The 120,689-nt window shown below is 35.4% G+C and overlaps 6 protein-coding genes across 9 annotated transcripts; 2 read left to right on the forward strand and 4 right to left on the reverse strand.

Moving 5' to 3' along the window:
* The first annotated feature begins 28,397 nt into the window (after positions 1 to 28,397).
* LOC123529059 (sulfate transporter-like) lies at positions 28,398 to 65,797 on the forward strand. Its single transcript, XM_045309254.2, has 20 exons — positions 28,398 to 28,433; positions 32,553 to 32,756; positions 32,960 to 33,268; positions 34,773 to 34,883; positions 36,230 to 36,498; positions 38,537 to 38,701; positions 43,337 to 43,498; positions 44,118 to 44,200; positions 46,214 to 46,364; positions 47,094 to 47,207; positions 47,834 to 47,911; positions 49,669 to 49,764; positions 50,202 to 50,308; positions 50,753 to 50,822; positions 53,560 to 53,724; positions 54,901 to 55,107; positions 56,825 to 56,879; positions 58,319 to 58,419; positions 59,852 to 59,934; positions 60,648 to 65,797. The coding sequence occupies exons 2-19, from the start codon at positions 32,738 to 32,740 to the stop codon at positions 59,912 to 59,914; spliced, it is 2,325 nt and encodes a 774-aa protein (XP_045165189.2). The 5' UTR covers positions 28,398 to 28,433; positions 32,553 to 32,737; the 3' UTR covers positions 59,915 to 59,934; positions 60,648 to 65,797.
* On the reverse strand, positions 65,798 to 76,013 carry LOC123529450 (complement C1q-like protein 4). Of its 2 annotated transcripts, XR_008366887.1 has the most exons (6): positions 74,759 to 76,013; positions 74,335 to 74,438; positions 73,683 to 73,815; positions 68,106 to 70,122; positions 67,694 to 67,797; positions 67,068 to 67,200 (listed from the first exon to the last, which is right to left on the reverse strand). XR_008366887.1 is itself a non-coding variant. In XM_045309777.2 (4 exons), the coding sequence occupies exons 1-4, from the start codon at positions 68,296 to 68,298 to the stop codon at positions 65,851 to 65,853; spliced, it is 615 nt and encodes a 204-aa protein (XP_045165712.2). In that variant the 5' UTR covers positions 68,299 to 70,122; the 3' UTR covers positions 65,798 to 65,850. The 2 variants fall into 2 exon arrangements, 1 of the variants encoding a protein (XP_045165712.2); XM_045309777.2 differs by lacking the exons at positions 73,683 to 73,815; positions 74,335 to 74,438; positions 74,759 to 76,013 and adding an exon at positions 65,798 to 66,035.
* A 1,005-nt stretch (positions 76,014 to 77,018) lies between these two features.
* LOC123529142 (complement C1q-like protein 4) lies at positions 77,019 to 83,104 on the reverse strand. The gene is made up of 4 exons (XM_045309360.2): positions 82,827 to 83,104; positions 81,908 to 82,011; positions 80,529 to 80,661; positions 77,019 to 77,244 (listed from the first exon to the last, which is right to left on the reverse strand). Exons 1-4 carry the CDS (start codon positions 83,020 to 83,022, stop codon positions 77,060 to 77,062), a joined length of 618 nt encoding a protein of 205 aa, XP_045165295.2. The 5' UTR covers positions 83,023 to 83,104; the 3' UTR covers positions 77,019 to 77,059.
* Positions 83,105 to 87,094: 3,990 nt separating this feature from the next.
* On the reverse strand, positions 87,095 to 88,636 carry LOC123531137 (uncharacterized). Its single transcript, XM_053521003.1, has 2 exons — positions 88,475 to 88,636; positions 87,095 to 87,283 (listed from the first exon to the last, which is right to left on the reverse strand). Exons 1-2 carry the CDS (start codon positions 88,634 to 88,636, stop codon positions 87,095 to 87,097), a joined length of 351 nt encoding a protein of 116 aa, XP_053376978.1.
* A 2,638-nt stretch (positions 88,637 to 91,274) lies between these two features.
* On the forward strand, positions 91,275 to 102,733 carry LOC123529526 (uncharacterized). Of its 2 annotated transcripts, none has more exons than XM_053522435.1 (4): positions 91,275 to 91,371; positions 99,896 to 100,003; positions 101,051 to 101,316; positions 102,532 to 102,726. In XM_053522435.1, the coding sequence occupies exons 2-4, from the start codon at positions 99,900 to 99,902 to the stop codon at positions 102,657 to 102,659; spliced, it is 498 nt and encodes a 165-aa protein (XP_053378410.1). In that variant the 5' UTR covers positions 91,275 to 91,371; positions 99,896 to 99,899; the 3' UTR covers positions 102,660 to 102,726. The 2 variants fall into 2 exon arrangements, with proteins under 2 accessions (XP_053378410.1, XP_053378411.1); XM_053522436.1 differs by lacking the exon at positions 91,275 to 91,371 and adding an exon at positions 97,724 to 98,356 and having other exon boundaries at positions 102,532 to 102,733.
* Positions 102,734 to 108,499: 5,766 nt separating this feature from the next.
* On the reverse strand, positions 108,500 to 119,698 carry LOC123529141 (sushi, von Willebrand factor type A, EGF and pentraxin domain-containing protein 1-like). 2 transcript variants are annotated; one of them, XM_053522437.1, is made up of 7 exons: positions 119,329 to 119,698; positions 116,579 to 116,642; positions 115,613 to 115,786; positions 115,242 to 115,415; positions 114,120 to 114,290; positions 110,516 to 110,701; positions 108,500 to 110,146 (listed from the first exon to the last, which is right to left on the reverse strand). In XM_053522437.1, exons 1-7 carry the CDS (start codon positions 119,641 to 119,643, stop codon positions 109,923 to 109,925), a joined length of 1,308 nt encoding a protein of 435 aa, XP_053378412.1. In that variant the 5' UTR covers positions 119,644 to 119,698; the 3' UTR covers positions 108,500 to 109,922. The 2 variants fall into 2 exon arrangements, with proteins under 2 accessions (XP_053378412.1, XP_053378413.1); XM_053522438.1 differs by lacking the exon at positions 110,516 to 110,701.
* Positions 119,699 to 120,689: the final 991 nt, after the last annotated feature.

Genomic DNA, 120,689 nt, shown 5'->3' on the forward strand with positions numbered 1-120,689 from the left:
TTTGGTTTCGCATGCCCTGCATTAAACTACTGTGGTAATCGGGGGAATAAATAATGCCTACAGGATAAGTTTTGATTACTAGTATAATCCTTTCGCAGGGTAACTTTCTCAGCACTGTGGAAGTGCACTTAATTTCATTTAATATGTATAACTACACTGTGGCACTGCCTTAAAATTCAAGTTTCTCACAAGTCTACTATAGTTCTTAGTAACAGGACGAGTAAAACTACACTGCGGTACTATATTGAAATTCGTTCTTCCTGCAAACGTCTACTGTGGTAATTATTTGCAGAGTGGTTTGGTTGCTGTACCACTTCCTCCCTATGTCAGCCCCTCCCCCTCCCCAAATCCCGTCTAACAAGACATATGCATCCCCACTCCTATACATAGATCCTCACTCCCTGTAATTACTATAAGTACTCCTTTTTCCAGGCACCATAGTGCTTTGGAATTCCATTCCAGTACAACTAGCCCCAACCCTGAACCAGTTTAGGCAGGGTGTAACCAAACTTGCACACAATACTTAACATGATAGACCTGTTTCTTTAAACTGCTTTTATCTGTAAATCCTTCTTGTTTTTAACACTATCAACTGTATTCATGTTTGCAATACACATCGTGTATTACTTTTATTCTCCTGTCCATTCTACTTTTAAAATTCTTGTACAGGCGCGCAGCTGCACGTAATACTCGTAAAGAGGAGTGATGCAGTATAAAAAGATAAATAGATAAACATTTAGTTAATAGTATGTATTAAAGAGAGGCTTTAAAATATTCGTTTTAGCAGATGCAGTTTCTGCATATCTTTGAAAGTTTAAAGTTTATATTAGAGGAAAACAAATAAGTAGAACTAACGAGGAAGGTTGTTGAACATCTGGTTGAACCGTATAGTGTTTCTAGACACATCCCTCTGGCACAGGCGTTTCTTGCCAGCTCAACCCATCTTTGTGGGTCTTTTAATAAGGGCGAAAATTCTTGCCATATGATTTGAAACCACAGAAATTAGTCCGACAGAAGGATGTTTCGGCAGGAATAATGTAATACATGTAATACGTTATAATTCCTGGTTTCGGTTTAACTTAGTACAATGAACAAAGGACAGCATATGACACGTCAAATTAAAGATGGAAACATGGTAGCTAGAGTATGGAAGGTTACCGTTCAGGAATTAGGAAACCCAAACAAACGCAGGTAGTTGATACCATTGACCGAGAGTTTGCAGACTCACATGAAATTATCTCAATGTCAGGGCGAACAAATGCTTGTCAGTTTTGCAGTATGAAGAAACTAAAGACCGCCGGTGGTCTCCGAACACGAACGTCATCATTTGGTTGTAAGCAGTGTAAAGACAATTTACACAGGTATAACAATACTCTTCTTATTGAAGAGTTATATTGATCTAATGAGTAGTTTTAAAGATTTCATGGTATTATTGTTTGTTTGTTTTGGGTTTAACGCCGTTTTTCAACAGTATTTCAGTCATGTAACGGCGGGCAGTTAACCTAACCAGTGTTCCTGGGTTCTGTACCAGTACAAACCTGTTCTCCGCAAGTAACTGCCAACTTCCCCACATGAATTATCAGAGGATGGTATTATTGAGTCATTGCTATGTTACGTGAACTTACTTTATTTTACTCCATGTATATAAATTGGGTCTGAGTCAACAAGTCGCTCAAATCCAAAAATGTACTCAAATTATCGCTCTGGGTCAAATTTCTCGAAATATTTAAGCATGTCAGAAGAGGAAAAGTCTGTTATTGCATTATATATTCGACTGCTCTTAACAGGTTAATCTTAGTACAGGATAAAATGTTTCGAGAAATCCAGCCCTTAAGTACAAAAGCCAGTTCCAGAGAAGTTGTGCAATAATTGTAGTTGAAAATCAAAATGTCTTGCTTACATAAAAATATTTTATATATATATATATTTTCAGGGTTAATCCACGTGATCTTTTAAATAATACTTTCAGGGAATGCTTTCTTTCGTATCATGCGTTCAGAACTGGGATTGGCTAACTAAAGGACAAGTCCATACAGACCTCCAATCCGAAAACGTCTGTAAAACTTATGGCAAGAAGAGCAAAATTGGACACTCCAGAAAATCGATTTTAGTATATATAACCATTGCAAATCACTAAATGTTATAATTTGATACGTTTTAGTATTGCTCATTATTACTACATTTTAATAAGAAATCCCTTCCTTCAATTTAGCTACATAACGGTTGCAAAAACTCACCCAGGAAGGTACGGTACATATTAAAATAGAAACACCCCGTAAAATGCCAACAAAATTATCTTGGAAATCGACGAAGAAGAAATGACTGTCTGACTAGCGGACATTAAGCACAAACTGGAGAAAGAAACAGACAGTGTCTAAGATTAGTGACAACATTACATGGTGTACACATTTTTACTATGTGTCGTGTGTATATGTACGTTATGTTTTTAGTACGAATGAGAAAGTTTGATTGATTCATCTTTTGATAATTAATTTTCACATGTAATATACTTTTCTAATATGAGCTGTCGCAAGGGAAAAGGTGATTAGAGTTTTGAAATTCAAGAAAAACATGTTTCATAAAGTTTGGCTTCTTGTGAATTTTGATACATTGTAATATGGTATAGAAATAATAACCATACAACCGGGCATGTTAAATATAGACACATAACTAACCTATTAAACAGTTCTACCGATGACATGTTTATCACAGTGAATTTTGGACATTTTATCTTTCTATGCGTCATTAACAATGCTAATTACCTTACCCCCACCCCCTTGCCTTTAGACGGCTATTCAAAAAATACATGTATATATAGATTAACGGTTATTGTCGTAAGTTGTTGACAAAATTGTTTCATTCTTACTCAGTTTAAACGGACTACAGTACAAATTCAACAAAAAACAGGAAATATTTCATGACTTTTAGTGAACTTTGTGTAACATTACATATGCTCTATGTTACCCTTTGCGATGATTTGTAAGTAATGAATGATCCTCATCTGTTATAGCTTTTACAACTTGCATTCGTTTAAATATTTTTTTTTTCTGTCAAATGTTTTTGTTTGCTTTTAATGTTTTACTTTTAGTCTCCTACCCGTTTATCCGGATCGGACTATAGGTAGACTGCCTATCATAAACTTTAGTCCAAATTGTGTAGCATTTGATATATGATTCTTCTTACTCATACCCGTTCATAGGAGATTGCCTGTACTGTAGTGTTTTCATTCAGTTGGTAATTTTATTGTTTTATGTTATTATTTTCTGTTATAAAAATGTTTTTGTTGTATTTTACTTTTAGTCACCTACCAGTTATGTCAGCGGATCGGACCATGTAAACGCGTCAACTATACGTTATTTAGGTTCATTTAAATTTATTCATATTCATAATCTGTTTTTGTGGTACGATGCAAGTGCCTAAACAAAACTCAAAAATGTCGAATGACACTTCGTGGTAAAACTTATAATAGTAGCTAAAAGTGTCTTTTTCTTAGTTTGTTATGCTATATTGACTTTCAAACAGATTTTAAAATAACTGAATTTATTAATAGCATTATATCTAAATTAGAGCGTATCCCAGTTGCGAGCTGTATTCCGTTGATACTTTTCTTTAAAGTCACAATTAGGGTATCAATTGTTTAATCATATAATGCAGAATTATAAGATCTCATTTCACTGAAAGCACATTCATGTACGGTTTTGGAAACAGATCATTTTAGAGTCTGTTTTTGTTTGAATTTACGGCCATTTTCAACATTATTCCAGTTATATCAGTCAGCCAGTTCAACTAACCATCGTTCCTGGGAAAGACAAGTACTACAAAGTCCGTAAGCAACTGCCTACTTTCTCACATAAAAATCCTAGTCGGTAGCACAGCTGGAACCTGCGACCCTCCGTGAGTGAGAGGATTCAGAGATTACAAGTGCACGAATGTATCTCCTACATTACGCACCCGGACTATAAATTAATATAATGAGTATACAAAGGCACATGTGAAATACTGAATACTGTACCATTTATATAGCATTCCAGAGTATCCATGCATTATAATGCATAATGCATGGAGCTCAAAGTCAAAATTACCATTGTGTACTTTGGGATAATTTAAATGCATTCTTACCTAAAGTCTGAGTTTTAAATTTGAAAAGTACAATACTTCCATAGTGGATAAATTTACACACATCTAGTATGCAAATGGAAGAAGTGATACGTGCATATGTATTACCGTTGTGGCGTAAAAACGATGAAGCGTTCAGTAGAGAATTACCACAGTGTATATATGTATGTTCCATGTGCAATAACAATTTAAAATATTACTGCCGTAGTGTATAAATGTACACTATTTCTGATTACCACAGTGAAATTTTGTATTTCATGGAAAAAAGTTCAGAACTACCGTAGTGCCAGAGTGATAGTAACTGGTGAAAAGTCTGCAAAACGCATCAGTGGCAGACCCGTGGTTTTCAGACTTCTAGAATGGCGGAGCCGCATAATGCAGACGTAGTAAAATAGCTTTAAATACCGTAGCGTAGAAATGAGTAATTAATTAAGTTTTAAAAACTGAGTTTGGTAATTACCGCGACGAGCAACCATCAAAACTAATGGGTATTTTTTGAGAGTAATGATCCCTTAATTGTCTAAAAAGGATTTTCTTATCAACAAATTGCGATAACAATGATTTTAGAACATTATTGCGCACGAGACGTTTGGTTTTGTTTTTAAATTTTAGCAAAGAAATTTGTTCAGGCAAGCAACTAAACTCGGGTGAGAGATATAGAGCCATCATGACCCTCTTGTTTTAATTTTAGATTTTCTTTTCTTTCCATTTTTTTTCATAAATTCATTTTTAGCTCACCTGCTCAGGTGAGTTTTTCTGATCGCTTGATGTCCGGCGTCCGTCGTCTGTCGTCTGTCTGTCTGTCGTCTGTCAACATTTAGCTTGTGTATGCGATAGAGGCTGTATTTTCCAACTGATCTTCATGAAGTTTGGTCAGAATGATTATCTTGATGAAATCTAGGCCCAGTTTGAAAATGGGTCATCTGGGGTCAAAAACTAGGTCACTAGGTCAAATCAAAGAAAAACCTTGTGTATGCGATAGAGGCTGTATTTTTCAGTTGATCTTCATGAATTTGTGTCAGAATGATTACTTTGATGACATCTAGGCCGAGTTCGAAAATGTGTCATCTGGGGTCAAAAACTAGGTCACTAGGTCAAATCAAAGAAAAACCTTGTGTATGCGACAGAGGCTGTATTTTTCAACTGATCTTCATGAAATTTGGTCAGAATGATTACCTTGATAAAATCTAGGCCAAGTTTGAAAATGGGTCATCTGGGGTCAAAAACTAGGTCACTAGGTCAAATCAAAGAAAAACCTTGTGTATGCAATACTTAGTAGAGGCTGTATTTTTCAATTGAGGTTCATGAATTTTGATCAGAATGATTACCTTGATGAAATCTAGGCCAAGTTCGAAAATGGGTCATATGGGGTCAAAAACTAGGTCAAATCAAAGAAAAACCTTGTGTATGCGATAGAGGCTGTATTTTTCAATTGATCTTCATGAAATTTTGTCAGAATGATTACCTTGATGAAATCTAGGCCGAGTTCGAAAATGGGTCATCTGGGATCAAAAACTAGGTCACTAGGTCAAATCAAAGAAAAACCTTGTGTATGCAATAGGTGCTGTATTTTTCAAATGATCTTCATGAAATTTGGTCAGAATGATTGCCTTGATGAAATCTAGACCAGTTACGAATATGGGTCATCTGGGGTCAAAAACTAGGACACAAGGTCAAATCAAAGAAAAACCTTGTGTATGCAAGTAGGGCTGCATTTTACACCGGATCTTCATGAAATTTGATCAGAATGTTTGTCTGGATAAAATCTAGGTCGAATTTGAATATGAGTCATCTAGGGTCAAAAACTAAGTCACCCGGTCAAATTAAAGAAAAACCTTGTGTACGCAATAGGGGCTGCATTTTACACTGGAAATACATAAAATTTAGTCAGAATGATTGCCTTAATGAAATCTAGGTCAAGTTAGAAAATGGGTCATCTGTGGTTAAAAACTAGGTCACTAGGTCAAATAAAAAAAACCCTTGTGTATGCGATAGAGACTGTATTTTTCAATTGATCTTCATGAAATTCAGTCAGAATGATAGCCTTGATGAAATTAAGGTCAATTTTGAATATGGGTCATCTGGGATCAAAAACTAGGTCGCTAGGACAAATCAAAGAAAAAGGTTTTGTATGCGATAGAGGCTGTATTTTTCAATTGAGGTTCATGAAATTTAGTCAGAATGATTGCCTTGATCAAATCTAGGCCAAGTTTGAATGTAGGTTACCTTGGCTTAAAAACTAGGTCATTATGTTAAATTGAAGAAAATACTTGTTTACACTTCAAGAGACTACATTTTTGGTCCAATCTTAATGAAAATTGGTCAGAATATTTGTTTCCATGAAATCACTATGTCAAACATGATTACATTGTTATGGTGTGTTTAGGTGAGCGACCTAGGGCCATCTTGGCCCTCTTGTTTTTTGTCATTTTTAAGCTAGATTTAATTATGTCAAAGTATGTCTGGAGAGTGACAGGCCATTTAATGTCATAACTGTCAGTTGATGCACCTTTCCTGGAAAACTTAGATCATCTGAGTTGTTTAATTTCTAAACAGGAAACTGATTTCGGGTAATTATTCACACATCACACATGGGATCATTACCTTCATTCAGGGATTTAGAGTTTGAACCATTCCAGTCACTTACTTTTCAGTGGCCTCTAAAGGTAAACCAGATGTGTTTTAAAAAAATCTCTGGAGACACTAGTGCTGCATGGTGGTTGCAGTTCTATCCCATTATATATAAGGGGCTTAAATTACAAGCATGTTTTGCAACACTAGTGTCTGCATATTTTTAAGTTAACTCAAAGCACTTCTGTGTATTGTAAACAGGCTTTAAAGCAGCTTCCTCACACTTGAAGCATATATGACTATATTTTGTAGAGAAATTTGTAATATTTGACGTTTATACATGTGTGATGAGAAAAGGTACAACAACACGTTTTTTCATCAAAATATTAGTTGACATGAACAAATATAGAGAAGTCCTCAATATATATATAACGGGAGATTTCATCTGAAAATTACATGATACACCAGCCGCACACAATTTAAAATAGCGGATTCTTCAACATCCCAAATTTTCATCGCTGCCGACGCTTTACATGCTACAGGTTTAAATGCCGCTAATTGGCCATAAATTCAAATGAAACTTACATGTATCAAAAGGGGATTCAATTCTTCATTGATTTATGTAAAAAGTATCAGATAACTTCAAAAATTACGAATTTACTGGTGATTTTAACCGATATATGTACTGTACACTGCGTATACACCGCATCATGTGTACAGCTTTATGGCGTACCGTTAGGGTCGAAAATGCCGATTTAGCTTTAAGACAATTCGATTTAGTATGACCCAGGGTCGGACATATTCCACCCAGATAGCAGACCTGCGTTGGCCCAACGTTGGCCCAACTGCAGACTCTTCGTTGGCCCAACGCCATTTTGCTAATTGGCGCAACGTTGGCCCAACGGTTGGCACACCGTTGGCCCAACGACTGGTATCCTACACTAATCGTTGGCCCTCCATCGGGCCAACTACTGGTATCCTACACTTATCGTTGGCCCTCCATTGGGCCAACAACATTTTTTCGTCTATCATGGTTGGTCCTACGTTGGGCCAACTCTGTCTCTTTGTTGGCTGAAAGAAGGATGCCAACGCTATCCCAACGATAACGAATTTGAAAAAATAGACTAAAACTAAAATTATTTGGTACACATTTTATTTTCAAATAATTGTGATTTTGTTTAACATTTAACAAGAAGAAATCTAACATTTATTTAAAGTTTGTTTGCAAGTTTCCTGAAGAAATATAACCGAATATTTCATCACTACAACATGACAAATATTTATTCCAGCCATTTAAAAATCTTTTTCTTTTTTCAGTCACTGATCAAATCCTATTAAAATGAATTACTGTCTGTATTTTAACTCATTATATATCCAAGTTCTGTCTGACTGTTTTCTTTTCTCACTGAAGTTTCAGCTTTCTATCTTTTCTTTTTTTCCCTGTGACACACAGTGCTAGGCGCTCAATTATTACTCTCTTGAACAGCATCCTGTAAAAAGACAAAAATCATAATGTTGATTAAACCATCTACGTCATATTGATAACAATAACTATACAGATGCACATAAACCTCTGGACATAAACTGTATGAAATTTATTTTTGTCTGTATTTAACCGAGAAAAATGTGTTAAAATTAACGAGAATATGAGTTATTCTATTTACAGAATTAAATACTCAACACTAGTGCCATCCGCCAGTTTTAGATAAAATTATTCAACATATGTTCAAGTCACATAGATACTACATGCATACAGGCTATAAAAAGAAATTCTCTATAAGATTCAACAACTTTATCAAAAAATATTCAAAAACTTCTACTTACAGTTTATAGCTAGCAGACCGGGTTTTTGTTAACATGTATAATAGTTTCCTTTACTTCACATGTCTGTGCAGCTAGAAATCTCGCCTAGAGAGTAAAATTAACCACATTTTCTGGGATTTCTTACATAACTCGGATCAACGAGAGTTCAAGTTCTGGAATTTTCAGCAGATTTATTGTAAACATTTTATGATTGTATAAAATTAGATATTTGTTATAGCAGTTTTTTGCTTCAATATTTTTTTCACAAATTAGATTCTTCAGGTAGAAGATTTGAAATAGTTCAAAATATCATGGCGGCTGAAGATAAGTATTAAGTTTAATTAGTACAAATTATCAGATTACGAATTGGTGCAGAAAAGTATTTGATTATTAATTAAATACTGCATGTTACACCTACACAGTGTGTTTACCTGTAGGGCTTGTGATAAAACAGTGACCTGTAAAATATAATAATTATATTATTACTTCTAATGGGCCAACGTTGGGCCAACGATGTTTTCTCTGTGTAAGTCTTTCCCTGAAAATCAGCATTGGGCCAATGCAGAGATATCTTTGACTGAAATTTGAAGTTGGTTCAACGTTGGCCCAACCGCTGTATTTACAATACTTATTAATCATTGTTGGGCCAACAGTGGCCCAACAACGATTATCCTTCGACGATTTTCCGTCGTTGGCCCGATGACTTCCTGTTTACAGGGCAATTAGTATGACCCTGGTTGAGAATTATCTTAAAGCTATTTCATTTAGTACGACCCAGGGTCGAACATATCATATTTAGTATGAACCAGGTTCGGAATTAGCTTAAAGCTATTTCATAATTAGTACGACCCTGGGTCAGACATATCGGAATATGTCTGACCCAGGGTCATCCTAATTGTAAATATGTCCGACCCAGGGTCATACTAATTGTAACTATGTCCGACCCAGGGTCGTACTAAAGATGGCCGCCGTAATTGAGGGTCATACTATTTCGGAATTAGCTTAAAGCTAATTGGAATATGTCCGACCCAGGGTCATACTAATTGGAATATGTCCGACACAGGGTCGTACTAATTCGAATTGTCTTAAAGCTAAATAGATTTATCTTAATTCAGGGTCATACTAATTCCGAATTGTCTTAAAGCTAATTGGAATATGTCTGACCCAGGGTCATACTAATTGGAATATGTCCGACCCAGGGTCGTACTAATTCGAATTGTCTTAAAGCTAAATAGATTTATCTTAATTCAGGGTCATACTAATTCCGAATTGTCTTAAAGCTAATTGGAATATGTCTGAACCAGGGTCATACTAATTGGAATATGTCTGACCCCGGGTCGTACTAATTCGAATTGTCTTAAAGCTAAATGGATTTATTTTAATTCAGGGTCGTACTAATTTGATTTAGTATGATACTATATAGAATATGTCTGACCCAGGGTCGTACTAAATATAATTAGCTTAAAGCTAATTCACAACCAGGGTCATACTAAATAGACTATGTCCGACCCTGGGTCATACTAATTGGAATATGTCCGACCCTGGGTCGTACTAAATCGATCGAATTGTCTTAAAGCTAAATGATTCTTATCAATTAGTACGACCCTGACGCTAAATATAGTAACTAAGATGTGGCCAATCAAAATACCTGTTACATACTCAGCACTCGTCAAGCAAGTTGCTCGCATCTCTGAACTCTCTTTATCCAGTACAGCGATTGTCTTTTTCCAAGTACTCATGCAATTAAACCTGTCAGTTTGGCAGAACATCGCAGAATTTACTTAACCACTTGTTTACATCAATTTTGTAACCGTTAAAGCATTATTTGTAAAAGAGAAAAAATGACTCCTGGTATCAAGCGACAGTTAGACTCAGATAAATAGCTAAGCTACTGCCTGTTTATATGTCTTTTCAAGACAGATTGTAGATGTTTGAGTAAAAAATAACAACTGCTGAAGCCTTTGGTGAAGTTTATATATCTTTTAACCTATTTCTAAAAAAAAAAAAAAGAAAAGAAAAAGACAACAAAAATGAAAAGTATAGAAAAAATTCATTTGTAATGTTATATTGATTATCGATTGATATAACTTTTGATCTTTGTTTTACATTTTGCTTTAACATACTCGTGAGGACAAAACCCGTTTTGTTGAAAATAAAAAAAAAACACGAAATTTGTTTAGTGATTTGGTAGATAAATTGACTCTTTGGGACATAGATGATTAAACATTTATACCGTGTCTGTTAGCTGTGATTCCTAATGGGCAGTTTGCCGTAGTACCAAATGGCCATTTATCAAATTAGATTGCCAAACGTTTATATAAGACAAAGTTTAATGGATTCCTAACAATTTCATACTTGGATGGCATTAAAATTTTCGGTTTTCCAAGACCAGGATTAAGTCGGGTTTTTAATTTTTTATGCGTTTCTTGTTGCAACATCCATTCGATATAACTTCAATTTAACTTCTACATTAGTTTATACACACGTAAATATAAACTTTGTATATTTTAAAACTATCTATTTTTAATTTAATAATATTTATTGTTAATATTAATTACAATGGGAATAATTTAGTAACATTTTCCAATAGATGTGGTTCAATGTAACTTTCTGTTTATCCAGTTCCAAATTTGACAAATCTGGCCTCGATATTCAATGGAAACTGTGGAATATCAAATGAAATGTTTGCTTGACACCTCCTATTTATGTCTTGCGTTGCTTTTGATATGTTTCATTAAAATCCAGATCAGTTAAAATTTTCGAAACTTTGTGTTGATAATAAATTTTGTTTTTGGATACCAAGTAGTTTACAAGCATACTGTATAAGAATATTGTTACTGCAATGTGTGTTGTTTTACAACAATTTCTCTATAAGCACATCAACATGTTATGTTTTATCAATGAATAGCAAATATAAAACCAGATTTCAAATTGACAAAAATGATGAAATGAAGTTTTTTTTCTTCAATTAAATTTCAAAAAGAATGAAAGGTGAGTATTACCACTATTTTTCTAGGACAATTTGTTCAAAAGATATTAATTAAAGAAGTAAATTTTATTATTATTTTTTTTTCTTTTCAGTGTATTATAACAAACGTTATGTTATTATTATTTATATTTTTATTGTATTTGTATTTCGTGCCATTTATTTGATCTTGCTTATGTAACATTTTTCATTTTTTGCAACCATTAATAATGATCTTAAGTGATTGTTGCAGTGATTCAGGTATATGGCTATATATACATTCTCAACAAATACTGGCTTAACAGTTATTTTGCCTAGGACAAGTGTCTGCAGCTTGAAATCAATTTTGACTTTGAAATTTCAGGCTTGTTGTCTCGTCAGCATGATGTCCCATTAAGAATGAGATAATGTGTATTTATGGCACTGGCCATCTGATAAGCTTGGAACCTGGTACATATGCGCATTAATGTTTAAAAGCAACTAATTAAGCCTCATAAGCGAATATTTAATCGATTGATCATTTACACCGTTTTGTGTACGCGTATCAAATACACCATTTACTATATCCCTCACACGATCAAGGAAACTTGAAAGCGACATTTTATAATAAATGTTTTCAAGATTTCAAAATTTTATTTCAACTGACCTATGGTGGCCTCCGGATATAGACGATTATGTACAGGAAAATGAAACACCTGATTTCATTGGTCAGTGAATTTGGTGCATTCTGGTATTTTGTCCGAGGGTCATACTAATTCAATTGTTTTAAAGCTAAATAATATGTCTTTAAGTTAATTCAATTTAGTACGACTCAGGGTCATACTAATTGGAATATGTCCGACCCTGGGTCGTACTAAAGATGGCGGCTGTAATTGAGGGTCATACTAAATCGGAATTGTCTTAAAGCTTATAAGAATATGTCCGACCCAGGGTCATACTAATTGGAATATGTCCGACCCTGGGTCGTACTAAAGATGGCTGCTGTAATTGAGGGTCATACTAATTCGGAATTGTCTTAAAGCTAATTGGAATATGTTCGACCCAGGGTCATACTAATTGTAAATATGTCCGACCCAGGGTCATACTAATTGGAATATGTCCGACCCAGGGTCGTACTAAAGATGGCTGCTGTAATTGAGGGTCATACTAATTCCGAAATGTCTTAAAGCTAATTGGAATATGTCCGACCCAGGGTCATACTAATTGGAATATGTCCGACCCAGGGTCGTACTAAAGATGGCTGCTGTAATTGAGAGTCATACTAATTCGGAATTGTCTTAAAACTAATTGGAATATGTCCGACCCAGGGTCATACTAATTGTAAATATGTCCGACCCAGGGTCATACTAATTATGTCTCCCCCAGGAGACATATTGTTTTTGCCCTGTCCGTCCGTACGTCACACTTCATTTCCGAGCAATAACTGGAGAACCATTTGACCTAGAACCTTCAAACTTCATAGGGTTGTAGGGCTGCTGGAGTAGACGACCCCTATTGTTTTTGGGGTCACTCCGTCAAAGGTCACAGGGGCCTGAACATTGAAAACCATTTCCGATCAATAACTAGAGAACCACTTGACCCAGAATGTTGAAACTTGATAGGATGATTGGTTATAAAGAGTAGATGACCCCTATTGATTTTGGGGTCACTCCGTCAAAGGTCAAGGTCACAGGGGCCTGAACATTGAAAACCATTTCCGATCAATAACTAGAGAACCACTTGACCCAGAATGTTGAAACTTCATAGGATGATTGGTCATGAAGAGTAGATGACCCCTATCGATTTTGGGGTCACTCCGTCAAAGGTCAAGGTCACAGGGGCCTGAACATTGAAAACCATATCCGATCATTAACTAGAGAACCACCTGACCCAGAGTATTGAAACTTGATAGGATGATTGGGTATAAAGAGTAGATGACCCTTATTGATTATGGGATCACTCCGTCAAAGGTCAAGGTCACAGGGGCCTGAACATTGAAAACTATTTCTGATCAATAACTAGAGAACCACTTGACCCAGAATGTTGAAACTTCATAGGATGATTGTACATGCAAAGTAGATGACCCCTATCGATTTTGGGGTCACTCCATTAAAGGTCAAGGTCACAGGGGCCTGAACATTGAAAACTATTTCCGGTCAGTAACTTGAGAACCACTTGACCCAGAATGTTGAAACTTAATAGGATGATTGGTCATAAAGAGTAGATGACCCCTAACGATTTTGGGGTCACTCTGTGAAAGGTCAAGGTCACAGGGGCCCGAACATTGAAAACCATTTCCGGTCAGTAACTTGAGAACCACTTAACCCAGAATGATGAAACTTCGTAGGATGATTGGTCATGCAGAGTAGATGAACCCTAACGATTTTAGGGTCACTCTGTTAAAGGTCAAGGCCACAGGGGCCTGAACATCGAAAACCATTTCCAATCAATAACTTGAGAACCTGTCGACCCAGAATGTTGAAACTTCATAGGATGATTGTTCATGAAGAGTAAATGACCCTTATTGTTTTTGGGGTCACTCCGTTAAAGGTCAATGTCACAGGGGCCTGAACATTGATAACCAGTTCCGATCAATAACTTGAGAACCACTTGACCCAGAATGTTGAAACTTCATAGGATGATTGAACATGCAGAGTAGATGACCCCTATTAATTTTTGGGTCAGTCTATTAAAGGTCAAGGTCACAGTGGCCTGTTCATGTAAAATCATTTTTTGCAAATAACTTGAGAACCACTTGACCTACAATGTTGAAACTTAATAGGATGATTGGACATGCAGAGTAGATGATCCCTATTTATTTTGAGGTCACTTGATCAAAGGTCAAGGTCACAGGAGCCTAAACAGTGACTTGAGAACCACTAGGCCACGAGTGTTGAAATTTAGCGGGATGACTGGACATGCCAAGTAGATGATCCCTATTGCAGCCAACCATCAGTGTCTCTTTGACTTTCGCTCCTGACCCTTATTGACTTCTTGCCTATAGGACTTTGCATTGGGGGAGACATGCGCTTTTTTACAAAAGCATTTTCTAGTTGGAATATGTCCGACACAGGGTCGTACTAAAGATGGCTGCTGAAATTGAGGGTCATATTAATTCCGAATTGTCTTAAAGCTAATTGGAATATGTCCGACCCAGGGTCTTGCTTATTGGAATATGTCCGACCCAGGGTCATACTACTTCGAATTGTCTTAAAGCTAAATAGATTTATCTTAATTCAGGGTCGTACTAATTCGATTTAGTATCATACAAATTGAAATTGTCTGAGTCGTACTAAATGAAATAGCTTTAAGCTAATTCTCAACCAGAGTCATACAAATTGGAATATGTCCGACCCTGGGTCATACTAAATCGAATTGTCTTAAAGCTAAATCGGCATTTTCGACCCTCACGGTACGTCATTCAGCTTTACACGACTGTGAACTGTGATTTATCCTCTTTTTAGATTATTCATCACAAAGATAAAACAATTCAAATGTCAAATTATTTTGATAACATTAGCGCGTATTACAGGAATAACTGATATATCGATGAAACAGCGCAATAATTTGTTCCTGTTTACTTTTCAGCAGGACTGAAATGACACTCCCGCATCAGTGTTATCTCAAACATTTATCCTGTGATGACAGTACCTAAAAACACTTTACTACGTATTTTGTAGGATTAAAACAACCGTAACAGAATCTCATTATGAAAGTCCATTTCAAAGCGACTTCCCCACACTGTCAATATGACTAAAATGCTTTGGTACCTGCAATTACTTAAGATATGGCTTATATTGAAATTTTCCACAAAATCCCTACCCAAAATATAAACCGTTTGATACGTTTTATTTCTATGTTTTGTCTAACATGAAAAGAGGAACACAAATTATCAACTAGTACGTCATCAAGTAAAAGATAGCAAACAATGTCAACTACATCATAAATGTACTTTATAGAGCAACGTTTACCACTTTCAATACATTTTGTAAAATGATTGAATGCTTTATGGTTAAATACTTCCATTTCAACTGTCATAAGCAGTGTGAATATGTCATCTGGATCCCTTTTTATTAGTTATCCCGTAATCCCGCCCCCAGATGGCTTAGGCACTATCACAACAATCTTATTTTATCATGTCATCACACCGGTATAGCATTCAAAATTGTTCTTTTTCTCTTGCTAATCTATCAATATCAATATACAATATTGCCTTCAGGTTTAAATAATCGAGGAAGTAACAAAATGGAAACACTTCTTTGGCTAACTTATTAGGCTAAGACACATTAACAGAAAGAATTTTTTTATAATAAATAAATCCGTTTTAAAGGAGATTTCACTAACAAGAGCACCGCCTTGCGGGTGCAGACGCTCGTCTGATTCTAATACAAATTGTGTCGCACTCGTTTGTTTTTATGATATTTTTCAAGTACAAAAGGGGCCGTACTTCTTGCAGAAAGCAGGATATTTTAACTTATTGCCCCTGATAGAACAAAAATTAGGATATTTGGCCTTGTTTAAAATACAACCTTGAACTTTGGACGGCATGTATATTTTTGAACACCAGTCTTGAAACTCACTTTCAGTGAACATGAATGTGACTTAAAAAATCTATTTTCTTGTTTTTGAAGATACAGCCTTGAAATTTCGATGACATGTACAGTATAACACACCGATCTTAAACAGACTTTCAGCGAACATAAATATGACCTACTGACCTACTTTTTTGGTTTTCAAGGTACAGCTCTAAAATTCCTAATCGTGAAATACTGACCTACTTCATTGTTTTTGAAGATACAGCAACAAATTTTAGAGCACATGTATATTTTTTTTTGTACAGATTTCAGTTTTGTTAAAGCAATCAGCTAAACTCAGATGAGCGATATAGGGCCATCATGACCCTCTTGTCTTTTGATTTGACCTGGTGACTTAGTTTTCTCCTCAACTGACCCAGATTCAAACTCGGTTTTGAGGTAATCAAGACAAATATTCTGACCAAGATTAATTAATTTCCTAATTAAACTGTGGTCTCTATAGTGTTAACAAGCTTTTCCTTAATTTGGCCTGGTTACTTAGTTTCTGACCATAGTTGACCAAGATTGGAACTTGACCTTAAGATTATAAAGATTAACATTCTGAGCAATTTTCATATAGATTGGGCCAAAATTGATTGTGACTTCTAGTGTGTTAAAAGTCAAATTGTTGACGACGGACACAGTGCGAACACAAAGGCTCACCATGAGCACAAGTGAGCTAGAAATCAAATGATTTGAAAATGAACATTTTTTCTGATATTGAAATTATTGTGTAAAAATATAATATCATTATTTAGAGGCAAATGGGGACTTTTTTTAAATGTGTCAAAAAAGGGAGTGGCGTAACCGCCATCATCAAATTGCTGCATTTATCGTTCTGTTTGGAAATCAGGACATTTTTCACAATAGCAATTCACTTTGCACTTTGTTACAAACCATTCTTGGTACCTTACAGCGGAATTATACTAATATATATAAATAAAGACCTATACTTTCGTTTGAATTTATGAAAGCTTTTATCGAAATTCTGGCACAAGAATAATGGGACCCTGCATTCAGAAAATCGTTTTCAACAGTTTTGATATAGTCATTGCAAAGAAGCTGATGCATTGATTTGAAAAAGGCTTCATTTGTCCAACATGAAAAGAGGAACACAAATTATCAACTAGTACGTCATCAAGTAAAAGATAGCAAACAATGTCAACTACATCATAAATGTACTTTATAGAGCAACGTTTACCACTTTCAATACATTTTGTAAAATGATTGAATGCTTTGTGGTTAAATACTTTCATTTCAGCTGTTATAAACTGACAGTTTTCTCTAAAGTCGCAAGTATGATTTCTCTGCAACATCTTCAGAAATTTAGATGAGTTCCACAATATCTCATTTACTTTGATCGAGGGGGGATACAACAATGTTGTCATCAGAGGTAAATGATAGGCTTAGGCACTATCACAACAGTCTCATTTTATCATGTCATCACACCGATATAGCATTCAAAATTGTTCTTTTTTCTTGCTAATCTATCAATATCAATATGCAATATTGCCTTCATGTTTAAAGAATCAAGGAAGTATCAAAATAGAAATACTTCTTTGGCTAACCTATTAGGCACTTTATTACAAACCATTCTTGGTACCTTACAGTGAAATTATACTTTCGTTTGAATTTATGAAAGCTTTTACCGAAATTCTGGCACAAGAATATAGGGAGCTTGCAGTCAGAAAATCGTTTTTCAACAGTTATGATATAGTCATGGCAAAGACGTTGATGCATTGCTTTAAAAAAAAGGCTTCATTTGTCCAAAATGAAAAGAGGAACACAAATTGTCAACGAGTTCCTCATCAAGTAAAAGATAAAAAACAATGTCAACTACATCATAAATGTACTTTATAGAGCAACGTTTACCACTTTCAATACATTTTGTAAAATGATTGAACGTTTTATGGTTAAATTCTTTTGTAGCAGTATTTACTACTATGCCACAGGTTACTCTGTTAGATTTTAAAATTCACTAAACTACAAGGAACACAAAAGCGGTTTACCGGGTACAAGATGTATTTTATTATTTTCACATGGCTCGTTTAACATCATAGACAAAATACATCAGGGACAGTTTATACATTTTCAGTTCACAATATTCAAAACAACTAAGCCATAATTACAACCTACAGAAATTTAAGTCCTATACCTAACGAAGCTAACGTAATTTTAAATAATTTTGTCTTTAAATTTAGATCCCGGTCCAAAAGGAAAAAATATACCCAACGACAGTAAGGGGGAAAATGGCTAGGCTCTGACTAAAGGTAGAATTTACCTGTCGAGAGTCTGTGAACACTAGCACAGAGACTGCCAAAATCAGGGCTTATATACCCTCGCATTGGTAAAACGCATGAAAAACCCATGCAGAAAAATTGCAGTACACATGGAGTGTTCAATAAATTCATAAAAGTGAAATTATTACCTGTAGCATTAACAATACATAAAGAATGGTCAAGCTTATGTAAACATTTGTATCAACCCTTACATGACAGTATGCTAAAGTTACACCTGAGTGATTTCAATATCATAAGTATAGCAAGTACATGATAATGTAAACCTATTACCCAAAATAAGGTTTTATAAATTTAAGTAGAACGAATACTGTAATTAGCAAAATGCACTAATATCTATAATAAAGTTATAAGCAAAATTACATTTGAAAGTGCACAAGCTTATTTAACTTAACAGTGTTTCAATAATATTAAGACTATGACAAGGTTCAGAATACCGACTGCTAGCTATACAACAAACTTTAATTGTTATTTTAAACAGTATATATTAGGATACATGTTTAAGATAAGGCTAGAAAAAGTCATTCCTGCCACACTTTCATTTCAACTGTCATAAACTGACAGTTTTCTCTAAATTCGCAAGTATGATTTCTCTGCAACATCTGCAGAAATTTAGATGAGTTCTACAATATCTCATACTTTGATCGAAGTGGTGTGTGTGGGGAGGGGGGTGGGGGGGGGGGGGGGGGGGGGGTGGAATACAACAATGTTGTCATCAGAGGTAAATGAAAGGCTTAGGCACGATTACAACAGTCTCATTTTATCATGTCATCACACCGATATAGCATTCAAAATTGTTCTTTTTTCTTGCTAATCTATCAATATCAATATAAAATATTGCCTTCAGGTTTAAAGAATCAAGGAAGTATCAAAATGGAAACACTTTTATGGCTAAAATTATTAGGCACTTTATTACAAACCATTCCTGGTACCTCACAGTGGAATTATACTTTCGTTTGAATTTATGAAAGCTTTTACAATTTATGAAAGCTTTTACTGAAATTCTGGAACAAGAATATAAGGAGCTTGCAGTCAGAAAATCGTTTTTCAACAGTTTTGATATAGTCATGGCAAAGACGCTGATGCATTGCTTTAAAAAAAAAAAGGCTTCATTTGTCCAAAATGAAAAGAGGAACACAAATTGTCAACGAGTACATCATCAAGTAAATGATAGCAAACAATGTCAACTACATCATAAATGTACTTTATAGAGCAACGTTTACCACTTTCAATACATTTTGTAAAATGATTGAATGCTTTGTGGCTAAATACTTTCATTTCATCTGCCATAAACTGACAGTTTTCTCTAAAGTCGCAAGTATGATTTCTTGCAACATCTGCAGAAATTTAGATGAGTTCCACAATATCTCATTTACTTTGATGGGGGTGGGGGGAAACAACAGTGTTTTCATCAAAGGTAAATGATAAGCAGTGTGAATATGCCATTTGAATCCTTTTTATTAGTTATCCCGCAATCCCGCCCCCAGATGGCTTAGGCACTATCACAACAATCTCATTTTATCATGTCATCACACCGGTATAGCATTCAAAATTGTTCTTTTTCTCTTGCTAATCTATCAATATCAATATACAATATTGCCTTCAGGTTTAAAGAATCAAGGAAGTAACAAAATGAAAACACTTCTTTGGCTAACTTACTAGGCCAATACACATTAACAAAAAGAAGAGCACCGCCTTGCGGGTGCAGACGCTCGTCTGATTCTAATAGAAATTGTGTCACACTCGTTTGTTTTTATGATATTTTCCAAGTACAAAAGGCGGCATAATTCTTGCAGAAAGCAGGATGTTTAAGAAATTGCCCCAGATAGAACAAAAATGAGGATATTTAGCCTTGTTTAAAATACTTCTCTTTTTCTCTTGCTTATCTATCAATATCAATATAGAATATTGCCTTCAGGTTTAAAGAATCAAGGAAGTAACAAAATGGAAACACTTCTTTGGCTTATTTATTAGGCCAATACACATTAACAGAAAGAAATTTTATATAATAAATATCCGTTTCAAAGGAGATTTCACTAACAAGAGCACCGCGGGTGCAAACGCTCGTCTGATTCTAATAGAAATTGTGTCGCACTCGTTTGTTTTTATGATATTTTCCAAGTACAAAAGGGGCCATAATTCTTGCAGAAAGTAGGATGTTTAAGATATTGCCCCTGATAGAACAAAAATTAGGATATTTGGCCTTGTTTAAAATACAGCCATGAACTTTGGACGGCATGTATATTTTTGCACACCGATCTTAAAACTGACTTTCAGTGAACATGAATGTGACCTACAAAACCTATTTTCTTGTTTTTGAAGATACACCCTTGAAATTCCGATGACATGTACAGTATAGCACACCGATCTTAAAACAGACTTTCAGTAAACATGAATGTGACATACTGACCTACTTTTTTGTTTTTCAAGATACAGCTTTAAAATTCTTAATCGTGAAATACTGACCTACTGTCTTGTTTTTGAAGCTACAGCAAAACTTTTAGAGCACATGTATAATTTTTTTTATAGAGATTTCAGTTTTGTTAAAGCAATCAACTAAACTCAGATGAGCGATATAGGGCCATCATGACACTCTTGTCTTTATATTTGACCTGGTGACTTCGTTTTGTCCTCAACTGACCCAGATTCAAACTCGGTTTTGAGGTAATCAAGACAAACATTCTGACCAAGATTAATTAATTTCCTAATTAAACTGTGGTCTCTATAGTGTTAACAAGCTTTTCCTTAATTTGACCTGGTTACCTAGTTTCTGACCATAGATGACCAAGATTAGAACTTGACCTTAAGATTATAAAGATTAACATTCTGACCAATTTTCATTTAGATCGGGCCAAAATTGATTGTCACCTCTAGTGTGTTAACAGTCAAATTGTTGACGACGGACAGAGCGCGATCACAAAGGCTCACCTTGAGCACAAGTGAGCTAGAAATCAAATGATTTGAAAATGAACAATTTTTCTGATATCGAAATTATGTGTAAAAATATCATTATTTAGAGGCAAATGGGGACTTTTTAGATGTGTCAAAAAAGGGAATGGCATAACCGCCATCATCAAATTGCTGCATGAACCGTTCTGTTCGGAAATCAGTACAATTTCACAATAGCAATTCACTTGGCACTTTGTTACAAACCATTCTTGGTACCTTACAGCGGAATTATACTTTCGTTTGAATTTATGAAAGCTTTTATCGAAATTCTGGCACAAGAATATAGGGACCCTGCATTCAGAAAATCGTTTTCAACAGTTCTGATATAGTCATTGCAAAGAAGCTGATGCAATGATTTAAAAAAGGCTTCATTTGTCCAACATGAAAAGAGGAACACAAATTATCAACTAGTACATCATCAGGTAAAAGATAGCAAACAATGTCAACTACATCATAAATGTACTTTATAGAGCAACGTTAACCACTTATAATACATTTTGTAAAATGATTGAATGCTTTGTGGTTAAATACTTTCATTTCAACTGTCAGTTTTCTCTAAAGTCTAAAGTTTTCTCTGCAACATCTGCAGAAATTTAGATGAGTTCCACAATATCTCATTTACTTTGATCGAGGGGGGATACAACAATGTTGTCATCAGAGGTAAATGATAGGCTTAGGCACTATCACAACAGTTTCGTTTTATCATGTCATCACACCGATATAGCATTCAAAATTGTTCTTTTTTCTTGCTAATCTATCAGTATCAATATGCAATATTGCCTTCATGTTTAAAGAATCAAGGAAGTATCAAAATAGAAATAATTCTTTGGCTAACCTATTAGGCACTTTATTACAAACCATTCTTGGTACCTTACAGTGAAATTATACTTTCGTTTGAATTTATGAAAGCTTTTACCGAAATTCTGGCACAAGAATATAGGGAGCCTGCAGTCAGAAAATCGTTTTTCAACAGTTTTGATATAGGCTGAACACCACTAAATCTGGCTATAATATAGGGGAGCTATGTCTCGCATCCGGCTGTTCTTTATTTCATATAAATATTACTTATTTTAAAACGGTTTTTTGACATTTTCCAGCATATCAGATTTTCAGAGACTTATATTGCCATGAAGAACTATATCACTACTATAGAAAAACACAAAGAAAAAGGGGTGTTAACTCTTATATAAGGAAACTACAGTTCGCTAAATACAACCCGCTGATTTTACTCCTTTTCGCTACTTTCCATTTCTCAAATCAAAACATGAAATTCTTGCGCCGCCATTTTTTTTATCAGAATGTGATAGGAACATGCCGATTTCACTAGAATGCCAAGTGATACATCCTGAAACGAGGTACAGTAAAACAGTATATTATACATTTAAGATACTTTTCGTTCAAATTGCTTGAATCCGGTTTATAACGGAGTCTGTAATATATCACAGGCGCACCAGACAGTCAATGTGGCATTTGTCTGTTGATGCGTCAGGTGTGGTGTGCTATGTGTTGTGTGCTTGTCACCTTCCGCTTTCAGCCTCCGCCGCTGGCTAGCCTTCTGGTGAAAAAGAAGTCGAGTGCGTAAGTCTTCCCTGCCAGTACGTAGCCTCTCTGCAGACAAGCCATTTTGCAGTGCCTCCCAGATGGCGCCACACGGTAACTGAGCACCTTGCGGCCTCGGGCAGACTGCAGGGGACTCAGAGTCTGCCCCAAGACATGTGGCATGCTAGGCACATCGCTGTGTGGACACGCACTGATGCCTATGAACAGACTCCTAGCTATGGGACAAATAGCCCCTGTGTTCCAAAGGTAGTTTGTTTGTTTGTTTTGGGTTTAACGCCGTTTTTCAACAGTATTTCAGTCATGTAACGGCGGGCAGTTAACCTAACCAGTGTTCCTGGATTCTGTACCAGTAGAAACCTGTTCTCCGCAAGTAACTACCAACTTCCCCACATGAAGCAGAGGTGGAGGACTAATGATTTCAGACACAATGTCGTTTATGAAATAGTCACGGAGAACATACGCCCCGCCCGAGGATCGAACTCACGACCCCGCGATCCGTAGACCAACGCTCTACCTACTGAGCTAAGCGGGCGGGCTCCAGAGATAGAGTATGAACTCGAAACTAAGGGTGAGGTAACCCCGACAGAAACCTAGAGAGTTGAAGACAGAGGTACTAGGGCATTGGCACTCTCTTAACGAACCACAGCACTATGCAATATCGCTATGACTACACAGCCATCCGGTATTCAGCAATGTGGTGCTGAATCTCTGATGTCCCTCCAGGGAGATTCAGTGCCGGGCTCTGAGCCTCGACAGAGTCCACCCACAGCTACTTGGGGTCCCTCCTTCAATCCACAACATGCAAAGGGGGGGGGGGGGTCATTCCAAGGAGGAGAACCAATCAGCATCAACCTTTCAGGTTGATGCATTGGAATGCGGAGGGTGTCTGCAACAAGAAGGTTGAACTTGAGCATATCCTCCATGAGAAATACGTCAATGTCTGTTGCATTCAAGAAACTCACCTGCAACCAGAGATATCCTTCAAAGTCATAGGATACCAGTGATTTCGCTGTGACAGAATTGGCAGACGCAAAGGAGGCATCATGACATTGGACAGGAACAACATCAGTGCTGTTCAGAGCAACATGCATATGGATGAATCAGAGTTCCAAATTCTGGGCCTCAGAAAGAACGGGTTCGACTTGAAACTTGTGAATATATACTCTCCAAGTGACAAAGCTATGTCCCTGGTCAAAGTTGAAACTGATGGAACCAGTTCATCATTATAGGAGACTTTAACAGTCACTCACAAAGCTGGGGATATGACCACCTGGATTAACGCGGAAAGGAGGTGGAGACCTGGCAAGATGATAACAAGCTTAATCTCATCAACAAGCCGCACGATCCCCCAACTTTTTACCCCAGAAGCTGGCGAACAACGTCAACCCCTGACCTTGCTTTATGTACGGATGACATACACGGACATGTCAAACGGGAAGTTGATGAGCAACTAGGAGGTAGCGACCATCGCCCAGTCCATTTTACTTAGGACCGTATAGCCTCATCTTCACCCATCATCCCCAGATGGAACTACAAGAAGGCCAGATGGACCTTTTACCAAAGTCTGAGAGATGAGCTCTGTAAAGACATCAGATTGGAAGGTAGAGACATCAACCGGGTTGTCAAAGACTTCAACGCCAGTATACTAAAGGCTGCTTACAGCGCCATTCCAAGGGGAGCAAGAAAGGACTATAAGCCCTACTTAAGTGAGGAGATGGTGAATCTACAGGCAAAGCTATCAGAAGCCAGGGAGGGAGCAGAAAACAATTCCTCACAAGAAAGTTACCTTCCTTTACAGCAAGCCAAGGAAAAATTCCTCAGGCACAAACTGGAAGCACATAGGAAGAGCTGGAGAAATAAAACAGCCTCGCTCAACCTAGAGCGAGATGGTCAAAAGCTATGGAGATTGACGAGACAGCTGAACGATGAAGACACAGGGAGAGGCTCAACAACTCTGGAAGAGAATGGTGAACTGTTGACAGGTAAACAAGCGGCAAGCACTTTTGTTTCCAACTACAAAGATGTTTCCAACATCCCCATCAACAGGGAACGGCAAAGGGAAGCCCGAAGAGAAAAAAGGGAAAGGCAGACAAAAACAAGGAAGAACAGGGAACAGGGAAAAACGCAGCCTCCCCAAACGCGCACCATATCAACACACGCACACACACACACACACACACACACACACACACACACACACACACACACACAAGGACAAAACAAACAAATAAAGGAACACAGTGGGGCACCGCCTTGGAACGGTCAAGACAAGTCAAGTGACATCAGAATACATGAAACAGAGTCTTAAACTACATGAGTTACAGACAACCCTAAGGCAGTCGAAGACAAAGAAGTCTCCTGGACCAGATGGAGTCACAAATGAAATGCTGACCCAGTTAGGCACTGCAGCAATTTGCAAACTCCTGGAAATTTACAACTACAGCTGGACACAAGGATTACTTACACAGATATGGAAAGAGGAAGTCATGATCCCCATCCATAAGAAAGGGAAGGATCCAAAGAAGGCTGAAAGCAATCGTCCAATCAGTCTAACCAGTTATGTTGGAAAAACCATGGAGAGGATTGTAAATGCACGTCTGAAGTGGTACATGAAGACTAACAACCTACTCACAACACAACAAGCTGGCTTCAGACAATTCCGCTCCACTGAGGACCAGACCACTTACCTATCTCAAGAGATAGAGGACACCTTTCAAGAGCAGAAAGTTGTGCTTACAGCATGGATTGATCTGCAGCGAGCGTTCGACAAAATCTAGACTGATGGACTCCTCGTCAAACTGATGAGGAGTGGAGTAGGAGGTTACATGCTGAGGTGAATTTAGTCAGACCTCTACAACTGGAGAGCAAGAGTCAGCAGTTAGAGCATGCCAGCAGTAGGAACTTCCTGTTGCGTCATTTTGTCCCGCAAGGCGGAGTCTTATCCCCTACATTATTCCTGCTTTTCGTCAATGACCTGGTGTCTGAACAACCGAAAGGAGTTAAGGTTGCACTCTACACTGACGACCTGGTGTTAGTGTGCAAGGAAGAACATGCCAAAACAGCCACAAGACAGTATATCAGGGAATAGTGGGATCCCATTTAGAGTTTAGCTCAACTGCCTGCCAAAATTAACCAACAGGCTCTAGACAAGGTTCAAAACCAAGCATTGCGGATCATGATAAGTGCTACAAAGTCTACACTAATCTCTTTCATGGAGAAGCTAACAGGTAAACAGCCGTTACAAGACAGGAGACATGCAAAGGTCCTGCTTCAAGCAGAGAAGTTCAGGTCTTTTCAAGACCATCCCATGAAAGCCAAGTTGGATGGCTACACCATAACTCGGCTCAAACGTAGCAGCTTTGTTCACGAAGCAAAGACTCTCAATCGAGAGTTCGAAACTGAGCTTAACATACCAACAACTCCCCTAGGTGGAGAAGACATTATAAACCCTCTAGCGATTAATCTGTTTTTAGCAACTGTGAGACATGCTGTTCCTCATCTTGACCGCGGGAAACAAGAGGATGAAGGTATTCGGAAGAGCCTCACACTGGCTATGATCAATGAAGACTATCCTCCGGAAACATGAACTCAAGTCTATACAGATGGACCAGCCACATGCGCCATCAAAGATGGAGGAGCAGGAGTTTTCATTCTATACCCATCTGACAAGAGAGAAACACTACATGCAGCCACAGGAAAACACTGCAGCAATTACAAGGTGGAGACTGAAGCACTCATGAAGGCCGTCTCAATGATTGAAGACTCGGCAGGAGAAAGCTCCTCAGTCGTCTTTCACACAGATGCACTTTCTGTCATGGAAGCTCTGAACAACAATAAAGCTCCACAGCTATCCAGGAGAATGCAGAGCCTGAGTATCACATGCAAAGTAGTACTTCAGTGAATTCCTTCCCATTGTGGACGTGCAGGCAATGAAGAGGCAGACCAGCTGGCTAAGCTAGGAGCTCAGTCAGAACAACCAACAACACCTTTGAGCTACAAGGAGAAAGGCACCATAATCAAGGCACTAACGAGACCAAGGTTAGAGGAAGATGCTGTTCATCTCCTTGATCGATCTGAACAAGTGATGCTGGTCAGGCTTCGCTCAGGGCACCACAAGCTCAATGCTCACATGTACAAGAAATACAGACTGGCACTATCGCTAACCTGTCCATGTGGTGAGGAAGATCAGACTACGGAGCAGATATACTCCAGAAATGTCATGACCAGGAGCGAGCTGCGACTTGGTCGATAGATACCTCAATCCACCAGAAGCTGTATGGATGCATTGAAGATCTGCGGCAAACCACAAGTTTCATCAAGGCTACTGGTCTGACAGTGTAGTTGCGTGTGAAGAAGAAGAAGAAGAAGAAGAAGAAGAAGAAGTCACAGTCAAAGTTAAACACCCCTTAATAAAAAGTAAAATTTCTTGTTTAACGTGGGTAGTCGACGAAAGTCCCCACCTGGAATGGATGGATCAAACAACTTATTTCCAGCCGATCATATTTACCTCCCCAGCATCCAGGCTAGGCCGATATTGCTGGAAACAGTACCAATTTAAGCATATCACCGAGCACTGAACACTAGTCGGGATATCAGCCGCGACCGGGAATTGAACCCGGACCACTGGCATTGTAGTCCACCCTGCTAACCACTGCACCACTGACTCCCTGTTTTTTTTTTGTTTTTTTTCTATAGCAGCCATATAGTTCTTTATGGGAATATAAGTCTCTTAAGGTTCATGTAAAGTGTTTGGACACCACCCCTCAGGTGAATTTTGATTTTGGAAATTTATTTCTTCGAAATCCGTTTCTATTTATTAAAAATACACTGAATTGTTTAGAGGAAGTAGGGAATACATTACCCAAAGGTAAGCTTCTTTGAGAATAAGTATTTTGTCTAAAATTGCAGGTACTTCGACCGTCACGGTTCTATTTTGTAGAAAGTATCAAACTTTTTTTTCAAAAGTATTTTTTCTTTAAATACGTTTTGTTTGTGTCTGTAACATATTTATCTAGGTACTCCTAGTATTGGAATACAGTTAACTTACATATTTTCTGAAATATAGGAGTATTTTGTCATTTTGACAGCTCTACTTTCACTTTCGTTTTGCAATTTTGGCAAATTTTTGAAATGTAGATGTATTGTAGCAATTTTAACTCTGGGAGTACCTGGAGAAATATGTTAGGCACACAATAAGTAAATACCTAATGTCAAAATATTTTTGAAAAAGAAGTTTGATATTTTTTACAAAACCGAATGTGGACAAGCAAAGTACATGTCATAAAAGAGAAATATTATTGTACCGAGCAAAACAACCTCTCTTGAATGACATGTCTACTCCTTCTGAACGGTTTGGTATACAATGTATGCAAAACAAAGGCCTATGAGGTCTCAAAACATGAAACAAAAATTTACTCGAGGGGCAGTCTCAAACACTTTACATGAACCTTAAAATCTGATATGCTAGAAAATGTCGAAAAACCGTTAAAGTAATTGAATTTTATATGAAATAAAGAACAGCCGGATTTGGTGGCGTTCAGCCTAAAACAATTTTCAAAGAGTTTGTTCCCTTTTTATGACAAGCGCCGTTTGTAGCTCCACCTGACAAAAGTTGTGACTGTAGGTCAAATGTTTTTTCTTAACTTTTCTAAATGATTTATCAAGTTTAAAAAAGGACATGTAAACGTATCTCTATTAAATGATCTTATGTCCGATGAATGGTTTCTTTCGGTTTTTGTTATGGTAGGTTACTTAGAAGTGTATGAGGACTTCACTGATAGGATAAATTCCTTTAATCTACAGCAAATGGTCAAGATCCCAACCAGAAATGAAAATATTCTGGACCTGTTCCTCACTAACTTCCCTTCCCTAGTTCAATGTACTAAAACAATCCCTTGTCTAGGTAAATCTGACCACGACATTGTCTTCCATGAAATCAACATAAAGATAGGCCGTCCCCTCCAGCCCAAAAGGTCAATAAAATGCTTTAACAAAGCAAATTGGGATGATTTCAAAAGGGACCTATCAGAGTTTGGAAAGAAATTTGCTGATTCTGACCACTCTGACCCCGCCTCAGATTGGAATCTGTTCAAAGATGAACTAAATCGACTTAGTTCTCTACACATTCCAACTAAAACTACTAAGACACGCTGCGACCTCCCATGGTTAACTCCCAAGATCCTTAGGCAAATCCGCAAGCGTGATAAAATGTACACTAAATTGAGGAAATCCAACCAATCTCCATGTAAAAGTAACACCTTCAAAGCCCTTAAATATAGCATCCAAAAACAGCTAAGGAACTCATACTGGTCTTACCTAGAATCAGTCATATTCATGGACGATTCACAACCAGGTAAAATAAGAAATTCTATTCCTTCATAAAACATAAGAAAACAGAAAATTGTGGTGTAGCACCTCTTAAGCATGAGGGTCTAACATATACTGACCCTGCCACCAAGGCCAATATACTAAATAGGCAATTTGAGTCGGTCTTCTCAAAACCACAACCACTCAGTTTGAAGCAACTCTGCAAAAAAGTTACTACAAACACTTCAGCACCCAACATGCCCATGATCTCCGTTACAGAAGAGGGTGTTGATAAACTCCTGCAGGGGCTCTCTCCAAACAAAGCCTCTGGCCCAGATGAACTCTCACCAAGAGTTCTAAAAGAGCTACACCACGAGATAGCGCCCATCCTTACAATTTATTTTAGGTCATCCCTGGAAACTGGCTGTGTCCCGCCAGATTGGAGAAGTGCAGTTGTCGCCCTGTTTATAAGAAAGGCCCGAAATCCAAGGCCAGTAACTACAGGCCAATATCTCTCACCTGCATAGCTTCCAAATTATTGGAACACATTCTAGTCTCCAACATCATGACACATTTTGACAATAACGACCTCTTAAGCCAGTACCAGCATGGCTTCAGATCTAAGCATAGCTGTGAATCACAACTGATCAGCTTTACACAAGGAGTTTACGACAACCTTGAGCAAGGTCAACAAACAGATGTAATAGTAATGGATTTTAGTAAAGCATTCGACAAGGTTGATCACAATAAATTGATATTTAAACTTAATGAGCTGGGTGTCCACCCTCTGGTATCACAGTGGATAAAGTCATTTCTGAAGGGTCGAACCCAAAGAGTAGTTGTAGACGGCTGCACTTCTGACACCCTGCCTGTCCTGTCCGGTGTCCCTCAGGGATCCGTCCTAGGGCCCTGTCTCTTTCTGGCCTACATTAATGACCTACCAGATTCTATTAGAAGTAAGGCAAGACTGTTTGCAGATGATACCATAGCATACCTTACAGTCAAGTCCTCATCTGATGCCCAAACACTACAAAAAGATTTGTACGCCCTTGAAAAGTGGGAACGGGACTGGTCAATGGAATTCAATCCAGACAAGTGTGAGGTGCTGAGAATTACTCGCAAACAAAACCCTGTCATGTTTCCTTACACCCTGCATAACAAGGAACTGAAATCTACCGATACCGCTAAATACTTAGGTGTTACACTAACTAAAGACTTAAACTGGTCTGAACATATTAATACTATTTCCTCTAAAGCAAACAACTCTCTTAAATTCATCAAAAGAAATGTTCAGACAACAAACAAAAAGGTCAAAGAGAAAGCCTATAACACCTATGTCCGTCCACAACTCGAGTATTGCTCATCCATCTGGCACCCCTGGCAAAAGTCCCTCTCATACAAAGTCGAAAAAGTGCAAAGATCAGCTGCACGGTTTATCTTTAACGACTATAACTATACAAGCAGTGTAACCCAGATGATTAACACCCTAAACTGGCAAACTTTAGAACAACGGCGCATACAATCTTCTCTCATCTATTTTTACAAAATCCGAACAAATCATGTATGCGTCGACCATAACCATCTAACTCCGACCAGAAACCTGAACTACCTAATTCCACAGTCCCGTACTCAATACCACATGAATTCCTTCTTCCCCCGTACAATCAGACTATGGAATGGCCTTCCCCAATATGTACAGTCCAGCCCCAGCCTCAACATATTTGCTGAGCGGCTGGCCACTGTACATCTGCAGTAACTTCCTTCACTATGTTTTTAACTTAGCACCTATAGTAAATTTTTATTCTTTGCACCTAATGAGTTTTCTCATTTTTAACACTGCTCAGACAAGCGCATTCCAGTCATAATCGTTAAATGATTGTTGGAAGTATCATGTAGATGTAGATGTGTTCTACCGACGGTCACCGTCGTGCCGGTTATTTTTTTTCTTTACACGACAAAGGGGTTACATAAGCTGAATAGTTTGCGACCGTGATGTACAGATGTAAGATTACCTCGGCTCATAGGTTCTATTTGTTTTGCAATAAATTATTTAACTAATAACTGACAAATGAAAAGAATGCACAGAAAATTTAAAAGTAGTGGCTAGGGTTCCGGTAACAGGACATCTAGACCTCTAGAGGTCTGGTAAGCAATTTACCTATGATTATCATTATACTAGTCATGTCTGATTTGATTTTACATTTCACATATTAAATAGTAGTCTTGTCTTAAGCATGAGGCTCCCTCTCTGGTATCCTTCAAGAGGGAGCTGTCGTCCCAACCCTTCTAGGGGATCTGATGCCTTACTACTTCACTTCCAAATGACGAGTGAGCTGTGTTGGCGTGATCTTGTGTCCTGGTAGCGCCACGAAAGCCGAATTGGTCTCTCTGATGGGGTGTAGTGGTTTGGTACAGTGCTTTTTATCTTTCTCTTATCTTAACTGCAACCGATTTTATCGAACAATGCTGGTCAGCTGACCAATTTGCTGCCTTTGATTGGTTTGCTAAAATAAGACTCTATTTTTAGTTAAGAAAAAAACCCACATTTTCTGAAAATGAGACTGAAATTCTTTGTTGGTTGAATTGGACTAATTGCAACTGCGCCAAGTGGTTTGGCCTACATCTGTCAAACTTTGTAGTATGATTGTCTGTTGTACCAAAATGACCTATATCATTTCTTTGCTTATTAGGGAAAAGTTCATGATCAATGCCTACTTGAGAGTGAAAACTACATACTTTGTTAGTTTTCTAAAGGTTTGCCTTCATAGGGACATATGTCTTTTGAAACTGCTGAACTATTTTATATAACTTTACATTGTATCTTCACACTCAGTTTCCAAAATTTGCAAAGTACCTGATTAGTGTGAATGAACAAGTTATGTCGTATCCAACATTTTGTTATTGAAAAAACTTGAGTCAATGATGCAAAGTATGGTAATTTCAGAAAGTTTGCCAGTATGTGACTTTTTTTTACAGTTGTGCAGCTGTTGATTAAATTATTGATATTCTGTGATGTTCTTGCAGACTACAAAGTCTTTCATAACTCTATGTAGAGTGGCAATGTGCATTTATAACTAGTTTTATTTGTGATATTTGTAAATATGCATGTTTACTATTGTATTGTCACATTGAAGAGACTATAATAAAATAAAATAAATAAATGTGGTTAATTACGACAGTGTACTTGGTGTGTTTGTTAGATATGGAATTAAAACCAGTTAGAACTCTCTACATGTGATTTGAAATCTGGATTACTTAGCCAATTAATATCTAAATTCTGTTTATTAACATAGTTTTAAAGGAAAATGTAGATACATATTGATAAAGTACATGTTTATTACCCCCTTCGGGGCTAGTAGTAATAATCCATGAAAATTTACCACTTAGTATGTTATTAACTGTTTTCACAATTGTTAACTTCTTCATTTTCAGATATGCAGTTTAACATCTCAAGAAACTGGAAAAAAGAAAAACTTTCTAGTGGCATGGAGGTCTGTGCCTGAAGGCAGGGTCCAGTGAATGTGTCACATCAGAGAATTGATACTGTATTACAAACAAAGTGATTGGAATCATATTAAGATATAAAATAGAATTTGTGCCAGTCTACTTAACACAGAATGGCTACAAATGGAACTGGTATGATGCGTTTTTAAATCAGTTCATTTTAGATTGATTGCTAAACAAGTTCTACATCAAGTTAATTTTAATCACACTCTGTACAACATTCCTGATATTTTTTCACTTGGTTTTGAGCTAATACGTAACAACAATGTTGGTTTACTTGTATAACTGTTTCTATACTGACTTGTTGAATCACTTAAATCATAAATTCTTTTCAGGAGAACGTCTTGATGAGGGTGATAGGCTACTTGAGCAACAGGAGATCATAGGGCAGCTTACAGATCATTCTTTTGTGTCGCAAAAAGAGTTTGATGAAAATTATGAATTTCAAAGTCATCCACCTCCAAAGTTAAAACAGATTGTGACGAATAAATTGGGGAAATGCAAGTGTTCAGGGACCTGTGTGAAGAGATTTATATATTCGATATTCCCTTTCATAAACATCATGAAGAATTACAACATAAGAGAGGATATAGGGGGCGATATTGTAGCGGGATTGACCATCGGGATTATGCACATTCCTCAGGGTAACTATTTAACAGCAACCTAATCAGGTTGAGATTGACAAATTTATTTACATTTGTATCTATAGCAGATTATTTAAACCCTTACCCTGCTAAATTTCTATAATGAACTTGTCCATCTTTCAATTTGGACAGTACCATTGACTGTTATATTGGGTGCTTCACAAAAAGTTACTGACTGAATGGCAAACAGTGCAGATCTTGATCAGGATGTGCAGGCTTATCAAGATCTACACTGGTCGCAAAAGCAGAATCAATCATGTCCAGCATGATAAGGGTTAAGACCTGGAGATCTTATAATAATTGATAGTTATATTTAACGAAGGCTGAGCACAAACCTGTGGTAACTGTATATAACGATAGTAGAAGGTACAATAGTTTCTCCCAAAGCTCTCGTGTAATACTTATACTTAGTAACTAGCTTTAAAAAAGATAAAAAACAATTTTGTAGCTATTGGTTTAAGCCAAACTGTTGGTCTAACTAATCTTTAAATTTATGAATAAAAGGTGTTAAAACTTAATACAAGCTGTATTTAGAAATAATTAAATGTACAGTGTTGTAGACAACATCTTAGAGCAGATGCAGTGATCCAGTGGTAACATGTCTGATTACAGAACCAGGGGTCGTGAGTTCGATCCCCTGCTACTAAAACGTTTTTTCCTATAAACTCTGAAAAAATACATTCTTTTTTAAAATAAAAAACACTATCAAACTCAGTCATGAATGTATGGTTTAATCTCAGGGCTCGACTTTTAACACTTACCATGCTGGACATGATTGGTTTTGCCTTTGTGACCTATGCAGATCGTGATCAGCCTGCACATCTGTGCAGTCTGATTATGATCTGCACTGTTTGCTATTCAGCCAGTATCTTTTTGGTAAGCACCCCTTTTAACAGTTAATGGTACTGTTCAAATTGGAAGATGGACAAGTTCATTATAGAAATTAAGCATGGTAAGAGTTAACTCTGTATAGCGCTTGCTTATCAATTATATTTTTACTTGCCTAAACCAAACATTCCGTTGCCCAAATGTAACATGGTGATTTGTTTAGATATTGCAATGCAGTATAGCAACAAAAACTGAAGTTCATGATTTTCTGAGAAGAATTTCTTGGGATCTTTAATATATTTCGCTTGCCCATGGGGCAACTGAGAATTATTTTTGCCTGCCAACACTCCTGCCCTGAGCAGAAGAGCAGTCCTTTAGGTTGACCCTGAATCTGAGATTTATTCCATGGTACATTGAAAACTTTTACTACAAGTGAGTGATATTTGCGGTGAAATCATTATTCAATAGTGATTTTTGCAGGTTTTTGTGGTTGTGTCAGTACAGTCCACAAAACTAAACTTCAACAAACAAGTAAAACTTATTTATATTCAACATCTAATTCTTGAAATCTACAATTCCATTCCTCCACGAAATAGCTGCTTTGGCAGAAGCTATGAAATTGTATGCCTTGGAATTAAAAGAATAAAATGTTTAATTCATTATTTTTGTGTTTTAGGTATGGCTTATGCAATGTTAGCTACACTGAAACCAGTTCATGGTCTGTACATGTCGTTCTTTCCAGTGTTGCTCTATTTCTTCTTTGGATCCAGTAGACATATCTCTGTTGGTAAGTTGTACAGTTTATCCTGATATAGCTCAGGTATAATACCTATTGGTAGTTGTAGTTAATTGTAACACCGATTTCCCTTTATCTTTTCTACATAGTCTGGACTATACCAGGATACTTTCTTTCTCAGAAACTATTCATCTAGTCTTTGGAAGGCCAGTGGTTCAAAAGAGTTATAATATCAGTCATGTGTTTACATATTGGATAGAAATATCTGTCCCGAGGGCACCTGCTTATTGGATGGTAATGAGGCTATTTTTTCTTGCATATCGTATACATATAAACATTTTAAAATAAATAAAGCAAATAGAAATACACTCTTTCTTATAGTAGAGTATGTACACAAAGCGTGGGAGATTAACATCTGTAAGAAAAAGTGACGTCAAGACGTTTCAGTGACGCACAGTAACAAAGTTCCCCTTTAGTTATATCATTTGTAGCATAACGGTATGTTTTTACCGTAAAATAACATATTTTGAATCGAGAGGTATACTACAAGGAACAGAGAGAAACTATCAAGGTACCTGATTTTTTTCGCATCTAACATGTTCAATGCATCAATCGCTAGTTGTCATAACAGTACGAGAGTCATCTGGCATGGGGGGTGCCAGATGGATTTTGCTGGCATGTGTACAATCACCAGAAACGCCAGTCCAATGTGCAAGAAACATCATTCCATTTAGTGTTGCTTGAGAGAATTTTTTGTGGCCTGCAACTAAAGCTGACAAGTGCTTGTAGATGACTATAAAACTTACTATGAAAATTATGTTTCTTAAACAAGATGTTGCATATCAGGTATGTTTTGTACTCGAAATGCTAAATTCTTTGATGTTAAGCATCCCATATCACCCTTGTACATATGTCTGTCAACAAAAAGTTGTGTAAGCAAGCGTTTAAACAATAGAACTTAATGGGATGACATTCATTTGTAACCAAATATGATTGGTTGGTTATAGCTTGTTTACAATGGATAAAATATAACATTTTAACTTAGGGCCGGGCATGAAATTCATCTGTCTAAGAATATTGTTCAAGTACACAGATATTGTCCAGTTGTATGTTTGTAGTATATTTGTTATTAACTTGGTACTTGTAGTATAATTGGCTGGCTGCTTTTCTATGAAAGTCTATTTTAATTTTTTTTACAGGTAAGTGATTTGGCTTATCTGTTAGACTTCATTTATAAATGAAAAAAAATCATTTAGAGCAACAAGGGCAAGAACTCTTGTATGTATATAATGGGAAGTAATATTACAGAAAATGAGCACGGGTCTGAAAGATAGAATGGTACTGTAGTAGGTGTAGTTGTAGCATGAGTATATTATGGAGCTGTATATATATTCCAGGTGCTAATTCTGTTGCTTGTTTGATGTTGGGCTCAGCTGTTTCTAAGGGGATAGACAGTCTGTCTGGATCAGCAGAAAAATCTGGACTGGTTTCTTTGGTATTAGGAAATCAAACAGTGAACCAGACAGGCAGTTCTGAAGGGAACCATTCTGAGTACCAGACCACAGAATCCTCTGTTGCAGACGACACTGCTGCTGTATCAGATGAGGAACTGGAGCTTAGATTGCAGTTTGCTATGTCGGTTACATTTTTGTCTGGAGCAATTCAGGTAAATAAAAATATATTGAAAAGCAGCAAATATAACAGAACAAATTAATGCCATAATAGCTCCGTTTAAGATTAAAAGTCTTTTTACCATGACAGGACAGTTGCATTTAGTCAAGTGCTGTAAAAAAAATGTTATTCAAGAGAACTTATTTTTTTATAATACTTGCGAGTTTCATCTCTCACAACTTTTGTGAAAAGTTTGACAGGTTAGTATCAGAATATACATAGTATTTCAAATGCACTTCTGATTTCACTTTTAAAAACGTTGGAAATTCAACAATTTTACCAAAAATTGAAATAAGACAAGTCAGAGCAGATAAGCGATATACAGTTTGAATGAATTTAAAGTGTTTACAGTAAATAAAAAAAGGCATAGGCCTCAGACAGCAGAAGAAGTACTGTCCAATTCATGTCCCTTGCTTCAGAGAATTCATGGCTAGTCTTGTAGCACAGAATGCAGAGTACAAAACCTATTGCATTGGTTTTCTGAAGGGGTCTGTAAGGTATATACTTTAGCTCTAAAGAAAGAAGTTATATTTAGATAGATATGATACAGGAAGGCAAAATACAAAGTCACAGAATTTCATCATCATTTTTAGCTCGACTATTTGAAATTTTAAAATAGTAGAGCTTTTGTAATCACCCTTTCGTCAGCATTGGCATTTGTGTAGGTTAAAGTTTAGCATGTATCTACGTAGCTAATGCTTTCAAACTTCATACATGTCTTAGTCATCATGAGATGACTTACAGGACAAGTTGCATAGATGTAGCTTTTATTTTGTCAAAATTGTGCCCTTTTAAACTTAGGATTTCAGGTTAAAGATTTACATGTGAGCAGGTTTCTCAGAAACTACTTCAGTACTTAGCCAAATGCTTTCCGACTTCACACATGTTTTCAGCATCATGAGATGACCCCGCAAAACAAGTTACATAACTGTAGCTTTTATCATGCCCTTTTTTATGCCCCCACCACTTCGGGGGGTGGGGGGGGCATATAGATTTGCTCTTGTCCGTCCGTCCTTCCGAAAATGTTGTGTCGCGCGTAGCTCTGAAAGTATTTGACGTAGAGTCACAAAACTTTACAGGAATGTTGGTCAGCATGTGTAGTTGTGCACCTGGGGTTTCGCCTCCGGATTCATTCAGTCATGTAGAAGTTATGGCCCCTGACTTTGTAAAAATTGGTCATTTTAATGTTGTGTCGCGCCTAGCTCCAAAAGTATTTGACCTAGAGTCACAAAACTTTACAGGCATGTTGGTCAGCATGTGTAGTTGTGCACCTGGGGTTTCGCGTCCGGATTCATCCAGTCATGTAGGAGTTATGGCCCCTGACTTGGTAAAAAAATGGTCATTTTAATGTTGTGTTGCGCATAGCTCCAAAAGTATTTGACCTACAGTCACCAAAGTTTACAGGAATGTTGGTCAGCATGTGCAGTTGTGCACCTGGGGTTTTGCGTTCGGATTCATCCAGTCATGTAGGAGTTATGGCCCCTGACTTAGTAAAAAATTGGTCATTTTAATGTTGTGTCGTGCGTAGCTCCAAAAGTATTTGACCTAGAGTCACCAAAGTTTACAGGAATGTTGGTCAGCATGTGCAGTTGTGCACCTGGGGTTTCGCATCCGGAATCATTCAGTATTGTAGGAGTTCTGGCCCCTGACCTGGGAAAAAATTGTCATTTTTGGCCCCTGACCTGGGAAAAAATTGTCATTTTAATGTCATGTAGTGGGGGCATCTGTGTCCCATGGACACATTTCTAGTTTACATAGAAATTTTGTGAGTTTTGCATGTAAGCATTTTTCTAAGGAATCATTTGACAAAATTAATGTTTTCAGACTCTCCACGCATCTTTGGCATCATGGGATGACCTCACATGGCAAGTTTCATAACTCTGGTTTACATTTTAGCAAAATGATGCCCCTTCTTTCTACATAGAAAATTTTGCTTAGGCTTTTGTATGTACATGTAAGTTGGTATTAGGTGGAAGGGCTTCTAATAGGCTGAGTGTGCTCTCGTTTATACATCTTTTATCTGTATATTTCAGTTGCTGATGTCTATATTTAGATTAGGATTTATCACAGAGTACCTGTCAGATGCCCTGATCAGTGGGTTCATGACAGGTGTATCTTGTCATATCTTTACAAGTCAAGTCAAACATTTGTTTGGTGTGAAACATGGAAGATATACTGGCGTTTTCAAACTTGTCTATGTAAGTTGCTGTATTGTTTAAATTTGAATAAATTTCAGGCTTATGTAATCGTCGAAAATAATGACAGCAGTAAGTTAAATTGGAGTCATGGCCCTAAGATTTAATAATTTTTAATTTTTAGAAATTTTTCTGACTACTATGCATGTACTTGTGAAAGATCTGCAGATCAAGTGTCATACTTATTTCTGTGTACTAATGTCTTGCAGAGTTAAGACCTTGAACTTATAATTTTGCATAATTTGTGTGTGTTCTTCAGTGGAAATATTTTACCATGTAACAGGCATGCTAACCCAATTCTTCAACAGAACATGTATGGATTCTGCTATCAGATTTATGGCTATAGGAATACGTAAATACTAAATTTTAGATAACAGAAAACATACTATCATTACCAGCTTTAGAGTACAAATTTAGCATGTCTTAGCAACTGTTAAACTAGGCGTAGGAATCATCAAGATAAAAATAAACATTCTGACCAAGTTTCATGAAGATACGCTCTAGCGTGTTAACAAGCTTTTCCTTTCGCCTCAGTCACAATCAAATGCATACTTTTTAGGTGCTCTATGTTATACACCCAAATTTGAAAGTGCATGTTTATATATTCTGCCTTCAGCACTTCAGGAGTTACATATCACTACCCAGTTGCAGGTAAAACTACTATCAGGTAGCTGATGTACATATAAAACGAACGACATGCTGTCCAATAACAGAAAAAAGGCCAAAATTCAGCGTTATATTGTTTCACCTTAAAAAATGTGCTTTTTGTCTTCTCATTTTAATTAAAACCTGAACCAGCAAGACCTTTTTGTGCTGTTTGGTTTACAGGAAAATTCGTCTTCTTTCAGCTGCAAGTTATTTCAACTGTCTATGTTACCCACAACAGAAGTTATGTACTGAAGACTGACATGACCGTTTTGTTATATATTTTGCCTTTTTGCTCTTCCTCATATCAGATAATGTGATTTCATTATAAAATAATTCTTTTTTTACTGTCTTATTTGTCTCTGTGTGAACTTCAGTCTACCGTCTTCTGAAAATAATAGCATTCTTTCAGGTGGAAGTTTCTTATCTCCTCAAATTTGACTCTGAACAGACAATGATAAATGCGCCAATTTTTTTTGTCCTGTCCGTAGACACCTATTTTCTTTGTGAAGGATGCAATATTAGAGTTTAATCACTGTTGGTATGAAAGCTGCTAGGATAGTGTCTAAGTTGATAAACATTAGACGGAATTAAGCTGGGTTATACAGATATAAATAGTTGTTGAATGTCTTGTCCGTAGACACATGTCTTGTCCGTAGACACTAAAGAAAGGAAGTTTTTTTTGACAAATATCATTTATAAAATCATACTGGAGCTATTTATCAAGTTTCAATGATACACCACACTTAATGTTTATACAAAATATAGAATAAATATATTTCTAATGAAACTTACTTCTTCCAAATGTAAAATGTTACCCATTTATTCTTGTGTCTACAATCTGAATCTGAGAAGTACAATGGATATAGAATATGTTTTAATCTTATACATGACTTATATAAATGTTAAAAGCTATCAAAAAAGGAATAATACTTTTATTTCTAACCCTCCCTTTGTTATGGCAAAAACAAGGCCTGCAATGGAAGTGTCTACGGACAAGATATTGCACAAATACTATTCAATATATTTTCTGTTTTCAATAAAAACCAGCACTGGACCTTAGAAATATATCAAGAGTTCTTTGAAATAAATCCAGAGACTCTGAAATGCAAAAAAACCCAATCTTTTACAAGTTAGTAGTAAAACAGAAAGAATGAGAAGATAGAAGCAAAATCATTTGACATTTGGTCATATTCTAGTGGAGTATGGATCTATTGTTAGACATGGTGTGGGCTGTCCACTTTCAACCTAAACATTTTGTTATAATCCACTCAAGATGGCATATTTCTGTGCTCTTCAGGGCCAAGATATAATGGTGATTGGTTTTCAAGATTTCATTCTATTCATCTGCCTATCAACTTTTATTCTGTAACTGACTGAAATCACATAAAATTGAAGCAGTTTAAATCATCTTAAAAAAGAAATTACAAGCAATTTACTACGTGATTACCGTAGTCTCCTTGCAGCTTTCTCCCTTTCAAAAATGAGAGCTATTTAGATTTGTTTGTTTTTGGGGGGTTTAATGCCCTTTTTCAACAGAATTTCAGTTATGTAACTTAACAATAGTTAATTGATTCTGTACTCTACAAACATGTTCTCTGCAAGTAACTGCCAACTTCTCCACATGCATCAGAGGCAGAGGTCTAGAATTTTGAAATCATAGTTTGATTTACGATTTTAGTTACTAACATTTGTTCCAGTATTTTTCCAAGAAAATAATATTAATATAGGTGATAACATGAAAAAAAGAAGTAAATGTGATAAAAAGTTAGTTAAAAAACTTTGTCTCCGGTCGTACTATCTTATATAATGGAAAAAGGTCAATATTAATCAAAAATATTACTGGCTAGAAAAAGAGAATGTATCTTGGGAATTTTAAGAAAAAAGCATAATATGTAAGTCATTAGGCCTAAAAAAAAAATTCTTTGTTTCCGGTAACATGCTCAAAAAAATTAGGGTAGGTAGGTCGGAAAATGTTTTTTTTTTTTTTGGATTTTTTTTTATTAAGGGAGACTTTTCGGAAATTATTTTTTTGTCAAAAAATGATTACAAATAAGGGGGTTTTGCCTTTAGAGCATCAGTAAGTTGATTTCTAACATCACTGGTCATGTTTAAAGCATAAAAAGTGCAGTTTTGCATCTTTTTGTTAAAAAGTTGAAAAAAATATTCTCCAAGGCCATAAAACATTTAGGGTCGGGCCAAAAATTTAGGGTAGGTCGGGATACCGGAAACAAACAATTTTTTTTTTTACGCCTTAGCTGACTCAAAAGTAAGTGATAAAAACTTATCACAGTGAACATTTAATTATTCTGTAAACAGGTTAAAATTCACAGGAATTTTATTTTGCAGGACTACTTAAAATATTAGTATGAGTTATGGATCTCGCAGAATAAATGTCATATGAGTATTTTACAACATACAGCTACTTAAGCAGTCAGCAAGGGAGTTTGTTTCATTAGTTTTCCATTTAAGACACAGTTGTAATCTTTTTAAGATGTTGTTGTGAGCTATAAGTTTAACAATTTCTTCCTACTTTTTTAATGTTTCTGCTTAACATGTTTAGATATGTAGAGTTCATCATGTTAAACTTTGTGTTTATACTTTTTTATCATTTCTTGATTGATATGGTTGATAACAGCATGTAAATATATTTGCCTCAACAAAGTCTAGTCAGGTGGTTTCTTCCACCATCCAATTTCAGGAAGATTGTGGTTTATTTTGTTTAGTTGAGGTTAAGTTATTACAGATAAATAAACATAGTCTAAATGGTGTAAATAACAGGCTGCAAGGTCAGTTCTTATGCCCATTAAATGCATGAGCATTGATCAGAAACATCATTACTCTATCTTTTAGACAGAAATTATGGTCAAATGTCTTGTCCGTAGACACCAAGCTGAAGGAGATTTTAACAGCCTGTTTCAGTGAGGATCCTTCCAAGTATCATTATTTTTAGTATATAGTGAAATATGAAAACAATTAGTCCTAATTTATGTAAGCAATAGCACAGAACTTGTCACATAATGACATTTTGATTTTGTCACACTTGTTCAAATCCTTCAATTATTCGAAGACACATTCTGAAGACCGTCAGTTATACTTCTTTTCATAAATTTGTTTGTTATTTACTTGTTCTTAATCATTTTAAACATAAAAAGTTCAACAGAACTAAAAGACTGTCTTCTAAAACCTATGTAGAAAGCACTTAGCGATGATGTCTTGTCCGTAGACTTTTTGGGTAAATTTCGGCTTTCATTTTAAAATTGCGATATCTCTGCCAAACATAGTCGTAGTCACAAAAATGAGACCATTATTTAAAGAGAAATGACTGAATTTTTAGAAAATAACATATTTGAGTTGAATAAATGCATTTCAAAAGGTATGCAAAAACTGAAAGCAAGTAGTAAACAAAAATTTCTAGAATTCTGAACTTCAAAAGAAGATAATAACTACAAATCTTTGTGTAATTTATTAGTTTTTGGGGTTTTCTACATTACTTTTATGTACCTTATCATGTGGTAACAATTTTGTTGCGTCTTAAAGAGTTATTTGAATAAAACAGTCCTTTAAAAATGGTCATGTCTGTTTTATTTTTTCCCTGAAGATTCATCTTTATATCGAAAAAAAAATATTGTCGAACTATCAGACAGCGACAACTACCATTGTTTTTGTAGAACCAAGGTATATGGTAAATTAACATTTCAAAATAAAAGAGTTTTACAAACTTTTATTTTTGACCCCAAGTGAAACAAAAAAATGCATTTGATTGTGACTGAGGCGTTTGATTTGACTGGGTGACCTAGTTTTTGACCCCATGTGACCCAGTTTTGAACTTGGCATAGGAATCATCAAGTTAGATAAACTTTTCCATCAGGCTGACAGACTGCTTGTAGACCCATTTTAGAATTACGAGTATAATACGAGTACCATTATAGTGTTTTGAGTGCAGGTAAGTTCTGGTAACATTTTCATTTTATTTCTTTGCTACATTTTCAGACATACCGTGATATTTTCAAGAATATTGGGACGGCCAACTACGTAACTATTTTATTGGCTGTTGCATGTATAGCCTCTTTGTACTGCACATCAAGATTTATCAACCAGAATCCAAAACTGAAACCGAAAATGTTCATGCCAGTACCTATTGAATTAATTGTGGTAAGTAAGAAGACAAACTATATAGGATCATTAAGAAACTATTAACTGTCATTTGTGAAACCTTATGAGTCCCCATTTAACCTTTACCATGCTAAATTTCTAAAATGGACTGGTCTGTCATTCAATTTGGGCAGTACCATTTATTATTCAGAGGGGTGTTTACTGAAAATTTACTGACTTTATAGCGAACAGTGCAGACCACTGGTCGCAAAGGCGGAATCACTTGCCGCCAGCAGGCTAAAGGTTAATTTGTGTTAATGGCTGAAAATAAAAAGTTTCAAATCTGCAATTAATTTTCTGTATTTCTTAAGAGTCATTTTTGTAGAGGCGTAGTTTCTTTTTAACTGATCTGATTTCTGAAAAAAATCTACTAGGTATTGTTGTCATTTGATTGTCGACATCAGCTTTGGTTGAAATTTTTGTTTAGGTCCACCTTTTCTAAAAAACTACAAGAGCTTCAGCTTTGAAACTTTGCACACTTGTTTATCATCATTACAGTTTCATAAAGTATAATTTCAGTGAAAGATATTTAAAGTTATTGCTATAAAGGTGGATTATTTAAATCTTTGTTCAGTTAATTATGTCATGTTATACATGTTATTTTCTGTTGATTTTACAGGTTGTACTAGCTACAGTGATCTCATATGCAATTAAGCTAGAGGAAAACTTTGATGTAGCTGTTGTGTCAGACATTCCTACAGGGTAAGACATGTAGCCAGTAATATATATGATAATTTTTAGCTCGACTATTCAAGGAATAGGTAGAGTTGTTGGTCTCACCCATGCGAGCTGGTATCTTGGTAACCACTTGTGGGAATGGATTGAAACTTCACACACTTATGCACTGTGAGAAACTGACTTACATTGCACAGGTTCCATAACTCTATTTTGCTTATTTTACAAAATTATGCCCCTTTTTAGCTCACCTGTCACGTAGTGACACGGTGAGCTTTTGTGATCGCCCTTCATCCGTCCGTCCGTCGTCCGTCCACAATTTCTTGTCTGCACGATAGTGGTTTCATTTATGATTTTATTTTAACCAAACTTGCACACAACTTGTATCAGCATAAGATCTTGGTTCCTTTCTTGAACTGGCCAGATCCCATTATCGGTTCCAGAGTTATGGTCGCTGAAAGGGCCAAAATTAGCTATTTTGACCTTGTCTGCACAATAGCAGCTTTATTTATGTTTTGATTTTTACCAAACTTGCACACAACTTGTATCACCATAAGATCTTGGTTCCTTTCTTGAACTGGCCAGATCTCATAATGGGTTCCAGAGTTATGGACCCTGAAATGGCCAAAATTAGCTATTTTGACCTTGTCTGCACAATAGCAGCTTCATTTATGATTTGAATTTAATTAAACTTGCACAAAACTTGTGTTACCATAAGATCTTGTTTCCTTTCTTGAACCAGCCAGATCCCATAATGGGTTTCAGAGTTATGGCCCTTGAAAGGGCCAAAATTAGCTATTTTGACCTTGTCTGTGCAATAGCAGCTTCATTTATGATTTGATTTTAACCAAACTTGCACACAACTTGTATCACCACAAGATCTTGATTCCTTTGTTGAACTGGCCAGATTCCATTATGGGTTCCAGAGTTATGGCCCCTGAAAGGGCCAGAATTAGCTATTTTGACCTTGTCTGCACAATAGCAGCTTCATTTATGATTTGAATTTAATCGAACTTGCACAAAAACTTGTGTCACCATAAGATCTTGGTTCCTTTCTTGAACTGGCCAGATCCCTTAATGGGTTCCAGAGTTGTGGCCTCTGAAAGGGCCAAAATTAGCTATTTTGACTTTGTCTGCACAATAGCAGCTTCATTTATGATTCGATTTTAACCAGACTTGCACACAACTTGTATCACCATAAGATCACGATTCCTTTTTATACACCCTAAGAGACGTATTATGTTATCGCCTCGGTGTCTGTCTGTCTGTCTGTCTGTCTGTCTGTCTGTCTGTTGGTTAGCAATTTCCCTTCTGCTCTGTAACTCTTGGACCCCTTGGAGGATTTCAAAGATACCTGACACAAATGTTCACCTCATCAAAACGATGTGCAGAGCGCATGTTTTGGATGGCTCACTTCAAGGTCAAGGGCACACTTAGGGGTCAAAGGTCATATGACTTTGTTTTGTATGGTTATTGCTCTGCATTTGCGTTGCATTGCAGTGCTCTTGTTTTTATTTGGCAGATTCTTTTGTTCACTTACAATAATTTTTTTTAATTACTTCCCTTTTATGTTACCATAAATAGCTTATTTAGTAACTTTTTTATTATTGGCCGTAGGGAAAAACCGAGACCACTTTCCCGTGGTACAACATGGATGGTACCTCCAATTTATAAGTGTATTTTGACATATCTGTACCTTTAAGAAAATTTCAACTATATTTTCTCATGATTCTTTTGATTGATCTTGATTATGATTTTTTGACCTTCTTGTCCTAAAATGCAATGATGACAGGTGAGCGATATAGGGCCATTATGGCCCTCTTGTTATTTTTTTCAAATAGTTTGAAAGCTTTCAAACATTCACTTTTAATATGACTTTTCATTTATTGATCAAGGAATTATTTTTAAGGAAATGTATATTCATTGGGAACCGTAACTTCTTCTTGTAATGGAGTTTAAAAAAAATCAGATGGAAAAGTGAATAAGAATATGTGTTTCTTTTCCATTTTAGTGTATATGATATTAGTAATTTTATTTCAGTTTACCCATTCCCAATGCAAGAGGTGTCAGTCGTATTTCAGGATTGATAATTCCCGATGCATTTGCTCTTGGTATTGTGATATTTTCCATCTATATCTCCATGGGCAAGATGTTGGCTAAAAAACATGACTATGAAGTAGATGCTAACCAGGTAACTATAGTTTTCCTTTTTTTCTGGTGTGTAAACTTGTCATATTTATCTGAAGGAGAGTCATTGTCATATTCCAGATTTCATTTGCAGTATGTTACACTTTTCTAAAAAAGTTATTTTAGCCTTATTTTCTCTTCAACCACTTAATGTATCTTCATCAAACTTGTCTATACTGTCATTATAAAGTCTGCTCCCAAATTTGTTCAGTAGGGGCATTTCGTCTGGTTTTAGTTTTTAAACAGTAACCTTATAACCTATTATAGTCTCTATCCATTACAATATCACAGTGAACCAGACCTGTTAGTTATGATGTTTCCTGTCAGTGTGGTGTTATATTACCAGTATACACAGTCATGTAAATACCTAAGTTACTGCAACCTTCTTTATCTCAGCATTTAAAATTGAATCGACAAGAGTTTTATGATTTTTCATTGGATTTAACAATATTTTAAATAAAATCTAGGAAGTGTATTTTTACCAGAGGGGGTATTACAATTGAATGTGGGCGGGTCTTTTTATGCACAAAAATGGCATTAATTTTTAGATTATGAAAATTGCCTGAAGATAAATTCACTCTTTCTCTTTTGGGCATTAATTTTTTAAAAACAAAATTATGATGAAGGCTGGTCTGTAGTACTTCACAGTGCCTTTAACATTACAGATATATTTCCTTTGATGAATCATCCGTCAACATATATAATAAGCTACAGTAATACATATACATTGCAGGAGTTGATGGCCTTTGGTGTATCTACAATTATTTGTTCCTTCTTTACCGCCGCAGCACCATCTGTAGCCCTGTCAAGGAGTATTGTACAAGAAAGAGTAGGTGGTAAAACACAGGTCAGTAAATAGACTGTAAGTCTAAATGTTTAAAATATAGATAAAACTTTATAATGAAGACAATGTCTGGAGGTACAATATCTGGAGGTGACAAAAGGAAGTATTAGATTTATTTGCCAGCAGTTGCAGTTTGCAGGTTCAGTATACACTGCAAAAAAGAAAAAAATGAAACATGTGGTCTGTGCAGCCAGATAGCCGTTGTTCACAGGTTGTTTGAAGTACAGGTTAGACATGTGTAGGTAATTTGTGAGGAAGTTGACTGTACTTCATATTTTTAACCTTTTGCCTGCTGGCGGCATGTGATTCTGCCTTTGCGACCAGTGCAGACCAGTGCACGGACATGCAGGCTGATTATGGTCTGCACTGTTCGCTATTCTGTCAGTAAATTTTCAGTGATCACCCCTTAGAATAATAAATGGTACTGCCAAAATTAAATGAAGACCCAGTCCATTTTAGAAATTTAGCAGGGTAAAAGTTAATGCAGTATTTATGGTCAGATATTTATGGTTAGCATGCATGCTGAGACTGGTTTCCAACCTGAGTTTTCTAATCTTATGACATGATTCTTTTTTTACAGCCAATCAGACAAGGTCTATTTTTAGCATAATTTATATTTTACCTTTCAGGTTGCAGGTTTGGTTTCCTGTTGTCTTCTCCTGGTGGTTTTACTGGCTGTAGGACCATATTTCAGGACAACACCAAATGTAAGATTTTACATTTATGCAATATGAATATTTGCTTTTTAGCTCGACTTTTTGAAGAAAAGTATTCGAAAAGTAAAGCTATTGCACTGGCCCTGGCGTTGCCGTCGCCGTTGGTTAAAGTTTTTGATAAAGTCAAATATCTCTGTTACTATCAAAGCTATTGACTTGAAACTTAAAATACTTATTTACTATCAAAGTCTACACTTGGAGAAACAATCCCCATAACTCTGATTTGAATTTTGACAGAATTATGCCCCTTTTTAACTTAAAATTTTTGGTTAAAGTTTTGATAAAGTCAAATATCTCTGTTACTATCAAAGCTATTGACTTGAAACTTGAATTACTTATTTACTATCAAAGTCTTCACCAGGAGAAACAATCCACGTAACTCTGATTTGAATTTTGACAGAATTTTGCCCCTTTTTAACTTAGAATTTTTGGTAAAAGGTTTTGATAAAGTCAAATATCTCTGTTACTATCAAAGCTATAGGAGAGATCACCGTGACGTCACGCATTGACACCTGTTTATCTGGTGGTGGGCAAAACAAATGTTTTTACATTGTGTATGGGATCGGAATTCGTAATAACTTTTTTGCTCATTTATGGATTTTAAAAATTCAAAAAAGTTTTGAAATGCTTACAATTTTCATATTTTCTTTTTCAAATATCTTTTTAAAATGAATAACCATTTTAAATGACATATGATTTAATAGCGGCATGGCGATGCTCCAAACTTTTAGAAAAACACTGAAGAGTTTATAATTAATCCATTTTATTTCGAAATAATAATTAAAAGTAATCAATAAATTGCTTGTTTTATATCCTTTCCATTGATCAAAAAAATTATCGATATTTGTGTTTTAAGAAAGTTTAAGCCATTAGAAAAACATCACTGTTTACAAAAAAACATGGACACTCAGTGTCTGCCCACTCGATCTTTGTCTTATCAGCTCTAAAAATTGAAAATACAACAGATTTTTATACAAACATGATCTCTCCTATTAATTTGAAACTTAAAATACTTATTTACCATCAAAGTCTACACCAGGAGAAACAATCCACATAACAATGATTTGAATTTTGACAGAATTATGCCCCTTTTTAACTTGGAATTTTTTTTTTTAATGGCAAAGCTCTAACTCAGAGTCAAGCACTGACAAAAGTTTAGCGCGGTGTCTTACGAACAGCTCTTGTAAAATGTTACTTTAACACATTAAACATGAGTGTTTTGAAATAAGTTTAATGAATTCAATGTAGAAGATGTAATGTTTTTTATCACAAGGTAGCTTTTTCTGATGAAATGGTGAAATTCCTCTTGTCTTTTCAACTAAAGTCTACTGTGGTTAAAATGATGTCAAAGTCAAAATGTTACTACACTAGTGTCATTCCAGAGTAATGTAATGGCTTTATAAAAGTCCAACGATGTCAGATTTGATAAAGTTTTTTGATGTGAAGCCCTACTTTTGGAAATTGATTTGAGCTAAGTTTATCTGACTTTGGACATGAAGTTCCAACAAGTTAACATATAAGATGAGCAAAAATTTATTTTAAACCAATTTTTGTTTGTTAAGATTATTGGGAAACCTTGATTTAATGTAATAATCGTATAGGATGGAATACTGAATCAGAAAATGACAGTGTTTATATACAGTAAATGTATACTTGTTACTATTGTAGCTAACAGATAAATAGCATGCTCTTCTTTTAGTGTGAATTATCCTGCATTATTATGGCTAATAAATTGATTCTTCTTTTAGTGTGTGTTGTCCTCCATTGTTGTGGTTGCTATAAGAGGAATGTTTCTACAAGTTTTAGACCTGAAGAAGATCTGGAATGTTTCCTCAATAGATTTTGTAAGTATAATCATTACTGGCATGGTACACATACTGCAGCTTACTTTGACTGATATATGTACAACAGATAGGTTAACTTTCAAACCAGCATATGAAAAGCATTATTTGGAGAGTCAAAATAATGGTTTGTAAAGACAAATTGAATCACACTGAAACTGTTTAAGTAGGCTTTATTCAAATTGTTTTTAAGGTTAGCTGTAAAGGCAGTTGGAATGAACATTAAATCTGGCGCCTTTCTTAAACTAAAACAAAGAACAAAATTGTTCCTAAGCTAAGATTTCTTTTTCAAGTTGTCAACACCTTGTGCACTAGACTTCTGCATGTTTCAGGGTCATTGACAGTGAGGCATTTTCTGTTTGACACATTTCTAGCAGAATGTGTAATGCTGCAAGAATCTCTTTAATTTTCAGAAATATAGAATCAGTATTTTTTTGTAGTTTGTATGGATAGTGGCATGTATAGCTACAGTGCTGATGGATGTGGATTTGGGTCTAGGAACTGCTGTAGCTTTTAATATCATTGTTGCCATGTGTAGAATACAGAGGTAAAAGACAACATTTACATAATAATTAATAGCTGGAACATCCAGCATTGTTTTAACATTTTTGTACACTTCCTTTGTTAAAAAAATACACTGTAAGAACATTTAATTTTTTTAATGCATAAGAATTTTTGTGCCTCAGTAGTAATCTGGAGTGCCTGTTATAAGCTGTTAGCTTCCGGGTTGCATTATAACAATTTCTAAGAGTTTCTTTGTTTAGTGACCGATGTTAAAAGGGAATTTGGCTTTTCTTCTTCTCATATCCTTGTAGCCATGGATACCAACAGCAGTGAGGTCTAGATAATGATTGTTAACCTAAAATGAATTGGAATAAAAGATTGAATATTCTTATTCATGCATGTTTTTGCTCTGTTATTGCCTAACCATGAATTGTTTATTTGATTATATTTCATGAAATGTTATCAAATTGTGCACAATATATTTCAGGCCGAATGCATGTTTACTCGGACATGTTCCTGGGACGGATATATACATAGACATGAATTTCTATCAGAAGGTATATTTTAGAAAAGAACTTAAAACTGTCCTGAATTCAGTCTTTACCCGCGTGTCTAAATGATTTTATTTCAGTTGCTGATGGGATATTGCTATGTAGCAATTTTTTCTAGTCGCTTAAACAGTCAGGTTGTCTGGTATCTTTGTTCAGAAAGTAGGCATACCCACTTAGCCCAATAGGGAGAGCGCAGATCTATGGTTCGCAGGGTCTTGAGTTTGATCCCTGAGCAGTGTGCATGTTCTATGTCGTCACCTCAATGCAAGAAGTGGATAACTGCATTGACTTAAAGAAGCACTTATTCACTTTTTGCACTAAGGTGATGATTTGATAAAAGACATTGTATCTGAAATCATTTGTCCTCCACCTCTAAATGGTGTGGAGAAATTTGCAGCTTCTTGCGGAGAGAAACAGCACTTATCACAAAACAAACAAACAAATGTTCAAAAAGTTGTCATGCAATATTTTTTCCAAACTTTTGTGTGAAAAGTGTATGCCTTTAAGGCTACATGTTTATACATTTCATTAAGACTGCAGAAATATAAGCCTTGTGAAATGTAATTGACTTTGTTAGCAGTTATGTTCTGTTAATAGACTTTCAGATGTAAGGTAGGCATAAAGTTATGATTGATCTGAAAAGGAAAGATAACTCTATGATGAGTTGTGCTAATTTCAAAATGCAAATTTAAAATTACAGTAGTTTTCACATGACAATTTTTAGCCCACCATCATCAGATGGTGGGCTATTAAAATCACTCTGCGTCCGTGGTCCGTCCGTCCGTCATTCCGTCCGTCCGTCCGTCCGTTAACAATTTCTCGTTATCGCATCTCCTCAGAAACTACTGGGGGGATTTTGACCAAACTTTGTCAGAATGATGTTTTGGTACCCTAGTTGTGTCCCCCTGAAAATCAGACTGGTTCAACAATTTATGAGTGAGTTATGGCCCTTTGTTTATTTCTATATTTTACATAGATTTATATAGGGAAAAACTTTGAAAACCTTCTTATCCAAAACCACAGAGCCTAGGGCTTTGATATTTGGTTTGAAGCATCATCTAGTGGTCCTCTACCAAGATGATTCAAATTATTTCTCTGGGGTCAAATATGGCCCCGCCCTGGGGGTCACATAGTTTAAAATGACTTATATAGGGAAAAACTTTGAATAACCCCTTGTCCAATCCACTGGGCCTAGGGCTTTGGTATTTTGTATGTGACATCATCTAGTGGTCTTCAACTAAGATTGTTCATATTTTACTCCTAGGGTCAAATATGGCCCCGCCCTGGGGGTCATATGGTTTACATAGACTTACATAAGGAAAAACTTTGAAAATCTTCTTGTCCAAATCACAAAGCCTAAGGCTTTGATACTTGTAATGTAGCCTCATCTAGTGGTTCTCTACCAAGTTTGTTCAAATTATCGCCCTAGGGTCAAAAATGGCCCCGCCCCGGGGGTCACATGGTTCATATAGACTTATATAGGGAAAAGCTTTTAAAATGTTCTTGTCAATAACTACAACATTCAAATTTGGACCACATGTATATTTTTGAGTGGCAAGATGAACCTTGACATGAGTTGACCTTGATTTTGACCTAGTGACCTACTTTCACATTTCTGTAGCTACAGCCTTCAAATTTGGACCACATGTATATTTTTGAGTGGCAAGATGAACCTTGACATGAGTTGACCTTGATTTTGACCTAGTGACCTACTTTCACATTTCTGTAGCTACAGCCTTCAAATTTGGACCACATGCATAGTTTTGTGCACTGGAAAAAACTTTGACCTTGATTTTGACCTAGTGACCTACTTTCACATTTTTGAAGGTACAGGCGTCAAATTTGGACCATATGCATAGTTCCGTGTTTCAAAGTGAAATTTGACATTGATTTTGACCTAGTGACCTACTTTTACATTTCTCAAGCTACAGCCTTCAAATTTGGACCACATGCATAGTTTTGTGTACCGAAAAAAACTTTGACCTTCACATTGACCTAGTGACCTACTTTAACATTTTTAAGGTACAGGCTTCAAATTTGGACCACATGCATAGTTTTGTATTCCGAAATAGAATTTGACCATGATTTTGACCTAGTGACCTACTTTTACATTTCTCAAGCTACAGCCTTCAAATTTGGACCACTTGCATAGTTTTTTGTACCAAAATGAACTTTGACCTTTACAGTGACCTAGTGACCTACTTTCACATATTTATGGTACAGGCTTCAAATTTGGACCGCATGCATAGTTTTGTATTCCGAAATAGAATTTGACCTTGATTTTGACCAAGTGACCTACTTTTACATTTCTCAAGCTACAGCCTTCGAATTTGGACCACTTGCATAGTTTTGTGTACCAAAATGAACTTTGACCTTAAGATTGACCTAGTGACCTACTTTCACATTTCTGTAGCTACAGGCTTCAAATTTAGACCACATGCATAGGATTGTGTACCGAAACAAACTTTGACCTTGACATTGACCGGGTGACCTACTTTCACATTTCTCAAGCTACAGCTTTCGAATTTGGACCACATGCACAGTGTTGTGTACGGAAATGAAATTTGACCTTGTGGTAGTCAGTAAGTCTTAAAATTTGGAACACTCAAAAATGGCACATTGGTGGGCGCCAAGATCACTCTGTGATCTCTTGTTTACAGATAGCTTGACGTAATGTTTGCATTATGGAATAATTTATAGATATCACTTCACCATTTACAGCCATATTTGGTTATGTTTTCAGGCAAGAGAGATACCAGCTGTTAAAATATTTAGGTTTGAACAGTCATTATTTTTCCTAAACAAGGAACACTTCCGCACACTTCTTTACAAGAATACAGTAAACCCAAATACACTGAAAATTGCTCAAGACAAAAGAGAGAAGAAACTTAGAAAACTGCAAAAGAAAGTAAGTTTTCTTTTGATGATTTGTTTTGTTTTAGTAAGGCTTTTGTTGCAGGCCTACTTTGCGGTGCATGGCTCTATATATCTGTTTGGGGTGCTCTGTGCTTCCAGGAAATTTATCCTTACTTCTTGTTTTCACTCATGACAAGAAAGATAGCATTCCATCTTGTCTTAAAATTGGTGGAGAAAAGGGGTCAAAGGTCAAATGAGTAGTGTGTTTCGCTCTGTAACTCTTGACCCCCTTGAAATTGGACACAAATGTTCACCACATCAAGACGACGTGCAGAGCGCTTGTTCTGGATAGCTCGCTTCAAGGTCAAGGTCACACTTAGTGGTCAGTAGTCAAATGAGTGAGTTTCATGTCCGCTCTGTAACTTTTGAACTGCTTGAAGGATGTAAAGAAACTTGGCACAAATTTTCGCCACATCGAAACGATGTGCAGAACGCATGTTCTAGATGTCTCGCTTCAAGGTCAAGGTCACAATTAGGGGGTCAAAGGTCATAGCTCTAACTCTTGAACCCTTTGAAGGATTGAAGAAACTTGACACAAATGTTCACTGCATTGACATGATGTGAGAGCACATGTTCTGGATGGCTAGCTACAAGGTCACGGTCACACTTAGGGGTCCAAGGTCATACCTTCGGCCGTATATTACTCTGCACTGCAATGCTCTTGTTATATATATAAATATTGAAAAGTTAAAAAATAAGTAAAACCAAATATCAAAATTATATGTAAAAACATTTGTAGAATGTTTATTTTGAATGTCTTTAATGCATTAATCATTTTGATAGCTTATGGTGTACCTTGCATTGTAACCGCCTGCTTGATTAAAATGGACAGCACAATTCAACAGCTTACCAGGGTCAAGAGTTTGATCCCCGGATGAGATTTGATAAAAGACATCATGTCTGAAATCATTCATCCTCCATCACAGATTTATGTGGAAAAGTTGGCAGTTATTTGCAGCAAATGGGTTAGTACTACAGTACTGGTACCGAGTCCAGGAACACTCATTGGGTTTAGTGCCAACCATAAGAAAACTGTAATACTGTTGGAAAATTGCTCTAAATCCAAAACAAAACAAAATCTTACATTGTAAAATCTCATAGAGGACTGCTGATTACTAGAGTTTTGCATGTCAGAAGTTAATTAATACTGATCCTTTTAATATTTCAGGAACCAATTATTGATGGAGAAGTCCGTAATGAATCAGCACCAGAAAGAGAGCATCTAGATATAGAACTTAATATTTTACCAGACACTGACCTTGATATTGTAGATGTTACACAAAGAAATACATTACATGTGGACTTTCACACTATAATCTTTGACTGTTCATTGTGGAGTTTTGTGGATTCCATGGGTGTTAAAGTTCTTAAAGCTGTAAGTTTACCTTTTATGCAAAAGTATTTCTAAATACTTACTTTTTAAATTTGAGCCGCGCCATGGGAAAACCAACATAGTGGCTTTGCGACCAGCATAGATCCAGACCAGCCAGCTCATCCGCGCAGTCTGGTCAGGATCCATGTTGTTCGCTAACAGTTTCTCTAATAGCAATAGGCTTTGAAAGCGACCAGCATGGATCCAGACCAGCCTGCGCATCTGCGCAGTCTGGTCACTATGTTGGTTTTCTCATAGCGTGGCTCATTTATGTTCTAATCAGAAGTATGTGACTAAATACTGAAAGTTTAAATTATTTAGAAGGTTCTGTAAGTTTACTTTTTATTTAGAAATACAAATGTATTACTGAATACATTTAAGTTTACCTAAAATTTCAGAAGCAAAAATTAAAATACCTAAGTATTGAGAACCTTTTTAGTGCTAGTTTTGGTAGGAATGCAGAATGGTACAAAAGTTTATGGTTGTCAGTCAGCCTTTTCTTTCTGGAGATCCTTGAATTGCAACTACCCCAATTCAGGAGTACTCCATATTATTGAACCTGCAGATTTAAAGTGTACAGGACTAAAATGGAGTAATAAACATCAGTCATTGTACCCCCCGACAACAAAGTTGTAAGGGGGGGTATACTGGTTTCAGGTTGTCTGTCTGTCAGTCCGTCCGTCCGTAGACACAATCTTGTGCGCACCATCTCTCCTCATCCCCTTGACACAATTTAATGAAACTTCACACAAGTGATCAGTAACAACAGTAGTTGTGCATGGGGCATGTTAGGTTCTTTCAATTCAATTTCAAAACTTGCAGAGTTATGGGACTTTGTTTCTTGTTAACATGCTATGTACATACAGTCTGCATATGCAATCTTGTGCGCGCCAAATCTTCCGAACCCTTGCACACAATTTAATGAAACTTCACACAAGTGATCAGTACCAACCCTAGTTGTGCATGGTGCATGTTACGTTCTTTTAGATAAATATTCTGCATAGTTAAGGGACTTTGTTTTTTGTTACTGTACTGTATACATACGTCTATATACATACAGTCCACATAATTATGCAATCTTGTGTGCATCAAATTGCAATGTACTGTGTCAGTGCATGTGGGGGGTACATTCATCACCTTTAGTGATAGCTCTAGTTTGGTCTGTCCTTCCTTAATGGAGGTGTATACCCAAAATCATTTAATGGATTTTCAAGTAACAGTGCATAAATGTTCACCAATGTTATACACTGTAACACAAAAATAGGACTCATGCCATAGTGTCCAAAGTTAAGATTACACTTGGAAGTCAAAGGCCAAAAAGCTTTGTTTTATGTGTGCTTCATATTTTGACCTGATATGAGAACCACCACATAGCACCCATGTCATTGGGTCCAACTTGGAAGTCAAAGGCTAAAAGTCTAATCCATATTTTTTGTGCCACTGAAAGAATATTCATAACACTAGCACCATTTGTTAACCTCATCAAGTCAACATGCAGAATGTTTGCTTTCCTGTAACAGAGCATGCGGAATGTTTGCTTTCCTGTAGCAGAGCATGCGGAATGTTTGATTTCCTGTAACAGAGCATGCGGAATGTTTGCTTTCCTGTAACAGAGCAACAGTTTTGGATATTTATCACCTTCATTCCTAGTTGTAGTTGAAATTTACTTAAATTTGTATGAAACTTGTCTGTTAGGTAAAATACTGTTATCTTTTTTCAGGTGATTGGAGAATATAAAGCTGTAGGCATTAAAGTTTTATTTGCAAATTGCAAAGGTACGTATTACTTTACACGTATAGAAATGTATGATTAAAAATGAAATTTATATGAAAATCATTTAGAAGCATAGAATGCAACCAAGCAAGTTTGATTGAGTCTGTTTGTAAAGTCATATTTAAATGTCTTAATTAAATGATTGTTTTGTTGATAAAATGAAGGTTTCTTACAGGATGTATAGTTTTGTAGCCATGGGTTGCAGAATAAAACTAACACATAGTTTTAGTTACTCCTTTTATTAGGCAGCACCAATATTATACTGAGAAAAGCCTAAAAATATTAAACAGTTAAATCGGGAAAAGGAAAAAGTACAAATTTGACTGCAACAAAGCCGAAGTTGAAATAAGAAGATTTCACAAAACATTACATCTCTGGTGACTGTCACTAAATCAACTTAGTACAAATTAAATATCTTACTGGGCATGTGTGTGTAATATACACAAATGAAGTAAATAAATGAAATAAGATGTCCAGAATCGACCCTTACCCTGCTAAATTTCTATAATGAACTTGTCCATCTTTCATTTTGGACAGTACCATTAACTGTTAAAAGGGTGTTTACTAAAAGGATACTGACTGAAAGGCGAAAAGTGCAGATCTTTATCAGACTGAATGGATCTGCAGGCTGATCATGATCTATACTGGTTGCAAGGGCAGAACCAATCGTGTCCAGCATGATAAGAGTTAAGAACAGTTGAAAGTATATTTATGCTGTTAAATAGATAGATACACTCAAAATTGACTTGCGTTCACTTCGAACTGAATACGAAAAATGATCCATAAAGATTTGTGAAAATGTTCGTGCTTAAGGCAAAGCTGACCAATCAGATGTTTCTCTCTTGAACTTGCAAAACAAGTTTTTATGCCAGGCTGGACACAATAAAACAAACTCAAGTACAATATAATACAATGGACCACAGTGTTAAGACACAGTACATGTTACTACTGAGTACAGATGTGATAAGTGAAAGGACCTGTATATGCAAATTTAATAAAACTATATAGTAGATCAAACCTAACCTAAATGAGTGCAACTTGACAGCTTCAGTAAGGAGAGTCACTTTCTTCTACAATTTTAAGCAAAAACTGTACTTAAAATAGAAAAAGTGGAAACTCCACAGGTACACAATAAAACTTATACAATATAACCAATGTCATATGTGCATATTCCTATCACTTATGAATTTAACATTTAGCCTGCTGGCGGCAAGTAATTCTGCCTTTGTGGCTAGTGCAGACCAAGATCATGGTCTGCACTGGTAGCAATTCAGTCACTAAATAATCCGTGTACACCTCTTCAAGTAATAAATGGTACTGCACAAGTTGAATGATGGACCAGTCAATTTTAGAAATTTGGCAGGCTAAAGGTTAAGGATTAATCTACTGTAGACTTTTCACTTGATTTGGGTAATTTCTATTATTGATGTTTTTTTTACAGTTGGTGTGAGAGAAATGTTTGAAAAGACCAAGTTTTATGACACTTTGGATCAGTCCAATATATATGTGTCTGTACATGATGCAGTAATACACTCTATACAGGTAGGTTCAAGATTATACAGGTAGATTCAAGTCTATTAATCCAGGTAGGAGCCTATATGGCCAAGTGGTGAAGATCACTGACTTGGAATCACTTGCCCCTGACTGATGATAGTTCGAAACCTCACTTAGAATGTAGAATTCTTCATGTGAGGAAGCTATTCAGCAAAAGAAAGGTTGATGGCTCTACCCTGGTGTCCACCAATGCCTGAAACAATGCCAGGAGGTGGAGGTAGGTACCGTCAAAAGCTAGAAGTCACCATATGGTCTAAATTATGTTGATACGATCTAAACAAAAGAAACAATCCAGGTAGGTTCAAGACTTTTGATGTAGTATATATATATATTAAATATGTTCCTGTACATTATGCTGTAATGCACTCAGTACGGGTAGGTTCATGGCTATTGATCCAGTGCATATATGTTTGCACATGATACTGTAGTACAATCTATATAGGAAGGTTAAATAATTGACCAAGTGTGTATTTTTCACTGTACTGTAATGACATTGGAGAACCAGTACCTTCAGTCTAAAAAGGTTTTCTGTATCCAGGAGGTCGTGTTCACTGACATCGCTCATTTACATCTGGCTGTCAAAGGTTATAGTATATCAGGGAAGTTACTGTAATTCTAGAAATAGTTTCTTGCTTACTAAGTTAGTGAATTTCATGGTCAGTTTGTTTCCTCAAAATTTTATAGTTGCAAAACAGTTTTGACCGTGAAAATGTGAAAGTTTTGTAGTTTCCACTGCTTGTCCAAACAGTTAATATCAACGTATCTGTGCATGTATTCTTGATACTGCAATCGCATACAAAGCTTCCATTTGAAACACTTTCATTTATTAGTATACAGTGATTTGTTTTTGTCAGCAGTACATAAATTTTGCTCATGATTGAAAAAAAAAATCTAAGTATAATTGACCCAATATTGTCCAATTTATCTGCAATCTTTTCTGTTATTTTACATACTTAAGCTATTATAATTTATTAACTTTTCATGTATTTTGCGTACGATGTATTTCGCAAATGTTTTAGCTGCTAAATGGGGCAGCATTGCAAAAACACAAAATTTACTGTTCCTGAATGTTTCTAGTGTTACAGTAACTACCTGTCTTTCGAAATGAAGACATACTCCTTACCTGACCTTAGATAATGCACAAATGAGCAGCTAGGATTTTCTTGTACAGACTATAAACAATTGAAAATAAATGGACTTACAACCCAGCAAAAAATATGTTGTTTTCACAACTCTGCTTGGCCTCTGTAAAAAATTCTTATTATGAACGATTACCTGGTATTAATTAAAGTCTTATTTTAATTCCAGAAGAATTTTCTGCAAAAGACCCCAAATGTAAGCAATAGTTCTGAAAAAGTCTTTATGATAGCAATATCTCACTGTATGCATTTTAATTTTTATTTTTTTTTTCTGTTTTCAGGCTTACAGTTTTAAGAATGGTGCAAATATATCAAATAAAGAAGGTTCTCCAGATGAAGTTTGATTGTAAGGGAGGCTAGGAAGGTAGTCTTGTTGTCTGTCCTGTTGTTTCCTTTACTTTGTGAGTTCTCTGTAGCTACTAATGAACTGGTTAAGGCCGCTGGTTGCTTCAGAAATGCACCTGGAGGGGCACCTGGAGTATTCCTCCACCAGAGGATCTTCTTATAGATTGCATTAATCCTTAACATGCTAAATTTCTATAATGAACTTGTCTATCATTCAATTTGGACAGCACCATTAACTGTTAAAACTGGTGAATACCAAAAAGATACCGACTGAATAGCGAACAGTGCAGATCATGATCAGACTGCATGGATATGCAGACTGATCATGATCTACACTGGTCGCAAAGGCAGAAACAGTCTTTTTTACCTAATATACATATAGCAGGAAAAAATACAGTTTCTTGGTTTTGAATTCATCAAGGGCAGCTGTGCAGACCAAACACTACAGTGTCATAGTAGAATCTAGATTGAAATCTGTATCTTGCATGTGATATGTTTACAATTTTGATAAAGCTGCACTAATACTGCCATATTTCTATTGATGAATCAGATATGCATAGTATAACTCAATGAAAATTTTGGAATATAAAAAATAATATTTCAGATTTCATAAGTATTGAAAATCTTACTAAAACATAGCCAATACTTGAATGTCTTGTAGAAAATTATTTCTCATTTATAAGAATTTTCATGAGAATCTACAATCATTTGAATAAGTTTGTTATTTTTCAGATATCTCAGGTCTACTTCATGAGAACCAGGGTGTACATCAAAGCAAACATGGCATTACATACTTGATTTGTCTGTGTGGGAAGTAAAAATTGTAGGGTAAAACTATATCCCACCTAATACTAAAGTGTTCTTGCTATAATATTTGGGTTTTAAATGAAGGTTGTGCTTGGCATACTTGGCGAAAGGGAAATTGATGGAAAAACATGCAAGTGTTTTACATGTATGTATGTTATACTAAGCTCCTATCCATGTGTTTCAAAGATGTGCATGTTTTACTAGGTATACCAAGTTACTGTCCATGTGTTTCAAATATCTGCATGTTTTACTAGGTATACCAAGTTACTATCCATGTGTTTCAAATATCTGCATGTTCTACTAGGTATACCAAGTTGCTATCCATGTGTTTCAAATATCTGCATGTTTTACTAGGTATACCAAGTTACTATCCATGTGTTTCAAATATCTGCATGTTTTACTAGGTATACCAAGTTACTACCCATGTGTTTCAAATATCTGCATGTTTTACTAGGTATACCAAGTTGCTATCAATGTGTTTCAAATATCTGCATGTTCTACTAGGTATACCAAGTTGCTATCCATGTGTTTCAAATATCTGCATGTTCTACCAGGTATACCAAGTTGCTATCCATGTGTTTCAAATATCTGCATGTTCTACTAGGTATACCAAGTTGCTATCCATGTGTTTCAAATATCTGCATGTTTTACTAGGTATACCAAGTTACTATCCATGTGTTTCAAATATCTGCATGTTCTACTAGGTGTACCAAGTTACTTTCCATGTGTTTCAAATATCTGCATGTTCTACTAGGTTACTATCCATGTGTTTCAAATATCTGCATGTTCTACTAGGTGTACCAAGTTACTTTCCATGTGTTTCAAATATCTGCATGTTCTACTAGGTATACCAGGTTACTATCCATGTGTTTCAAATATCTGCATGTTCTACTAGGTATACCAAGTTACTATCCATGTGTTTCAAATATCTGCATGTTCTACTAGGTTACTATCCATGTGTTTCAAATATCTGCATGTTCTACTAGGTGTACCAAGTTACTTTCCATGTGTTTCAAATATCTGCATGTTCTACTAGGTTACTATCCATGTGTTTCAAATATCTGCATGTTCTACTAGGTATACCAAGTTATTATCCATGTGTTTCAAATATCTGCATGTTCTATTAGGTTACTATCCATGTGTTTCAAATATCTGCATGTTCTACTAGGTATACCAAGTTACTATCCATGTGTTTCAAATATCTGCATGTTCTACTAGGTATACCAAGTTACTATCCATGTGTTTCAAATATCTGCATGTTCTACTAGGTTACTATCCATGTGTTTCAAATATCTGCATGTTCTACTAGGTGTACCAAGTTACTTTCCATGTGTTTCAAATATCTGCATGTTCTACTAGGTATACCAGGTTACTATCCATGTGTTTCAAATATCTGCATGTTCTACTAGGTTACTATCCATGTGTTTCAAATATATGCATGTTCTACTAGGTATACCAAGTTACTTTCCATGTGTTTCAGATATGTGCATGTTCTACTAGGTATACCAAGTTACTATCCATGTGTTTCAAATATGTGCATGTTCTACTAGGTATACCAAGTTGCTGTCCATGTGTTTCAAATATGTGCATGTTCTACTAGGTATACCAAGTTGCTTTCGATGTATACCAAGTTACTATCCATGTGTTTCAAATATATGCATGTTCTACTAGGTATACCAAGTTACTATCCATGTGTTTCAAATATATGCATGTTCTACTAGGTATACCAAGTTACTATCCATGTGTTTCAAATATATGCATGTTCTACTAGGTATACCAAGTTACTATCCATGTGTTTCAAATATGTGCATGTTCTACTAGGTATACCAAGTTACTATCCATGTGTTTCAAATATATGCATGTTCTACTAGGTATACCAAGTTACTGTCCATGTGTTTCAAATATATGCATGTTCTACTAGGTATACCAAGTTACTGTCCATGTGTTTCAAATATATGCATGTTCTACTAGGTATACCAAGTTACTGTCCATGTGTTTCAAATATATGCATGTTCTACTAGGTATACCAAGTTACTGTCCATGTGTTTTGAATGTGTGCATGTTTTACTAGGTGTTCTAAATTACTGTCCATGTGTTTCAAATATGTGCATGTTCTAACTATAATTATTATCCATGACATTATCAGGGTATTATATAGACAGTAGACTGTAGCTCATATTTAGCATGATATGACCTATTTTAAGCACATAACCAGTGCTAGTGTTTTATCTGTGATTTTTACATGACATTAAAGAAAATGCCAGTGATAGAGCATTGCCCAAACGACAGATTTACATGACATATTATCCATTATAATATATAAAATTATTTCATGACTTAAATTCTGCTTTTGTAGAAATATTTTACTCGAGATATTATTAGTTTTAGATTAAATATTTTACATGAATTAATATCAATTTTAAACTGTAAGTTAGCATTTTGCAGGACAGATCGCATGTCAGTCCTTTCCATTTTTAAAGGTAAAATCTCAGGTTTTAACTTAGATGAGTTTTATATGACATTATGTGAATGGTCTCAGTGGTATTATAAAAAAGTTCCACCTCTTTATACAAGGGTTTGTTATATGAACATGACATTCCTCATTTAATTTTGTATTTACATTAATATGAAGTAATATATTGTACACTTACTGAATTTGTTACCTGTTGACAGTCAAAACTAAGGCCTGAAATCCAAAAATACTCAAAACTCAAAATAAAAAAATTAAAAGCTCAAAAACCCATATTCTAATATTCATAATTTGACTAAACTTCAGTTTTAAAGAACGATCATTTTTAGCCAAAATCTGGAGGCCAGTGCCTTTAAAGGGTCTTAAACAAATGGACGTTTCGAAAAAAAAACCACACTGAAATGGTTCTTTTTAAGTAATGTCTCATACATGTAAGGTTTGCTCTGTGTTGTTTTTTATATACTCTTTATCTCGTATGACATTATATGTGCAGGTCAACAGTAAACAGAAATTATAGATAGACATTATTATTTTCGGGTGGCGGATTGTAGCTGATATCTTGACTTGGTCAACATTTGCATGTTTAATATAGCAGCATTAGACATTTTTTATGTTTTAAGCTCACCGGGACCCAGTTTTTTAAAATTTCAACAGGTGATTAACGTAACGGTCGATTAACTTTTACTGTTATATTTTAATATTTTACAAGACTTAAGTAAAACGAATGTTAAGGATTATGAACACTAAAAATTCTTTGCAGTAAAATCAAAACATTAGACCACTGTTTCCCACCAAGACTAATATTTTGAATAAAATTTTAAGCGGTGATTAAACAGACATTCGAAGTATCTTGGAAATTGGCTCGGAGCACGTAGTGCTCGGATCGAGCTCTTATGACCACTCGCAGTCCGTCGTACGTCCGTTTCTGAAAACTGTGACACTTGGACTGGATATTCATTGAATGGTATTTTGTAAACTGTGTTAAGTTGCACATTAGGACCCTCTGTGGCTCAGTTACGGTCGATGGCTTCAAACCACTTGCCCGGTGTGAAACCTCTGTTGGGGTTTAGAATTCTTTCATTTGTGAAACCCATCCATTTGGCTTACGGGGGGCACCTGGGAGTCTTCATACAAAACTATTTGTAAAAAAAAGTTGAATACTAGTAAAGGTGCTGAAACTAAAAATATTTTCAAGTACACATGTAACATCGCCGAAGTATGGTTCAGTTTTGAAATAAGTTCATAGAAATGTTTCTACGGTAACCCTCAGCTAAAATTGATCAAATTATTCATTTTGTAAAAAAAAACGGCCGCCGGAGGTTGTTTTTGTTGGGTTTTAACGTCGCACCGACACAATTATAGGTCACAATGGCGACTTTCCACCTTTGATGGTGGAGGAAGACCCAATGTGCCCCTCCGTGCATTATTCCACCACGAGCGGGCACTTTGGTAGAACCACCAACCTTCCGTAGGCCAGTTGGATGGCTTCCTCGCATGAAAAATTCAACGCCCCGAGTGAGACTCGAACCCACATCGGTGAGGGGCAAGTGATTTGAAGTCAGCGACCATGGAGGCCCCGCCAGGGGATTGCTTATCTCTCTCTCTCTCTCTCTCTCTCTCTATATATATATTATATATGTGTGTGGTTAAAGTGGAAGCTTTTAAACTTTGAAATAATTTTACACATAATGATCCATGGGTTACCCTACCAAGATTGTTCAAATTTGTCTGATTAGTCAAAAACAATGCCGACGGAAGGTGTGGTCACTTCTTTATATGTATACAGCGGGAACTAAATGCTCTAGTCAAAACGTGCCGGCAAGATCAGTTTAGAGTAATCTTACCCAAAATGTCCTTGGGCTGACCCTTTACAAAGATTACTCTGAATCGTGAAAAACAATTGCGGTCAGAACTAAAATCTTCTTTATATGCATATCATCAGGTGATTTTTATATTTGTAGAATTAATTGCTTGAATAAACAGTACATTTCCTCGTGTTTATTAGTTCAACATGTACACATTTAGTTATGGTAAATGGGACAGTTGCCTATATATATATATAAGGCAAAAATTTTCCTACGGGCAGAATTTCTTTAAACTTTGTATTCTGACTGAGAATCAAGTATTTATTAAAAATCATAGGTACACAGGCTTCGTCATGAATTATCTGCCCTTGAAAGTCGAATTTTTCAGTATTTTCCAACTTTCAAGGGCAGATAATTCATTATCAAGCCTGGGTACCTATGATTTTAATACATATTTCTGTTTTAAACTAGATTCACAGTCAGTACACAGAAGTTTAAAGAAATTTTGCCCGTAGGAAAAGTTTGCCCTGAATACATTTAGGGCAAAATTTACTTAACACCGTATATTATCAGTGCAAATCTGTTGCTGTGTTATCTACGACTAAAGTACTTGGACACAGATGACATCTGATCTCTGTGGTTATTTGGTTTCATATGAAAATATTATTGTATTTACTTTACATGTTTTAGAAGATGAATTTATATATTATACATATTTTAGATGTTATGTTTTCTTTACAGTCTAATACATAAAATATTTTATCATATTAAATAATCGGAATAAATGATGGGAAACAGAAGCGTTTTAGCAGTATTTATTCGTAGCTTTTCTGTTACGGACTTCGCCGAAGAGTTACGGTTGTATTAAATGTCCTGAGAATGTAGAGAATGATTGGCCGTAAAATACGTTACTGTCACTCTCTGCGATGTGTTGTACCCATACGTCTTCTCCTGCCATCATTTCCGTCGTTACCGACGTCCCAGCCATGGTCCATTGTTTACTGTCGCCCGTTCTAATTTTCGCAATTGCAACACCGTCTAAAATGAAACAAGCAGTACATGTGTAAAGGTATATTGGATGAATAATAGCAGGGCCTCCGTACACTAGAGGACAATGCTGCTACGTTGAACTACTTGTTATACCGCCATTGGTCTGTCACTACCCGGAATGCAAAATTCTTTTATGAAAGGACTCTATCAAACTGGTTTGCTGGTTCTACAGAAGTGCTAGTGCCTACCATTTAAGGTTAAACTGACCCCGTTGGCATAACTTCGAACCAGCAAAGGATAAGCATTGAGAATGATGTCAATATTGTATGACACATACCACCTGAAAATAACTAAAAAATCCAAAAGGGTATAACTGAAAAAACGAATCTGTATAACCTCCAGCAAAAAAAAATATCTTACATTGAAGTTACATCAATATGAGTATGTCCACTTCATGTTTGATAAAAACTGTAGGAGTTGAGTACACAATGCAGAGATATAGTTACGATATTTCAGAGTCCGAAAAAAAGGCAAAAAATGTAGAAAAGTTATAGCAGTATGCGGATGTCCACTTCATGTTAACCTATACACGGAAGTCCCTACTCGCGTTGATGATATATATCGAGTTTCATTTCACTTGGATGAAAATCTGGGGAGTAGAGTAGACTACAGAAGTATGATGTATATGAAATTACAGTCGGGCAGTTCAAACACCATTACGTCCAATATGCCTGCCACATCAAGAATATAAATATAATTGCGTTAAACCAAGATAAAGCGAACTTAGATGTGGCGAAAACTCGGATATACTTTTTCTTTCTCAGTTTTTTTGTCTTCTATATTTCATAAAAATATTCGGATACAGCGAACTCTGTTATAGCGAAAACTCGATTAGAAGGAACACTTTCTGGTTCGAACGCAGTTATTCATGCAAAAATGTAAATTGTTAAAACAAATAGTTTCAGCCGTTCTAAGTGAAATTCTTCTTTCTTATAGATCAAAATAAACGAATTTTGACATGCATGTGGAAATAATAAACATTTTTAACGATATCTTGTATAGAAATGTAATGAATCTTGCCTTTTACTATTTCCACGCCTGCCCAGTGTCCGGGATTCATCAGCATTGAAACTGATAATTCGTACGTTCCTGTGACGGGTGCACGAAATTCACCGTGCCGACTGTCGTAACTATTTCCTATGTTGGTGATTATCTACAAACAAGTGAAGCGTTCATAAATTACAAGTATTATGAAATGTTTTGCTATGTTGAAAATGGTAAGATTAAGGAAGCCTCCAACATATGTTTAAGGTATCTTAACGTCAGTCATACGTTGAAAACTTAAATATACATTCAGAAAAGCAAAAGGAATTTTGAAAATAAAGTCCGTTTTTTTTGGTTTTCTTATACCAAAAGGCGAAAATGGCCATAGTATTGATGTAAGTGTGACATAATTAGAGCAATAAAAACTAGTTGTTTTGCATGTTTGGAATAGATGGTATTTTCCGAAAATGGCGAAAATTTCCTTATGTAAATGAGAAAACTCCTGGTCTTTGAAATCTTTGTACATAAAACACTTCTATCATGGGATGTGTATTTGTAATTGGTCAAATTCTAGTTTTTACAGATCTTAATTAATATTACTATTTCGTGCGTCTAAATGTGTATTTCCGCAGCTGAAGATCTTCCACAGTATTTGGACTCACCTTGTCAAATGGAACTTGTTGGCGGACTCCTAAGGACGTGATGTCCTGAGTCAAAGTTGCCGAAAACGCTACAGGTTGAGTGTGCCACGGACATTCACATGTTACTGAAAAGGCAAAAAAGAGGCATCATTTTTTTCTGAAGGACAATTGTTAACAGAGATGTTGCTATTTCATATCTGTACAGGTACAGATACGTGTAAAATGTCATTCTTTATTTCAATAAGAGTCCGAGGTGTCAAAAGTAGAATTACATGTGCGACCGTATCTGTAAAAGCTAAATAAGCCGTTTCAATAAATGTTAAATTAATGATTGAATAACGATCGTTAAGAAACGACTTGTGTTATGTTTCGTCAGGACAAAACAATAAAATCGACGACAGGAATAAAAGAAATGAAGTTGGAGAATATATACCATTATTTTTCAGAGCTTTCAGCGTGTTTAGTTCCTTGCCAAGTTCTGCCATGTCCTGCTCAAGTTTAGTTCTTAATGTGGTTTCTTCTTGTAGTAACACCAACATAGATTGTGTAATATCTGCCGGTAAATCCTGAGCCAACAACATCCCGGGAATCCCGTGCACAATTAAACACATCCATAAGAATATCATTATTTTTGTTATTTCTTTTTGGTAAAGTTAGAAATAATTTTATATAGATCTATAGTTTTAAGACAGTTTTAAGGTTTTGAGGTTATGACATGGAGTACATGAGCCGTTATCAATTAGACAAAGTAAATATTGTTCTTATCACTTGTATATATGTCAGACCGTATAAGACTTGAAAGAAGAAATTTTGACTCATGTATGATTCTTTTATTAGTACTGATTTTGCAGCTCAGAAAATATGTCTAACACAGTTTGGCCATGGATACATAATTTACAAATAGCGAGTAACCGTGCATATTGTCAACGGAAGTCGTGTTTGTCGGCGTTCTTTCCCCTTTTTTGAGGTTTGTCAGCACTCTGCACAAACCTTTGAGTTTGTTGCGCAATCGTTCAGATATTTGGCAGCGTTCTTTGCACAAACCGTTTTGGAGATTTGTCAGTGTATGGCACTATCTTTCAGATATTTGGCAGCGTTCTTTGCACAAACTTGTTTTGAGATTTGTCGGGGTTTATTGCGCAATCTTTTAAGATATTTTGCAGCGTTCTTTGAATAACATTTTAGAGGTCTGTCAGCGTTCTTTCGGCAACTTTTTTTCGTGGGGAGTCGGGCGTGAGTGGATGAAAGGGGTGTTGGGAGGATGGGTGCTTGTCAGCGTTCTTTGCACAAACTTTAGATTTGTCAGCATTCTTAACATTTTTGGAAGTTTGTCAGTGTCCTTTTAGCAATCGTTTTAGAGTATATAGCGGATATTTGGTAGAATGGTTGACTTGTTTCAAGATTGTTGCCGCGTTCACTCCATTCTTCAGCTGAAGTATTTCATACGGATAAACATTGATATACTATTATACAGTTGCAGTATGACAGATTATAACGTCAGTGACTAGTCGTAAAATACAATGAGTATGATGGTTGGACAGACATTATCATAGAATTACGTTACTGTGCAAACCAGTGGTTATGGCGATTCAGCAGATCATGAGATCATGTTGAAACAGTGGTTCATGGAACCGTGTTACAACAGAATCTTTAACCAGTAAAAACGGGTTAAAATTCTGTCGGCAAGCCTATGTGAGACCTACGGCATCTTTCTGCTGGGTAACTTATATTGATGATACCTTGTTGTTCTCCCATGATAAACTTTATTAATGCTAAAATTGTGTTTAAGTTTTGATTTACTGTAATATACAAAAACTGTTAATTCTGGCCTTAAGTGTAAATAGCACCTTTTTGCTTTACGCTTACGTTCTTGCATTAGTGTTGCTATGGAAATTTTGGAAACAAAAAAAGAAGAAGGAAAATCAACCTTTAATGCCTCGATCATGGTGTATTTTGATGTAAGTCGGAAGAATTTTATAGAAGTACATGGATAATATGCATTTTTTTGAAAGTCTGAGGTACATCCTCGGTTTGCCAAGGCATAAAGAAAGTGAAAACCATGTGGAAACTAACATAGCTAAATAACATTGAATAACATATTACTAAGGCATCATTAGAAAACATATCTGTACTCTCGGGAGCTGTTTTACGAAGGAGAAGAGATTTTGTTTCATATACGTGCATACACACATAAACGGCCTAACTGAAATGGAAAAATAAGAAAAACAGTTATGAAGAAAGTTTTTTTGAAATTTTTCTGCCGAATTAAGGTTGGATGAGATGTCCAGAAAACGTCGAGAATGATTGACCATAAAACACGTTACTGTCACTTTCAGCGATATGCTCCACCCATACGTCCTGCCCGGCGGCCATTTCCGCCGTTACCGACGTCCCCGCCATGGTCCATTTCGCACTGTCGCCAGTTCGAAGTTTGCCAATTGCTACCCCATCTAAACAAACGTATTTATATTTTATACATGCATTAAGATACAAAAATAATATTAAAAACAACAAAACATTATTTTATAAACAGTTTTACAGATTGTATGATAATTAATTGTTTTAGTTAAACAGAGCTGTTAATTAGGCTACAATTACAGATTAACTATCAAATACAGTTCATTTAAGAATCAAATGCTATTTTTGTGCCTTTTTTACGGGCGTTTATACGTGAATAAACCACATTGGGATTTCTAGCAAATCCATGAATCGCTATTGATTCTTGGATGATATGAAAAAAATCCCAATATGGTCCTAAACTTTTTGTTAGTGTGTCATTAAGCAAAGTTATCAGCTTCTGAGGATAGCGGCATAAGCCATATATGCCGTCATATGGTCGTTTATTTAGAATTCATAATCACTTTCTGGATAGAGCATGATTTACCCTTATTTATAAAAAGTACTACTGCAGATATATTTGCAGATGCTACAAGTTAAACTCTTTCTACTTCACATGTGTCATTAGACAATGTCACCATGTCACTGAACAATGTTAATAATCGATGTAAACTAAATCAAATATCTATAAATGTTGCCAAAACCAAAGTAATGAATTAAATCTTTAAGGCACAACATTAAACGTATTGCAGAGTCCTTGCCCGCTGTATGTTTATCAGGCGAGGAAATTACTATCAGTCCTTGCGAAAAATTACTTGGTGTTAACATTGACTGCACACTTACTTGGAATATTCATATTGATCGTGCTCTAAAAATGTGCAGTTCCTTTTCGTACCTTTTGTCACGCATAAAACGCCCTCTCTCTTTAGAGATGCGAAAACGTTTTTATAGCGCATACATTTTACGTCATTTTGACTACTGTTGTAGGATAACGCATGTTTTTTCATGTTATAATATCTGCAGAATTCCGAGGGATTAGTTGGTGCCCGATCCCGGTAGGGCGAGGGTACCAACGATTCCCGAGGGATTCTGAAAGTGTTATTACACGAATTCTGATATGCTTGTTTCTGTTAAAACACACGCTAAAATGACGTCATGTTAACGTGCGATGACGACAGTGTTTTTGTTGCGACCAAGAGAGTGCTTCTATATATTATCTACTGTTTCAGATTAGGGGCATATTAGAATCGAAGTAATGTATAGCAAAATCTTGTTTTACCTAAATTAATACACTAAAAATCGGTTATACGTCGCCAGAATAATTCGCTCGGGCTACGCCCTAGTGAAATTATTCCGCGAACGTATAACCTCTTTCCGTGTATTAATAACGTTAAAACACGGTTTTTCTATACATTATTTCTTAAATGAACATGCGTTAATTCTATTCTAGCATAAAACGCGTAAAAACTAATAAACGAATTTATTATCCCTCAATGTCATTAAATTGCCACAAAATGCGTGGCAATGTCAGCGTTGTTTTTTCACGTTGACGTCATTTCCTGTTAGATAATCCGTTTTCGGGCCGTAATACGTTTGGCTGTGACTCAATGCAGACTTGGAGCGCCAGTTTAAATTACAGACTCGGGTATTTGCCGGATTGAAGCAGTTTGAACTAAAAGTACTTTAAATGCATATATTTTGTAACCATGGTGATTCTAACCCTAACCTCTAGTCAGTATATCATACATATTATACACTCAATGCCTGCGAGCATGCAATAATTTGCGCATTTTTTGCCATACGCGACATTAGATAATCACTTCCGGGCATGCGCAGAAGACCGCCCCAACTCTGCAATGAGCTACATCGAATACGTTTACGCTTTGCCACGGAACGCGCATACGTAAAAAAGGTGTTTTAACAGCACGCGAGCGCGAGAATTTCACTGTTAACACACGTTTTTACTCCTGATTTACTCCTGTTAAAACACCACAGACAAGAACAGCAGTTTTATGCTAGAATGTGTAATTTGGGGAAATTGTGGTATTGTCTTAGATAAATTAATTCGTTCTCAGAAGAGGCTGCTAGAATTATTCTTGATAAAAAATTTGAAACTCCATCTGTTACATTGTTTTCAGAACCTCTCCTAAACATTTTAAATTTCAAAAGGCAGTTCTCCTGTATAAAACCATATACATGACATAGGTCACGAGTATCTTATGTATTGCTGAGGGCCTCATGGAAGATTGACTTGTTCAAATCCCGAAACTGAAATTGCCATTTTCTACCATAATGTGACCAAACTAGCTTATAGCCCACTTACAGCCACGTATAAACAAGTTTCAATGTTTAACCCTGCTCAACTTCTATTGATTCTGTATATTTTTTAGTGTTGTATTGTACATAATATTTCATTAAATTACGCTAGAAAAGTTTATGTAATGCGTCGAGAAAGTAATTGGTGTTGCATTTTTTAATTGCGGTAAAGCAATATATCACGTGTTTGAGACTTTTCCTATATTGCAGTTCAATAAAATAAAGTTTAAAATTTTGCTATTTGATTAAACTTGACACCGGGACATGTTTAGGCTGGCATCAGTCTCTACCATAAAATCCTCTAATAGCACTTTCACCAAAAATTTACAGTATCTTTTATCTCTGACTCTAACGACTGGACAAAGGCAGAATTCTGCCAGGCTGATAATCACCATAAAATCGCAACTCATTGAAAATTTGTTCATAATGTTACATAACCTTTGATTGACTCCAGTGCCATGGATCAGAGAATCCGCCTTCACAGTCTGTACAAGTAAAAATTTGATGCAGAGCATCAAGTTGCCGGAGAACTGTCGGCTAATATTTTGAAGATTGGATTGAAAAAAAAGGCTAATAAAGCACTGCTATTTCGATGCATTGCATGCCGTTGAAAGACTGAAAAACGTCGCATCTTTGATGACACAGTTACCCCAAAACCCTCTTGACATCTTAATCTTTTTTCTTTGTTTACAAAACATACGCTAAGCCTCGTTCTGAAACCCACGCGCCAGCATCTATGTACGGAAATCTATGACGGCATATATTTTTCACATTTTCAATAATAAATGCAAAAGATTTCATGTAACCGAAACATTTCGACAAATTATATTATATATCTTCTAATGAAAGGCCTAATTAAAGTCCCGCCATAATGCGAATGTCCGCTTCATGCTGACGTATACACGGAAGTGCCTACTCGTGTTGATGATATATACAAAGTTTCATTTCACTTAGAGGAAAATAGGAGGAGTAGACTGCAGAAGTCTGATTTATGTGAAATGACAGACGGACAGTTCAACAGGCCTGCCACATCAAGAATATATTGCAGTAAAACTCAGATGTGGCGAAAACTCGGATGTACTTTTCCAGTTTTTTTGTGTCTTCTATATTTCATAAAAAAATATTCGGAACTCGGTTATAGCGAAAACTCGATTAGACGGAACACTTTCTGGTTCGAACGCAGTAATTCATGCAAAAATGTAAATTGTTAAAACAAATAGTTTCAGCTGCGTAATTTTGTTCGTTCCAAGTGAATTTTTTCTTCTCGTAGATCAAAATAAACCAGTTTTGACATGTAATTGGAAATAATCAGAAACAGTTTCAATGACGTCTTGTAAAGAAATGTAATGAACCTTGCCTTTTACTATTTCCACGCCTGCCCAGTGTCCAGGATTCATCAGCATAGAAACTGAGAATTCGTACGTTCCTGTGACGGGTGCACGAAATTCACCGTGCCGACTGTCGTAACTATTTCCTATGTTGGTGATTATCTGTACAAATAAGTGAAGCGTCCATAAATTTCAAGTATTTTGAAGATTTAGGAAGCCTCCAACATATGTTTTAGGTATTTTGTCGTCAGTCATGCGTTGAAAACTAAATTATACATTCAGAAAAGCAAAAGAAATTTTGAAAATAAAGTCCGGTTTTTTTTTTGTTTTCTTATACAATAAGGCGAAAATGGCCATAGGATTGATGTAAGTGTGACATTATTTTTAGAATAATAAAAACTAGTTATCTTGCATGTTTGGAATAATTGTATTTTCCGAAAATGGCGACCATTTCCTTATGTGAATCTTTCATATCGGTTTGTTTAGAAATCTTTATAGCTTGAACACGTGTATTTGTAATTAGGCATATACATGCTATCTCTGTAGATGGCCAAATTCTAGTGTTTACAAAATTTTCCGTCCCGTAGATCCCACAACCACTTAATAAAATTAATATAACTATTTCTTGCGTCTAATTGTGCATTTCCGCTGTTGAAGATCTTCGACAGTATTTGGACTCACCTGGTCGAATGGAATTTGTTGGCGGACTCCTAAGGACGTGATGTCCTGAGTCAAAGTTGCCGAAAACGCTACAGGTTGAGTGTGCCACGGACATTCACATGTTACTGTAGAGAGAAAAAAGGCAACATTATTTTTCCTCAAAGGCTAGACATTTGTTAACATTAGAGATGTTGCTATGTTATATTTGTACAGGTACGTGTACGTGTAAAATTTCATTCTTTATTTCAATAAGCGTCTGAGGTGTCAGAATTAGACTTGCATGTTCCGCCGTGGCTGTAAAAGCTAAATAAGCCGTTTCAATAAATGTTAAATTAATGATTGAATAACGATCGTTAAAGATACGACTTGTGTCATGTTTGTCAGGACAAAACATAATAAATCGACGAACAGAAATAATAAAAAAATGAAGCTGGAGAATTTATACCATTATTTTTTAGTGCTTTCAGCGTGTTTAGTTCCTTGCCAAGTTCTGCCATGTCCTGCTCAAGTTTAGTTCTTAATGTGGTTTCTTCTTGTAGTAGCGCCAACATAGATTGTGTGATATCTGCCGGTAAATCCTGAGACAACAACATCCCGGGAATCCCGTGCACAATTAAACACATCCATAAGAATATCATTATTTTTGTTATCCCTTTTTGTAAAAAGTTAGAAATAATCTTATATAGTTTTAAGGTTATGAGGTTATGACACTGCGTACATGAGCCGTTATCAATTAGACGAAGCAGATATTGTTCTTATCGCTTGTATATATGTCAGACAGTATAAGACTAACAAGAAGAAAAATCTAATTTTGACCCATGTATGATTCTTTTTAAGTTCCATAAAGCTTAAAAAAATATGTTAAAAACAGATAAAGAAGTTGTCCAAATAGATGTTGTGCGTACTTAGATGGCTAGAAAAGTTGAACATGAAGGGTTACTATTAGAACTATAAAGGGAGGTAATTAAAACATCAAATTAAGTGATACTATCTACTGTGTTAACCCATATTCAAACCTTGGACAGTTATTATGAGGAAACAATTATCAAAAATAAGATTAAGTTGACAATAAAAATGTGGCAGCCACATTATAATCAAAGGCATTGTGGACCTTTATTACTGATTTTGCAGCCCAGAAATGTGTCTGACACAGTTTGACCACATATACCTAATTTACAAACAGCGACTGCTTGTTGTCAATGGAATTCATGTTTGTCGGCGTTCATTAAACATACTTTTGGAGGTTTATCAGCGTTCTTTGCACAAACCTTTTTGGATATTTGTCAGAGTTTATTGCGCAATCTTTCAGATTTTTGGCATCGTTCTTTGCACAAACCTTTTTTTGAGATTTGTCAGGGTTTATTGCGCAATCTTTCAGATATTTGTCAGCGTTCTTTGCACAAACCTTTTTGGAGATTTGTCAGGGATTCTTGCGCAATCTTTAAGATATTTGGCAGCGTTCTTTGTCTAACATTTTTGGAGGCATGTCAGCGTTCTTTCGTCAACCTTTTTTGTGGGGAGCCGGGCGTGGGTTGATGAAGGGGTGTTGGGAGAATTGGTGCTTGTCAACGTTCTTTGCACAAACTTTAGATTTGTCAGCATTCTTAACATTTTTGGAAGTTTGTCAGCGTTCTAGATTTGTCAGCATTCTTAAAATATTTGGACGTTTGTCAGCGTTCTAGATTTGTCAGCATTCTTAAAAATTTTGGAAGTTTGTCGGCGTTCTAGATTTGTCAGCATTCTTTATTTTTTTGGAAGTTTGTCAGCGTTCTTTGTATAATCTTCTAGATTTGTCAGCATTCTTAACCTTTTTGGAAGTTTGTCAGTGTTTTTTTTAGCAATCGTTTTAGAGGTTATAGCGGACATTTGGTAGAATGGTTGACTTGTTGCAAGACACTGTTGCCGCGTTCACTCTATTCTTCAACTGAAGTATATCATACTATCATACGTATAAACATTGATATACTACTAGTAATTTACAGTTGCAGTATGACCGAATATAACGCCAATGACTGGCCGTAAAACACAGTGAGTATGATGGTTGGACAGACTTTATTATAAAATTACGTTATAGTGCAAACCACTGACGATTCAGCAGACCATGAGATCATGTTGAAACTGTGGTTGGTGGAACCTTGATACAATATAACCAGTAAAAACGGGTAAACTTTCTATAGGCAAACCTATGTGAGACATACGGCATCTTTCTGCTGGATAACATATATTGATGATGCCTTGTTGTTCTCCCATGATAAACTTTATTAATGCTAAAATTGCGTTTTAGTTCTGACGTACTATTTAAATATACCAAACTGTTAATTCTGGCCTTTAGTGTAAATAGCACCTTTTTGCTTTACGCTTACGTTCTTGCATTAGTGTTGCTACGGAAATTGTGGGAACAAAAAAAAGGAAAGTCAACCTTTAATGCCTCGATCATGGTGTATTTTGATGTAAGTCAGTAGAATTTATTTCATAGATGTACATGGATAATATGCATTTTTTAAAGTCGGTTTATCAAGGCATAAAGAGAGTGAAAAACCATGTGGAAACTAACATAGCTAAATAACATTGAATAACATATTACTGAGGCATCATTAGAAAAAATATCTGTACTCTGTGGAGCTGTTTTACGAAGGAGAAGAGACTTTGTTTCATATACGTGCATTCACACATAAACAGCCTAACTGAAATGAAAAACAAGAACAGCAGTTATGAAGAAGGTTTATTGTTTTTTTTGTGTGTAGAATTAAGGTTGGATGAGATGTCCAGAAAACGTGGAGAATGACTGACCATAAAACACGTTACTGTCACTTTCAGCGATGTGCTCCACCCATACGTCCTGTCCGGCGGTCAGTTCCGCCGTTACCGACGTCCCCGCCATGGTCCATTTCGCACTGTCGCCTGTTCGAAGTTTGCCAATTGCTACCCCATCTAAACAAACGTTTATATATTTTATACATGCATTAAGATACAAAAATACATTTGTAGTATTAAAAAAAAAAAAAAAAAAAATTTATAAGCAGTTTTACAGATTGTATGATAATTGGTTGTGTTAGTTAACCTTGACCCTGCTAAATTTCTATAATGGACTGGTCCATCATTCAAGTTGGGCAATACCATTTATTATTTGAAGGGGTGTTCACTGATAATTTACTGACTGAATAGCGAACAATGGTCTGCACTGGTCGCAAAGGCAGAATCACTTGCCGCCAGCAGGCTAAGGGTTAAACAGAGCTGTTAAATACAATTACAGGTTAACTATCAAATACAGTTCCTGTAAGAATCAAATGCTATTTTTGTTCCTTTTTTTTACAGGCGTTTGTATTTCTAGCAAATCCGTGAATCGCTAGCGATTCTTGGATAGTATGAAATATGGTCCCAAACTTTTTGTTAGTATGTCATTAAACAAAACCATGTCAACAAGTTTTTCAGCTTCTGCGGATATGATAAGCCATCTATATGCCGTCATGTGGTTGTTTATTTACAATTCATAACTTAGGGATAGAGCTTGATTTACACTTGTTTATAGAAAGAAATACTGCAGATGTATTTGCAGATGATACACTGAGTTACAACTCTTTCTGCTTCACATGTGTCAATAGATACTGTCACCGTGTCACTGAACAATGATCTTGCCAATGTTAATAATTGATGTAAACTAAATCAAATATCTATCAATGTTGCCAAAACCAAATTAATGCATTAAATATTTAAGGCACAACATAAATCGTAAAGCTGTATATTTATCAGGCGAGGACATTACTATCAGTTCTCGCGAAAAATTACTTGGTGTTAACATTGACTGCACACTTACTTGGAATGTTCATATAGATCTTGCTCTTAAAAAATGCAGTTCCCTTTTGTACCTTTTGTCACGCATAAAACGCCCTCTCTGTTTAGAAATGCGAAAATGTTTTTATAACGCAAACATTTTACGTCATTTTGACTACTTTTGTGTAATTTGTGGAAATTGTGGTATTATCTTAGAAGATAAATTAAGTCGTTTTCAGGAGAGGCTTATAGAACTATTCTTAATAAAGATTTTGAATCTCCATCTCTTACATTGTTTTCAGAACATAATTGTATGACCTTTCCTGAACGTGTGAAATTTCAAAAAGCAGTTACAAGTGAATTTTGTATAAAAACATAATGACTACTCCTGGCAATTTGAAAGGTCCCATCTACATTTTAGTGTTAAATTTATATTCATAGAGCACTAAAGGTAGCATTCACAGACAATACTTTATTTGCTATTAAAATATGTGTAATTTTTCAGAAAAAAAACTTTACTGCACGTTTGGAATGGCCTCACCCCCCCCCCCCCCCCCAGTACATACAAAATACAACTTCAGTAAAAGAGTTTAAATTCTTATATTGACAATAGAGCAAATTTCCTAAAAGCTAGCATCTCCACAGATAATTACTTTACTTTGCTTATTGATAATTATGCTTTTTGTAACATGTTTTTTTGCAAATGTATGTATTGCTGAGGGCCTCATGGAAAATTGACTTGTTCAAATGTGTTGAAGTTCCCTCTATCATTATCATTACATAAACTATCATCATTATTATTATTATTGTTGTTGTTGTGTTGTTGTTGCTGTTGTTGTTGTTGTTTAAGTAATACTGGTGAAGCGTCTTGTTAAACCGAGGACAAAACGACATAAGACAAAACCGAACCAATCCGTTACAGAGTTAACAGATCATGCATGCTCCCAATTTAAACAGTAGGACAACATTAAGAAAACAATGTATACCTATATATTATTGGAGACGACCATGTATGGCAAAATTAATAAACTCGTGCAATGAAAATTTGTACGTAAGCTTGGAAAATTTGTTTTTAATGCCTTTCAAATCAGAAGAAAACATGTTTAGAAACTAATGTATATCTACATTATGCAAAGATAATTTAAAAAGTTACATGCAGTCACAGAATTTGAAATTGTGCTATATATTGTAATATTACTATGCGTAACTAGCTTTTAAGTTAACCCGCTCTTGCGCTTCACTTGAACTTTTATTATAGAGTATGGTTAATGTTGTGTTTTTTCCCCAATGAATATGCACTTATTAAATTTTACAATTATATTAAGATAATTGAACCTTAACGTTTATTATGACCTGTCAATGTTTCTGACTGTTTATTTACCATATATCGGTTTCTGACTGTTTATTCGTCAGACAATCAGTTATACAAAGTTGATATAGTCTATAACGATATGATGGTTATCATGTCATGGCATATTTATAATTTTATGTCTTGTCAGTAGAATAATATTTCACTATAATCATACTGGTAATGTAACCTATTACATGCAATGTTACACAGCATACTATTTTATTAAGTTACTTAAACAGTCGTATTCAAAACGTATATTACACGGGCTCCAAACGTCGTTCTTCTGTTTCGTTTCGACAAGATGAACGTTTGTTATATGGATTCAAGATCGAAGTAGTCTTGATCGTTGTCGTTTTTGACATACGCATTGTAATAGTTATTTGAATTACCTGAATAAGCATTTGGCAATAGTTTCATGTAAACACGGTATGCTACATAACACCAGCTGCTAATTAAGCTAATATGCCGTTTCTGTCATTCAGGAAATGTTGACAGGACAAAATGTAATACATAAATGTATATATAGTGATTTAGTACCGTACAACCTTCTCCGTTTAAATGTTTGTATCAATGATTCATCTGTCTCAGCCATTATATTGATTGTAAATCCTCACAGGCCTTTTGGCCTAATGAAATACTTGAAATAAACTTCTCATTAAATCACTGTTGATATCATTTATACAACCCACGTGAATAGCAGTTGTTAATTAGTAAGGTATGCACAGGTAATGCTATAAGTGTATATCACATAATTTATCGGAAATATTTGTCAGTTTCAGTGTAAGATTGAAATATCTTTCACGAGTGAACACAGACTGCAGAGATGCAATATTTTCACGAAAATGTAAGATATGGTGTTCATGAGTGAAAGAAATTAAAATTTTATCTCATATGTAAAACAAACCTGAAATTTTCTTTTTATTTCATGTTTTGATTAAATTTACCCATTTTATAGTTTCTTACCTATGAGAAATATATATATATAATATTTTTCACTGCAAAATAACAGATATATTTCACCCTATTATTTCGACAATTCACTGACAAACATGTAATAATGGTAATGTACATTATAGGGAAGATCAGATCTTGCCTTTTACTATTTCCACGCCTGTCCAGTGTCCAGGATTCATCAGCATAGAAACTGAGAATTCATACGTTCCTGTGACCGGTGCACGAAATTCACCGTGCCGACTGTCGTAACCGTTTCCTATGTTGGTGATTATCTGTAGAAATAAGAGACAGAGTATTTATTTTATCATACCATTAAATGAAACAGACATCTGCTTGACGGACTTTTGTTTTTAATTACATGCAGTATGCGCATTAGAAACTGAGTCGATGGAGAAATATCAATTAATTTGGAATATAAAAGAATTTGTTTTGCAAAAGGATATACAAAAATATGTTGCCCCGGGAGGTAAAATTTGCCACAGGATAAATGGACTGATTTAGTCTCTTTTTGTACATGAATTTATTGGGCTATATACGGCTTGGCTAATGTTTTGCCATTTAAACGTTTGCCCACCTCGTCCAATTATTTCAAATAAGACGCTAATCTGATATTCTCCGTACAACTCAGGAAGTATATTCCATGTTATTTTGTAACAGAGTACGTCTTTAATTTCGTAATTTTGCCATGTTTAACATCATACCGACGTAGTTATAGGCAATAAGGCGACTTTCAGCTTTTTGACGGCATTAGCATAATTTCTTCACAGGCGGGTACCTGGTGAGAAGCGCCGACCATAAGCCAGCTGGATGTCTTCCTAGCCTTCACAGGCGGGTACCTGGGGAGAAGCGCCGACCATAAGTCATCTGGATGTCTTCTTAGCCTTCACAGGCGGGTACCTGGGGAGAAGCGCCGACCATAAGCCAGCTGGATGTCTTCCTAGCCTTCACAGGCGGGAACTGGGGAGAAGCGCCGACCATAAGCCATCTGGATGTCTTCCTAGCCTTCACAGGCGGGTACCTGGGTAGAAGCGCCGACCAGAAGCCAGCTGGATGTCTTCCTAGCCTACAAGAATTCTACACCCTAAGCCAGGTTTAGAACACACAGTGGTAAGGGAAAAATGATTCGAAGTCAACGATCTTAACCATTCGGACATAGTGCCCCCACCTTCGAGTTCGTTCCGTATTGGTGCTAAGGGTTAAAGTCTGTAATACATTTTGTTACCATCCGATTCTCCTTTGGTTTTGGCTCATTGCTTTCCAAAGGATCTTCTATAATTTGATAACGATATTAACATTTAGCCTGCTAAATTTCTAAAATGGGCTGGTCCATCATTCAATTTGGGCAATACCATATATTATTCGAAGGGGTGTTCACTGAAAAATTATTAACTGAATAGCGAACAGTGCAGGTCATGATCAGACTTCACAGATATGCAGGCTGATTTTGGTCTGCACTGGTCGCAAAGGCAGAATCACTTGCCGCCAGCAGGCTAAGGGTTAACCAAGATTCGGTCTTACCTGATCGAAAGGAATCTGCTGGCGAACTCCTAAAGACGTTATGTCCTTTGTCATCGTAGCAGAAAATGCAACAGGTTGTGTATGCCATGGACATTGACATGTTACTGTGGAGAAAAAAAAATAACATTCTGTAATAGAGTTCATCAATTATTTTATGTATAAAAACTCTTGATATTAGAAATATTGGAGCGGGGAAAAGTAAAGCAGACTCGGTTTGATTGAGACTGGTCATGAGAGGCAATGGAACGTCCAACACCCTTGCGCACGCCCTCAAGCAATGGCTTTGGCGGAAAACTCATACATAAAAGCTCAACGATCCAAAAGGACAAGGAAATATAAAGTCCAAGTCAAGTAGACTTTTTCAGCCGCCTCACACACGGCAATTAAAGACTGCTGCTGTGATATTTTATATCTATAAGAAGATTATAAGAAGATTATACTGAACTTGGGCATCCCGGACAGACATAATATGTTGCCGCTGCAAATAGCATGGGATAAAAAACAGTACTGACGCTCTTACGCGGTTATTACATACTAAAATACGGCAAACCTGAAGACGTTTATACACAGTCCCCTAAGTGACTAAGTGACACTCTCAATACATGTACTTTGTTTGGTTTATAATGAAATCTTAATTCTTATTACCAGTGTATTTAGATAAAACTCTACACAAATGTAAAGACAAGGTGTCAGATAAGGACAGGCCACTATGGTATAACTTTTAAACGATCAATGGGCTTCTTATAAAACATAACAAAAATGTAAAGCATAACGAGATATATCGTTATAATTCCTCCTTTAACGAATTTATAAGAAAATATCGTTTTTTTACGAATTAATACGATCCGTTTATATTTCAGACGAAGAAAAGCGTTGAATTGACACATAATAAATAGAAAAAAAATATAGAGAAAAATACCATTATGTTTGAGAGCATTCAGCGTGTCTAGATCATTTCCAAGTTCCGTGAGGTCGTGTTCAAGTTTAGATCTGATTGCAGCCTCCTCTTGCAGTAACACCATCAGCGATTGTGTGATATCTGCCGGTACATCCTGAGCCAATAATAGCCGGGGTATTCCGTTTAAAAGAATCAAACACGCCCAGAAAGAGACCATTGTTGTATGGTATAGTGTGCAAACGTAATATTAGGACTTGTCGTCAATAAATCGTATGATAGTGCATATTGTGTACATGCTTGGTTATCATTGAAACGTTACAACATTTCTTATCTCTAGCATATGCCTGACTATTTAAGACCGAAAACACGTACATGTAATTAGAAATATGTAGTCTTAAGGATCTTAAATTACTGCAAATATAACAAAACATTTGTAAATGTAAGGCCTAGCGAAGGTTACTGCTGTCCTGATGCCATGTATCGACATCCAAGGCGATCACTTATTCGGTTAGTTTCAAGCTCACATGGTATGAGCTCAACACGATACATCCGCTCCCACATACTTCATCCCGCCTCCACTTGATCAGAGCGTGGAAATAACACTTTATCTCGGACACTCCAGTTGTGCACACATGTCAATGAATGTAAAATGTGTAAGGTATTGTCCTTCTTGTTCATTCGCGTCATTTAATATCAAAGCCTTGTATAGATATTTCTACTGAACTGAACACAAAATATACCTCTGTATTCAAATAATAACATCACGACAACAAGATGTGACAGTATGATACAACGATGCGACAGTACGATAACACGTTGCGACAGTATGATAACACGATGCGACAGTACGATTACACGATGCGACAGTATGATAACACGACGCGACAGTATGATAACACGACGCGACAGTACGATAACACCATTCGACAGTACGATAACACGATGCGACAGTACGATAAGAAGATGCGACAGTATGATAACACGATGCGACAACACGATGCGACAGTATGATAACACGATGCGACAACACTATGCGACAGTACGATAACACGATGCGACAGCACGATACGACAGTATGATGCAACATAATTACAACATGATTCTATACCACGACAGCACGACATTAATATCGCATTATCTCATAATACTATATCAAACTCCAAAACATTTTTACTTCCCCTTATCGGTACAATGTATAAATTGGGCTGAATTTCAGCCGAGTTACATTTTTCATTATTTTAATTTTGTTGTACAACTCCAGCAGTCTGTACCGTCCATAACTCCCAACATAGTGGAAAAATAAAAAATATTGAATGGAATGATGACTAGATGATAACTGCACTAAAGTCTTGTGGACCATCACAGAACACAAGAGCCGCACTCCCAAAACAGTATAATATTGAGACATCTCTACAGTACTACATTGAGAAAGATTAAAAAATCATGTGACTTAACATTTACAGACAAATGTGTAATAAAAAGGAAGACACTATTGAAATTTAGATAGTACAATTTTACAGAATTTTGCTAACTTGAATAATGTACTAACATTCTCAGAATTAAACAGTGCTTTCATTTTAGTAGTGTTAAGATTTTTAATAATATCAATAGGAATGAATTTATTTCTTTCTTTTCTAAAATAATGGCATTCAAAAATATAGTGATACGTATCCCCAAATTTGTTAATACTACATACTACATTGTTACCAATCTATAGGTCACATTTTCTACTTTATCACCATAAATCTTTGAAAATGCTTGTCTCTCAAACAATTACAGGTCAAATTCAAAATTGGGTTACCTGAGGTTAAAATCTAGGTCACTGGGTTAAATCATAGAAAAACATTGTTAACATTCTAGAAACCTCTTTTTAACTCATCTCATAAAACAATGACAAAATGTTTGCCCCTAAGAATTCTAGGTCAAGTTCAAAACTGGGTTACATAATGCTAAAAACTCGGTCACTAGGTTAATTAATAAGAAAAGCTTGTTTATAATATTGAAGCCACATTTTCTGTCTTATCTTCATAAAACTTTTTTCGGAATGTTTTTCTCTATGAAACATGTGTCAGTTTCAAAACTAGGTTACCCGAGGTCTTATTTTAAGTCCCTAGCTAGGTCAAATCATTAAAAAAGCTTGTTAAAGACTCGCCACAAAATAACTGTATTCTTTTGTATTTCCATGATGGTAATTATACATGCTTTGCATGAAGAAAATGAGAAATAACAAGTGTCTAGTTACAAATTGATAGTGACATATATAAGGTCAAGACAACGTGTTTAATGTCTGAATACATTATTAAACTAATCTAGTAGCATGCACAGTACTTTATGTATTAAGATGAGTTTAGACTACACTTTGTTTCTACAGTGTAAAATAGTTATTCTATATTTATAAAACTATACTGAAAAGAGAATGACTGAATAAGTTTGCAGATGAAGTTGTGAAAACATTCATTCAAGGAGGACCTAAATTGTCCACCTGTCATCTTGTAGAATAGCTGTATTAATTAATTTAATTAATGATTTGCACAACGTTCATTTAGGAGGAAAAAATAGCCCACTAGGTCGTGGTGGGTCTTTAACACTCTAGAGTCCACATTTTCTACCTGTGAAGTTCAGATGAACGACCAATAGTCATCACGGATTTTTTGTTTTTATTTATTGTGTGTACAAATTATGCACTTTTTTCTTATCATAATATGAGAAAACATGCAGGACCATATCTCTCTGTTGTATTTGTCAAAATCATGACCTTTTTTGTTATTTAAGATTTAAAGTGTCTTATGGCATACAGACACTAATTTTAAATAGAAAAATGGCGCGAAAAAAATGGTAGTCGCATAATGGCGGATACAAATAGTTCTCAGCTTTTTTGCTCTGTAGAGCTATTTTCCTTATTTTCTTTGCAATTTTTTTGCTAAAATCTCACGACAGATCTATGCTTGACATGTAGGTAGCATTTTCATAATGAAATAACAACATGACAAAATTTTTCATGGAAACCGAGATCATACACCACCAGTGTAATTTGGGGTCTTATTTTTAGCTGATTTTGCAGTTTGTGTGTTTGACTGAAATTATTTTTCTTGCATCAAACATGACCCCCACTTTTCTTTTGATTTTTATTTAGCATTGACAATACTCTTCAAGAAAATGTAGGTTACAGACATTTAAAATGGGTCCTGATGTGTGGTGCTGCGGCCATTGGAAATAGGTCAATTTTATATAGAATAAAGAACAACAACTATTTAGTGTGTTATAACCTTATCCATTGACATTGCCCTTGTAGTGGGAGGACATACAGTTCTTTTGGGTTGCATTTTCAAAATATTTGAATCTTAGTAGAACATGACCAGAATAATGGCGGACGAGTGATACTGTAAACTATCGATAAATTATATTTAAATCGAGACGTACCCTAAGCCCTCTTTACACAAGGGAAACAATCTGTTTATAGAGTGAAATTGTTGAGTGAACACCGTTTGTCAATCCTAATCCTGTCCATATTATATCGATGCAATGGAAAAGTAAGCTACCTGTGTTACCGCCTATACATGATAACGCAAGCATGCATCTGACAGTCCTGAAATTGATTTCTTTGATTTTCTCGTATTTCTAGATATTTTTCCCATACTTTGACGCATGTATATTGGAAGCAGAGACTGTTCCCTGTCCACATATTTTACCTCTTTCAAAAAATCGTCTTTTTGTTGAAAAATTTCATCACAAAATATGCCAAACTTTCCCACAGGGCATTAAAGCCCTGCTCCGCGGCTATTCAAATTCTATTGTGTATGCAACCCAGGATTACAATAGGTAACAGTTAACGGCCACGCGCCACACTTTAGCACGCAAAACCACAGGTATTTTATATAGAATTCTATATAAAAAAGACTCTATTTTGACAGGCGTCACTGTTCATAGTCAGGATTTTCATGCTTTTTCAGTGACAATTTAAGGTTAAATGGTAGGACTGGAGCAGGTCTTTAACTGATTTGATCTTTGCAGTTTTCTTTTCAGACTGCTAATCCTTGTATTAATTATACATGATTTTTTCATGCCTTGTGGTAAAACGTGCATGGTTTGTATGAGGAACTAGGTGAACAGTCACCTAAACCAATCTGATCACCTCGGCCTTTATGCTACGTCATTGAAAAATACACTAGGACCTGTGCTGTAAAGAACAGCAGAAGACTTTGTATGTACAAATGCATACTTAATTGGAAAATTTTAGTTATAAGTTCCAAAGTAACACCAAGTTGTTAACTTATGTAGATAAGAGGAACTTACACATTATCAGCTCCTTGTTCAAATGAAGTTACTTTTGTTGCACTGGTATTCAGGAAACATGCAGGAATCCCCTTCTCACAAAGTGATGTAACCTGGTCCTGCATAAGTGAATTCAGTGGTGATATAATTATCACCACAAGCGGCTTATCCGCTTTCAGTGGTTTTTGAAGCAGCCAAGGGAGCACCTAAAACAATAAATGTAATGATTAAAAAAATTCTGGTGTTACTTTTTGTTCATCATCAATCATCATCTATACTGTAAACTAGGCATACTGTTAATTTACTGTTTGAAAATGTCAATAGTGACTGAGAAAAAAAACAACAAGCAAGTTAGCTTTAAAGAAGTGCCATTTCTTTGGGGTCTTGTTTTGGGTACGTTTTGACCTGCACCCTCCTCGTCCTGGAACAAAACTGTTTCTGTCTTGCAGCTTATTTGTTACACACAATCTTTAAGCAAATTATGAATGTTGGGAGCTGTAGTGAGGGGAGGGGTATTATTGGGGATGGGATATACAGATATTCAGATTATCAATCCCTAGGTTCATGGTTCAAATCCCAGACTGGCACTTCATATTCATGATGAATGTCTTTCAAAAAATATGAGTACAGTACCAGTTTCATCCAGAACATAGGTATTTTCATATACCTTGGCCTTACTCTTTCGCCTAATAATGATGGTCCCTGAATATTCCACTATTTTGACCACATGTATCCTGCTGTTTAGTTAAAATGATAGGATATTTCGGGACTGTCGCTGTCCTGTAGATGGATGACAACTATAGAATATGAGATCATAAAATAAATCATTCAGATAAGCCAAGTGAGTAAGCCTACTTGCTGTTCTGCAAAATGAGCAAGTTATTGTAAAGATTCATCATATGTGTTTAGGGACTTCATTTTGGGTTTATTTCGAATTTATACCTCCAAGACCTGTTACTATTACTCCTGGTAATACTGATTCTGAGGAAGTAGGAAATACTTCATAGAAAGGTGAGATTTTTGTCACGGAATAGGACTTGAATAAAAATGTGTAGGCCGCCGGGTAGCTCTGATCGTAGAGCATTGGTACGGTATTCCAAGGCCTCGGGTTCGAGTCCCGATCAGGCTGCAAATTTTACTCGCCCTGTGACTATTTGTGTCTGTGTGTGTGTGGTGGGGGATATTTGGCACTTTAATGTTCTCTCTGGAAATATCAAAGTTCTTTTCCAAAAGTATTTACTCCATTACTTTGTTTCGGTTGTTTGGGCAACATATTTATAAAGGTTATAGAAAATCTATATAGGTTCTCCCAATAATTAAAAATATTTACTTAGGTAAACTAACAGTCTACTATCGAATTCATTTTGCCAATTTATCAATGTTTTACAAGAGAATACCTGAAAAATCACGCTTTTTCCTGACCCTGTTGGCAAAACAGCCAATGTATCTCTTAGATTATAGAGGCTTTCCATTGCCTCAAGTTGTTTATCACTGAATTCAAAGGCTATTTTCAGACTTTTCTTAGCATACTCAATACTTTTCTGGAACGAGTCCGCCATCTTGTTTGTTTATGTTTTTAACATGTGCGTTGATAATATTAAATGATAATTAACCGACAAATATATTTGACATTTCTTTAATAATATGACTCATAATGAACGTAGCACTAAGAAAACCTATATAAAAGCATCAAAATAGCATTTTTCTTGACGGATACATTATTTGTTACTTTCACGCGAACGAAGACGGACATTTAACTCAGGCGAATAGCGTTGGTGTATTCTAGAGCTATACACGAGGTGTATTTACCGGAGTATACGGAAATGCCCGATGTTGCACGATTGTCACCTAAACCTACAATAAAGTCTTAGCGGAGTTGTCTCCATTTTCTCAAAATATTTTACCCGGGATGATTTTTTAGCACAAATAACTCTTTTTCAGAAAATATTTATATTTCAGCTTTGTACTGGCGTTAACACATTCAAATAGATGCTTCTAAGTTTTATTTCGTCATGCCCATTGAATGATTTATACTATATAATTCTTTGTTTAGCGAAAATAAACGCATTACAAAGTTTCCGTAATTTTTAAACCGTATGGAAAGATACAAGTTTTACATATTTTATTTTTAAATTCAAATGTACACATATTTTTGTACCCTACATGTCGTTGTTATAAAACAGTCTTCAGTTTTCTTTACTTGTATCATACTTGTGAGTTATCTTCACCTGTCTTGGCCCCAATTTCACGAAAACACTTAAGGCCTAATTACTTAGTTAAGTCTGTTATTTTAAAATCTTGCTATTGTTTAGGTTATTGTTATTCAATGATGATTTTTTCTGTAACAGTATATTTATAGCTAAATTATACTATGGTTAGTAGTATTTGTCTCAGTCGCACAAATACGATAATTGAGCCGCGCCATGAGAAAACCAACATAGTGCTTGCACGTCCAGCATGGATCCAGACCAGCCTGCGCATCCGCACAGTCTGGTTTGGATCCATGCTGTTCGCTTTCAAAGCCTATTGCAGTTAGAAAAACCGTTAGCGAACAGCATGGATCCTGACTAGCCTGCGCGGACTGCGCGGATGCGCAGGCTGGTCTGGATGCATGCTGGTCGCAAATGCACTGTGTTGGTTTTCTCATGGTGCGGCTCATATTTCTTTTTAAAACACGATATAACGAACTAAAGTATTTGCGTAAGTATATTTCTAATTTTTATACTTTTTTTTTTTTGTAAAATTAAGAACTGTTATGTTTTGATCTATGAAATAGTCATACACGGTTCTGATATAATAGTAGATGAAAAAGTCAACATTAATGACGCATATGAAGGACAAAAATAAGCATCTGAAATAACAGTTAAGCAATTTTTCCGTGAAACTGGGACAGGAATGATCATAAATATATTGACAACTTAGGCATTTAAAGCTAATTGCAAATTTTAAATCTGTCAATAAACCATGTAGCAAGATACATTATCAGTCATACATATTTGAATAAAACATGATGTTTCGTCGGAAAAATCGAAATGTAATTGTATTTATTAGGATGAAAAATATTCATAAATTTACTCATTTTTTTCCAGAATTTCTCGGAAATTCTGTGACATTTAAATTTATGTATATTTGCCATTTGCATGAAATATTAAACCCACTTTCAAATACAATTAATTACATGTATTCCCAAGGCTAACGTCAGTTTTTGAAACAGTGGCAACTTAAAGATCGCTCAGATATTTTATGACGGTATGTAATCAAAATCATTTGATGTTTTGAATATCATTTCATGAACTGAGCATTATAGTTTAAATAATTTATAATTATAGTGTAATTTAAACTGTATCCAAATATTATTATAAAAGTTCTGATATCGATTGTGTATTATGATAGGTGTAAATAATTTATGTATCCAGCGGACAAAACGAATATTAATCACGATTTTTTCAGGGAAACTTGTTTCTAACAGTCGGTAAAATTTACTTCGTCATTTAGAGAATCGTATTAAAATGTTCAATGTTAAGGTAGTAGACGCGTACGCGACAATCGGCATTTTCCGTTCATTTACGTATTCTCCGTATAAGATTTCGACATTCTCCGGTTATTGTGAAAAATAGTTTTCTGTTATAGCCGAAGGATGCCGAAATCGCATGTGGAGTATACGTAATGATTCCTCGTTTGATGGAAAACAAACTGTGTTTTCTTGGCTTTGTTGACTGTCTGTCCGTTTGTTCACATTGAGCTTGTCCTTGCTTAATGAGAAGATTTCAAGGAAACTTCACAGGAGGGATTGGTTTAAAGTCTATTTGTGTATCTATCTGACCATTCCTGCTGGGGATATTTTGCGGACTTCTGGCTCTATAATGGTCTTTTTTTTTAAATTAGAAATATCTAGACTACTCTTTCTATACCATAGGTGATATTTAAATGAATTTTTGAGTTATAGCCTTTTAATTCTAATACAAAAAATCTGCAGATTCATAATTTACTTCCACATTGTATATCTTAAAATACATTGCTTTATCAAAATAAAATGCATGTAGAGACATGCGTTTTATTCCTAAACAAAACATCTAGTTTCACTTCGAAAATATTCGTATTTACTTTTATCTTTAATGATAGTAACATTGAATCATTTTATCTGCTCCTTATTTGGTACCGTACATAGGGTCACGTTCTACGAAACTGATAAATTTGCAGACGGTCATTTAGTTTGGCATACCTTTTCAAATGAAATAAAGGAATTATTTGTTCTTCTCCTAGGCCAAAAAGGATAATTTAAAGGAATACACGTGTAAAATTTTCCTCTATTTTAGTTTTATCTAAAGCAAAGCATTGTTACTTGAATGGATGACTTATGCGAGCGATTTTCATGCTTTTGCTAACTTGGTATACCACGGCCTGTAAATACTTGCTCTCTCTCATTTTTGAGACGAGTTGAAAAAAGAGCCAATGATACTTCCGAGGCGTCGTTAATGACCGTAACTATACAAAAATGTCAACAAAGACAGGGTGAATTGGCAACAAATTTAAGACTTTATTTTAAAACAAATGGGCGAAGTAGTTCCATTATACTTTGTAAGTTATACAGGTCGATTTGAAGAGCGAACGCATTTTTTTTATGTGAAGACTTTTGAAAGTTGGCACGTTGGACCGGTTCAAACCGAAAGTAGACATCTGTCTATAAACTTGGCTCTAATTTACACAAATTAAAGATTTAAAAATTTACATATTGATCTTTTTGAAAAGAATGTCTTATAATTGTATAAACCACGTGACTTATTAACAGGTTTCACATACATGTTCATTTTTGACCAAGAGAAGGAGACGGCGCTGCAGAGGAGGCACCAAGAACCAGAGGCGGAACCAATGCCCTTTTGATTTTTAGGTGTTTATATATAATACTTTTAAGTTATCAACAAGTTATCCGTGTTCCTTAATCTTAATGAAACATATTTACGACTGTTTTCTCAATTATAACGTGACTATAAATCACACTGAAACATAGTTGCATAGATCTATATTTTAGTGTAAAGGGATTTTCTCATTCGATAACAATTTTCATGGTCAATGAATTTTGGAATTAAACCGAGTTGTGTAAAATCTCTATGGCAATCGATAGGATTACAGGCTTTATGTACTTTTATAAATTCTTTTTATTTTCAATTTCAATCGTGTTGTGAGTTTAGTCTTTTTAATGAAAATCTTATAGACTGACAAGTAAATACAGTACCCTAGTTTGAATGAAGAAATATGAAAAGAGATGACTAAAAATTACGGCTAAAAGTTAGTATTCCACATGTTCTAAATTTGGAGATATGTATCCACTGACAAGATCTGGGATATAGGTCTCACATTGTCCGTCGTTCTATTGCAAAAGTCATTTATATTAAGTAGTCATTTTAGGCCCGGCCTTCGTAATAAGTGATTATTTTTACGGATATCTCGCTCATTGTTAACAAAATCGCATTTGCATAATAAAAAAGTAATTGTCCCTTATATGAATAATATGACCGTCTTGTTGATACCAGTGTCATGCTGTAAAGGCTTAAGGGGACGCATACTTTGAAATTAGAAAAAAGTGGGTGGGGTATGATAAAATTTACCTGCAAAAAAGTACAAGGCTTTGGTACATGAAATGGATACTGTTTCAACTGTTATAAGTACATAAAGGATTGCTCACTAAAATAAAAATGAGAAAACTGAAACAAGAAAGTTATTGATGAATTACATAAGACTTATTGTGTACATTCAAAGTCAACAATTAAGACTTTTTGGTGCGAAAATAATAGTGCTTCACCTTGTCCAAACATTTATCAATGTCCTACAGATTCTAATTTAAAGAAAGAATGTGAAATATGGTCACTGTCTTGCTTTTCATTTCGCATATGTAAGCTAAAACACATTATTTAGTTTGTTTACAAAGTAGTGCATAAGAAAAGATACGGTGGTCAAGGAATGTCACATTCCAAAACTAAAAGAGTATATTCCTCTTAATACATTAAACATTTATCCTTACAGAAGTCTAGTGGCTTACAATAAGGGCCTAGAAATGTTGCCATTATTAATTTTTAACTTGGTATTCATGAACTACAATGCACTTAAATATCAAAACACATTCAACAAACTTTTGAAAATGTATTGTCTTAAAAATCCCTAAAATAAGGTATGAAATTTGGTTGAGAGGTCCAATCAATGTGTATATGTGCAAAAGTAACATTCTAATCTTGTTCACAAAAGTTACTAATACACAGCAGGCATGTCAATGATCAAAACTGGACGAATATACAGTTATCCTCACTTTAATGTCATTTATAATTTGTCCTTGAATTCTCCACCATACTTTTCATAATTCTGTTTGCACGAGTTGCACGAGAATGCTGTCATTCACGTAAAAAAACGGGGTCAAATAAGTTGTAAATGCAATATCATCTAAACGTAATTAATGGATTATGCAGTTCAAGATAAACTTTATCTCATAACGTAACGAACATGTATAATGTTGTAACAACAACTTTACTTACACTGATTTAAGTAGCAGTCGGTTTATAAGTGACTTTATTGATTCATTTTGTGTTTTGTTATTGTTGTCAAAAAGTATAACGGAAGTGCCTCACAACTGAAGCGGAAACCAGTTTGATGCGCAAAGTAGTCCACTGTAAGTAATATTATTTGACAAATGTCCACAGAAATTAATAATTTTCTAATATTAAAGACGAATATCTGAATAGGATTCATTATTTGATAAGAAATTATAATCATCGACATGTTTTTTTTAAAAATCGTACACGTGCTGACACCTAAGTTGTCTCCCGTTGTTTATTAGAGTTACCTTTCGTCCGGCGCAGTAATACATTTGCAGAGAATCGCCGAGAAGTCGTGGGAAAATTAAAAACCATGTAAACAAACTAAAATTAACCACCTTTTCAAGATGAATTTCAAGTGATCGACATTATGCATTTAACCCGCCTGACCTGTGTTACTAAGCATCTTAGATATCTGTTCTAAGGTATTCATTGTGTAGAATGTCATGTTATGCCCTTGCAATGCTAATCCCACTCTGATTTTTTTGTTTACATTTTTTATCAATGAGAAATATGGCGTCCATCCCGAGATGAACAGACGTGGCGTTAAATTTTTACATGTTTAAGCAAACCTGGTGTGTTAGAAAGAAAATCTCATCCCTTCAACATTATTTGGAACACTGTTATTGTAAAAAACCTGTATTTTCCTTATACAAAAGCTTAATATTTTGTGTTGAATGTACTTTCACAAAGACCTCTGTTTTCCTATTACATTCATAGTACCACATCCTTATCCACAAAATACTGAATATTACAGGTGTCCATCAGTATTATATCAGTTTAGGAATATGTTTTTTATTTTCCCACCATCGATTTCTTGAATATGCACCCCTTCCGCATTTCTGTATGAACTGTGAATGTAGCAATATGCGTCCCCTTAAGCTCATATTACATACAACTGTTATTATTATACCTCTCTTTTGTCTACAATGATAAAATCCCATTACCCAAGAAAGAGATATTTTGACTATCAAAAACATTTTCAACTTTTTTGACACGTGACCAAGCGAAAGTGACTGTCAGGTCATGTGACCGCGCTGATATTTTGAATGTCATATAAGGGCAATTAACTGCTTCAATTTTTTAGCCAAATGATTGTCTCTCTTGTACACATATAGTAGTGACGTCACTATTCAATGTGTACACAGGCGATTAACGCGCTAAAGATGAAACTGTTAAATAAAATGAATTAAAAACATTTTTAAACATTTTTATATACTAAATTTTGTTCGGTATAATAAAATAAATATCATATGACAGCGTGTTTGACATTGATATTGTCAACCCTCGAAACAGAATGTCACCACTCGGCTTTCGCCTCGGGTGACATTCTGCCCTCGGGTTGACAATATCAATGTCAAAAACGCTGCCATATGATAATTATATAGTATTAACTGAAGAATGCATTTAGCTTATCAAATCAGGATCTACGCTTTAACACAGCAGTTATAGCCCATGAAATAATAAAAAATGCATTTTTTTTTTGTCATAGCTCATGAATCTCCGTGATGTATTTCAGCAGGGAATACCATTTCATTTAACAACTGAACAATGAGTTATTACAGAATAGCAGCTAACGATATCTAAACATTAATATAAACTTATTATGACTTTTGTATAAAAAAAATCATGGCTACAGCGCGACAGACAAACGGACACGGACAAAGACAAAACTTTATCCTTTCTATTTGAATGGGGAATAAATAATTATCTGGGACACATGACATTTCAATTTGATTGTTATCTTTAGAACATGAGGATAATAATTTTTAGCCACAGTATAAGTAATTCTTTATCAAAACTAGGCTATTTATAAGTCCATCAATAGACTTTAGCAAATTTAGTTTAAACGCAACAAATAATATTGAAAATGAAAGAGTACTTTCAAGCTTGTTATCATATTAATTGCAACAAAGGTTACACTATTCAGTTCCATTTCAAAGTTCATTGGCCGTGAAAACTCTCCTTGAGTGGGCAATTCTCCTCACATTAACACCCTGAAATCAAATTACATTAGCTCCAGCTCTAGTGCTTAGCCCCGCCTATTAGTCAAAACTGAACATAAGCGGATGAAACCCGCCAAATTTCACATAGGTTTAACAGTAAGAAGACCTTTTTTGTTAACAAGATATTACGATGACCCTGATACTTCTAATATATGTAGATTGGGGCAAAATATGTAGACAGATGTCCACTTTCAGTTTGAACCGGTCCTATTTCCCAACTTCCAAAAGTCCCTACCTCAAGAAATGCTTTCGCACTGCAAATTGATTTTCATACATAGCAAGTATAATCATTTCTGAGTGGCACTACATTGTCCGAGTTTTTAAAATCAAATCTTTAATTTGTTACAGAAAGTAAAACATCAACACAACGTCTTTCTTTGTTTACATATCTCATATAGATCCAGTCGTTAGCGCCGTCTCGGAAGCCATTTTTTCAACTCACCTCCAACAATGAGAGGGAGCCAGTGTTTACTTACTGTTATATCGTGCATGATCATTTAGACCGAATAGAAATGTTGTAATCCTTATTAGTCTCGCTTATCCAAATCGCAGACTCCTTGGAAAGGCCTTAAATTTGTTTTCTATTTTTAGCTCATTTAATTCTTTGTTTGAAGAAAAATCAACGATGAGTTATTGTCATCAATTGATCGGCGTCGACATCGGCGTAGGCGTTGCCTGGTTAAGTTTTATGTTTAGGTCAGCTTTTCTCCTAAACTATCAAAGTTATTACTTTGAAACTTGCAACACTTGTTTACCATCAATAGGTGACTAGGTAACTAAATCCTCATTTTTGCAAGAATTATTGTGCCTTTTGGACTTAGAAAATCAGATTTCTTGTTAAAGTTTTGTATTTATGTCAGTTTTTCTCCTAGACTATCAGAACTATTGCTTTTAAATTTGCTTTAAAAGAGCAAGAAAGGTTACTCCATCCTGCTTTTTGCAAGAATAATGGCCCAATTTGGACTTCGAAAATATCAGATTTCTTGGTTAAGTTTTATGTCTAGGTTTTGGTTAAGTTTTATATTTGGGTCAGCTTTTCTCCTAAACTATCAAAGCTATTGCTTTGAAGCTTGCAACCTTTGTTTGCCATCAATAGGTCACTATTTAGAAAGGTAACTACGTTCTCATTTTTGCAAGAATTATGGCGCCTTTTGGACTTGGAAAATCAGATTTCTTGTTTAAGTTTTGTGTTTAGGTCAGCTTTTCTCCTACACTATCAAAACTATTGCTTTAAAAGAGCAAGAAAAGTAAATCCATCCTGCTTTTTGCAAGAATAATGGCCCCTCTTGGACTTAGAAAATATCAGAATTCTTGGTTAAGTTTTATGTTTAGGTCTTGTTGAAGTTGTATGTTTGGGTCAGCTTTTCTCCTATCGAAGTTATTGTTTCGAAGCTTGCAACACTTGTTTACCATCAATAGGTGACTATAATAAAAGGTAACTACATCCTCATTTGTGCAAGAATTATGGCGGCCTTTGGACTTAGAAAATCAGATTTCTTGTTTAAGTTTTGTATTTAGGTCAGTTTTTCTCCTAAACTATCAAAACTATTGCTTTAAAGGTTGCAACAGTTGTTTACCATTAAAAGCTGGCTCTGTACAGCAAGAAACATAACTCCATCCTGCTTTTTGCAAGAATTATGGCCCCTTTTGGACTTTTGGTTAAGTTTTATGTTTACGCCAGCTTTTCTCCTAAACTATCAAAGCTATTGCTTGCTCTGACTTCAGACAAGTTGTTGAGTTCTTTGGTGTTCTTTGTACCTTAGATTTACTTTAATTTTATGTTTTCCTTTATTCATCTGTTATTTTTGCACTAATGTTAGAGCCTTTCTCAGCGGGGATTTTATTTACATTGTGTTGTCTAACTTGTTGAAGATAGGGTAAGTGCGAAGTTGGCATGCCCTAAACGCGTTTAAACCCCCAGTTTCCTTTATATAGGTTACTGACCGTTCCAAGGCGGTGCCCCTATTTTCAACTGTTGTTCTGTCTGTCTTGTATTGTCTGTTGCGTATATTTTCTTGTTTGTTGTAAGCGTTTTTTCCTCCTTCTCATTCCTCCTATTGCCCCTCCTTTCCCTTAGATTTACGCTACTTTGGCGTCCCCTCCCACTTTACTTTGCGTAAGTTTTCGAGGCTCCCCTTTGTTTTGGCAGCCGGAATCCTAAGACGATACACGATTGTTTTTTTGTTTTCTTTCTACTTGTGTTGGTGCGTTTGTATGCTTGTGAGTCTATAACGGTGCCCTACTGTTTCCTTAAGTGTTGCTTGTTCGTTTTTCTATGTTATTCAGTTAGTCGTAGTTGTATGTTTATCTTTGGAACACGAGTGTCTACGCTATCGTGGTGTACGTTGTAGTGTGACTGTTATTAAGGAACGAGGCATTCCCTTTGTATATTCGTCCTTGTTCATCTTTCCCCTTCGGGTTCCCCACCCCGCGCGGCCCAATTTTGCCCCTACCATTTCCTTCTTCATCTATATTTAGCATAAATTAATATGTACTTGTTGGATGTTTGAAGCAACCCGTCTGAAATATTTTTCCATTACAGCTTATTTTTGTTGTGGGCCTATTATGCAAATGCGTGGCTCTGTGGCTGTGTTTTTGGTGCTCTGTGCTTCTGAGAAATCTACCCTTACCTCTTATCTTTTGAAACTTGCAACACTTGTTTACCATCAATAGGTGACTATATAGAAAGGTAACTACATCCTCATTTTTGCAAGAATTATGGCGCCTTTTGGACTTAGAAAGTCAGATTTCTTGTTTAAGTTTTGTATTTAGGTCAGTTTTTCTCCTAAACTATCAGAACTATTGCTTTAAAAGTTACACAGTTGTTTACCATTTAAAGCTGCTCTGTATAGCAAGAAATCTAACTCCATCCTGCTTTTTGCAAGAATTATGGCTCCTTTCGGACTTAGAAAATATCAGATTTCTTGGTTAAGTTTTGCGTTTAGGTAAACTTTTTTCCTTAACGGTCAAAGCTATTGTTTTAAAACTTTGAGCAGTTATTCGCCACTGAAAGCTGACTCTGCACAGCAAAAACCGTATTTGCAAGAATAATGGCCCCTTTTGGACTTAGAAAATCATGGGTATGACAATCTATTTTACAGGGACAAAAAATAATTCAGATGAACGTCTGCACCCGCAAGACGGTGCTATTGTTATAAGTCACTTTACGTAGGAAAATCCTACAATAATTGAACCAATGTCAACAAATGTTTCCTTTGTTAGCTTACGAAGTGCTCAAGTGTGAGCTATTGTGGTCAGTGGTTGTCCGTCGTCCATCGCCAACATTTTCCAATAAACAACATCTTCTCCTAAACCATCAGGCAAATTTTGATGAAACTATTCAGGGATGTTCCTTGGATGGTTAATTTCAAAAAAAGATTTGGACCACCTGTGTATTGTTTGATGCAGATTTCAGTACTCGTCTTGAATACATGTAGTCTTAATTGTGACCTACTGACCTACTTCATTGTTTTTGAAGTTACAGCAAAGAAATTTGGACCACATGTATAATGTTTTATACAGATTTCAATGCTCGTCTCAAATAATCTAAAGCGTTACCTACTTTCTTGTTTATGAAGTTACAGTTTAGAAATTTGTACCACCTGCATAATTTTTGATACAGATTTCAATTATCGTCTTGAAAAGTCTTAATTTTGACCTACTGACCTACTTTCGTTTTTGAAGTTACAACATAGAAATTTGGACCACATGTATAACTTTTAGTACACTTTAATATTCTTAACCCTGACCTACTGACCTACTTCCTTGTTTTTGAAGCTACAGCAAAGAGACTTGGACCACTTGTATATTTATTAACAAATTTCAGTAGTAATCTTGAATAATCTGTACCATGACCTACTCACCTAGTTTGTTTGTTTTTGAAGCTTTAGGAAAGAAATTTGTTCAATCAATCAATTAATCTCGGCTAGGTGAGCGATAAAGGGCTATCATGGCCCTCTTGTTTCATTTCAAATAAATAGAAAACTCAAATTATACTGTAAACACGATATGCTAATAATATTATTTAAATGAATCCAGAGAAAATCCCATATTTTTATATAACATTAAAGTATAAAGCGAAATCATTTAAAAGAGTCACCTGGTTTTCCTGTTTGATTATTGTATCATACGATTTGTCACATTTTTTACGACTTTATTAAAATAATATCTGGTTGCGAATATTCATCTGTTTACTGCATAAAGTCCCCAAACCTTTGTCAATTTTAAGTGCAATGCTGCTGTTCAGCTACTCAGTAGTGCTTGCAGTAACTGGTGTGGTAGCTCTCTCGGAAGAAGATGTCCTACGGCGTTTTAGCGCAATAGAAGATAGTGAAAGGTATGTTATGTTATGTAATAGAAAGAGCATTGAAACTCAAGGGTAAACGATTTGTACGAGGGGGCATAAAAATCGTTTACCCGAGAGTTTTAATGTTCTTTCTGTTTTGTATCATAGCCATCCATACATGGTAGTTGTAGGCGTTCCACATTGCCATATACAGCAGTTCAAGTGAGTACTTAAAATCCTTGCTTTACAAATGTGTAAAGCCCATGTAAAATAAACCCATGCGAGAGCAGAAAATCAATAAAATACACTTCGCTGTCTACTGTTCCAGACACGCTGGCATACTCTCCTATCCAACAGTGCGGTAACTAGCGTGCGGGTATTAAATACCTGCACACTTTTAGTTATCGCACCCTGTACTCAGTGTATACGATTTACCTGCACCAAATTTGTGAAGAAAAAACATCGAGCTATGATACAAGTTATGTTATGGTATTTTTTTCCGGTTGCACAATATAGAAATGACCTTTATTAAAATAAGAACTAATGTCGAAACATGGTGGGAAATCATCACACATATACATAACATAATTCACGAGAACGGTTTAGGAGCGAATGTGATATCATACAAGGACATAAGGCACACCCAATATGTTTATACCGATGATAGTAAAAGGATTAGACCACCTAGATTAATGTGAAATATTTGTACAACAGTTTTTGAAAGAAATACAAATATGTTTAGTTACAATTGTTACAATTTCACCTTTTTGTTTGGGGTGGGGGGGGGGGGGGACATGTCTAATGTATCTAATGTTTGTGTGTACCATTCACTTACTTGTCAGTACATAAAACTAACATCTGTTGATGTTCAATTGACATACTTTTCTGTTTCTGAAACATATCTTTTTATGTACATATCCATACACGCATACATATTGAAGTATGATTTCGTTTTAGGGGCTGTGGTCTTTTGAACATTACTTTACCTCAATCCTTTTTGTCCTTGGTTCATTATTTGTTGAAATTATTGTGCATGCACTTGTGAACGCTTTTAAAGTTTAGCAAGGGACAAGAAATAATGCTATTCCTTTTTTAAAGGCGGCACGAAGTTGAAATATATGCTTTGAAATCAGAGATGAAAAGTCAACGCGAAGTTATAGAGAAACAAGAACAGAAGATACAGTCAATGCAGAGAGAGATCGATACACTGAAATCTGAAGACAAAGATTGCTCCACAACAGACAAATTACACGACAGAATAAGACACGCACCTTCGCCTGAAAGTATCACACGTGAAGAAGAGATCGGAAGCAGAAAACAGAGAAAGTATGCTCTTCCAAGAAGCAGAATGGTCAAGAAAACTGGTAAATATTGTACTTGATTGAGAAAATAAATCAATGAAAATATTTATGTGACATAACAGAGACAAACCTTATTATCATATCCTTGATAAATAAATACACATAAATCATGAACAATTCCGAATAACTTGATCTCATAGGCATCTAAATTTTAAAGGTCTTAAGTTTTCATACAGCGGTCGGGACGTTATAGTGCGGATGGAAGTAAATTCCGAGTATACATATGTAAATTATACTGAAACAAACTATAAAAACAGTGTTCCATTTTTAAAAAAGCACGCAATTGAATCTTAAACTAAAACCAACTACATTCGGCAAAACTGTTAAAAACTCGGAAACGAAGTTTTGAAGTGTAAACACTTTCGGTCAAGTCTTTTTAACTTTTTCGTTTATGTGAATTTAAGTTATTCTGGGAGAAAACCGTTCTCAAGAATCGAGTTATACACTTTTACAGATTTTTAAAGCTTTCTCTTATTTTGCAAAAGGGCCAAAATGACAAACGTTAGAACGGTAGATCCTCCGAGTCAGATTAAAGCATGACCTAGACAACTCCATTGGTTTTTCGGAACATGTGGTTCCGCGTGAGCCGGTCTGTACACGAGCTATCACGAAAATATATTTATATATGTTATATTAGACTGTGGTACACGGGAAATTTAGAAATTAGCAAAGTGATGAAATAGCTTGTTTGTCAAATTAAATCTGTACGTCCCAAAGACATAGTGTAGGTCATAATGCGACATTCCAGATTTAAATCTGATGCCTAATATATCGGCTGATACGTGTATAGAAACATCTATTTGTCGCAAGCGAGCTGGATAAATTCACACCATGAATTCCCTCAGGTGGTTTCCATCCAACAGTGCTCTGTGAGGGTCGCCCGCGTGTGTTTGTGTGTGAGGGTCGGGGAGGTGGGGGAGGTGGGGGAGTGGGGCAAGTATTCAAAAGTCGGCACTTTAAGCTCTCTGCCATGACGGCACAAACAATGTATGAATCTGCGAACGGGGCAATGTACGAATATGGTTCATAAATATACATAACTTCCTTGTGTTCAGTATAAACTAAACTAGTCTTGACTTTTTTGAGAAAGGTACATTATGCGAAAATAAATTACACGTGTCGCAAGGATTGCCAAGAAATTCATACTCCTTATGTGTTAAAGATTCTTTATATAATATGTGTGTGTGATTTTCTGATATCAACTTTCTATATATGCAGTTACGGAAGGAGTTGCGTTTACAGTTTACTTGGACCATGCTGTTGACTTTGGACAAGATCAGACAATCAAATTCAACAAGATCAGAATTGATTACAATCTAACAATATTGAAACCGACATGTTGTTGATTTTTATGATAAAGAAATGTAGAATGTTTTAATAACCTTCTTGCAACAATAGGGATGTCGCCACTAAAACCTAACATTCCGATATTTTTATGAATATCTGATATAGTAATTACTTTAATATACTGAAGGTATTTAAATGATTGCAAAAAGTCTGCCCCATAAGATGTCAGACACCAAATGAAGTTGGTAACATTGATAATTTCTAAATTTACACAGATGTTGTGATATAATGACATAAACTGACAAAGTGAAAACATAAGCTCTCACAAAAATATTTTAACCTGAAGGTATCTTTGATAATCAAGTACTTTTGATATTGCAAGTAGGTAATTACAAACGAGGGGAATGGTTACAGTGTGTACACTGGAGTATTCACCTGTCCACTGAGCGGGATGTATCTCTTTACATTTGAAGTCGGTGAGAAAGGAGCTAGGGCTGATCTTGTTGCCGATATCGTTGTGAATAGTCAAAGGCTTGTCGATACTGTGGTAGTTCCGTACCATGATAATCAGGACATGATGAGTGGAAATACCGTGGCTGTTCGTCTGAACCAGGGTGATGCAGTCTGGATGTCTTCAAGGGTTGCAGGAACACATTCCGATTCCTATGACAGCTATCGAAGAACGACCTTTACTGGTGTCTATGTGTTCGCTTAATACAGTAAGGATGTCAAACTGAAAAATGTTTTACTATTCAGATATTTAATGTACCACATAATGAAATAAAAATAAGTTCAATTTAAGAAAAACGACTGTTAAAACTGTTAATTTCGCAGTAAAATAATGAAATCAGTTCGGCGCATTGTAAAAACACGTAAATAAAAAAGAGCATTGAAATAAAAGATCTTGGACTGGAGAATGTTGAAAACTCTTCTGATTTATCCATTCATTAAATACCTTTATGAATATTAACAAGAGAATTACTACTCTTTGTTTTACCCCCGAGATGAAACTGTATCTTTGTTTCATTTTGTATCTGACTGGATTTTCACATGTACGTATACCTTTTAAGCTCACTGAAATCTGACCTTGATGTTCTTTGGATATTTCTCTACCAAACCCGTTCAAAAATTACATTTCATTTACAATTCTGGTGAGCACGGCAACCCAAAAGAAAACTTTAAAATCTTCTTGGTCAAGAACTTAGATATACGGCATTGCATAGTGTTCTCTACAAAATATGTTCAAATCATGTCCCTGGGGGCCAAATTTGACTCGCCCCGGGTTTCAGTTATATACATAGACTTATAATAGATTAAATCTTAAAAAACCTTCTGGTCTAAAACTGCTATGCACTAAGCTTAGATATTTGGCATGTTGCGGATCTCTACCAAGTTTGTTCAAATCATGCCACTGAGCTCAAAATCGGCGCCAATCTGGGTTTCACATGTTTTATAATGACAGATAAAGAAAAAGATCTTGTTTAAAACTGTAAAACTCTGAGCTTGGGTATTTTGGCATGAGGCTTCATGCAGTTGTCCTCTAGCAATTCTTTCAAGTCATGCCGCCGGGATCAAAATTGGCCCAGCCCATGCGAGTCACTTGTTTTACATGATGATATAAGCAAAACTAAACATTTTTTTCTCTAAAACCTCAAAAATAGAGCTTAGATATATGACATATAGCATTGTGTGGAGGTCCTCTACCGAGGAATCATACACCGAATTGAGACATGAGAGCGACATAAGGCCATAATGGCTCTTTTGTTTTGCGTAACCATTCAAATTCTTACTGATAGATTCTTAACCCTTGGTCAGGTGCGCAAGATTTGCACTACGCGCAAAGTGTTTTCATAGACAATTTTAAGCAAATCCTCATGTGAACAAAAATACACCCCGCGCAAAATTTGCGTATGGTGTATTTTGTGCGTCTAGTATAGATGTCTATGCGAAAGAGACGATGGACAGTTGGTGTGGAATTTTGCTTTGTTTTCCTTTCGATGTTTTGTTTTAGCTATATTTGTCCGTCGTCCTTCATAAAAAGGCTATTTACTATCGTGTACCATTTGGGTCGAAAGTCTGCTTTACGTGCGCGTACATTTCAAAAATATACGTGCACGTATAACAATACCCTTAATTATGTAAGTGCACTCTTGTATATAGACGTGCGCGTGTATATATCTGTGCACGTGTATTTTGAAATGTGTGCGAACGTAAAATAGACTTTCAACCAAAAACTTATACCATAGTTAACACCCTTAATATTGTTACGCTATGGCCGATGTAGTCATTAGGGAAACTTTAATTAGTTTGAAATATATTTCTATGACTAAGTCGAATTTGTAGAGAGCAATTAGCTAATAGCGGCAGAGAGCAATTGGCTGATAGCGGCAGCTTTTGATAGTGTTACACTATGGCTGAAGTAAACCTTTGGAGAAACTTCTATACGTCTATAAATATGTTAAACAAACAGGAGGTAACTAAAGCTGGAAGTGTTCTTGTACTCAACAACAGAAATTATCAACTCCTTTAGCAGTTAAACTATAGTTTATTTAAATAAGAATTTCCACAGAAACAGTTCATGCTCAGCAGCAAACATGATTCAGAAGTACACACAATAATCTGTAAACATTTCACTGTACACAATAAGGTATTTTACCTATCAGGACTAATATTCATTAATGACAATAATTAGACCCTGTCTCAAGATCTGGTAAATTTTGGTAACTGATATACAAAAGAGCAACAGTTAAATGTAGATCCAATGAAAAATAGCAGTTTAATTCAGTTAAGAGTTTAAAATGCTTATCAAAAGTTAAAATACAGCAGCTATAAAAACACCCCAAGTGAGACAATCTTTGTTTAACATTTGTTAAGCTTCTTTAAATTTTTGTTTAGGATTATTCAGTATAACAACAACTCAAGGCCAGAGATTTAAGATTGTGAAACATGAAAACAGGCACAGTGGAGTATTTATACCTCCCAAACTTCACAAAAATAATTGTGATAGCGCACACTAAAATGTGAGGATATGTGAACTCCAGTCAAAGAAATGTGAATCAAGTTTCACACAAAATACTGTGAAGTTGTGGAAACTGTGAACTGTTGACTGTTAGGAAACAAAAGCCATTATTTGTATTAACACATAAAGGATCATAATAAATATTAGTATAGAAAGAAAGAAAAATGAATAATCTAAATTATTAAAACATCAAATTTCCTTTTAAGGGAGTTTTAAATGACATTTCACACAACAATGTAAACAAAGTCTAGGCAATAGTTGCTAAGTAACTACTCACAGTGCATCGCAACTACAACAACAACAGCATGTCTGCAAAACCAGGATGTCACCTGTTTCTACATACCCAACTTTTTTCTTCTTAGGCGTCTTATCAAGCCATCCGCAGCGGGGTGCGAGAACAGACGCCGCAGAGACTTTCCGATATCAGACAGACCTGAGATTTACATTGAAATATAGAAGGATTAAATTTTGTTTCGACCATTCTTATTTCCTGTTCTGATATTTAAATTTATCACTGTTCCTACCATAAAATTCATTTTCTTATCTTTCCACTGGTGTATTTTTTATTAATGTAACACTATTTCTTCCTGCTTCCAATTTCATTTGAAACCAACCATAGTATTTCCCTATATAACCTATATAAAATGCAAGCAAAACACGTTTTTCGCTTACTTTAAAGGACATTTAATACTGTTTCTCTTCTGGAACAAATTTTATCACTGTTATGACGTGAAAGTATAACAAACAAAGAAAGTGATGATATTAAAATATTCAAAGTAATTCAATAGCATCTTGCTTCCATTTGCATTTAAAAACGGCTAAAATTGCACTTTAGCCACTCTGCCCAAAATGTCCGAGTTATGTTCGGTTAGCTGATAAGATTCTCTGTCTAGAGGCAAAGATATTAGAACTATTATAGCTGGAATACCATTGTAAAGGTTAAGTTTTTTGGCTGATTGTTTTAAAAATAAAAGATAAAATATTGCCTTTATCCCATTTTGCGTTACATATCGTTTATTTTATGTAAAAAAAGAAAATGGTGTAAAAAAATACTGTGTATTTCGGTAAAAGTCAATCATGTGTCATTGTTACAGTCAAAAAATGTAAATTGTCTCAACCACGTGTCATTGAAATATTCGATCTTAGAATATAACAGATTTGAAATATCCAAAATTACAGTTTATAGTTTTGTAAATTGTACATCCACGCTTTACTGTGACTGACAGAATATATCGATTGCATTTTTGTAAAGTGAAATTAGTGCGTGCGAAATAAAAATAGTATAACGTGCAGATTCAGTATAGAAATTAAATAAAATCAGAATTCTAAACTGTTTTTACAGGGTTTTCGCTTCTATTAGTATTTATCAGAATCGGATCAGTGCATAACAGAATAAATCACACTATATCAACATACGACTGTATTAATTTTACTATTATTATATGTATTACCAGATTGCTATATGATATAATGGACTAATACATAAATTTAGCACTACTTTTAATTGTAATTATCATGTTTACAGTCGAACAAATAATTGTCAAAACTATTCTAAGTTTAAATGTGAACAACGGCCTGACATGATATATCTTTTAATTTGATATCTTTTTATTTAAAATAGATTTTAATATTACAGTAATTTTGATTTTAAAGTAAAATATCATATAGCATGTTGGCTGTTTTGCTTATTATATATAAGCGTGTAATGTGTTTCTGATTAATAGCAAAGTGTTAAGTATAGTAGCTGTCAGCATGACAATATGATAAAACTGCAGTTAACACAGCAGGTTTCCGCGCCTGTATAAGGGTCAGCTATAAAAAGAAAAACTTCATGATGAAAAGAAATGAAAGAAAATGAACTGAATGTTTAACTAAATCATCATATTTCTATCCTAAAAATATATCCTAAAACGTTGACTTTTTCGGAAATTATTGAATACTTTTGATCACAGAATTGCGGGTTTACACAACTGCATGCAGTGTGCGCTATCCATACGGATAAATACAACCAGGTGTTCTGTTGCGCAACATATCATACTTGACTAATTAAGCAAATGCAAATGCGATAGTGGTCTGATAAACCTAAAATTTTAGCACTTAAAATTATGTGACCGGTGTCTTAAATTTTTCTTTCTTTCTGTACTGTTACATGTATATTGTAAATACATGTGTTTTAATTTCTGCAAGTTAATGTTTCCACAATGCCAGACTGCCTTAGTCCATTTCATAGCCTGTACTCAAAAATGAGCTTTCATTTAATAAAATCGAAAGAAAGCCTTGAAGCAAAATGTTATTTTAGCACTAAATGTTACAAATCGAGTTTTAAAAGCTTTTGATGAATCAAAATTTTCTTATCCGGATATCTTTACAATTTAAATGTCTTTAATTAAAATTTCAATCACATATCACTGATGAAATGATTATTTTTATCATTACAATTCATATGATCATAATTACATCATAGCTATCTTTTCATAAGGTTGGTTATTTTTGAGGTGATCATGAAAATATTTTATCCTGTAAAATTCTTGCATTAATTATACGGACTCCCATTTTGTCTTTCCTTTTCTTTTATAGATAACAACACTGTTTATTTGTGAAAAATAGCCTGGGTTCCATTCTGTTGATTTTTCATGTGTTTCTGTTCTGCTGTTAGGAACTAAACCAGTAACAGCATCTTTCTCATACACATAAGATAGTGCGTATGTTATGACAAAGCAAAAAAGATCACCGACTGAATCTCAGGCTAGGTGATAAGATACGTTATGTTACCAAACGGGTAGATAAGGGGAGAAACTCGCATATCTAATTCTTCTTATCAACGGTAAATACAGGGTACAGTCCCTTGATGAAAGAAGACTTTAGTTTGACATGAGTAATTTAACAAGAACTACTGCTTATATGAATTTATAAAGTAAGTGAGGTTGTTCTAAATCAAAAGTTTCAAGATCAAACCAGATAAAGAATTACTTAAAATAGGCCGTAACCTTGCCATGAAAGTACAGTTAAGCTTACAGCCCCATTCAGTAAAGTAGGTCACTGTACCCTGAAGTAATAAATTATCACTCTTAACGCCAATCCATTATGCAAATGTTTGCCAGATAAAAATCTGGAAGAATTTGAAACTGGTTATCTGGGGTTACAAATTAGGTCACCGTCACTAGATCAAATCATAGATACTTTAGCAGATACAAGAAATCTGGTCATGAGAAAATCTTAGACACATTTAAAATTGGATTGTCTGGGTTCAGATGCAAGGTCAGTAAGTCAAATTATTAAAAAATCCTTGTTAACACACCGTATGTTGATTTTGCAGTTGATTTACATGAAACCTGGCCAAGTTTTTTGTCCAAATAAAATCTAGGTCATTATTTCAATAGTGAGTTGTTGAAGTCAAATATAAGATACCTAGGTGAAACCATTTCAACACTTAATACTCTTGATTCCACATGTTTAGTCTGATAATGAATATTGTTCAGACTGTTTATTTTTAAGAAATATAGGTCAAGTTTGAAAGCGAATTATTTGTGACTATATCAGTCACTTAATTAACTGAAGCTGTCTGGGATATACTGTATAGGAGTAAAATTCTTAATATATCGTCTGGAAATAAAGCTATGATGTCTGACTATGAGCTAAACATAAAATCTCTTTCACAGGTACATCCATGTTCCTATATATCAGCTGGTGGCATATCGAACCTTTCTGTCTTGGCAAATATTATTGGATACATTTACTCATGTTGTAACAAGAAGTGCAGTTGGTATTATAATATCTAAATTAAGGCAGACAACAGAAAATCTTTAAAGATCTTAGCATGTATACCACTACAGCCATATACAATTTTTAACATATTGCGTACGCAATGAATGTATAGCTATGTTGCAGGATTGCTTTACACAACCATTATGTTTGCTGTTCCCAGCTGAGGGAAATATTTAAATTTTGCTTATTAAGTGAGCATTATGTTGTATTTAGAGAATTATAACAGTGTATCCATCACGGAACATATTTGCCGAAACATTAAGGCTTGCAAGTTACCCCTTCAATGTATCAAACTGACAGTTAGTTGAATACACGTCAGTATATATTATATGAATAAAAATATACTTTCTGATTATCTTCTAATTCGAATTAAAACGTACGGATCCTTTAAGTAAATGGTCACATTGTTAATAACTAGATATTGTTTTTTGAAAATATTAATAATTCCTTGTTTGATTACCTAAAAATGATTTTATACGTTAGACTGATTCTATACTTTAACAAGTTATTGTATTAATAATAATTCAAGAAAATAACGTCAGTATTCGCATATATAATGGTATTCTTCACTACATATTCTGTCGTTCCACCTGTAAATTCCTTCTCTGTTCTGCACACGTACACATCGCCTATTATTACGGTTTGGTCTATCGGTGTGCCAGAATGTCTGCTGCGCCGTCGGCATGCTTTCTCCATCTGTAAAATTGCACGTCTCAGAAAAACAGTTTCCATTTGTCCAAAAGTTAGCTTTACCTGCATAACCTATAATAATAATCAGTGTATAAGCTATCTAAGTAAAAATACAGCAAATATGTTTCCTTTCACTTGTTTTAACACTGACTTATTAATATAAATATGACCCAACCAACACCAAGAACTGGCAACTAAAAAATTCTGTATAGATAACTTAAATGTTTATCAATGTTCCATTAAATGTTTTGAAACGCTCACGTGCACAGGAAGCATATGCATTACTTCACCACTTCCTGTATATAAAAACGCTGTATAAAACATAAAGCTTTCAACAATTATAACACGCCTAATTTGTTCCTGAAACATGCGTTGTAGTATTACTGTTGTGCTGCAACGATATAGAGAATACGAGTATAAATGTGTGCTATTTGGTATTACCCGAGCACGAAGTCAAGATGTTTGAGACTGCATTCATTTTCCACTCTTTATCAAGCACCACGAGATGTCCATGTATCGGTTCACTTGCACATTGTTTTGCTGCCTGCGGACGACTCTTTTTATCTGTATAAATCTTAAGTCGAAAATCTTCTTCAAGTTCAATTATCCCGGTATTATTGGGACATTCTGCAACAGGTAACAAATCGTATTTTAATGTCCATCAAATCTTGCCAACCGTTATAATATGTCGCAACACCAACGCTAAATGTCGCACTTCCTATTTGACACTATGACTATCAATTCCTTGTGTATATTTACTTTTTTTGAGGGAAGAAAAATTAACAGGTTTATGTAATACAAATAATTATCTTAATGATAAGTGCTGTTACGTATAGCAACAAGAGGGCCTTGTTGGCCCCAGATCGCTCACCTGAGTTCCACACCTTGCTTGAACAGTCACGCAAGAAAAATTTGTGAAATTATTTTGTAATAGGGCCAGTGTTTTAGGACCGAAATATTCTGAGGTTTCTTCTAACTAAATACGATTTGGTAATAGTGTTGTATGTTTGTTGGGGGTTGGGTATGGGTGGGGAACGGGGTGAATAACGACACAGAAATCTAAGACACAAACACACAGCACCAAGACAATTAATAGAAAATATAAATATTTACATTTTTGAAGTTGGGGGGGGGGGGGGGGGGGGGGAAGAGGTGGTTATGTGTGGGTAGGCGGAAAAGTAGGATAATGAGGGGAATGAGACTAAACCAAACAATTTTAAGAGACTAAAAGTAAACTAATATCAAAATTCCCGCTTTATCTGAAAGAATGTACAGAGGGCCACACAGGATCTTTCTCCGCCATTGAAGCTTGATAGTTACCTTATGACTTTAAATGTAAACCTCCAAACAAAAAAATAGAACCCATGGCTGATTAATAGAAAATCTTCGTTTTCTACAGCTGGTACAAAACACAGTCTTCGTTTCGCGTAGTTGAACATCCTGTTGTGTAACAGGCCTGGATTGTTGCCCGAGCCGATTCCCCCACCCCAAACCCCACCCTTGTTGGCTTACTAGTGACTTATACTCATCAAAGTTGCACCCAACTATTTTGGAAATAATATTTTCTCAAAATGTAGACCCATAACGCCCCAGAGGCGGACATTTTATACTTATATTTCAAAATTCCCCAGGGCGGAGTACCCCTCCAGTACCTTAAAATTAAGAAAAAAATATGCACCAGAGGCAACCAGTTTATACCTGTTTTTCAAACTTTCCCGGGGAGAGACCCTGAGCCATCGAAATGACAGGGATAATCCCTCCCATACACCGAAATTTGAAATGCAATAAAAGTCCAGCATTCCATACTTGTATTTCAAAATTGTCAATAGGAAAAGACCCTAACCACCTAAAATAAGGGCAGTGCCCCTCTAGTACGTACCTAAAAAATAGTCAAAAATGCACCACAGGCCAACATTTCATACCTGTATATAAAAAACTTTCCCACAACTACGGACAGAGGAACCCCGTACCTACCGCACGTCGCCGGTGATGCTTTAGTTTTAAACCGGTGCTCCCCCCCCCCCCCCCCCTCCCCCTCCCCCCTCCTATCCTCCATCAACAATTTCTGGCCCCCGGCCTGATGTGTAACGAAATTCAGGTCGACTAAAGAAATGCGATACAACGCGCGACAATACGGAGCGCGAGCTTAATGTCTCATGAGCTAAACAGGACTCTAGAACTAGAATTACATAGTTTAGACCTGAAATAAATCTAGTACTGTGGTGAGTACCACGTTAGTGCTCAAACCTTTAGATATGAAATATATAACGTATGTATGGTGCGGAACCACTGAAAAGCAAACGTGCAGATTAGAGTGAAAGGTCAATTCAGCCCTTCCCAAATCAAGCATGCATTACCAAGTCTTACCTCTAAGTTGTAAAGACTGTTTAACTTACCTTATTTTGCTGTGCGACATTTAGCGTTGGTGTTGCGACATATAACGGTGGGCAAATTTTTGCGACATTTAACGTTAAAGGTGCGACATTTAGCGGCAGACGATTTTGCGACATTTAGCGGTGGTTGCGACATTTAACGTCAACCTTGCGACATTTAACGGTGGTTGCGACATTTAGCGGCGTTGCGACATTTAATACAATAGGTCCAAGTCTTGGTTACAGAGACTATTAATTTTGTATATTCTAACAATGGCCATTCATCAATTATAGACTTTTTACTTCAATTGAGAGATACTATTTTTTATATACTGGTGAATCTCCTAGGTCAGTCCGACTGACTCGCAATTCTCGTAGAAAGCGATGGTAAAGTTTTGGTGAACGCGATCGACCTTGGATAGATGTACAATGTCAACTAGGATGGTTAAGGTAGTTGACATCAAATCACTTGCCCGTCAACAATGTGGGTTCAAGCCTGACTTCGGGCGTAGAATTCTTCATGAGGCGCAAATATTCGACTGGCTTACGGAAGGTCAGTGGTTCTAGCCAGGTGCCAGCCTGTGATGAAAATATCCCCGGAGGAGCACCTAGGGTCTTCTTCCATCATGAAAAGACTTAAGAATGACCTAAACCCAATAAAAACAAAAACAAAAAAAACGAAATGCACCTATATAGTCATACACAAAGGAAAGACACCTATTTAGTCATACACACGCACACAAGGCAACTATTTATTCATACACAATCAAACATTACCTATATAGTCACACAACAGCGAAATACTCCTAATTAGTCATATGTACAAACAAAAGACAAACTGTTTAATCTTCAAAAGAAGTTCTAAAAATCCACATACAGCGCGGCCTCTACTACTGAAACCCGATAAACATTGAAATAAAAGTAGTAGTACTTATACTAGTACTTATTTGACTTACTGTAAGATAAAGCTTTTATTACTACGGTTACATTTTAGACTTGAGTATGTATCGAGGGTTTGTCCGTAACTGGACTAGTGTACTGTATTTTTTTATCTCTTCGTATAAATTCTCTCTGATGCAGACTTATATCCTCACGAATGGGAAATAACACATACCTTTATCTATTGTATCTCTATAAGTTCATTGTTTCCTCGTGATTTAACTTTCAGAGAGAAAAATATATAATTCCTTTGGTTCAAATCAGTTAAAACTACTAGATTTATTTCAACATAAAATGTACAATTTACATGGCGACTTATAATTAAAACATACAATCAAACAATAAACAAACATGTATGAATTAATATAGCCATGTCAATCAACATTATCAACAATCAACATTATATGTTAAGGATAACATAAAAAAGAGTTAAAATAAACTCTTATTTTCATTGTGGTCCTTAACGTGACGTGTGAGATACGATAACAGAGGTTTGAGTATATATGCAAATTTGAACTATTAATGTGTAGTGCAGTTTGGTCGTGTACATATAGCAGCACTGAAACAATTTGTTCAAGGTTAGCGGATTTGTTTTGGAATATGCACGCTAGTCTGTACTGCTAGGCGCTTTGCCGAAACAATATATGTCTATTTATACAAATGCGCTTTTTAAATGTAGTACCTGAATTTATAAGATATTAAATGATGATTAGCGACGAAATAGTTATACATACTAATGACGCATTCAGATGCACTCCAGGTTCCAGTAGCTAGGCATGTTATTGTTTTATTTACTGTCTCATATCCCACGGAGCAATTGACTGACGCTGTTGACTGATATGTTGTCTGATCAGTGATATCCAGTGTAACCGTTCCATTACTTATATTCGATACAGCACCACAGTCTGTGTAAGAATGTAAAATTTAGTCACTTTGTTCACCTTTTTACATCCTGGACCCAGTTGTTCGAAATTTTAACTTCGACATTTTAGACTAAGTAAAACAAATGTGAGAGTTAAGGAGTAAGAACCCCAAACAGTCCTTACATCATAGTGTTTCAAATCAACCCTAATATTTTGAAACAAAATTTAACCATCGTCTAGTTTAAGTTTCGAACAAATGGTACCAGAACTCTATCCATTGCCTTGATTGTAAGGTTCAAATAAGGTCAATTTGCGCAAATTGTAGTGGCAAGGTGCTTAGGAGTAACGCAATACTTTTTTTTTTATCTAAGTTAATTGTTCAAACGGATGATACTATCGCCATTGATATGCAACGTTTTGTCCAATTAATAGAAAAAACAATTTTCCATCAACCTGGTTTCTCATATTTTTAGAAAGGGCAGTTATGCCAAGTTCAAACACACTATCCATGTTGAAGACTCGTGTACTTTAAGATGTTTTTCTTAATTGTTAGATATACCTGTATGTTTGTAAGGCTACCTGCTTTTAACTTGTGAGCACATTGCCACTCTGATCTCGTTTTTATCGTTTGAGCACAAGCTAATGCTAAAATAAATGAGTAATGTTGATAGATCATACTTTCTTTATTTTTCATTTTTAAAAATTCATTAGACATTTAGTTATATTTTCAATTTTATCACATTTTTTATTTGCGACGCATAGCTCTCTGGCTGTGTTTGGGGTGTTCTGTGCTTTCTGAAAATCTGCTCTTAGCTTTTATTTTTAAGTATATTCAATATCAGCTTGATATTTCAAACAGGGATTTAGTATACACATTAGTATTTGCGTCGGTTATGCACCATACTTTTGTAAATTATAAATTCCATAATTGTAGCAAACCAGTATAGATTTTATGTATAATTGTTTATATTCTGTAAATGTTTGTATCAGTACCTTTTGGTGAGCAAACTGGAGCAGACCAACGTCCTGTTCCCAGGCATGAAATGCTACTCGTGTTAGTTTCGTATCCAGTATGACAGTTCACGGTAGCCGTAGATCCGAACGTTGTATTACCAGGTGTGTCTGGTGATACAATTCCGTTTTCTATATTTGGTACTTTACCACAATCTGAAAGCATAGTCTTAGGAGTGTGATATTAGCAAAATGTAACACGTAATTATAGATAATAAATTTCACTTTTTGTCGATGAAAATGTATTGACATCGGTAAGATGCGGCACTTTCTATAAGGAAATTGGAAACATCTCTCCGATACAAACTCTAAGTAAACAAAACAATATATAGCAATTATATTTAAACATTTACCTTTAAGAACGCACGATACATTGTGGCTCCAGATTCCTTCTTTCAAGCACTCTACAGATTTAGTGTTGTTCTCTTCGATATATCCATGATTACACTTGACCGCTTTCTTTGAACCAACTTCATTTTTATTTCCCAAGAACTGCCCATATCTGAGTGGTGGTTGTGGTTTACATTCTATTGATATACGAAAATTAGAAATATACTTAATTACTTTCCCTTTCAATTCATTATCTTAGTCTATCTATACATAAAACAAAAGGCATTTCAGCTCCAACGGCAATGTCTAAAACAGTATTCGGATTGTTTAAATATCAACACTTGGGTAAAACAAATCTAATACATTGACAAACAGCAGACTTGTTTTCTGTGTAAACTTATGAGTTAGCTGCACAAGAATTGTTTCTTCGTTGATCATAATTACAAAACAAAAAATATGTCTACCTTTCCCAGTTTCAAACTAATGAATATGCCAGTACGACATAAAGAATATTCAAAACTTGACTTAATAAGTTTACACTACCAAGCAAAGTGAAAACTTACAGCAAGGTTATGTAGTAAACTTAAGTTTAGAAAAAAATCATTAAAATGTCCATCAGTGTCTCTCATTTGTGATTCAACTCTTTTCCATACTTTTCTCACATAAAAGTTTTTCGGGTTTTGGTGCGCGGATTACAAATAACATTTATTCCTTACTACTTGTACATAATTCTATCTTCTGATATTGCCTAGAATTTAAACTCTTTACATTGGTTTACATAATGTTTATCACTAAGGATTAATTTGTTCATAATACGTTATCTTAATTCATAACTTCACTATCTATGTTAAATACTAAGGACGAATTCTTACATAATTATGTTAGAGGACCATATGTTAGACTGGCTGTAACCAAATATGTTACTATTATTATTTATTTATTTATTTATTTATTATTATTATTATTGTTACTAGTACTGTTATTATTACCTTTCACTGTACAATGTTCAACTCCGGCAGTTGTTTCGAATACTTGCCACTCTCCACAGCTATCCTGTAAACAGACTTTTATAAATCCATCATTTGCAATAATTACATTGCTAAAATCTATATACGTACGGTAAGCATCTTGATACAAAACAGAAAAACATTAAATGTCAAAGTATGAGCAATTTACATCCTGCCAATTGCAGATATAGCCCGCCCAGCATCGACATCCCTTGGTTCGGAAATCTGTAAATTCAGACAAAACACAATACATGTTTCCTTTGTAATGTTTGGTTAAAACAATATTTGATTTCAAATATGCATTTAACTTTATATAAACATATAGAGTAATGATTAGCCGCAAGCTTGTATTAAAATATTTTTTCTGTATATTAATAGTCTCCTCGGCACAGCTTACTTTCCGATTTTAGTGTTTTTCACATTGACTTTATTAAACTCCTTGAATAAATTGATTATGAAAAGACACTCATGTAATATCCTCTATTTAAGGGCAACTCGTAAGTGAATTTATTAGAACGGCAACGTTAGTATCTTTTTAAGAATAAAATATGATATTAAATACCAAATAACGTTTTAAAATCAGCCTGTAATGTGTGGATCTCTTTTAATTATGGGCAAATGTCTCAGAAACAAGCACAATGACCTGAACATTTTATTTCACCAAGTTATAGACCATACATTTATTTACGACTGTGAGAAATTTCATTAAAAAATGTTTACATTTTAAAAAATCTATATCAAAATTGTGATTTTTGCAATAGACGCCCATTATGAAAACTTGTGTGAGGTGCAAATTTTTCAAAATATTTAGCAAGGAAGAAAAAAGAAGCACACGACCCTATCCTTTTTAATTACCGAATTTTCTAAGTATATTTTGAAGTTTTGGAAAATTAAGAGTTCATTCAATCTTTGAAAGAAAGTAGAGTTACCTGGGAAAATACGTTTTTGCCTTCATATATGGTACGAGAATTCATTTTTTAAAATACACAACAGAAACTTTGTGTTACATTTACCTGTACAATAAAGATATATACTTACAACATAACGGAGTTCTAGTTCGGTACAACACACGACATTTCGATATTTAAATACAAATGTCGTGCATCGTATCGTACTGGCACGCGACATTTTGTACCACTACACGCGACAGTACGAGACTGCGCCCTGACACCAATCCGTACAACATAAGCTTATTCGATCGACACCCAAGTATGTTTAACTTTACTCAATTATTAAATTCTACAAATGTTAAAATGTTTAATAAATTGGCTCTGTTTTGTAAAAAAAAATGCCTTTAAACTAAGATCAAATGAATTGAATTCATTGCAATAGATTATATTTTTTGCTTGCATTAATTTATTTTTATTATTTGTTATTATTTATTACATTAGTGCGTGCATGTATGACTTTGTATGTAACGATGAACTGTAAATATTCAAGCTAGATATAATAAAATGTCTGTTCTGTTCTGTTCTATTTCGAACGAAAAAAGGACTTATTTGTATATGCCAGTAAAATCTTTTTTCTTGAAAGAAACACTTTCCTCAGATAGATACTTGTGAATTAAATATTTTCATACACATATTTTTGATAAAATTTCATGCCGTCCAATAAATGGGCATGCTTTAAAAAGTTTAGCAGTGCAGATCTACATTGCAGTATCAAAGTAATTAAAACCAATGTCAAAGCTTATCAAATAGCAAATTCGCAGATATATCAAAATATCTAATATGGTAGTTTCTAAGTATGAGATAAATTGCAGCTAAATTCTGCAACAGTGCTGACTTGGTCTCCGCAAAAATATCTATCAATAGGACCTCCATGGCCGGGTAGTGATGGTCGTTAACATCGAATTACATGCCCCTAACCTTTGTGGGTTCGAAATAGAAAAAGTTGAAACTCCACAGGTCGCTCAACACAACAAAAACGAAAATGTTGCAGGCTCGGTTTGATTTAGACCTTGCTTATGATAAGAATTATGTTAGTGCCGTAACTCAGGTTTTTCAGGTGGACACTTCAATGATTTTATTACACACTGAAATGGGAATTTATATTCTCTTGCAGATATAAAACATTTTTGAAATGCCTATTTATTTTTTATTAACATAAAACGAAAACTTACAAACTGTGTTACCTAATATAAAAGCGCAATGTGGCATTTTTATGAACATTTGAAAACATATTTATCCTGAAGTTTCAAGACCTAAAATTTAAAACACAACCTGAGAATGCTAAAATTTTATACGGAGAATGAGTAAACTTATACTTGATAACGAGCAACACTTGATGAATCTAACAATTATTTCGCTATTTATATACAAATATACATAGCTTCTAACATGTTGAATTTGCTTCTGTTAGAATGCTCCATGACTTGTACTAAAATAAAAAAGTGGAAAACCACAGGTCGCTCAACATGACATAAACGAAAATGTTGCAGGCTCGGTTTGATTGAGCCTGTTCATGGACGGTAGTGGAAGTGCAAGCTTATACTAGAGAATTAATATTTGGCGAGAAGTTAGATTTTTTTTAAATTTCCAGTGCTTCTTACTTTATATAATATTGATACCAAATTAAAATGTACGATTCAAAAATTATAACGCTACCATAAAGCATGGAGTTTTCCGACAACTCTATGTACTGCAGGTATGTAATCCAAGCTAAAATAATAAATCGATAAAGATATTTTTAAGACGGAAACAAAGTTAAATTAAAAGGATAAACCATCAAACCTGCTTTGGTCCGTGTATGTCATCTCGCATTATTCTGATACAATGGTTATCCGAAACAACCGGCATCGAACTGTGCATATGAAGTTCGCATAACCGAAGTACACGCTTATATCCGACAACTGCGCAACTTTTCCTTCGCGTGCATTCTTCAACACACTGTTCTAAGGAACGTTCAACCAACGTGAGAAACTTCGAGTCCTGCGGTGGACACGCGTTTAATTCTGTCACGTCAAAAGTCGTCCAACATAACACGGCCGCTGTCGACAAAAATACAAAAGTTATATAAGCAACGAGGAAAAAACTACAATTTTTCATCGTAGAAATTAACTTCCAACACCCGGGAACATCTATGCAATTATCTGCAAGGAACAGAGTTCAGATTTTATTCGTAATGTCAGATGCATATTTAGTTATGCATCGACGACGATGGATATTCTCCCTATACCGTAAAAATCCTAAAAAACGTGCGTATTTTATAGAAAAGCATAAAGAAATTTAAAAATAAGTTACAGATTGAAACACAAGTCAAAGTGAGATTCGAATAAACTGAACTTAAAGAAGTGCGCGCCGTGAAATTGATGGTATAGTGGATAATATAAGGTGTTAATAGTTTTTGGGTTCAAGCTGCAGCAGAGGACGACAGTACACTACTTTAAACATCAGTACCTTTTAAACGAATAAGACTGAACCTTGCTAACCTTCACATGCTTCCTGTGAAAGATTTTAGCTTAATAAGTAGAATGCAATTAATTCGCATACTTAATACCCGCTACACTACTCAGAGGAATGGTTCTGTTATTTGGAAAATTATGGCCGTACTTTACGATACAAATATCAAAAGGTTCTTATTAAAGTTTCACCAGTTCTCGCGAAATTATTAATATTTACGTAATATTCTGTATCATTATAGGTTTTTGTTTTGATTTCTATTGTAAATGTTGTAACTGTTGGAAACATGGGTTTATATTTCTGTCTGGTCCCAAGGTTGTGAAGGAAAGATCGATTTGAGACCTGGCTGTCCTGTGTACGCCTTCGAAACAGTTTATAATGATCTGTCACACATTGTATACATATATTTATGCAGATGGAAATATCCGGCCTGAGGATAATTGTTTTAGCGGTAACGAGGCCCTTCTCTTGCATACCGTTTTTTTTTTACCGAATTATACAATAAATAAAGCAAAACAAAATATTTTATTTGCAGCACTCTTTCTTATAGCAGCGCATTTAAACAAAGCGCGGGAAATTAGTTCTTCAAGTGCTCTTCTGGGACCTCCAGGAAAGAATCACATGTACAGGTAATGTGCCTGGTGCACCGACAATTACTGACTACCGTCGTCCTTTGAACATTTTGACAGATG

The sequence above is a fragment of the Mercenaria mercenaria genome, chromosome 13 (assembly GCF_021730395.1).
Source record: "Mercenaria mercenaria strain notata chromosome 13, MADL_Memer_1, whole genome shotgun sequence".
Lineage (NCBI taxonomy): Eukaryota > Metazoa > Mollusca > Bivalvia > Venerida > Veneridae > Mercenaria > Mercenaria mercenaria.

Coding starts and splice junctions, on each gene's coding strand:
- LOC123529141 (XM_053522437.1), bottom strand. CDS start 119,643: ATGAAAAATTGTAGTTTTTTCCTCGTTGCTTATATAACTTTTGTATTT. Junction 116,643..119,328: donor ACATACACGGACCAAAGCAG/GTTTGATGGTTT, acceptor GTCTGTTTACAG/GATAGCTGTGGAGAGTGGCA. Junction 110,147..110,515: donor CATCTTGACTTCGTGCTCGG/GTAATACCAAAT, acceptor TTATTATTATAG/GTTATGCAGGTAAAGCTAAC.
- LOC123529526 (XM_053522435.1), top strand. CDS start 99,900: ATGCTGCTGTTCAGCTACTCAGTAGTGCTTGCAGTAACTGGTGTGGTA. Junction 100,004..101,050: donor GCAATAGAAGATAGTGAAAG/GTATGTTATGTT, acceptor CCTTTTTTAAAG/GCGGCACGAAGTTGAAATAT. Junction 101,317..102,531: donor CAGAATGGTCAAGAAAACTG/GTAAATATTGTA, acceptor CTATATATGCAG/TTACGGAAGGAGTTGCGTTT.
- LOC123529142 (XM_045309360.2), bottom strand. CDS start 83,022: ATGGTCTCTTTCTGGGCGTGTTTGATTCTTTTAAACGGAATACCCCGG. Junction 82,012..82,826: donor GAATGCTCTCAAACATAATG/GTATTTTTCTCT, acceptor TTTTCTCCACAG/TAACATGTCAATGTCCATGG. Junction 77,245..80,528: donor AGGCGTGGAAATAGTAAAAG/GCAAGATCTGAT, acceptor ACGTTTGTTTAG/ATGGGGTAGCAATTGGCAAA.
- LOC123529450 (XM_045309777.2), bottom strand. CDS start 68,298: ATGATATTCTTATGGATGTGTTTAATTGTGCACGGGATTCCCGGGATG. Junction 67,201..67,693: donor AACAAGTTCCATTTGACAAG/GTGAGTCCAAAT, acceptor ACTTGTTTGTAG/ATAATCACCAACATAGGAAA. Junction 66,036..67,067: donor AGGCGTGGAAATAGTAAAAG/GCAAGATTCATT, acceptor GTTTCATTTTAG/ACGGTGTTGCAATTGCGAAA.
- LOC123531137 (XM_053521003.1), bottom strand. CDS start 88,636: ATGGCGGACTCGTTCCAGAAAAGTATTGAGTATGCTAAGAAAAGTCTG. Junction 87,284..88,474: donor GAAAAAGCGTGATTTTTCAG/GTATTCTCTTGT, acceptor TTATTGTTTTAG/GTGCTCCCTTGGCTGCTTCA.
- LOC123529059 (XM_045309254.2), top strand. Junction 47,912..49,668: donor ATTTCAGGACAACACCAAAT/GTAAGATTTTAC, acceptor TTCTTCTTTTAG/TGTGTGTTGTCCTCCATTGT. Junction 56,880..58,318: donor TTTATTTGCAAATTGCAAAG/GTACGTATTACT, acceptor TTTTTTTTACAG/TTGGTGTGAGAGAAATGTTT.